We start from the raw sequence: 115,985 nt of genomic DNA, 5'->3' as shown, positions 1-115,985 counted from the left end.
CTTAAAGATTCACTCCTTTATTTAAGACTTTCATTCATTCATTCATTCTGCACTTACTCAGAGGATATAAGCATTCATTCATCCAACACAGTAACTAACGGAGGGCCCATTCTGTGCTAGGCTCCACGCTGGGTGCTGGAATATGTGTTGAGACATGGCCTTTCTTCCTGAGAACGTCTTCTTCCAGTGGGGGAGATATAAATATAAACAACTAAGTGATAACTGTAAGGAAGTAGGTACACTAAGAGCCTTGTACAAAGAAACGGCAGCCCAGAGGTGAGCTCTACTCTCTGCCTGGGGCAGGGGCAGCTGGGGAGGCTTCATGGAGGAAGTGAGGCTGGAAGTGGATGGGGAACGGAGGGGCAGGGAAGGGAAGTCAGGGCACAGGGAACCTCCCTCAAAGTACACGCAGGACCATGGGCAGCTCTCAGTGGGATCCCAGGTGGCTGATTGGCTGGCTAGAGACATTGTTCCTCCCAGTTCTCAGATGCCCCTCCCCAACTCCAGCAGAACCCCTGATGATGAGGGCTGGCACTGTCCTCAGGAGTCACACCTTCCCCTGAGGCTGATGCCGGCCTTACTGCAGAGCAAATTAGACCACTGCTTTACTGTGCACATGGGTCCCCAGAGGATCTAGTTAAAATGTAGATTCTGCCTGTCTCACAAGCTACCAGGTGATACCCATGATGCAGGTCCCCGGACCACATTCTGAGAAGCAGGGATCTACTGTAGCACGTTCTCCCTTGGTTCTACCTGGGAATTGTTACCCAGACTTGAATTTGAGCCATGACCCCTGCCTCTAGATCATGATTCACACCTGTACCCCCTTCAGTCTTTAACAGCAACTCTGAAAGGAGACAGATATGGGGCTTGCCCCCTGGGCTGAATGATGTTGGGAAAGCCTTCAACCTCTCTGAGCCTCCATTTCCTTATCTGTAAAATGGGGAGAGTCACTCTCGCAGGGTGTGTATGAAGGCTGCATGAGCGATGACGGGCTTAGCAAAGCGCCTGGCACACGATAAGCTTCCGATGCATGTTAGCTCTTGTTCCTAGAGGTCTTTTTGTTACCAAACCACTTCCAGTTACAGTGATAGTTGTTCCATTTGGAGCCCCAGTGGACTTGAGTTGATGTCCCAGCTCAACCACCAAGCAGCTGCGTGACTTTGGACAAGCCACATAACCGCACTGAGTTGTAGCTGCCCGCTCTGTAGAATGGAGCTGGGAAACTGCCACTCTCTAGCTCCCGGGTTGTGGGGAGGACCCAGTGGGGAACAGTGCCCCGTAAACAGCATTCTGGTACCATATCTGAAAGTTCTCTCCCTGGGTAGAGTCATCAGGAGCCCAGCTCTCTCCATTTACTCACACATCCCTGCTCGTCCAACACTGAACACCAGCACTGTGCCAGGTCCTGGCTAGGTACGGAGAGTTAGGGGTAAGGGAGATGCAGCTCTAGCTTCACATCTCCCCTTCCACAGTGCTGGAGAGCAGCTGGAGACCCAGGGCTGGGCTTCCTGGCAGCTTGCAGCCAGGTCGAGTGAGCAAGATTTTGTACTGCAGGGCACGGAAACAGTGCAGCATCTTCTGAAGACACCCAGTAAGAGAAACATGCTGGTGCCAGGTGGGCTCGGGTTTGAAGATGTTGAGATGCTCCCATGGACTGGCCAGCACTTACAGCCTCGAGCACAAGCCTCGAAGTAACCCAGCTGTTCCCGGGTGGAGAGCAGGGCTGGGCAGGGCATGACGCCCCAGGGTGTGGGGCTGGGAGTGAAGGCAGGAATGCCTAGCACCTTTGCAGCTGGGGCCATGGCAGGGAAGCCTCTTCCAGGTGTTTTCCGTTATCCCTGTCTGGCCAGCTTCCTTACCTCAACTCAGATTGGGACACACCACATTTTAAGGCAAGAGACCAGTGGGACCCATTCAGAAAGCAGAGCCACAATCAAGAAACCAGAGTTGCCAAACTGGAGAAAAGACAATGTGCAGGGGCCAAGGACCCTGTCTTCAGAGACTTGAAGACAATTCTGTGGGTGAAGGACTTGACAATTAGCTTTGTTCTTGGAGACGTCAAAGGTTAGGATCAATGAGATGCCATGAAGAGTTGCTTTCCAATTTTGTTTTCCAATTTTTTAATAGCTTTTCCCCCTCCTCTGGTTATAAAAGTTAACCATGCTTATTGCACAAACTTTGGAAAATATATATAAATATAAAGAAGAAAATTAAAAATTAGAATCCTACAATCCATGGCTCACTACTGTTAACGCAGAACAGAGTTCTTTACCCCTTTTCTACATCTCAGCATTCTTCAGGAACACAATTCATGCCCAGCAGGTGGATCAGCTCCACACACGATGGTGATTCTTGGGTTGGAGAGACTATGGAATCTGCAGAAATGCGTGGGTGTATCTGACAGCTATTGCTGTAATACTGCATAACAAACAACCTCCAACTTCACTGATTTACAATTATAAGCATTTATTGTGCACTCAGGGGTCTGTGGGTTGGCTGAGGATTGAATGATGTTGGTGGATCCAAGCTGCAGGTAAGGTCTGTGTCTGCTCCAAGTGGCTCTCATCCCCCTGCAACCAAGGGACTCCCAGGGGCACATAAATCCCACTGCACAATAAATTGTAAGCCTTTGCTTGTGTCATAATCCACTAACATCCCATTGGCCAAAGCAAGTCACATAGCCAACCCAAAGTTAAGAGGTGGAGATGAATACTTTGCCCACCAGGAGCCCCTGGCAAGAGCTTGAACTTCTATAGATGCCACCACAAGCGGGTGGAGACTTGGGACCACAAATTCAATCTGCCGCCCTGATCCCAGGGTCAGCGTCCTCCCACTTTAGAAGCACTGCTTTGGTCCCTTACATATATTCCCTTTTTTTTACATATATAATTTTTACTAAATTGGATTTACATTCAACTTTTTAAAAAAAATCCTTGCTTTTTCCACTTAACTTTATACCCTATAGACAGTTTTCCTTACGTCAAATATTTTTGAAAACGTAATTTAATAGCTGCAGAATCATAAAATCATGAAGTTTTGCATCATTTATTGAACTCCTCATCTGAGATACTGAGGTTGTTTACAACTGGGTAACTGTAAGTGACAATTGGTGGGCATCTTTGTACAGACACATTTTCTGCATTGTAATGGGCGTTTCTGGCCCATGCTTGCCCAGTGCCAGGTCCCACCTCCCTGTGATGACAGTAGCCTGATTTCCCTTTGGGGGAACCACCTGTCTCCTTCTTTCAATTCATGTGGTTGGTCTCTAGCCATGGAAGACATCTCACTAAAACTCTAAACTAAAATTTGACCCAAGCCTGGGAATCAGAGTAGGGAATCTCCCACGGTTGCAGAGATTTGTTCAGGAAGATCAGGGAGCTTAGGCCTGGCCAATCAGGAATTTGTTTAGAGAGAGGCACCTGACCCAAGGTGATCCAATCAGAGTAAACTCTGGGACTTGCCAGGGTTTACTGGGAAGAGACATTCTCCCTTTTCCTCTAACCTCCACTTTAAAGGATGCAGGACTGTGCTTGTAGGCAGCCATCCTATTTACACTGAAGCCAAGATGTAGGAGCACAGAAAAACACCCACACATTTCTGGATTCTGTTGACATTGAACTCGGGATCAAGCTGTTCCTGAAGCTCTGGAATCCCTGGTCTTTCTGTTTTATATGCTAATTCATTCTTTTGGACTTAAGCCAAGTTGAGTTTAAGCCAAGTTGGGCTTTCTGTCATTTTGAACCAAATAGCTCTGGTTTTATTAACATAAATTTCTTGATCTAAGAATCACTGAGCCAAAAGACATAAAAAAATTTGAGCCTCTTGAGACCTCCTTCTTATCAAATTGCTTTCCAGAGAGTTTATGCAAACGTTTCAGTGTTGAAGGGCCTGTCTTACACGCATTAGTGTCTTTGCTAAAAATTTTCTGATGGGCAGAAATTACATGATGTAAATTTTTAGTGAGGCAAAATAGTTTTCATGTTTATAGGCCATTTTTATTTTGTGATTTGCTGAAATGAACAATTGATATCAATTTTTTTTACTTCATAAGAGTTTTTCGAATATCAAAAACATTGACTCGTTTTCAAATTTCTCATCATTTCTCTCCATTTATTGTCTGTAGATATTTTGCTGTGCTCTGAGGTAGAGGCACTATTGCGTCCATGCTTCTAAAGTTCTTCCTGATTCAAGACCAAGTAAATGTGGAGCAGGTTTTCTTCTCTTTGACACTGGGAAACCCAGTGTTTCACATGCTGCAATCAGAGACTAAGCTGCATCGGAGCCATCTGGAATGCTTGTTAAAAATCCAGACTGGGGTTGGGGGGCTCATGCCAGAATCAGAATTTTTGAGAATAAGCCCTGTTTAGCAAGTGTCACAGGCGATTTTAATAAACATTGAAGTTGGGAAACCACCACTCAAAGGAATTGGAATATACCACAGAATACGGTGTGGGAAAAGGACATAATTTGATCTTCCTGCCAGATAGGCAATTTTCTCAGCACCAGCCATTAGCTAATAACCCAGCTCTTCCCAAATGGTGTGTAGGAAGGCTTTTCTCACACTTGAAGAAAATTAAAGCTGGAATTAGATGTCAGGTAATGAGCTCTCAGTCTCAGAAAGTGTCCAAGCCCTAGGCCTCCTGGTGTCTTGGGGTCTCAGGGTCTGGATGAGCAGTCAGATGAAATGGTATTTCCAGCTTTTCCCCTCCGCATACACTCAAAGGCCTTTCTCCAGCTCATATGGAACCCAGGATGGGAGTGCTTTAAAGGCGCAGGGGCAGGGCTGAGAGAGCTGTGTGACAAAAAAGCCCAGCAAGGATGACCCCCAGTGTTCAGCACATGCCAGCGGCTGGAGAGGGCGGCGCCCCTGAGCGCAGTGCCCATTTGCCAATTTTATGACCCAAGCCCCACCCAAGGGAGACTGGGAGCTCCTAAAAGACTAGGAAGCTCACTGCAAACTTAGATTAATGGCCAGGTCACTGCCACACCAGGCATCTGTTCTGATATTCCTCCTCCCCAAGGAGGGGGATCAAACATCTGAACTAGACCTACAAATGCACAACAGGCAGATGGCAGGGGACAGAATGACAACAGCTCTTCACAGACCCCTAGTGGGCAAAGCCACAAAGCCAGAGAACGGTGCTCTGGGCCCCTAAGGAGGTGTTATGTCCAGCACCTTCAGCAGGTCAGATGGGGTGCAGGCAGCCCTCCCAGAATGTCAGGTGCCCACAGTGCTGATGGGGGCCTGGAGTCCAGGCAGGGGGAGTCGGTGCTCCAGGTGGAACAGAGCCCAGCTCAGGCATTAGGGAATTTGCCATGACTCCAAAGCAGCAGTTCTCAAAGTGGGGCCGTGGGACTAGAAGCATCAGCATCACCTGGGAACTTGTTGGAAATGCAGATTCTAAAGCCTGGCCCCCTGAGGGCCGCTGGATCAGATAAGGGTGGGCCCTCACTCTGTTGTAACAAGCTTTCCGAGGAATGTTCAGATCTAAGAATCCTTGGCCTAACGTGTGCCCCCACACTCCAAGAGATTAATGAGATACTTCAGATCTCTTTGTAAAACGGATATTGTGGGGAGAGAATGCAAATAAAGAATGACTGTGGTCTGAACTGAATGTTCTGTCCCCCCCAGATTCACATGTTGAAATCCTAACCCGCAGTGTGACGCTGTTAAGAGGTGGGGGAGCCTCTTAGAGGTGATTAGGTCATGAGGGCAGAGCCCTCACGAATGGGATTAGCGTCCCTATAAAAGAGACCCTAGAGGGCTTCCTCAGCCCTTCCACCGTGTGAGCCAGGAGGCGGGCTCTCACCAGACACCTGCTGGTGCCTTGGTCTTGGACTTCAGCCTCCAGAACGATGAGAAATAAAGAGCTGTTGCTAAGCCACCCGGTGTATGGTATTTTGTTACAGCAGCCAGAATGGACTAAGCCTCCCCTGTGTGTGGCCCCTAGACCAAAGTCCAAACTTCCGAGCCTGGCCTTGGGGACCCCCGATGGCTCCCCAGCACACCTTCTCAGACTTGCCCATCAGGTTCTTTGTGCTCCAGCCAAGCTGGAAGCCCTCCCCGGTGTTTCCCTCACTTTCTCTAGCCCTCCCCCAACCTCTCCTTTCTGAAATGCGACTCAAGCCCTACCCGGGTTCCAAAGCACCCTCTTTGCTCCAAAGACCTTAGAAATTGGAAACTAGAAATGATGCTTCTCAGATCCCACTTTCTTTAAACTGCTGTTAAGACCTGACCCCATCTAACCTTCTTTAACATATTTGGCTTCCCTTATGAAGTCAGTGGCCAAGTGCTATTCAATCCCCCACCCTCCTTCCCTCCGAACCTCCTATCCCCTCTCCCAGCGGCACCTGGAATACGGCAGACCTTCAGTGTCCGTTGAAGGAACAGCAGCATCCTTTCTGAAACTTCTCTTTGAAAGTTCATTTGCTGACTTGCCACTAGTCGCCACAAACCAGTTGCCCTGAAAGCCAGCTGCTCTGAACTTTCAACTTGTCCCTGAATCAGTTAACGTCAGCAGACTCCCAGAGGTGAATCCTTCTGAGCCTGCGGGGGTTGCTGGGATGATTCTTACCCCAGTGTCTCAGTAACACCAGGCCAGTGCCGTCCGTCCACGCAGACATTTCCAGTGTCAGACTGGACAGGGGACTCCCTCATACATCCTTGCACCCAAGTTCACAGGTGGGAAAACCAGCCCAGAGAGGGGCTTTGCCTTACCCGACTCCCCCTGACAGTAGCCCTCACTCCAGACAGCTCTGGGACCCTCAGGTGGGCAGAAGGCGCTGACTGGTATTCAGCTTCTGGGAGCCAGTGGTGAGATGCCCCTCTACAAACTGAGCGCCCCCGTCTAGTGTGGGCAAGGCCAGCTCCATGCCTCCCATGGCTCCAGGTGGCTCTTTGTGAGAGTTCCTGTGACTCGGGCATTCCCAATAGACGGGCATTTATCCAAAGCTCCTTGGTCTCAGACAAACCCACTGGGGACAGTGAGAATTGCAGCCCCGGCTTCTGGGTGCAGGTCTTCCCCCTTGGACTTCCCACCCGGCTGCTGTCTCAGGAACCTCCCTCTCTCTTTCCCCTACAGTCCCAGACAGACCTCACCTTGACCCCTGCCAATCCCCCAACGCGGGAAACAGCATCCCCTCAATCCCAGCTGGCCCCAGGATCCTGGCCGCCCTCTCTCTGCCCACAGGCTGGCTCCTACCCACTTCGGAGCGCTGGCGGTGAATAAAGGGGGCCACGCAGGTAAGGAGATGGTCGTGATGCTGGCAGGGTTGTGTGGCCGCGGGCTGTGTCAGTACAGGCCGGAGCGTTCTGAAATCTGGGTTCTGGGAAAGGGGGTTTTGGGGATCGAATCTGGACTCTTTGAATATTTCCTGAAGGGTCTGGGGTAACTTCTGAGGCCCTGGTCCTTGGGATTGTCCCCTGACCAGCACACTCTGGGTCCCTTGAGCAGTGAGATAAACTTCACAGTCTCCATTTTGTCCAACATAAATTCCTGGGAGGAAAAAGAAATCTCTCTCACCTGCCTGTGCTCTGGCCCCTGAACGCCACTTCCTAGGGACCAGAGCACCATCAAAAGTTGGCCTGCATCTCCTTTAGCTTTCACAAGGGCCCTGTGAAGAATGTTGTATCAATGCCAAATGGCAAATGAGCAAACAGGCTCAGAGAGGTTAGGTGACTTGCCTGAAGCAACACAGCCCAGCAGTGGCAGAGCTGGAAGATTCAGAGTCCAGTCCTTGTGTGGCTTTCTGAATGTGGTTGCCTGCCTCTTCTCACTGCTTCTTCCAAGAAGCCCACCCTGTCTGCCCCAGGCTCCCTCTCTGAGGGGCATTCATTTCTTATGGGCCAGGTGACCTTTACCTGCCCCCACCTCCAACTCTTTCCCCGGCACAACGCTGAGCCGTGAGGGCGACTCCAAGTCTTGACGGAGTGATTGTTGAGGGAGATCTTTGGGACCCCCTGACATCACTGGGTAATTTCTTTCTTTTTCTTGGGAAGAAGATGAAATGAATGCACTATTTAGACAAATAAGCTCAAACTCATACGTTCATCACTCGTATCACAACATGAAGGAGTTATGCCCCAGGGGATGCCGACTACACAGCGCTCAGTGTGAATGGGGCCCCCGGAGCCGAGCCCTGGAGGAGGGTGCCCCTGACACTGCCTGTGAGATTCTCGTGAGAAGTTCTTCTCGGATAAGATGCAGCCTTGCTCATGGCTGACGGTCTCTGCTGGACAACACTGGACTGGGGACTTGCCCCGCGGTGTCCCAGAGGCGCTAAGAATCTTGAGTTTGAACAACTCCACTGAACCTGCCTCCAATGAGGAAGCAAGTTATAATTTAGGATGGAGCCAACGCTGAAGACGGCAGACAGGAGCGGGTAGAAATGATGGGTCCTCGTGGTGCTACTGAGCCTTGGGTCATGCCGGGCCTGAAAGCCACCCGGGCACTGAACTTCCACTCACGATGCCAGACATGCTGTTACAACAGTCAAACAACCTCAGAAAGGAAGACCAAGGCTGGGAGACTCACTTTCCAATGACAGAACTTACTACAAACCTGCAATAATCAAGATAGTGCGGTATTGCGAGTCCAGAAATAAACCTTCATATATACAGTCAGTTGATTTTTGACAATGATGAGGAGATAATTCAATGAGGAAAGAGTAGTTTTTTCAGCAAATGGTACCAGGACAACTGAGTATCTTCATGCAAAAATGAATTTGGACCCCCTGTATTATACCATATACATAAACTAAAATGGATTATAAAATGAAATACTGGAACAAAAACTATAGACTTCCTAAGAAGACTTAGGTGTAAATCTTCATGATCCTGGATTAAGCAATAATTTCTTGGATATGATGTCTAAAGCTCAAGTAACCAAAATAAAAATTTATAAATTAGGTTTCATCAAAATTGAAATCTTTGTGTTTTAAAAAGACACCATCAAAGTGAAAAAACAACCTACAGAGTGAGAGAAAATATTTTCAAATCACTTATTTGATAAGAAACTTGTATCCAGAATATATAAAGGATATTTAGAACTTTACAATAAAGAGACAAACAATCCAATTAAAAATTGGGCAAAGGGTCTGAATAGACATATCTCCAATGAAGATACACAAATGGCCAATAAATACAAGAAAGGATCACCAGGGAAATGCAAATCACAATGAGAGACCACTTCACACCCACTAGGATGACTAGATTACAAATGACAGACAATACCAAGTGTTGACAAGGATGTGGAGAAATTGGAACCCTCATACTTTGACCATAGGATTGTAAAATTACGCAGCCACTTTGGAAAACAGTTTGGCAGTTCCTCAAAATGTTAAACATAGAGTTATCGCATGAGTCAGAAATGCCACTCTGAAGTATGTACCCAGGATAACTGAAAAGATATGTTCACACAAAGACATGGGCACAACTGTTCATAGTGGCATTATTCAGCTAGCCTCAAAAGGAAAACAACCCAAATGTCCATCAGTTGATGAATGGATAAACAAAATGTGGTCCATCCATACAATGGAATATTATTCAGTCATAAGAAGGAAGGACGTATGAGTCATGCTACCATGTGAGTGAAACTGGAAGACATTATGCAAAGTGAAAGAGGCCAGATATAGAATGTATTCTGGGGAGGTGATGAAAAGATTCAGGGGTTAGTCACTAATGATGGTTGTGCAATTCTGACTGTACCGAAAACGCTGAAGTGTGCACTTTAAAAGGGTACGTGTTAGGGTATGTGAATTTTGTCTCAGTAAAGCGAATATTACAGATAAACCAGAGATGCTGTCGGTGGAAGCTGATCTGATCCCATGTCTTGCATTCCTGCAGCACCAGAATTATGACTGCTAGGGGTTTGGTCCTGGTGGGGACCTCCCCAGTGAGAAGGGGAAGCTCAGTGGACTTGATGAGAGTCTGAAGTTAAAAATGAGGACCCCGCATAGAGGCTCCCTCAGTTCCTGAAATGCCCCTTCTGGTGTAAACGTGGAAACACATCTGTGTGCATCTTGGTGTGTTTGCAGGTGTGTCAGTGTATGTTTCACGTAGGGTATGCAGAGAGCCCACATGAGTGTACACCCCGTGTGTGTGTGTGTGTGTGTGTGTGTGTGTGTGAATGTGTATGTGTGATGTGCCGGGATGGGGCTACACATTAAGACCAGGCAGGGCAGGAGTGAGTTTCTTTACAGCCCTCTGACCCTGCACCCAATTGATGCTCATTACAAGTTTGTCCAGAAGCTAAAAGAGACCCTGACACCCAACTGCACCCACGCAGGGCCAGGCAGCTGCGGAGGGAGGGGCTGACAGGACAGCTAAGCAGGACAGGTTCAGGCGGGAGGTCAGCCTGGGGCAGCGGAAGCCCTCACCTGGATCAGGTCGAGCTGGGAGAAGAGGCCCATGCTCTTGGGCACGCCGCGGGCAGGGGAGCAGCACTGCTGGGCCATGTGGTTGATGGCCACTTGCATGTGGTTGAGCAGCTGGTTCTGCAGGAGGAGAAGGCTCAGGCCCTCTCCCAGAATCCCCCACCCCCTGTCCCCAGCTCCCTCAGGCCAGAGCAGCCTCCTGGAGCCAGGATCCCCCTTCTCATCCTGGTCTGTGCTCCACACCCAAAGGGGCTTGGATGAGTCCCCACCCTCCTCGGGGCCAGAGCATCCTTCCCTGCAAAGGAGGACACTGGACCGACTAACTTTCCAGAGGGTCCTCCCGGCTGCGGACATCTGTGGTCTACACCCAGGGAAGGGGCCAGAAGAGGGCGTGGAGGAGGGCCGGCTCGACTGCAGGCCCTCAGGGCTGTGATCAGCTGCAGCAGCCTTGCTTTCCACCTTAAAGAGAAAGACCAAGAAAGGGCTCTATAAACTGTGGCCAATCCAGCTCCCTCCCTCAACCTTCAGCAGCCCACAGACCCCAACCCTCATGACTTTCAAACTAGGAGCCCACGGAGCCTGAGAAGGTCCCACATTCGCTGACTGCACCCTGCCCATGTGAAAGGCGCAGCCTTGTGTGCCAGGCCTCGCTCCCCCGTGTCCTCCCAGCAGCCCCTGGGGCCGAAGGAGCCCAGGCTGTGGTATGGGAAGGACCCGGGGGTCTGAAGAGTAACTGGTCCACAATCCTAAGGCCAGTAAGAAGCAGCTCAATGGATTAAGCCCAGCAATCCTGGCCCCTGACTTCAGCCCTGACTTGTTCCTTCTAAGCATCACTCTTCTCATCTGTGAAATAGGTATGAATAAGAATCAACCAGTATTTACAAGTGCACGTGCTAGGCCCTGGGACTGGACTGGGGATCCCAGCTGGTTCTTGGTAGAGCTCAGTCCTTAACTATCAGTGGCCTCAGTTCTCCCACCTGTGAAGTAACAGCATCTGCCTCATTTGAGAGAAGCCCTTTGAACGCTAGCAGCCAGCAGGGAGGGGTAAGTGGGGTGTGTGTGTGTGTGTGTGTTTGTCGGGGGCCGATGATCATTGAGGAGATGGCAGCCCCCAGCCCCCGCCCCAGCCAGCAGACTGGACTCACATTACAGCTGCCTGTGTCCTTCTGGTAGGTGACACCACGTTCCAGCAGCTGCCACTGCTCCTGTTTGCGATGACACCTCCTCTGCAGCTGGCACAGCCGGATCTTGAGGCTCTGTGGCAAGAGGGGTTGGGTCACCTCGGTGCAGCCAATCCTCCCGCTCCGTCTGCCCTGGGACTGGTCCCGGTCCCAACGAGCTCACCGCTCAGGGCGGTCTGAGCAATGATGCAGGTGGAGGAGGGGAAAGTTCCAGGTGGTCAGGGGCATCCAAAGCACCAGGGATGCAGGAAAGGGCATGTCCAAGCCGACTGGGTTTGAATCCCAGCTCAGCCCCAGAGCCCCATTTTCCTCACCATAACCAGAGCCACCAGTCTGGACCCTTTCAGCCACAGGGTCTGTTGGGAGGACCTGGGGGGAGCAAGGCTGTGAAGAGCTGTGGCCCAGGCCTGAGGGGCTCACTCCCCGCCAGGCCCCATGGGCTGTGTTTGGAGGACACAGGATACGCACATGCCCTCCCGTCTCTAAGCCCTAGTTCCCTTACTTAGAAAATGAGAGGAGTAGCATGTCTGGGACTAACGTTTAACTCAGAATTAATAGAAATAATATTTTAATGCAATGTTTAAAAAAATCAACGTTAAGGCAAAAAAAATCCATGATGAACAAAATATAAAAAATTCAAACGCAGTTGGGATCCAACCTTGCACTTTGCACGCTCACCTCACTCACCTCCTCTAGTCTCAGCCCTAGGAATAGAAGCACCTGCCTCCAGGTGCTGGGGTGAGATTTAAATGAGATCAAGCTTATTAAGTGCTTCTCACCGGCCCTCGGTCCATGAAGGAAAAAAGGCACAAAATGGTGTAGAATTTCAGTGGTGCCACTAGGGGGCAGAGACTCGCTGCAAACACCATGCCATGGTCCTTTGCAAGAACAAACGCACCTGTCAGCCTTCCTCTCCAAGTCCCCTTCCTCTTATGTCCCCGTCCCCTCCGTGTCCCCAGGTCTCAGCTGCAGCACAAAAACTCATCCTGCCATGACTTTGCCAAGGCAGTTTCTTCTGCATAGAATGCCCATCCCTCCTGGCGAATATTCAGCTTATTACAGGATGAACCAAATAGGGTAACTTCTTGGGGCACTTAGTCACAACCACCTACTAGCTAGGCTGCGTTGCCCTCGCTTGACAGAGGAAGAAACAGAGGCTCAGAAAAGGTACAGACTTGCCCAGGGTCAGTCAGCTAGTCAGAAGCTGAGCCGGAATTTGAACCCCGGTCTGTCCGAATCCAGATCTCCTGGCTTTTCTGCCAGGAACACCTCTTAAGCATAAGTTGAGCCTCCCTCAGGAGAAACCCCGAGTCAGCCAGCAGAAGGGGAGGGAAAGGGGTACACAACAAGGATCTGGAGTGACAGCTCCTCCCCCCGCAGCCCACCCCTGCTTCCCCTCCCCCCCTCCCCCGGGGTGCAGAGGAAGGGATTCCCTGGGTCCAGGGGAAGGGGCCAGGTTTCAGGCAGCTGTTACCGGGATAAGAGCCCTGTGGCCCTCCTCTAGAGACGCCAGGCTCTGGTGGACTGCCTGGCTCATCCTGGAGAAGGCCTCCACATGCTTCTGGATGTCCTGGCTGACTGTGAAGAGCCTCCCGTAGTGCTCCACCATGGCCTCCACCAGGGCCTCCTCTGGCTCCTCCCCTTGGTTGTGGCCTATGGGGACAGCACCGAGGCAGGATTGGCGGGCACAGGATGCCCCGCCCTCACCTGCCCCTTGCGGTGATGCTAATAAGGCGGGTGGGGCTTCTGCTGTTGCTCCAGGACCCTGAAGTTGAGAGGTGCAGGTAATCCATACAAGGCTCACTCCAAGACAGCAGAACTGATCCAGCAGATGCCTGGCCCCATCGCCCAACACCCATCTCTTCAAAAGAAGCATCAACATTTGAAAGGCCACCTCAGGGCTGAGAAGGGGGATTCTGGATCTAGGCTGCCCAGTGAGGCAGGAGACTGCCGCCCAAGAGAAACTGCTGTTAGGGGGAGCCTGCAGGAAGAGGACAGGGGTCACTGCTGAACTGAGTGAGGAGGTCCCCAGTTTGGGTGGGTATTCATTTTGGATGGGTTGAACAGGGTGGAATCGCTGGACTAGGAAGGCCCCAAACTAGGAGGCTGCTAGAAGCAGCCTTGGGTGCTGGGTCTGTTTCAAGCCCTGTGTGTGACCCGGAGCCCTACCCCCTTCCTTGGCTTGGTGATCAAGGCTCTTTGGTGCTACTCAACCTTCCAATCTCACCTCCCAGCATCCTCTGCCGGATTCTGTCGCCCCAGCACGCTGGAACTCACCATTCCCAAACCCACCACGCAGGGCCATGGCTCCAGCCTACATTTGTGCTTTTCTCTCTGTCTGCAATGCTGTTCCCTTTTGCTGAACTCATTTGGGCCACCTGAGAGGCCACCTCCTCCATGAAGTCTTCCCTGATCTCCAGGGCAAAGTCACTGGGGCTCCTGCAGCTCCAGAGCACTTAGCACCGTGGCTATGAAATCAGATAGACCAGAGTCTGAGACCCAGCCCCACCACTTCCCGGCGGGGCAACCTTGGGCAAGTCCCTTAATGTCTCTGAGCCTGGATAACACACTTGTCAGAAGCTCATAAGGAGAGGTAAGAAAGATTTACTAAAGAGCCTAGCACAGAGTAAATATTTCATCAACAGCAATAGTTATTTTTATTATTGATGATGCTGAGATAATAATAATGATAACAAAAATAAAAACACATGTTTGTTTCCCCTTCCCTTTCCTCTCAAGTTTTCAGCACTGATAACAATGGATTCTGGTACCAGTTATGATAAAACACAAAAACCCATTTCAGATGTCTGTGTAATTTTAGTTCCTAACAGCAAAACTGAAGACACACGAGGAATCAGTAACAGCCGGCATTTACTGGGAGCCAGTCGGCGCCGAGCTGCTTGCTCACGAGCTGAGTTCATCCTGTCCCCAGGACTGTTGCTGTTCCCACTGTGCAGAGAAGGAAACCGAGGTGCTGAGAACTTGCCGCAGGCCTGGCCACTGGTGCAAGGCCGGCTCCGCCACCCACCCTGCAGGCGAGCTCCAGGCTCAGTAAGGTCACACGTGCCCCTGGGCCGAGGCTGGGAGGACAGACCTTCTGAGGAAGCTACATACGTACCCTTGGGGATTTTCTCAAGGACCTTGATCAGATAATCTTCAAAACGCTTGTGCTTCTCCACCTCCCTCTTCAGCCTCCTTTGCCTGTAGAGACATTTCGGTGCCGGCGAAAGCCAGGCATGAGAACGTGGTTTGGAGGCTCCCGGGTCGTGACCCCTTGTGGGGACCACCCTCTGTGAATCTGCACAGACTGGACCCATCAGTGGGCCACTGACTTGAGTCTCCACCCCATTCTACAGCTGAGTAAACTGAGCCACAGACAGGTCAGACTGATGCCTGTAGTCAGGCCACGAGGAAGGGGCCCCTGGGAGGGCAAGGCCAGGTTTTTCTAGTGTGGGGTCTACAGAGCTTCTCCTGGAGGCTGAGCAGGTGGTAGAAGGCCTAAGCTCCCAGCAGCTGGTGACCCGGCCAGGCGCTTCACCTCTCTGTGCCTGGGTGGCCCATCTGTGACGGGGGTAACCAGCCCCTTCTTCAAGGCTGGCAGGGACTGGGCCTGGGGCGCCCTGTACATCATGAGCACTCAGTCTGAGGTGGGGGCCGCAGCAGCTCCCAGAGGGGGACGGCCACGCGCTGCAGCCCAGCCATGCTTGACTGTCAAGTGGCATCACTAAGCAAGATGAGTCTCTAATAGGCTGCCCGCCCTGGGCCCATTCAAGGTCAACAGTCAAGGGCAAAGGGCAGAGTGGGATAGGGCTGTGGTGGGTATCTGAGTGACTGCTGAGTGTCCCAGGGCAAGACACTCTGCATCTCAGGCCCCATTTCCCCATCCATGCAGTCCTGAAAAAGCAGGGGGAAATGTCTTCCCGGCAAACACCACAGTGCTAAACCTTACTGGGATTGGGGAGCCCTGTGTGAATCTGATGGAAGGGTTGGAAGTTTTCTCCATAAAATTGCTCACAGGCACATCTTTTTGCATCTAATTCAGGCTTTTGCGGGCAGCCTGAAATTGAAGGCCTTCCCGGAGGACAAGGACCCAGAGTTTCCACTCGGAACCAGGGTGGCAACCCTGCAGGTTAATTTTGGAGAGGCTGAGCTGACAGGTGCAGGGAGGGCCACCCACAGCCCTGCCTTCGTGATAGGAGACTAAGCTTGTGCAGGGCCTGAGACTGGCCCGAGGTCTGAGGTCAAAGGGTGGGAGCTAAGGCCCCGTCCTCCTCACCACTCGCAGATCAGCTGCCCCTCCTGATTTACCCCCAGGCATCACTCCCCTCCATGTCTATTTCCTGGCCCAGTCTCTTCAGGCAGTTTTGCTCAGTCCCAGCCACTTAGCCCACCGCAGTGGCACTGGGGCTGAGGCAGAAGGCACAGTGGGGCCCAGGACAACTCATACTTTGCCTGGAGCTGGCAGAGTTCCTGGAGCAGCACCTGCAGGTCCCTGTCCTTGTCACTGGTATTGCTTGGGCCAGCCCTCTGGCCACTGTCCACAGCCGCCGGCATTGCCCCTCACTACCTTAGGCTGCACTGGACGATGAGGGCCACATGGGCCAGGCAGGAAGAGGACAAGTGGCCGCAGCAACAGTCAAGGCCACAACTTTCTCTTCTGAGCCTCCTGACCGTCCTCAGAAGTCAGGTTACATTCCAACTTCATAGAAAAGGAAACAGAGGTTCAGAGGGGGCCCCTGTGACCAGCTCAAGGACATACAGTGGGACTGGATTTGGACTTGGGTTTCATTAAATCCAAAATCTGGGACCTCTGAGCTGTGCCCCCAGCTCTGCAGGGATCAAATGTGCCATTCTGCAGTGGCATCAAGTCTCAAGGACGCCAAGATGCCTGGGACTTCTATGCTGGCTTCCAGGAGCATTCAGGAAAGAGTCCTAAGGTCAGAGCTGGGGCTGGTTCAGAGAGTGGCCCTCACAGGGAGAAGGCACTTAGCAATCTGCCTCTACCTACCCACCCCTCCACTCTGTTACGCATTTAACTGACACCATATACTCTGAGCTTCTACAGAGCTTATCCGGCCAGAGTGGGAGCCAAGACAGACACTTTGAATAAGCTTATGGTCAGGCTGGGAAGGTGGCCTAGTTAACAGGTAGTTTCAACACAGCCTGGCAAAGAGTTCCCGGGTCACTCGCCGAAGCCTGGTTGCTCATTGTGGCCAAAAGAAGAAAGTCTCCCTAAGCGCTGTTCATTGGCCATCCGCTGGGCCAGCCCCAGCACATGAGAGGAGCAGGGAGAGAAAGTGAGGGCTGCACGGTCAGCCCTTCCAGCTCTGAGCATCCAGCATGGGGATTTGAGCACGGGGAGGAGCAAGGGGACCATTGACTCACCCGACAGCTCCAGGAGCACAAAGTCACAGCCAGCCTGTGACATCACAATGCTGGCTCCTATCTTCACAGCATGTCCATTGCAGGATCCACTTGGGGGTGCAGGGCTCGATTCCCCACAGTCCCGTGGCCCTCCACACCCTGCCCCCTGGTTCAGTTCCCAAGGAGAAGGGGTGGAGAAGCACTGGTGACCCCAGGGAAGACGTGGGCTACTTTTGCCTTTCTTTCTAGGCTGGTCATCTTGGTCAAAGATCAAGGTGGGGGTGTTTCTTGATGTTCCCATTTTGTGAGTTTCCCAAATCCCACTGGCTTGTCCTGGGAGTCCCCCTCTTACCTCCTTTTATCTGATTTTGGGTAGCTATAGCTCGGGCACTTCCCCAGCTAGGACACTCAGCCACCATGGAGGGCTCAGCCCTGCCCGTGGCTCAGGACAAAGCCTGGCCCAGGGCAGGGGAGGGGGAAACTGAAGGAGCCTTTGGGACCTAACCCTGGGCCCTGCCCCTGCTCCTGCCTGTGGCTCGGCCCTGTTACCTGGTGTTGGAGCTGCTGGGCCTGTGCCACTGGGGGAAGCTGGGCCTGGTGCCCACCCCAATATCCCCGCTCCATTCACTGTCCAACCAGCTGACCAGGCCTTTCTCAGGGCCTCTGCAGAGGGCAGCCTGGGAAGTCACAGCCTCAGGGGGGTTGGGGAAGGATGCTGCGTGGGGAGGACCTGCAGTGAGGGCAGAGGTGGCGGCAGGTGCTGGGGCAGGGGCAGGGGCAGGGATTGGGGCCTATGCAGGGATGGAAACAGGGTTGAGGCTGATGGTGGGGTGTGAGGTCAGGTCTGTGGCTGGAGCTGGGGCAGGGGCTGGGGCTCTGACTAAGGCTGGGACAATGGCTAATCCAGAGGAACTGGGCTCACTGTTATTCTTGGACAATTCCCCCATCTCTCACTTAGCAGTTTCCCTCCTGACGCCATCAGTGGGCAATGGATTTGATCCTACTTGGCCGGGGAGTCCCTGAGAAGGTCTGTCTGCCCCTCTATGCTCCTGGAGCCCATCAAACATTTGTTGAGACCAACCAAGAAATGAAGGTGGGCAGGTTCTGGCTTTGGGTTCAGACAAGAGAAAGCTGGCACAGAGGGAGAGAAGCCCAGGGTGTAGGTCTGCCCAGAGGGTCAGAGCCTGGGGGTGGAATGGGGTGGGGAGGAGGGTGGGAGGAAGTCCCTACAGAGTGACAATGTCTGAGGTGGTTCTTGAGGACAAGAATGAGCAAGAAGAAGTAAGGTGGGAAGGGCATTCCTGGCAGAAGGAACGGCAGGGATGAAGGTTCAGAGGCACAAAGTAGCAGGCATGGACTGGGAGAACTGTAGGCAGATCCTTAAAAGCAGAAGGTGAAGGTCAGAGTGGGAATGGTTTGGGATGTGTCTGGAGAAACTGCCAACAGGGACCAGGGTATATCAGCCAGGATCTCTGGTTGCCTGCAACAGAAACCGACAGGGCTACCCTGGGCAGAGGACATCAGTGGAAAGCCATGAGGGATAAGGTAGAATCAGAGGAAAGGCTGGTGGGGAGGGCATAGCTCAGTGGTAGAGTACATGCTTAGCATGTGTGAGGTCCCAGGTTTGATCTCATTCCATTAAAATAATTAAATAAACCTAAATAACACCACCCACCAGAAAAAAAAGAAGAAGAACCCAGGCTCAGATAGGACAGGGGCTCAGGGCAGCCCTGGAGATCCAGGCAGCAGGAACTCAGGGGGATAACCCCCAAGACAAACCCTTCCAACCCCTTTCCATCATCCTCTCCATCCTCAAGAATCAAGGTCCTTGGAGAACATGCCCAATTGGCTGAGCCTGGGTCACGTGCCTGCCCCTTGGCTTGACTGACAGTCACATCATAGGATCTGCACTGAGGGCTGGAGGTTTCCCAGAGGGAATCCTGGGGCTTTTGACTCCAGAAGGGGAAATGGACACTGAGCAGGTGCTCACCGCCTGGAGGCTCGGAGAAGCCAGGCCAAGTAGTCTGGGCTTTATCCTGAAGGCACCGGACAGCTGAAGGAGTAACATGATCAGACTGGCATTTTGGAGCACGCTGTCCCCTGTCAGGTTCAGAGTGGAGGGGAGGCAGGGAGGCCAGCTGCCGCAGGGGCTCACGTTCATCAGCACACTTGTCAGCATTTTCCACGTGGGGTTTAATTTAACATGACACGTCCACAGTATCACACAGATGGAGAAACTGAGGACCAGAGAGGTTAAGTAACTTGCCCGAGGTCTCACAGCTGGGAAACTATTGAGCTGAGATATTAATTCAGGAATCAGGATTCCAGAAACTCTGGGAAGTTGAGTTGCTGGGATACGGGGGTCCTACAAGCCAAGACATAGGGTGAGGGAGGCTGCTCATGGGGAGCTTCTGTTAGTGCTCTGGGCGTCAGGCCTTCATTCACGAAAGGCGCATGACTGACCCTCCCCAGGTAAAAGCAGATGGTGGAGCAGCCGAGCAGACCCTCATGTCTTCCCAGGCTCAAATCCCCCGGTACCTCATCTCCCGCCAGCTTAGAGCCCTAAACTCCTTGACCTGGTACAGCAGGGGTGCGGGTGGCGGTTGTGGGGATGGTGGAATGGTCCGCTTCCCAGTGACAATTTTATTTTTGGCCAGAAATATCTTGCACATGGACAAGGCTGGGGGACAGACAGGTTCTGGAGATCCTTGTCCCCATCAGGCCCTAAAGAGCCCTACAGAAAGACCACCATTATTACCAGAGACTGGCACCCATGTGGGATTACTGCTGCCTGGCTCTTTGCCTGGAGTCTCTCAAAGAATTCTTAAAACAGTCTTCCAAGGGGGTGAGAGCCTTGATCCATTCTGCAGATGAGAACACTGAGGATCGATGAGGCAAAGTAACCTGTCAAATGCACACAGCTAATAGCTGTTCACAGGGCTGGCTGTGTCATTTGTGAGACCCAGTGCCAAGTGAAAATTCTGGGCACCCTGCTCAGAAAATTCGGAATTCTAAGACTGAGATGGCAGAATATAAAACCCAATAGGGAATCTCTTGAGCATGAGCCCTGCCCAGCTGTGTAGGTCCTGTACTGCTGGGATCTGAACCCAGGTCTAGGGATTCCAGAACCTGTTGTGAAACTCCACCCACTGCCTTCCAAACCCTGCCCCAGAGCCCTCCTCACTGCCCTGGTTCAACCTTTTCCTCCTCTCCCCTCTCCAGCAAGCTGCAGTGATTCAGGGAGGAGTTGTGGGCGTACCTTGAGGCTGAAATAAACTTTAGACGAGAGAAGGCTAAGGCGAGAGACGCAGGACCAGCTGGTAGGGGCCAAGGTCTCGGACCTCCCAGTGCAGCCTCTATCCCCTGGGCTTTGGGAGAGAGAAAGCCAAGGCCAAGCTCTCTGATACAGACAGCTGGGGGCCTGCTTCAAGGGCAGAGCCACAATTAAGTGGCAATAGAACCCCCTTTTAAAAAACCTTAGCAAGGACTCTTGGGGCTAGAATTTGACCCCAGGGCTTGAGTTTCACAGCACAGCAGAAGGGAAGGCCAGATCAGGCCTCCGCCCAGAATTCCAGCTCCGCCTGCTCTGCATCCCCAAATGCTCCCCAACAGGGACAAGGCCGGCCTTCTGTACCCACAGGTGATGCCCAGGATGCAGAGAGTGAGGCTCTGGAGCCAGGTAGGCCTACCAGCTGTGTGACCTTAGGACAAGTACATAACCTCTCTGAGCCTCTGTTTCCTGAAACACAAACTGGAGCTAATACAACCTGGGATTAAATGAAATAATCACATAGAGCACATAACATCATCTCACTTTTGTGAAAATAGCGTGTGCGTGTGTGTACAAAGAGGAAGGTCAAGAGGGATAGGAATAAACTTTTAGGATCTTATTTTAGGGGAATGTGAAGCCTGTTGGGGGTGAGGGGCGTGGAGCAGGGACAAGGAAGACCAGCAGGGCCTTAGTGATTCTGCTGGAATTTTGCTAAGACCTGGCACTGCTTAGATTCCCCCACCCCCACTGAGATGGCTCTCAGGTCTGTCCCTACCCTCTCCCTCCCACTCCAGCAAAAACCAGAGCAGCCCAGGGCCCAAGATGCTGGGCAGTGGCCCCTCCTCCTCTGAGGCCCCCAGCCTGGCTCCAACCCATGTCCTTGCCCTGTGTCAAGGACAGTCCCAGATCGCAGAGCTAGGACTCAACCAAGCAGGGCCTGGGACCCTCCACGGCCATCTCTGAGGCAGTTCTCCGGAGTCTGGGCCCTCCTGGGAGGGAGGACAGAGGCACTGGCCAAGGCCCCACGGTCTGCCAGTGGGGGCGGGGCCTTCCAATATCTATGAGCGTGACATCTTGGCTCCCTGCCCCAAACATGCTGGTGACGACAGGCTTTAAGGAATGTCACCGCAATGCAGGAACTGGGGTCGCTGACTGAGCAGCAGAGCTACCTGCCCACCTTGGATGCTGATCTTGCACTGATAGGTGAGAGGATAAAGGTCTGTCTCTGGTAGGCCCCAAGCCACCTCTGCAAGGTCTCCCCTACACAGTCCATGCCCTCAGCCTGGCCTGCCGACTCCTCCAGCACCACACTTGCCCTTCCCCTCCCCTGCACTCTGGCCATGCCCACCCCCCACAGGCTTCAAGACTGCAGGCCTGGGCTCCCACTGTGCTCTCTGCCTGGGATGCCCTGCGCCCACGGGTGCACCTAGACAACCTCCATCTGCTGGGACTCAGGGCAGCCTGCTCCTTTGTTGGAAGGCCTTCCCCACCCCACTCACCGCCCCCCCCCGTCCCCCACCACTCTTCCTCCCTCACTCCCACCCCTCCTCCCTCTCCTCCTTCCCCCTCCCCTCCCCCACCTCTAGGCCTGGCTCCCACAGGTAGGGGCGCACATCCAGCGGCTGATGCCACTTCTGGCTCTTAGGAGGGTTCGTGGCACTGAGTTACTGAGCACTTGCCTCCAGTACCCACTGCCCTGGACTTTCTCATTAAGCCTCACACCAGCCTGGTGAGGAAAGGGCTAGTCATGGCTCTCGACTTACAGGTGAGAACTTGGGACCAAGAGAAGGGCTGAGTCAACACCCAGCAGCTGCCAGGAGGGGAGACAAGACCGCAGCGGCCACCCGTGCGGTGCCTATGCTAACCCCACCTGGCCGCCCCGCAGAACCTGCCCGGAGGGCGGGGGCAGAGGCAGCCCAGGTCCAAGAGCGGCCAAGGCAGCGGCGTGCAGGCAGGTGCAGCAAGGCCGGGGGCCCGGAGAGCACGGGGGCTGCAGAAGGCCTGGGGCCTGAGCGCGGAGGCCTTGGAGGTCCTGCCGAGATGCCCGGGCAGCAGGCGTCAGAGACAGCCCGTTTTCATCCTCCTGGGATCCACATCCCCCAGGGGACGCAGCAGCCGTCAACACGACAGGCCCCAGACTACCTGGGTCAGAAACCAGGCCACTGGGCACCGCAGCCCGGAGATTATCTTCAGGCCCCCACCGTCCCTCTCCCGGGACGTGTGGCACAACAGAACCTGATCCCGCTGGGCCCGGCGTTGCGGCTAAATATAGGCCCAGAGGCCCTGAGAGAAGGGCGAGCCTGAGGGGCCAGCTGGCCAGCCAGGAGGGGCCACCCACAGGCCTGCATCAACAAGAAGAGTCCGCCCTCATCCCAGGAGCCCAGGGGCTGGCAGGCCGCCCCCGAGAGCGTGGCCCTGGCCGTGGGCAGATGCCGGTGTGCACCAGGTCACACGCTCTTGGGGACCAGGCCAGAAACGATGACAGTGCAGTTTGGAAGGGAAAGAACAAAGAGAGAGAGAGAGAGAGAGGAAGAAATTTCAAAAATCTTAACACATACATGGAGACAGAGACAGAAACGGAGAGAGACAGAAAATTTTTAATCTGGACCTTGTAGTAACTGAGTGAACTTGCAAATAGATCTTAAAGCCTCCATCTCCTTATGTGTGAAATGGAGGTGGCCTCATATGCCCCCCAGCATGGCGTGAGACCGCAAGGCCCACGCCTCCTGAGCCCTCACCCACCTCACTGCGTGTCCGCTCACCCCAAGGGTCCCCCAGGGCCTCCTGGAGGGTCTACCTCACGGGGGCGCATACAAGACCGTGTGTGCACAGGTGTGGGCGTGTCCTGTGCAGACAATACACACGCACTGATTTCTGCCCAACGGCTTGTTATATTGAAATTATGTGTCATGGGGGATTGAATCCCGGATTCAGAGACTCATCCAAGATCATTGTTGTCCCATTTTTAAATTTCTGGTTTTAAAAATATTGGTTTGAATCCCAGCTGACTTACAATTAGGCTTTTTATTCTCCTGGAGCAGAGATATGTTGCTGAGCAATTTATAGCCACTCATTCTGGAGTCTGGAGGGCCCTCTATTCTTAACAGCTCAGAGGGTGGCCCCCTCCTTCTTTTCTCAGGGCTCCAGGGAGGGGAAAGAGTTGCAGAGGGTCACACAGATCTTTCCAGAAGGATTTTCCAGGACCAGCGCCCTGGTGGTCAGGCCTGAGCTCCTTCCAAGATGCCAGGTGCTCCTCACCCCACGCACAAGCATGCATGAGTGTGCACGCACACACACAGGTGCACCAAGGAAGAAAGGGAAAAGAGAATTTGACGGTTAATTTGTTTTTGAGTAAAGATAGATTTATTTAGAGAGATACATTTTATAAGACTAGTTCTTTGGCCAACTATCCTGCCAGCTGGTGGATTAAATTCACCTCTTTCCTTCATTTAAAGAATTTAAGCTTATGTGTTTATGGTGTGCATATGATCTAAGCATCACGTGTGTGCATGTGTCTGTCTGAATGTGCAAATGCACCAGCCACCAGCAGGGGGCCTGGCCCTAGCAGGGCAGAGCCCCTCTTTCCTGCTGGAGAACCCAAGTTTCATGGTGATCACTGAGGCTGTTGCTTTTGCCTTGCTTGAACCACGGTTTATGAACCTCGTTCAAAACGAACCATCCTTATAATACAAGGTATTTGAAATCCAAACACCTGACCCTCTTGATGGCAGGTTTTCCTGAAATCCTCAGGAAGTGAAGGAGAGCCCCCCTCCCCCTGTCGCTCAGAGCAGGCGTTATTCTACCCGAAACCCCTGTTCAAACTGCACGGTGCCCCTCCTGCCAGACGTTCTCCACCATGGCACCAAGGACGTTTGGCCTGTTAATTCTTTGTTGGGGAAGCTGTCCTGTGCATCGTAGGATGTTTAGAAGCATCCCTGGCCTCTACTCACTAGTTGCCAGTAGCACCGCCCACCTCCCTCAGTTGTGGCTACTAAAAATGTCTCCAGGAATTGTCAAATGTCCCCTGAGGGATATTGTCCCCAGTTAAGAACCACTGTTTACAAGCAGCCACTGTCCACTCTGTCTCTATCAGGAAGTTTAAGCTAATGACAACATCTAACATTAATAAGTCTTTATTCTAAGGGTGATATGTATATATAATAGTTCTCCCTTATCCACGGAGGGTGCATTGCAAGGCCCTCAGTGGATGCCTGCAACCGTGGATAGCACCAAACCCTATATATGCTGTTTTTCCTTCTACATGCATAGCCTGTGATGAAGTTTAACTTGTAAATTAGGAACAGTAAGGGATTAACAGCCATAACCGTGATAAAACAGAACAATTATAGCCATATATTGCAATAAAAGTTGCGTGAGTGTGGTCTGTCTCCCTCTCTGTCTCTCAAAATGTCTATAGTACAAATTTAATGCCTTTTCCATCCTAACTAAGCACTCATCGCACACTGTGGTTGCAACTTCTGCAGTTTGAAGTTTGACAGCAAAACTAGCACAGGGAATTTCACAGATAGAAGATTCATTCTTACAACTTTGCAAGATTGCATGATCTTAGCAACCTCAGCATACTTTTTTTTCTTTCCTTATTAATTTGTGAACTTTCACCTTTTCACTTAAAAGAAGCACATTACGGTTTCTCCTTGACAGATCCAAATTGCCAGCATCAATGCTCTTGCACTTTGGGGCCATTATTAAGTAAAACGATTGCTTGGGCACAAGCCCTGTGATACCACGACAGTTGATCGGATAACCAAGACGGCCACTAGGTGACCACTGGCCGGGATGTGCTGGACAAAGGGATGATTCATGTCCCAGGCAGGACGGAGCAGGACAGCATGAGATTTCATCATGCTACTCAGAACAGCTTGCGACTTAAAATTTATAGATTGTTTATTTCTGGAATTTTCCATTTAATGTTTTCAGACTGCAGTTGACTGGGGGTAAATGAAACCACGGAAAGCAGAACCACAGATAAGGGGGGGACTACTGTGAATAAAATTTAATCCTTCAGCTTCTTATGAGGCAGAGGTTCTATCCTTTCCCCCCTTTTATGCATCAGGAAACCAAGGCTCAGAGAGGTTAAGTGAGTTGTCCAAGGTCACACAACTGGCAAGCAGTGGAGCTGGTGGATAGCTCCAGAGTCTTAGTTCTTAGCCACTGGGATCTGCAAGGGGGATCTGGGGCAGTTACCTTACAAGTGATTCTGTGCTGGGTGTGGTCCCCACCTGATGTCCTAGAGAGGGAACAGGAAAGCATGACGTTGACACCCAAATTGCCTGTGTTGAAGCCCCAGCTGGGCACTGAGGTGTGTAGCCCATTGCAAACCACAACTTCCCCATCTGAAGCATTCCTGGGAGTCTCCAGGGGGTAGCAGGCATTGTAAATGTGCCCCTGAGGAGGTCTGCCCCCTCTTATGTGGTGGGGTTCCTGCCAATTTGCCAATCAACATGGGTTTTTAGGGCTTTTTAAGGATAAGTTCGATGTGGTTATCAACCACTCTAGTCACACCGTAAGCTGGGGAGGGAGCTGCGGAAAAGCAGAATGAATTTCTGGAAGCTGTGGCTTCTGCAAAGCCTTGGCGAGCCCCTCTCACTCGCCAGGCTCAGTTTCCCTTTTCTCAGAAAAAGGACCCTGGAGCAGATGCACCCCAGGGACCCTCTGGTTCTGACATTTCTACTCTTCTGATCTTTCAGTTCTCTGTGGGATAGAGGCTGTGTGGGCGGAGGTGGCACCATCACTGAGTGCGGGCAAGCCCCCGGTGGGCCTCGGTGCCTCTGGCAGGATGATAATGCCTCCCTCCAGGGGTGGCTGTGTAAATGCCCCGACCCTTGGAGGGGCTGTTAAACAGGGGCATCTGCATCCCTTCCCACCCCCAGAATGTCGTGACAACAGATTCACCGCCTGCCTCCTCCTCAGCCCCACCTCCCACCAAGAACCCAGACCCCCCTCATCACAGCAAGCCCAGGGCTTTCCTCGGAGTGCCAGGTCTGGCTGACACCTCTGCAGGGTCGTGTCCCTGGCCACTTCGGACTCCCAAACGCGCAAGGCCGAGGTGAGGGCAGTCAGCCGCCCTTCAGCTGTCTGCCCTGCAAAGATGCCAAACAAGTGACAGCTGCATTTCTGGAGAGGCCACTTTGCTCCCTGTGAGCTCTGTCTCCGGAGTGGCCACCAGGGACTGCACTGGAGAGGCATCAGCCCTCCCCACTCCACTGCACTTATAGAGGGAACGGCCCCACGGCCTGGCCTCAGCTCTGTCCCCATCGCGATAGGTGGGCCAGGAGCTGCAGCATCCAGCAGGAAATGCAGCCTCTGACACAGCCTGGCCCATCCCGGGGCAGGAGGGCAGGCCTGCCGCGTGGTGGGAGATGCCTTTCCCTCTTGCCAAAGGGCAACAGAGAGCCCCCAGTCCTGCTCTGATCATGTTTATGCTCATGGAAAACCTGTTCTCAGCAGCTAACACAGCTAACTTGCGTTGCCCAGGGGGCCTGGTCAGCCGGAAGGGGCCAGCAGCCTCCAGGATGGATCAGGCCCACTGGTCACCTGAGCCCGCCTGACCCATGGGAGGTGCTCTCCCCTCTTATACCTTACCTCCTCCCACCGACGTGGCAGGTGGGGAGGAAGCCCCATGGATGAGCATCTCCTGAATGCTGGACCCTGGGTGGGCTGTGTGAGCCCTACGATCTCATTTAATCCCCTAACAGTCATGGGAGAGAAGAGTCATCACTCTTCTGCTCTCAGAAGATGAAAAAGAGTCAGAGAAGCGCGGGGCTGTGTAGCCAGGTCCCACAGCAAGCAAGGAGTGGGCTGGATCAGCCAGCACCAGTGCCCATGCTGGAAATAGGGCAGGGTGGCGCTAACTGGATTTGCACCTGGGTGGCATCTCCGTAAGGAAGATACTGGCTGCACAAGACTGACAAAGTATGTCCCGGCCACTCTTGTCTCGTGGACAGCCGTGGCTTAGGAAGGCCCTAGCCGCCTGCAAAGAGCCCAGTGTCCCACGTTGGCGTTTGTGCCTCACATCTGTTAATTGTGATGGAAACAATTATAAGACCCCATTGCTGCTCCCTTTACGTACATGTGGGCTGTTGGAGGGAGCAGGGCCAGGATCAGGTAGCCCTTCGCCCGTCCCCAGGGCCCCTGCTGGATGGTGACGTCTCATCCTAGTGGGTGTCACCTCCACATCTAGGGTGCCGGTAGGGTGTGAGGCTGACCTGCCCCTCTCTCCCATCATTGGGTGAGGGTTATGCCCGTACTCTGCTCTCTATTAATTGGAAGACTGTCTCATCTCCTCGGAGTTGGCCTTGGCCTCCTGAGCTGGGAGGTTGAGGGGGTCCGGACTGCTCCAGAGGAAAGGCACTGTTGGTTGGCCACACCCCAGAGGGCACAGTGATCGTTGTACAGAAAGGAAGAGAGGTGGGGGCCTGTCTCTGCCTTCTCCTTGCCCCCTCCTTCCTTTCTACCGATGTATCGCCTCTCCTAGGACTTGGGGCCTTTGTCTGCCCTCCCCGCCCCGTCTGCCCTCTGTCCTCCCCACCCTAGAGCTCTGCCCGGGGTGAGGATCCAACTCTTGTCTGTTCCTCTTTATCTCTTGAAACCAAAATAAACCGATACAAGAGGCAGCCAGGGCTGGGGGCCGGGATGCCAAGGCCGCAGGGGTGCTTATTTTAGCAAATGATGTTCCATGGCTGGGTCAGAGCCGTCCCAGGGCTGGCACTGACCCACATCCCAGCTCCCAACCCCCTCTCCCCTTCCTCTGGCTCTTCCTCTCCGCTCCCTCTCTTTCTCTCCTTCCTGGAAGATGTATCCTTATCATATGGAAAAGGTGCTTGTATTGGCTCCCTCCCTGGGCCCCACTAGGAATGGGGCTCTATGCACTGCCTCCCTCCCCTCAACTTTATTCATCAAATTCAGGTTAAAATAAATATGGAGGGAAGCCTGGAAGGGACAGGTCTGGTGTGTGTGTGTGTATGTGTGTGGCTGAGGGCCAGGATGAGGCTGGCAGACGTGCCACAGCCCTCCCCAGTTTAGACCCAGGAACCAGGGGGCTTGACCATGAGCACATAAAGCAACAGCCATTTAATGGGCACCTACTATGTGCCTGGCCTTGTTGTAGGCACTGACACACAGCAGTGAACAGAGAGACTCTTCCAGATGAGACAGATAGAAATAAATATATGATAAATAACTACATAATAAGTAAGGGGGATGTAAGTGTTATGGACAAAAGTGAAGCAGGGTATAAGGAGCTCGAGAGTGAGGGAGGGGAGCTTCTATGTGGGACTGGGTGAGTAGAGCCCTCCTGGGGCCAAGTGCGAGCCCCAAGGGCTTCCTCTTTGTGGTCACAGCCTTCTTCCTGCTCCCCTGCATGCTGACCTGTTGTTTGGCTTCTGTCTGTATCTGCCTCCCATTTACCCCCTTGTATCCCCATGAAAACCCTCCCTGGAGGACTGTTCCACAGGACCACCTCTGGGGCTGTGTACAAAGGCTCCAGAGGTTACTGGGGCCAGGGCTTCTCAGATGCTTGTATAATTTGTAATTGGGAACAGGAACACATGAATTACAGCTGCAATGAGATGCCACATTGTCCATCAGAACACAAAACATGAAAAAAGATGGAAATTGCCAAGTGTTGGTGAGGATATGGAGCAACTGAAACTCTTACAGCCGACGGGAATGTAAGCTGGTACAGCGGCTTCGGAAAACTGGCCATGTTCCTAAAGCTGAACCTATGCCTGTTCTCTGAGCCGGAGATTCCTGTCTTAGGTGTCTACCCAACAGAAATGGGTATGGGCAGTCACCAAAAGACATGTTCTAGAATGTTCACAGCTACACTATTCATAATAGCCAAAAATTAGGTACTACCCAAAGGCCCATCCACAGAAGAGTGGATCAGCTGTGATCTATTCAGAGCGTGGGAAACTACACAGCAAGGGAACTACATGAAACGATGTGGACAGACCTCCCACTACACCGCTCAGTGGACGTAGACACAGGTAAGACTCCACTCACATGAAGTTCAAAACCACCTGAGCTGCTAGCCGTCAGGAGAGTGGCAGGAGGTGGGGGGTGGTACTGAGATGGGTGTGGGGGTGGGAAAGGGGGCTTCTGGGGTGCCGGTAATATTGCTCTGTGATGTAGATGCTTGGTGTGTCTGCTTGTGAAAGTTGATTAAGCTGTACACTTATGATACATGCACTTTTCTATGGGTATATTACACTTTAATGAAAAGTTTGTAAAAATCAGTGCTGTTCAGGCTTTGTCTTGGATGAATTAAATCAGAATCTTTGGGGTAGAAGCAGGCAAGGCTTAGTTTAATAGGATTCTGATGTGCAGCTAAGGTTGGGAACCACTGACTTAGCGCAACCTGTTCATTTTGGAGTTGACTGACCTGTGATGTCAACAGACAGTCCAATCTGTCTTTATCTCGGGCTCTCTGGACCTTTATCCACAGCATCAAGTCTCCCAGGTGGGATGAGTTAAGGACCAGGGGAACAGCAAATAGTCACCAATTTCTATTCATAGCCTCATGGGTCTCCTTGTTCTGCCCCAACATTCGGAGTCCCCATGTAATGGGGAGAGAGCTGTGTCTAAAAGCATTGGCTGTTGCATTGGGCAGATCTAGCTTCAGATCACTAAACCATCACTTATAAGTTGTGGGATTAGGGACAAACTTTCCAGCCTCTCTGAGCCTCAGCTTTCTCATCTGTGAAATGGGTGTAATGCTAGCACTTGCTGGAAAGGTGTGAGGGCAGCAAGGAGATGTCCCGTATTAGTCAAAGTGTGCCTGGCCAGCCCCCTCCTCCTGCTGTCCATCCACAGTGCCCTTCCGGTTCCCTGTGATGCTTCACCCACAATTTGGGCTCTTAATTTTCAAAAGCTGAGTGCAGGCACAGGCAACAGGATTCGGAGAGTGAGTTTCTCCAGCTTTCTCGACTATGAGAGGTTTGTCTAGACTGGGAGGGAGAGGCAAGGCAGGGGGCCAGCTGAGAAGGGGCCCTGTACCTGTCTGTGACCTGCCCATCCCAAGGTACCCTACTCCATCTAGGGTCTGTGACACACAGAGAGCAGAGGAATCTGTGCCCCACGTCTGGCAGGGACCCCAAGGAAGCAGCAAGACCCTGTGGATGCCCTTCATGGAGTCTGCTGGAACTTCTTCCTACTTCCAAGCAATAAAGAGCCCAGACAGCAGACCCCACCTGCTCCAGGACCCCTTCCTCTGCACCCCCATCACGGCACATGGTCTGGGAGGGGCTGAGCGTGAGCGGACCTTGCAGGGTCACTAGCCACAGTGTCCTGGGTGGGAGTGTCTGAGCGGGGGTGATGCAGGTACCTGGGAGGCAGCCTAGGACTATCATTTTCTCCCGTCCTCAGCCCTGGTCAGACCTCCAGAACCCTGACCCGACCACAGCACACCCAGAGCTCACTGAGATTTATTTCCAGATGGAATATGCAAAGTGAGCCTGAAGGTATCCTGAGGTTCTCCTGAGTTTGAGCTGATAAGAAATCATGCTATCGGGTCATAAATCCAATATCATGCATGGGAATGAGCCTTTGAAATTGAAATTGTTTTCCCTTTTGAGGAGTAGACCAAATGACACTGCCAGCCCCAGACTCTGTAGCCTGAGATCTGAACGCAGATGTGGGCATGGAGGTGCCTGGCATCCTGCATGCTCAGAGCGTGTGGCTGTACGTGTGTTGTCTTTGCCACCTGACACTGACATTTCGTGCCACTCCATCCATTCCAGACACAGGAGTCTTCTTCCCTGGCCCTGGAGGAAGGGCTCCCTTCTGCTGTGTGCCTTGCCCACATGCTTATGTGTGTGTTTGTTTGTTCCCCTGCCCTTTGTAGCTCCAGCCCTACCCCCACAGCATCCAGCAGCTGGATCGTGGTACCTCCAAATACCAGGCTCTGCCACCTGCTACATGATCAGCAGTTTCTACAAAGGCCCCTACACCTAACCCTTTCATCCTCACTCCCCTCTCATTCAGCCCATCTCCCTCCCTGCCCTCCTGCCTGCTCTCAGTCTCCCTCCTTCCTCCCCTTATTCACAGCCTCCCAGCCTCCCGGTCTCCCCTCCTTCCTCTTCCCCTCCCTTCAGCCTCTCTTCCCACTCTTCCTCTTTTCTCTCCGTTCTTTTCCCATCTCTCCCACACTTTCTTTCTTCCTTGCTCTTGTGTCTTTCCCAGCTGCGTGTCTCTCCATTCTCTTCCCCTGTCTCTCTGTCTCTTACCCTCTGCATCCCTCTCCTCTCTCACTCCCTCCTAGGGAGTTCCAGAAACATACCCATATATGGCCTCCATGTCAAGGATCACAAACGATGACGTCAGGTCAGGGCCAAAGCTCCGAGATGCTCTCCGAAGTGAAGTCTGTAATTGACGCGCCCTGCAGGGACCGAAGGCAGGATGGCGGCTTCCTCAGTGCAATCTTTAAACAGGAAATCTGAGATTCATAACATCTTATAGTTTGGCTTGCCATCACTGGTCATGCGGTGGGCCCGAAATAAACTCCCTGCTTCAAAGGAGAGCGTTTCAGAACTGCCTGGCAGAGCAGCCAGAAGCCCAGGGCCAGGGCAGAAGGAAATTTCAGGAAGCATGTTCTGAATTAAGACACTCCCAAGAAAATCCTTTTATTACCCCTGAATTGTACTTGTTTCAGAGCCTAACAGGTAATGCATGCTTCTGACTTTCTTACAGGGAAAGATGGCTTGGCTGGCTGGGACTAATCACTGCGGTGCCTGTTCGTAACCTCTTAGAATCAAACTACATTCTTGCATCTTCCTCTCTCTCCTACGCTCCTGAGTTATAAAACGTGCTGGTGACTTTCATTTTGGATTTGGGGGACATAGAATCAGCCGGCTGCACGTACTTATCCTCTCTTCTGGAGGCTTCTTGCTCAGAATATCACTCGGCTGTGCACTTCTAAAAATGGAAATGTAAGAGGAGTTATCAATGATACTGTTGTTGGTTCCGCAGGCCTCGGGCAATGTCTGTGTCAGACAGACGACTTTCAGAAATGCTTCTAGGTTGAGTGAATAGATTCATATGCGTGGGTGGCATCAGTTTCACGTGCCATTTATGGAGTGTCTCTGTGTGTGTATAATACTGTGGGGGGAGCAGCAAACTTGGAGGCCATGGGCTGCACCTGCAATGGCTTGGGGTTTAGGAGAGGAATAGAGTCTGCAAACAAAAACTGCAATACCACGGAAAGAACGAGAACTGTCATGTGGCAATGCAGAGGTGCAAGGATACCTCGTCTGTGTATGTGTGTGTGTGTGTATGTGTGTGTGTATAAGCATCAGAACAAATTCAAGGAGGTGATAGCTTTTGAAAGGATGGATGGATGTCATCAGGTGCGCAGGGGGATGGAGGAGAGGGACCTCTAGATGCAGGGGCAGCTCCGGCAAAGTCAGAAAAGCCAGGGCGGGTCTAGGGTGATGGTGGGAAATGCAGTGTGGTTACAGCAAAGGGTCATGAGGCGAGGGGTGCGGGGAAGGTGGGGCGGGGAGAGGTGCAGCCCCCACCAGGACAGGCAAGAAGATAGACTATTTTCTGATTGCTTTTGAGCAGAGGAAGGGGGCCAGAATCTGACTTCAGGCAGCTCCTCAGGAAGCTGGGGGAATGGGCTGAAATGAGGAGGCAGGGAGGCAGCCACCCTTAGAGAGGACAGGTAAGTGAGTCGGGGCAGAGGCTAAGTCTGCCCAGGATAGAAGAGCTTGCCTCCCTGAGGGGAAAGCTTGTGCGTGAGGCAGGGAGTTCACAGGGGCCTGGGCAGAGCCGGCGGGGTCAGCACACCAGCCACAGCCCCTGACCTCTGCCGTCGGAGGCCCAGGGCAGAGCATAGCGAGGCAGCCAGGGGCAGATACTTCAGTCACTTCCAGAACAGTCAGGTCCTGACAGCTGGTGGTAAGATTGTTTACAGCATAGCCTCCCCCAGGAGCTGGCGGCCACCTCCACCTGGCACCCTTCTGGTGTGCATCATCCATTCTTGCACAAACAGGCCAGGCTGTGAGTGCCTCATGGGCAGAGCAGGGGGTGCCCTCCTCCTCCTTAGGGTGGGGACCCTGTGTGATCAACCCCTGGTGACCTTACAATGAATAATAACAAAATCAGCATCTGGGAGTGTTTACTGAGCATTTCCTATGAGCCAGGTGCTGGCCCAGTGCTGGTGGTGATTCCTCTCACTGACGCCTCATGGGCATCGTAAGTTAGAGGTGATCGTTACTCCCATTTCCCAGATGTGGAAACTGAGGGCCCGAGAGGTTAAGGGTATTGCCTAAAGCCAGACAGCTCGGAGGCGTTGGAGTTGGGAATCAAATCCTGGCCACTTGGCTTATTGGCCTCCAGGGACCACAATCTAAGCCGAGGTCTCCGTGGCCTCCTAGGGGACTGGCCCTGCAGTAAACAGACCCGTCCTGGCATCACTGAGGCATCATAAGGTGCTGTATATTGTGGACAAGCTAGATCCAAGAGAGTCTTCCCAAAGGAGGCACAAAAATATCTCTGGGCCCGCCCAACGTCCTTCCATTTCTGAGCTCTAGAGGGTCAGGCTGCCCGGAGGAGGCGGCTGTCACAGGACTTGTTTTTATCTTGACTTTCCATCCTCGGCACCTGCTTCTGGACTAGCTCACGCCTGTGAATATGAATGAAATCGTTAAGAGCTTTGTGGTTGAGGGAAACATCTTGGGGAGGTGGTGATGACATGAGTCAGGTGATTTCTAATCTGCCGGAATTTTTTTATAGAAAAGGACACAAAAGAGGGGAATGGAAAAAGAGAGGAAAATAGAGAGAGGAGAAGAAAAAGATTTAAATAAAGGCAGGAGAGCCAACACAAAGAAACAAAAACAGAACAGGGAAAGTTCCTAGATGATTTTGGTGTGATCTCGGTTGTAAGATTTCCAGCAGCCCTGAGTGTGGTTAGGCTGGCTGAGGAGGGGGCTCTGGGAGGGCACCCCTGCCCTGCCTGAGACTACCTACTCTGAAGCCTGGAGCTAGAGCTTCCAGAACCTTCTGCCACCTGGGGCTAAGAGGAGGGAGGGTTCATGTCCTCCAGGTGACCAGAACAGGGCTGCCGAGGGGCAGGGCAGCAGCTGTCAGGGGCTCCAACCTGGACCAGCAAGCCCCGCCCCTCCTTAGCCCCAGCCCAGGCTGCTGAGCCCTGGGCAGAAACGGGGGCCTGGGTCCTGGGTCCAGACCTGTATGTGCAGGGCCCTGCTGATGGGCTGGCAGCAGAGGGAGAAGGCAGGGCTATGGGAGGGACCAGCCCCCTGCAGGGCCAGGAGGTGAGAGATGAGCCCTCCGCTTGGGAGGCTGAGGTGAAGGTGACCCACGAACCTGGAGGCCCAATAGTGTGGGGCCCAAAGAGGTAAAATGGAAACTTGGCATTCACAGTTGCTTTCCTTAGCTGGTGCTCACGGCACTGCCTCTGACTGTGGGCCTTTGGGCCTGGGAGGAATTTATGCTTCTCCTTGAAAGATGGAATATTTTCCACCAAAAAACAGGAAAGAGATTTTTTTCCTCTTGTTCCTTCTTCTTCTCTCTCCCCCTCTCAGCCTCTATCTTTCCTCCTGTTTTGGGGTAGCTTCCTCAGTGTTTCCCAATAAATAAATAATCTCCCAAGACTTGTCATCAGGGTCCCAGCCCACTTACAAGAGAGTCAGGTTAGCAAGGGCGCTCACCTGACTTTGGGTGGAGACTTGGTCTCCCGCACATACACTGGCCACAGAGGGTCGGCGGGCATGCTGGCGTGGGAGCAGAACCAGCTTCAGACAGGCTCAGATCCCTGGGTGTCACCTCCTACCCAGGTGACCTTGGGCCCATCTCGCCCCATCTCTGGGCCTCAGCTTCCCCTCCTGGGCTGTGGGGTCAGCGGTGGTCAGATCCCCTTGGTAACCTCCAGCAACTCTGGCCCAACCACGGAAACTTAAAAGTCCTAGCTCCCGCGGGAAGCCAGGACCATGTAACCAGCATCAAAGCTTCTGGGATTAGCAGAGCTGGGAGGGGCTTTTTAGCTTTAGAGTCCAGACAAAAGGCTCAAACCCCAGCAGCTGTGAGGCCCTGGACACCAGCAGCCAGAGGCTAGTCAGCACTGCCTGTTGCAAAGGCCCGCCCTGGGGCTTTGACCTGGGCCCCTCTGGGGGCCAAGCAAGGTGGCCTGGATTCCACTCTCCCTCCTCCCAAGGCCAGTGCAGAGACTTCCAGAGTAACTAACCCCTGGTCACTGCCCTAAATGTTCAGTGTCAGAGGGTCTGATGAAAAGAGAGGCAGGCAGTCCTGGTCCCAAGCCCCTCTGCCGCTTACAATCTGGGCCTCAGTCTCCCCATCTGGGCATTGGGAAGAATCTTCCTCCCCTTGGATATTGAGAAGGTCAGACCATGCAGTGCATGAACATGACCAGGAAACAGTACAGGAACACACAGCACCAGCCATCTTTACGGTTTTGGTTTTAAAGCCCTAGTACCCAGGAAGAGGAGAGAACAGGCTAATGTTTTACAGTCAGGAGCCTTCCAGCTGGAAGTGTTCCCTCAGATTTCCTAGGACGTCTCTGGATCTGGGGGAATATATATGTAGCCTTCAGTTTAACTTGGGCCTTTACTCAAAACAACTGGAGGCTATTGGTTATGTGGGAGGAAGATTAAATGCGAAGTCAGAAGACGTAGCCTCTAACCTCTCCCTTCTCAGTTTCTCCCTGGTGTGCCTCAGTTTCCACATCTGCAGATCCCATCACAGATCTACCACGTGGCCCAAACTAACAATGTAGGTGAGAGCAGAAATTAACCGCAAGGGGAGGCATCATGGTTGTGGTTCTCCCGGTACTCGGTGCAGTTCTGAACCATAGTGCTTTGCGTAAGGGCTAAATGAACAGTCCACACTCGTACCTGAAACATCCAAGTGGTCCCTACCGGAAACACTCCTACAGCACTCACTACGTGCCGGCTCGGTAACGAACAGACATCCACTATTGTCATCTGTAGGCGATCACCTCGTGCAGGAATTCAGCCCAGGATTAGGAGTGGAGTGGGTCCTTCCACAGTTCCTAGGGCAGGAGGTCATGTCAGCAGGAAGGGAGGAGGTGACAGGAGGGGCCCTGGGGAGCAGGGGATTTGGAAGCGGTGGGCAGAATCCATCCTGCACCCAGGCTGGGTTCGGGGAAGGCGTGGAGATCTCCCTCCTTCCCAGACTCTGACCTCGTTGCTGATCCCTGGGCCGGCCCAGCGGGGCACTACGGGGTCTGTGGGGCGGCCAGGACAGCCTGCGGGCTGACAGCCGTAGCTTGGCCGCCTGACCACAGCTGTCAGGGGAAAGTGGCTCCCTGTGGCTCTCACTCTCGCTCTTTTTAAATAGAGGAGGGTGTGGAGGAATCCAGGTCCCTCAGGCTGAGCCTCCTTGGAAATTGCCAACTGGGAACGGCTTTGGGTGTCAACATCCCAGCAGCAACGTGTCGGAGCAGAGAATCACAGGGTCTTGGGAGCCGTGGACTAGCATTAGCAGATTCCCCCTGGTCTCTGGCAGTGTGCTGAGTGCCCTTCGCCACATTTACATTTGTTACCTTGTTTCGTCTGACGGCACTTCTGTTGGCCAGATGTTATCATGATCTCCACTTCACAGAGGGGCAAAGGGAGGCACCGGGGTGGGAGTAACCTGCTCCTCATCACACCGCCAGCCAGTGGCAGAGCTGGGTTTGAGCCCGGGCAGTCAGACACCTGCGGTCACGCCATCTACCACGCACAGTATCCTCTCATAATAGCTGTGCTTCTAAGGTTTGACCCACTCATTCATCAACTGCCCATCCAACACTTGTTAACCACCTACTGTGTACCAGGCCTTGGGTTAGGTCCTAGGGTAATAGCACAAATGTGGCACAGTCCTGCTCTGTGGAAGTTTCTAGACTCTCTAGGGAGACAGGCCACAGCAGGCAGTCAAAGCATTAGAATGTGAGGGCTGCCCTTGGAGGCAACTCAGGAGACCTCAGCCGTCAGATCAGGGAGGCTTCCTGGTGGAGGAGCTGCATGAACTGCATCTGGAAGGATGGCTAGCCAGGTGACAGGCCAGGTAGGGAAGGGATGGCGGATGAGTGGAGGACAGGAAGCGGCTTGTCTGGGTGCTCACTCCTGACTCAAGTCCCCTGCTGAGGGGGAGCTTGGTGCGCTGGAGGATGACGGCTAGTCCCCTTCTCGCCTTGACCCTCCCCACCATGCCCCCCCTGACCCCTAGTTTCTGATTAGACATCCTGGAATCCTCTCTTCCTGCTGCAGCCCCTCAATCAGCGACAGAGACTTCACCCCGTCCATAGGAGCCCGGCCCCACTGCCAGCTCCCAGGCAGACCCTGGCGGTTGGAGAGCCTGGATTTGTGGGGTGGGGAAGGAACCTGGGGGGAAGAAGGACCACTTTCCATATGCTATTATTTAATCCCCACCACAGCCCTGCAAGGGCCCATGTTTCTACGCCCATTTCCCAGGTGTAGAAACTGAGGCCCAGCTTAGAAGCACCAGCTGTGGATGGACCAGGCTCTGTTCTGAGTGTTTTATTGTGTTAACTCAAGGAACCCTATCACAGCCACGGTTATCCCCAACTTACAAATGCCACCTGGTGAGGTGGGGGCTCCCCTGGAACCAGTGTTTGGGGAGATGCAAAGGAGGCAACAGAGGAGCCCCTGGAAGCCTCAGGGGCAGCCCCGGTCTCCCCTGTTCCAAGCTGGCCTTGGACTGGACACCCTTGAACACTGCTTCCTCCGCAGGCCCCTGATTGGCAAGGCTCACTGCACTCCACTTGCCCTGGGAAAGGGCTATTTTTTTTATCACAATCATCTCTGGGGACCGCTGGCCTCTTTCCAGGACTCAAGCCCAGAAGGTAGCCCAGCCCCCAGGCAAAGGCCTCCGAAATCAAGCTGGCGGCAGGAAGATGAGGACAAACTGAGGACAAAAGAGGGGTGGGCATCACCCAGGAACTCCACCCCTTAGCCCTACCCTCACCCTGCCTTGAAATAGGTACTCTTTGTACATCCATTATAAAGGTGGAGAAACTGAGATTCTAAGAGGTCATACAGCTAATAACCAGCAAAGCTGTGATTTGAACTCGGCCAAGCTGACCCCACAGGCTGCTTCCTAACTGTCCCCTGATGTTAAGGCTGAGCAGCCCCCACTCTGGGGAGACACCCCCAGTGTCCCTGGCAGCACCCCCAGTCTGCAAGTGCACAGGCCCAAAGACGGAGAAGCAGCCTAGCGTCACGCACACTGACTCACCAGCGGCCAGGCCCGGTGCTACGCCCCATCGTGCCAGGTCCCTCCTGAGTCCCACTCCACCTCCTTAATAACAGTACTTACCAGCGTCTCCGTTTTCTACGTGAGGATTCTAAAAATGGGGAACTTCCTCAAAGTCCCTCAGAAGCTGAGGATCTCAGTGGGAAAAGCAAGAGATGTCTGGCCCCACAGTGGGGTGGGGGCATTCGCCCTCTCAAAGGCCGAGATCCTCTCTCTCAAGGCCCCTTCAAGGTCAGCCCACATCTGTGGGTTCCTTCCCCTGAGTAGGCCAAGAGTCTGACGTGGTGCCCACTGCACAGGGGCTGGGCTGGATGAGGATGCTATATAACCCCTGCCTGCTCAGAACCCTCGGGTGTGCTGGGTCCTTGGACCAGTGTTCCTGGAATTCCTAGATGGAGCACTGGATGGGAGGTAGGAAGCCTGGACTCCAAATCCCTCTTTCCAGCTGCCTGTCCTCATGCAAACCTTTCCCTCCTCCTTTCTGAACCTTAATTGCCTTGTCTGTCAAACGGGCTCCATCACATAGGGGCATCGAGTCCTTTTGGAAAGAGCGAGGATGTAGAATTAATGAGTTGATTTGACAACAAAACGTTCTTACCTTCTGAGGCTGTTATAGAGGCAATGCCATGAGATAAGTGACAAATGGAAAAGTCTCTGGATGCTGTCTGACCCATGGGGGAGGGCCTGAGGAGTCTGGAATTAGCTGCAGGAGATGTGCGGTTGCCTGGCTGCCCTCGCCTCCCTAGGAATCCGATCAGGGAAGGGGTGCTCACTGGAGCCGGGGCTGTGCCTGTACCTCTGTGCAGCCTCTGTGAGGCTGCAGGGCCAACGGCTGCCTCGGGGTGAGGGGCTGGAGGGGTCCCCATCACACGCTTGCTCTGCCCCTCCCAAGCTGCCCACTCTGCCCACCGCATGTATGGCTCCTACAGCGTGGCGAAGTGGGCTGTCTTCTTCCCATTTTTACTGGTAAAGGAACTGAGGTCCAGGAAGAAGAAGTGACTTGACCAAGGTCATATAGCTAGTAAGTTGCAGAATTGAAAATAGACCTATTGTTCCTGAAACTCACCTCTGAGCTTCTTCCACTCCCCCTTGGTTCTCTATCCCCTGTGACCAACACTAAGCTCTAGACACATGGTGGACCTGTTGAAGAGCCATTAGTGACCCTCAGGGACAGAGGATCTTAGGTTCTCTAGCACAGAGCTAAACCACACATTTTGACACTCCTGCCAAGAGTGGTGAGCATTCCAGTTGCTCCACATCCTCTCCAACACTTGCCATTTACCATCTTTTTCACTTGAGCCATTCTAGTGGGTGTAGAGTGATATTGCATTGGGGTCTTTTTTTTAAAAATATTTTTGTATATTTTTTTAAATTGAAGTATAGTCAGTTTACAATGTGTCAGCTTCTGGTATACAGCATAATGCTTCAGTAATACATGAAAATACCTATACTCATTTTTATATTCTTTTTCACCATGTTACTATAAGATATTGAATATAGTTCCCTGTGCTATACAGTATGAACTTGTTTACCTATTTTATATATATTAGTTAGTATCTGCAAATCTCTACTCCCGATTTATCCCTTCCCACCCCCTTGTATTGGGATCTTAATTTGAATTCTCCCCAGACACTTAGGAAGTGAAGCACTCTTACATTTGGATGTCCTCTCTGAGAAGTGCATGGCCTAGTCTTTTGGGAATCAGCTAGCCAGAACCACAAGAATGCTGCGTAACCAAGCACGCCCAGTGAGCATTTTTCTCATGCTCTGGGTCCACAGGCCCACTGGACAGAGCTCCTCTGTGCAGGCTGGGCTAAGGCTGCCCCAGGTGGGCTCACTCTGGGGCCCAGCTAAAGGGCAGTGGCTTCAGGGGGGAGTCCTGGCGATGGCAGCGGAGGAAGCACCCCTGCACAAGTGCGTGCCAAGTGGTTGCTTTACCATGTCCACCAACATTCATTGGCCAGAGCAAGCTATGTGGCCAAGTCCAATCTCAATGGGGGAAGGGAGGGGGGCACTGCCTCCTGGGGGAAGGGGAGGGTGAATATTTGCTGAGCAAACCAAATTATAGCACACGGTGTTCCATGGTGCTCCAGGTATACTGGATAATTTTTTAAAGGCTTCATGATCCTCATCTTCAATCAGGGCTAAGAACCACTGAGCTAGTCACACTGCATGTCAGCCAGTCAAAATGAAAATCAGGCTTAGCTGATTTTACTTCATTTCCTAAAAGCAGTTGACTCAACCAAAGTCCATTTCTCCTTAAGGTGATTTTTTTTTTAAGAAGACAGTCCCTGGAATTAACATGGCAAGTAATTTTAACAGCTGGTTTTAACTAGATCGTGTGATTTTAAGTAGTGGGTTATGTCTGACTCATGTCTAGTAGTCTCAGCTCTAGCACAGTGCAGAGAAACAGATGTGGCGGGATAGGGTGCTGCTGGGTAACTGGAAGGAAGGAGTGTAAGCGTGGTGTGTAAGCTCCCCAAGGGCAGGGATCTTGTCTGCAGGGATTGCTGTCGTGCTCAGAAGAGTACTTGACGTAGAAGAGGTGCTCAGTAAATAATCTCTCCGTTAATGATGTATGCATACGTGTATAGGTAGGCTGTCTGGAATGGAGAAATAAATGGTGGCCGGTTGGTTGAATATATAGATGTATATAGGAGGATGGATGGATAAATGGATGTGGTAGACAGACAGACACATAAGACGATGAATAATGGAGAGATAAGTGGATGGATGGATGATTGGATAGACAGATGAGTGGACGGATAGGACCATAGACAGTTGGATGGAAGGATGGATGGATTATTAGATAGTTGGACAAATGAGTGGATAAGTGAACAAATGGGAGGGTGAATGGATAAATGAATGGCTAGGTGGACAGCTGGATGCATGGGAAAATGAACAACTGGACAGATGAGTGGATGGGTGGATGGGTAGTTAGACAGGCTGGTGGACTGATGAACAGATGAGTAGATGGATAGATGTGTAGATGAATGGGTGGTTGGGTGGATCAAAATGAATGGATGAGAAATGACTGTGTGATTGCCAGAAGAAAGCACAGCCTTCCCTATGCATAAACATAGCTACCTTGCAAAACTCTTAATGATCAGGATGGTTTTGATCTCTTCACAGAGTTTTCTGAGTTGATGCTTGCTTCTCCCTACTGAGTGTCTTCTGGAGGTCGAGGTGAGAGGTGGAAGAGGATGGCCACAAAGATCAGTGCGCAGGGCAGACAGAGTGCCATTGGGCAAGAGGAGTACAACCTGTACAGCAGCCTCAGCGAGGATGAGCTGGTCCAGATGGCCATCGAGCAGAGCCTGGCTGACAAGACTCGGAGCCCAACCGCCACCGAGGCTGCTGCGTCCACCCGGGCCAACCGCGAACCTGCCCATTTCTACCCATGGACCAGGTGAGTGAGGACAGGCCAACTGGGGCATCCATAAGGTGCAGACCCCAAACACTGTTCATCCAAGACCAAATTATCCTGGTCTTTAAAATGCATTTTAACACCATAATGACTTACATTTGTTCTCTAGACTTAACTGAGCTCTGAAAGTGCCAAGTACTGCCTTGGGTGCTGGGCACACTTTGCCTCATTTAATCCTCTTAAGGCTTTTCCTGGAGGCAGTATGCTATATGCCCATTTTACAGATGAGGAAACTGAAGCTCAGAGCTGAGTAACTAGTCCAAGGTCACACAGCTAGTGGAAGGTGTTGCAGAGGTTGGATCTATCTGATTTCAGAGCCCACGGCTTAGCCTTATACCACTGGCTTTATGTTTGGATGCAGCGGAACTGACATTCTGAATCTGGCCAGGGTTTCCAACCCGATCTATACAGTCTCCCTGGCAAAACATGTCTGAGAAGCAAATGACATCTGCTCGGCAAAGCTATCCTTCCTCCTGGTCCGTCTCCCCTGTCTCAGCATGGCCTTACCGTCCCATTAGCAGGACCGTATAGAACACCACCATGTCGTCCCCGTAGAAAGAGGACACGGCCTCAACTGCAACTCCGCAGATGAGTTTTGAATATCCTAAGAGCTACATTAAAAAATAAAGAGAAACAAGTAAAATTAACTCATGTCTAAAATATCATCCTTTTCACATGTCATGCATATGGAACTTACTGTTGAGATGTTTACATTGTTTTTTTCATATCAAGTCTCTAGAATCCAGTGTGTATTTTGCACTCACAGCACATCTGAATTCAGACTAGCCACAGCTCAAGGGCTCACTGTCCCTACGTGGCCAGTGGCTACCATGCTGACCCAAGTACGGCCCTAGAGGATGCCTCTTTCGTAGGAGATGGAGACCCAGAGAGGTAATTAGGCATTGGATCTTAAAAGGCTTTTATGAAAGAAATACAGAAATTTAAGAAATGCTTTTGCTCACCACTGAGTCCAAGTCAAGTCTGTATTTGGGGTTGGGCGGCGGGGGTTAGAACTGACATTAACAACTGTAGGGGTGCTACCTTGGGGCATGGGCCTCAAATCTCATTGTTTCCACAGCCAGCTGACTCCCTGTGTGACCTTGGGCAAGTCACTTAACATCTCTGAACCTCAAACAATAATAGTTATAATAGCAGCAACAATACGCAGACTGTTTCTGATGTCCAGAGCCAGGTGACAGGGATGAAGGTGGGTGACGGTGCGTCTAGACCCTGTTCCCTGATGAAATCTACAAGAGTGTTCCCCAGGTGACTTTGGACCCTTCCGAGGCTGGACCACTTCTGCCAGGCAGGCTGGGTGAAGGCCTGAGATGCCAGTCACTCGGAAGCCCTTTCTAAAGGGGAAGGCAGGCGGCCTCCTGGGGCAGCTGGAAGGAGTGTGAAAAGGACTCATGGTGGCCAGTGCTCTAGAGGCCCTGGTTCCTGTTCCGGACAGTTGGGCCTAAATCAGACCACAGGTTCCTCTTTCCAGGGATCAGATAGAGAGACGGGTGTCCTCCCTCCAACCGGGCCTGCAGCACAAGCCACATGTCCCAGGGCCTCTCCTCTCAGCCTTCTCCCCAGCGTGGGAGCTCCACCCAGGAGGGCTGACGCTTGAAGACTTAGAACTGGGCCTGACCTCCTGCTTCCTCTAGCGGTAAGAAGTGCAGGCCCACCGCAGGTGTAAACCCTGAACTAGCCTCCTGGATCAAAGAGCTCTCACACAGCAGTGAAATGGCTTCTCCAAGGCCACGTGGCCCTCATCTAAGATCCAGGCACAGTCATGCAGGGGAAGAGGAGTCAACCTGTGTCTTTTCACTCTCAACGTGACCTGAAGGGAGGCTGGGTTGGGCCCTGCTGGGGAAGCCAGTCCCTTTAATGTGATTTTTAATGTGACTCTCCTCCCTTTGCCCCATGTGCCTGGCCCACAGCTGTTCACTTGATCCTGACAGAAGCCATGCCAGGTGGATGTTTCTCTGCCCATCTTATACACGGCAAAACCTGCGCACAGCAGGACCGGAAACTGAACCGAGTCTGTCCCACCTTGAAGTTCAGGCGCTTACCCAGCTCTGCTGATTCTGCAGAGGACCCTTTCTGTTTCCTGTCCCTCCTCCACCATGGAGCGGGCTTTGGTTCTCATTTCCTCTGCCTCCGACCCACAGAGACGCAGGGTCGCCGAAGGCAGGGACAGTCTCGTGCTCACACTCAGACACGACATTAGTGAGTACGAGGTTTGTTAGTGTCCTTGTCCACTTTTATCCCCGAATGTCACACTGGCCATCCACACAGACCCAGAGCCTGTTTAGAAAGGGTCCCTCACATGTGTCCTCAGAGGCCCCCCGTGGCTGGCTCCCCGTCATCCTTGCCTGCCCTCCCAGGTCAAGCAGGTCACCCTCTCACTCTCTTTTCTGCCTGTTTCCTTCACTGCCCTGACTATGACTTACTGTTTCTATGTATTTATTTCTGCCATTAACCTGTGAACCCCTTGAAGGCAGGGGACTCACCCATCTTCCTCCCTATGAATCTCCGTGTCTAGCAGATGGGGTCGGACCCCTCACAACACCGAATGGCTCTCAGTGAGCGAGTGAGTGGGTGGATAAGGGAATGGATGAGAAGGCAGCAGACTAGAGTGGAAAGAGAAGTGGGTTTGGAGGTTTGATTCTTTCCTCTGTCATCTACTGGCTGTGTGACCTTAGGCAAGTTGCTTGACTTTTCTGAGCCCTAGCAGCCATATACCTAAAATGGTGATAAACAAAAACTTGCCTAGCCCACCTGGCAGTATTCTTACCATAAGCAAACAAGATGAGGTTGGAGTTTGTTAGAACCTCTCCCACATCCTGCAGCCTGCGCTTCCTCCCTGGGTACCCCGAGTGCCCACCTCGTGACTGCCTCTGTTTCCTGCACAAGCTTTTGTATCACCCTAGGAAGGCACTACCTGGCCTCCTGAGAGTGTCCCCAACTACACTGTGTGACCTCCTAGGAGACAGGGAACAGCTACTGCTCACTTTTGTATCCTCAGTACCTGGCAAAGAGCCTTAATCATTGTAGATGCCCAAGGAATGTTTTTAGGCAAATAAGTGCACTTTGAATCCAATAAAATTCTCTAGGAATATAATTTATTGTTATCATCTTTGATCAAAATGGCAACTGTGAACATGAAGGCCAACTGGGTCTTTGGGATCCTAGCAATGAAAGTCAGATCAGCATCCCAGACAAAGTATAATGTTCCCTTCTGAAGCCATTTTCCAATTTGCTTTTTTCCCACCACAATGTAAGGGACGAAGTTTGAAGTAGGCCTGAGGATCGTTGGCCACGCTTTGGCCCCCAGAGGGCTCCCTGAAAGGCAAACGAACTTCTCGTCCCATGGAGAAGTAGGGTTCAAGCACTCATGAAACAGAGAGCCCAAGGTTACCGTGATGGACCAGCGAGAGTGGATTTAGGAAGCTGGGCCTTCCAGTCTTTAAACTTCCCCATTTTATTTAAAGTTACATTTCTAAGAAGACAAAGGATGAAAGCATGAAGCCGGAACTTGCTTGGGCTGATATGTGCATTGCTGCAAACAATTCAAGTAAGCCTCCTGCACTTACTGTGCACTTACGATGTGCCGGGTGCCTTCCCTGTTCAGGCCTGGTCCCTGTTCTCCCTAAGGTCACACTGTAATGAGGGCAAAGGCCCAGAGCTACATAATGACCCAACAGGATGGACGCAGCAAAGAGGCTTGCTTCAGTGTTAGAGGGACACAGAAAGGGTTGGTTTACTTAATCAAGAAGGTGGGCTTTGTAGGATGAATAGGAGTTTGCCAAACAGGCTAAAGGAAGCAAACTTCTTTGAGCCCCAGTTTCCTCATCTGCAAAAGGGAGCCAATTGCATCTCCTTCACAAAGTGGACTAGAAGATGAAATGAGATGCTTTGTGCCACGTGTCTATCACAAGGCTTGGTAACTAGCAAGCTCTCAGAGAACCTCAGCCATGGATGGGAAGACAGAAGTTGCTGCAGCGTGGAATTCATGTTCTCTTCTACATGTGAGTCCTCTCTGGCCAGCCCAGAAAGGATGGATTGGCCGGTCGGTGAGGAGGAAACAGCTCTCATGGGTGGGAGGCTGATTCCAGCAACTTGCGGGAATGGGCATGATGGGGAGATGGCTATCGGTGTGAGGGCTTCCTGTCTCCAGCCAAGAGGGCGGGGTGGGGCAGGGGAGGGGGAAGTAGTTCTCTAGGAATTTGAGGTCTTGGCATGCAACCACACAACACCAAGGTTACCATGTGGGACACTACTCCACCAAAGGCTTTTGTTTGTTTTGTTTCATTCTTTTAAATTTATCAAGAGCTTACTGTGTGCCAGGCACTGTGCTCATGACACCTGCGCCTGACATAGGGTTAGTGTGAGGACCAGAGGAGAGAACAGGGCAGGGGTGCTGCCTCGGTGGCGGGCATGGGGAAGACTTGTACTTGTTAGCTCCTTCCCCTCTTAAGACTCCTGCTTGCCACCTGCGTCCAGCCAGGTCCAGGCCAACTTTACACCCTTCCTGGGGCTGGCCTGGGCTTCTTGTTGACTCAGGGCTGACTGAGAAGTTAAGGGGCATTGTTATCACAGCCCTGCTCCCCACTCTCACCCACCCTGCCTGAAGCCGGCACCAGCTGGACTCCAGGACAGGGCAGTTGGGAGCTGGGTGATGGGGACCCATGCCTGACCCCCAACCTGCCCGGCCACACAAAGGACGGGGGCCCTAAGGGGGCCCTTTCCAGAGCATGACCTGCGCCCACATCCTGCCAGGTTCCTTTCACCTCTAATGACTCATCCCTGGTGACTCAGAGGGGAAGTGGGGCCTGCAGCCTTGATCAGAAACAGTACAGAACCCAGTCTGGGGCCTGGCCCCCGCTCCAGCTCTAAGCACTCACGCCGCCTGTCCCTAAAGCCCAGTTAACACACCCGATTTCAGGGCGCCTGGAGTGAGTCCTTCTGCCCCTCCCCTGCGGCTCCATCGTGGCGTGTGTCCTTGTCCCCCCACCCCTCTGAACATCGTGAGGATCAGCAAAAAGAGGCATCCCATTGACCCGCAACCCCAGGCCGTCATGCAGGGCATGGGGCCAGCAGGAGCTGGGAAATTCTTGTCAAACAGAACCCTGTCTGTCTGTTTCCTCCTTTGCACGTGGGAGCAATACCCCCTCGACCTCCATCCTGGTGGCGGGGAGGATGACAAGGAGGCGATACCCTGCACCATCATGAGGGGTTGTCATCGTTGCATGTTGCTGCCACCCCCACCAACCTCACTGTCCCTTTGTTGCTGTTTCTTATGCCATCAGAGATAGGTCCTAGTTTAAGGGTGGTGGGTGGGTTTTAATCAATGCTTATTACCTGGCTAGGAGTAGTCTAACAACAGAATGTGATGGGAGGCCATACACAGACCAATGATGAGAGTGGCCGGAACCCCAGGACCATGTAGAGACAGAAGCCCAGGGCTTTGCCACAACCAAGGTCTAGGGACCCCCCGAGGAAGGCCTGGCCTCAGGTGCCTTCCACCCTGCCCAGCACACTCCCCTTTTGAGGACCAGGAGCAAGTGCAGATAATGACCCAGAACCAGGGCTCTCAGGGCTGTGGGAGAGGGGTCCTGGCAGGGGCCCCAGGGATGGGGTCTTAGATCTATACGACATCCTAAGTGTCCATGTGAGTTCATCCCAGTGAAGGTTGCACAGCCACTGCCACCCCGAGGAACCCCCACCGTCCGGTTCTGCCTCCTCACTTTGCAAAGGAGGAAACTAAGGCACCAAGAGGGGCAGGGGCTTGTTCCCAGCTGCAGGGCCTGTCTGTGTGGCGGCCTTAGAGCCGGAGAGGGGACCAAGCCTCTGGAGGAGAGAGGCATGTCGGAGCCTCGTAGACAGACGGAAGCCTGACTCTGCAGCTGCACGTGACCCTGGGGCAGTTTCCTGCCTCTTAGGGGCTCAGTCCCTCGTCTAGAAAAGGCAGTGGCACCGGCACCCACCCTAGCGCTCATGAGCGGGGACTAATGAGGACACACGAGGGCTCATCGTGACGTTGTGCTAGGCCTAGTGGGCGCTCAGGAGCAGGCGGGGGCGAAGGAAGGTAGAAGGGGACGACACCCATCAAGCAAAGCTGACGGAGGGGGCTGGCGTTCTCCCCATGCCTCTCTGCCCGCTCTCCCTTGCCCCTTTTCCCGGACTTGCTTAGGGTGTCCACAGAACCTGTAGGTCCTCAAGGTCACAGTGCCTGCACCTCCATGGCCCACAGGGTGCTGGTCACCTGCAGCATCGTCCTCCCCAATCCCGCAGGGCACCCCCACACCCCAGAGGGGCAAAGGAGATCAGGCTGGGCCAGTTGGGGTGTCACCGTGCCAGGCACCCCAGGGCGGGAAGTGGGGCCAACATAGGCCATATGTTCCGTTCCCACACCAACCCCCACCTATCCAGATCGGCGCAGTGGCCACCATACATCCTTTCACCCCTCCTGTCCTCACATCAGCCCAATGGGATGGGAAAACTGAAGATCAGTGAGACAAAATAATGAACAAATTAATGGTGGACACATGTGCCTGGCCCTCTGCTAAGCACTTTACACCATTCATGCCCTCCCCAGTCCAAGTCCCAGAGGAGTTGCACCTGTTCATGGTCACACCGGCAGAAAGAGCCAGATCCTGGATTTGAACCCCTGTAGGTCTGACTCCGTGCCCTGGCCCGGATGACCTTTCTGGTGCATCCTTTTGCTGTAACATTTGTACCGTCTGTTCCCGACCCTGGGATGGCAGGACCCTCTAATGAGGAGCCAGTGAGGTGGGGGTGGGGGCACAGACCTGGCTTGTCTCTCCAGACTTACTCCCCTGGAACCCCAGCCCCGTGAATCTCTTACCCACCCTGTTGGGACCCTGCCTGGCCCGCCCTGAGACTGAACCCCTTTCATCCTGGGACCTGCTGCTGACCACTTCTCACTGGGTGAAGAATGTCACCTTCCTTCATATCTGCCTCCTGCGTGGTTGGCTGGGGAGGGGGGCGGTGGGGGTGGGGGTGAGGTTAACCTCATTGTTGTCTTATATGGTCATTTAAATCTCCCAGGGCTTCCTCCAAGGGCCAAAAATAATCTGGAGACACAGCAGCTGTGTCCAACACACAGGGAGGACCCGGCCATCTGCTTTGGTTCAGAGCCCTGTGTCTGTCTGTCAGTCTCTCCCCCTCGCTCTCCCTCCATCCTTGTTCCTGCCTCCGGCCATGACCCGCTTCTCCTATGCAGAGTATTTTTCCCTCTTTCACTCCTGCCCTGCACCCTCCAGGTCCACGGTGCCTCCTGAGAGCCATCCGACCTCAGCCCCCAAGGGCCTGTTCCAGGAGGTTATGCAGAAATACAACCGCAGCAAGAACTCACAGCTGGCGTAAGTGACCCCCGGCACGGCCCCCAGACCGTCCAAGCTCACTCTCCTCCCACCTGGGGATGGGGGTGGGAAACAGGCCCACAGCCCCCAGGAAGGGGGTCACTCTAGAGGGACCCCCCCAGGTACACCCCTCCCAGGTGTGTCCCCCTGAGACCCAGCTGCTCCTGCCGAGCTTGGTGACACAGACTCCATCCCCAAGGAACTGCCAGCCAGGCTGTGCTTGTGATGAATTCCTCAGTGTCCCCAGAATGGGCTCTGTGTGCTGAGGAGCCCCCTGGGGCTCTGAATCTACGGACCCAGCAAGAGGGAGATGGGGGAGATGGCCCTAGAACCCCAGAGGCTCCGAGCCGAAGCTCATGAGTCAGGCGCACGGTCTGTCCCACTTTCCCCCTCACCGTCCCTGTGGGTCCATCCGAGCACATTCGCAATGCCCACACCCACAGGTTTTGTTCTGCTTTGTTGCCTTTACTTATTAAGTGCCAGGTGCTAAACCTCAGAAATAATCCGAGCTGCAGGAGGGGTTCTGTTTGCCTGGGATCAGGGTGCTGGGCTAAGCGTTTCCTTGGAAAACAGCTCTGTGCTCTTTCCTCCTTTGCTCCCCTATATCAACCCGAGAAGCAGCTAAAAGCAAAAGAGGGGGCCCCTGGGCTGAAGCCCCTATTTCCTTGATCAGATACGTTGCAGAGAGAGGAGGAGGAGGCTATTGGCCAATGTTTTGTTTCTCCTTCCCAGCCTTTTTCAAACCCTGCCAGCTACCTCTTTCTTGGTGCGGCAGGTGGATTTTGAGTCTGGAAAGGGGAGACCCAGGTTCTGGTCTAGGTGCTGCTGCCACTTCCTGTGCGACTGACTGCCTGTGAGTCTCTGTTCCTCTCTGAGTTTCCTTCCTCTGAGAGAGAAGATTCGAGAGGACAGAGTGGCCTCCAGGGTCCTGTCCAGCTCCTCAGTCTCTGATGGCCTGACAGCCCCAGCAGCTCTCCCCTCCCTCGGGGCGGGCACCTTTGCTGAGCTCATAGAGAGGCCGGCAGCGTGTGTGCCTGAGCGCTCCAGGGTCCTTGCACCACAGCTGGACGAGACCCAAGCTGGGAGGCGGGTCCTGAGAATGTTCTCAGGACACCGCACACCCGCCAAGGCCACAAGAACAGCCAGCCCTCCTCCCTTCCACTTCAGCTGGGTCCTGCATGAGACTTTCCAGGGGAGACGGGACACCTACCCCACTGGGGCTTTTCCTGACACCAACAGGGGCTGCTCCTGTCGCTCGTAAGAGGAACTCATCAAGGTGGCAGTGATGGCGTTGATGGGGACTTCAGGGCTTCTCTGGTCAGTTACCCATCGTCCTTTCTGGGTCTGTAACTTAACCGGCATCTGTGCTCTGAAGCTATTAATAACCAGAGAGTCTGAGAGTCAGGAGGAAGTGCCGCTCGCGCTGGAGGAAGCAGCTGGGAGCGTAAAGGGGCCGGCCCTCTAGACCTTCAGGGCCTATCCTGGCCCCTGACATGCGTGAGGGCCCTGTGAACACTCTGGTCTCACCTTCACCATCTGGGAAATGGGACCATGTATGCAGAATGTTCCCCAGGAGTGGACCTGCAGTCGCAGCAGTCATGATTTTCACTGATCCTCCAAGGAAGGGGGAAGGCAGCTCAGTGAATGAATGAATGAACAAATGAATGAACAAAGGGGCTCTGAGGAACCAAGCTAAGAAGTTATCATTCACATTAGCTCTGAAATCTTTTTAAACATTCAGAAGTTTTAAATTATGAGGGCTCCAAATTCATTAATCCTTCAAGTGTTTAAGACTTTCAGTATCTAAAAGTTCTGGGGGTGAGAAGGGTCAGGAGCAACAAGGAGGGAGTTGGGAAGACCCCAAAGAGATGCTCACAGTAAAGAGTCCCCCTGTGAGGGGTCTGTGCCTTCATCCCAGAGCTGCTCGAAGCACAAACAGGCTGTGAAGGTGGAGGTGCTTGGTACGCTCTGGAGCACTGTGCTGAAGGAAGGAGTTTAATCATCACTAAAACCTCCCATGGGGTTAGTTATCGGCCCCTTTGGAGGCTGGTACTGTAAGCCCAAATCCTCTTGGTAGAAATGGTCTTGGTATAACAGACGCAGCCACTGAAAGCTACAGGGACAGAGGGGTCCCCTAATGCTCTTTGGACACCAAGAAGCCCTGCTCAAAAGGACCTTTGGTTTCCATCTGTGGAAGCGAATGAGCTTGCCTTGTTTCTAGCAAAGTTTCCCTACATGGCGCCCAACTTGGAGGTAAAGATGTGGAAACACCCCAGGTCCTGGGATGCTCATGGGGGATGGAACATGGACAAGGCCTAATCCACAGCCTCCACATGTATCTCCATAGGTCCGTATGTCCTCCAAATGCTCAAAGGCGGCTATTGGAAAAATTGTTTTGAATGAGATATAAGTAAAATTCCCAAAGAAACAAGCAAAACTCTAACAGGGAAGAAGCTATCTTTTTGGAAATAGGAGGGATGAGGAAGTGAAATAATTTAGGGGGGTTCCTAGATTCTGAATTCTTCCTCCCTCCCCTCCTTCCTTCCATATTCTCTCTCTCTTTCTCTTTCATGCTGCAAATATCTGTGGAACACCTATCATGGACCAGCCACTGAGCTGGGCTCTGGGAATCAAATCACAAGGGATAAAAGAAAGACACGAGCCCTGTCTTCTCGGAGCTCACAGTCCAGTGGGAGAGACAGTGAGCAAATGATCATTCAAAGGCACGGAAAGGCCAGTGGTTAGATGAGGGCTTATGACCAGAGGCAGGGCGGGGCTGAGCCAGACAGGCAAGCTGAGGAAGCCGTGATGGGGCTGAGAGCGGGAGAAGCCAAGGTCAGGGCTGAGGTCGGGGCGGGGTTCCCAGGGCACGCCCATGTGGGTTGGGAAGGACTGTTCTCTTCATGAGAGGACACGTCTGCAGGGGCTGAGCACCTGTCCCAGAGCAGTGGGGAGAAGCAGGACTGGGTGTTCCCACTGCCATCCTTGCTTTCCCTCTGGGCGAGAGGCCGCCTGGCCCTGCCTGGCCCCCTCCCCTCACCCCCTCCCCAGTCCTGAGGAATGACCCGCTCCTTGCTCTCATAGGCCCGTGGACCCCGTGCTAAAGGCCATCAAGGAAGGCGATGAAGAGGCCTTGAGGGCTATGATCAAGGCGGGGAGGAACCTCGCAGAGCCCAACAACGACGGCTGGCTGCCACTGCACGAGGCAGCCTACTACGGCCAGCTGGGCTGCCTGAAGGCCCTGCATCGAGGTGAGGCGGCGGGCTCTGGGTGCAGCCAGAGGTGGCAACTGGACTCAAGAGCAGGGCCGCCATCTTTCTGGAGCTTTGCCCCCTACAACCATGGAGGGGTGGGGCAGGGCAAAGTTTCACCCCCTTGCAGAGTTAGTCTCTGAGTTGGGAGCAGGGAAGTGACTTGTCCCCATCCCACCCCTCCTGCCACCTCTACAGGCTTCCCAGGACAGGAGAGCCTAATTCCTAGAAAAGGAATGAGGGAGAGCTGACTTTGGGGACAGCCACTGCCAGCTTGTTCCAGAATGTTCCAGGGGCTGATTTGGTATGGAAAATACCGCAGCTGTGCCTGTGCCCCGCCTAGGCTGTCTCAAACAGCTGTGAGACCCTGGGCAAATCATGTCTCCACTCTGAGCCTTGGCTTCCCCCAGGCCAGATGTGGGTGGGTAACACCTGCAGGCAGGAGCTACCTCTGCCCTCAAGCAGCAGGGACCCCAGGCTGCCTATCACACTCCAGGGCAGAAACAGCAGCATGAGTTCCAGCGGCAGCTGCTGGCAGTGTAAGGGAAAGACAGGGTCATGTAGAGAAGGAAGGGGGTCAACCAGGGAAGGCTTCCCAGAGGAAGTGGCATCTGAGCTGGATTAATATGACTGGGAAGCTGAAACAGCCCTGTGAAAGTGACTGAGCACAGGTCCAAGAGGATGAAGGCCGTCTAGCTGGTAAATTCAGGTGAATGCCACACATGTCTGTCACTGGAAATGGGAGGAAATCAGGACCACTTCTGTGCTGGAGTGGAGGTGGCTATCTTCCTGTTCATGAATTTCCTGGTCTGTCCTCCTCAGCATACCCGGCAGTCATCGACCAGCGCACCCTGCAGGAGGAAACGGCCCTTTACCTGGCGACGTGCAGGGGACACCTAGACTGCCTCCAGTCCCTGCTCCAGGCCGGGGCGGAGCCTGACATCTCCAACAAGTCCCGAGAGACACCACTCTACAAAGGTGAGCCCACCGGGGTGAGCTTCCTCGAGGAAGAGTCCAGAAACGAAGTGGGCAATTGGGAGGACTGATTGCAAAGTGTAGGGGGTCTACTTTAAGGAGCAACTGTATGACTTCAGATGTATAACTTACATAATTGAATGTATTCTTGCATGTGTTCAGTCAGCATTTCCCAAGTCCTCCCATGAACCAGGCACGCTGAGGAGCACTGAACGCTCAGAGATGAAAAGATGGTAGGCATTGACTCACAGACACCCTAACACCACAGTCAGCTACTGACGTTGAAGGGCTTTGCATGAGGTGCCTGGGAGCATAGAAGAAGGGCCCTGATGTTGGGGAGGGCTCCCACCAGAGGGAATGCCAGAGCTGAACCTGAACAGGAGGGATTTTCCAGCTGGACAAGAAGAGGGAACAGCATAAGCAAAGGCAAAAAGGCATAAGAGAGAATTTGTACCTTCAGGATGATTGAGAAAACGAAAAACTCCTGGCTTACTCTATACATCATCCAAGGACACTCATTGGCTGCCCTAGTAGTGACTAGAGACAAAATCTGAATAATCATAACAGTTATGAGTGGTTACTATGTGCCAGGCTCTGTTCTTGTTATTAACCCTCGTACCATCCACATATGAGGTAGGCGCAGCTAGTCTCCCCATTTTACAGATGAGGTCCGAAGGCACAGAGTGCTAAAATGAGGCCCCAGGATCACACAGCCAGCAAGGGGCAGACCTGGGATCTGAACTCAAGGAGCTGGGTGCCAGCACCACACTCAGTGACTACATGATCAAGTGGCTGGTTCACACCTCCACACTTGAGCAAACAGCCTGGGTCTTATAAAAATGATAGGGCCTTTACACTTGGAAAAACTATAGAAATCCCCAGTTTCCCAAGTGTCTGGCATCCAGCACCTCCAACATTTCATAGGCAGCAGGAACCTGGTCCACTGCAGTCCCACAGTGGAAGTGTCTTCCCCAGAACTCAGGTCCACTGGGCACCAGAGCCAAAACCTGAAGACTCAGCTGTCCCAGAGGGAGCTCCCAGGATGCTGGGTGACTCCCAGCTGAAGCCTGGGCCTTGGTTCTACCTGAGCTCCTCTGTGTGCCCAGCACCACACTAGAACCTTCCACTCACTAGCCTCCCACAACATCCTCTCAGGCAGTTTTTGTTATCTCTGCTTCACAGGTAAGGAAGCCAAGGTTTAGAGATGTGGGGAGCTTCACCTGGGGTCCTGTTTGAGCCACTACACAGGCAGCACCCCCTTCCTTCTCACCACACTTGACTGACTTGGAGAAGCTTCCAGGGATGGCTAATTTGGACAAACGCCCAGCCTTTCTTGTGATAGCCCCACCAGAGCCAAGGCTGCATTTAGGGGTCAAGAGAGTGATGAGGCTTAAAAAAAAACAGTGGTTTGAGCAGGTTGAGAATGACTTGACGAGCTGTACTCAGAAGATAAATTTTATTTTATTTTATTTTATTATTTATTTATAAGATAAATTTTAGCCCAAACTAAGTGAGTAACCTTTGAGGAAGTGTTTTGAGCAGGAACGTGACCCTGTTCACCTCCTTTTCTGGCCTCAGCAACGTGGAGGACTGAAGCAGGTAACACTGGAAAGGGAGATGAATTAGGGGCATTCTGGAATCTTCCAGGGAACAGAGACTCCAGACCTAAGTACCTGGATTTGAATCAGTTCTGCTACTTATTATCTGTGTGACCTTGGGCAAGTCACTTAACTTGTCTGTACCTCACCTTCCTCATCTGTGAAATGGGATAACATGACATCCATTAAGGGTAGTGGGAAGAACTAAATCAGTTAAATCAGTTCATCATGTAAAGTGCTCAGAACAGAGTGCCTGGCACATAACCGCAAATATTATGCCTGATTAGTATCACTGTGACCCTTAGTTGTGTGTCCCAGGGTTAATGCAGGGACTGGGACTTGGCCATTTGTTGAGTGAGTGGCTGGTGAGTGAATGGGTGAATGGACGGACACATAAATGAAGTCTTGGCTGGCCAGGTCCTGCCAGGGGCCCCAGTGACCATCTCGCCTCTCTCTGGGCACAGCCTGTGAGCGCAAGAATGCGGAGGCAGTGAGGCTTCTGGTGCAGTACAACGCGGACACCAACCATCGCTGCAACCGAGGCTGGACAGCTCTGCACGAGTCTGTTTCTCGCAATGACCTGGAGGTCATGGAGATCCTGGTGAGCGGAGGTGCCAAGGTGGAATCCAAGAATGCCTACGGCATAACCCCTTTGTTCGTGGCTGCCCAGAGTGGGCAGATGGAGGCACTGAGGTTCCTGGCCAAACACGGTGAGTGCTAAGGGTCCCTAGGTCATGGAGTTCCCAAGGGGCACAGGTGGGAAGGACCCAGAGATGAACTCTAAGGGAAGACAAGTTTAGGTATCATCTTATGGACATACTCTGATTGAGTGATGGTGTCCTCAGAGCGCTGTGTTGAGAAGGATTCCGAGGCTGTGTCTAGGCACAGCCAGAAACATTTTGAGATCCACCAGTGATGCCTGCAGTTAGGCATAAACTTCGAGGGCAGTGGAACACATGCCACATATCTGTAACCTAGCCCAATGTCCCCATTTTACAAATGAGGAAACTAAGGCCCAGAAAAGGGAAGCAACTTGCCCATCTATAGTCACATAGCAAATTAGCAGTAGAACTAGCCAGACTCTTGGCCTCCTGACAACCTAATCACTTCTCTTTCCACCGTGTCACACTTTAGGGCCAGAAGGAACCTCAGACAACATTTAGGTCACCTTACCATTTTATAGGCAATGAAACCAAGGACCAGAATAGGAAAGTGATTTGGCCAAGGTTACACAGCAAATTCGTGGCAGAGCTGGGATGTGAATGCTGGTCTTTGCACTCTTTGCCTCTGAAAAAAATCTCTGTCCACTTAACGGGACAAAATAAAATAATATTGCCTGCATTATGATGTCCCAGTAACAGAAGACACCAAGACAATGGCAGGTGCTCTTTTGGTTAAAAAGCATTATATTCTGAGCTCCCCCAAGAACACTTTTGGTTTCTTTTCTCCCTCTGTGGGATATGACTCTTCCACTCAAGCAACAGAGAAACCAGAGGTAAGCCAGACCTTGGTGGAGAGTTGGAATAATTCGTTGAGGACCTGTGCTGTGCCAAACCCTGCACTAAGCAGGAACATAGAATAGGCCAATGGGGTCTTCTCCCTAGCCTGAAGAGGTAGGTAGTGTCCTCGTGCCTTTCTGTAGATGAGGAGACTGAGGTTCAGAGAGTTTACATGATTGGTCACAGTCAGAGCCTGGATTCCAACCGCGTCCATCTGACTCCAAACTGCATGCTCCTTGCACTTCACCACGTGGCCCCAGACCTTGAGAATTTCCATCGTGGGACTTGGCCCGGAGAACCATCCACTTACTCAGCACGTGCCTGAGCCCTGGGGAAAACAGACCCAAGGCAGTTCCTTGCTGCCGGGGACAAACCTGCACTGATTAGTCTGAGAACAAAGGGGCACAGGCAGGGTCCTGGGAGCCAGGCGAGGAGGCTGGGCAAAGGGCAGGGTGCTCAGCGGGCGAGGGGAACCGGCGAGCCCTGTACATCTGCCCAGCTCTCCTGCTGATGCTCTGAGTCAGGGTCTGTTCCCATTGTGGGCTGAGTCCATTTTGAAATCCAAATATTTTTCTTGTGTGAGCAGGCGGCTTTGCTGGCGGGGTCCAGGCTTCCAGGGAGCCTGACTTTGGAGCTCGGCAGTGTCAGAGCCACTCGCCAACTCTCCCTCCAGAGGGGAGGCAGAACCAGCCCGTGCGCCTTGGCCCCTCCATCCTGGAGAACTGATGTGTGCCCCAGCACCCTCCCTGCGCCAGGCACTGGGCGAGGAGATTGTCTTAGTCCATTTGGGCTGCTATCACAGAATATCACAGACTGGGTGAATTATAGACAACAGAGTTTAATTCTCACAGTTCCAGAGGCCGGGAAGTCCAAGATCAAGGAGCCAGCAGGTTCGGCGTCGCACAGGAGCCTGTTCTTACTTCCTGGACAGCCACCTTCTCCCTGTGTCCTCACACACGGTGGAAGGGGTGAGGGGGCACTCTTACTGGGGCACTAATCCCATTCATGAGGGCTCCACCCCCATGACCTAATCACCTCCCAAAGGCCCCACCTCCTAACACCATCAAACCGGGCATTAGGTTCCATGTGAATGTTCAGAGGACCCAAACATTCACTCTAGCAGATACTTACTTACATTATCTTATTTACGCCTCACAGTCACCCTGGTTGGTAGGTACTATTATTCCTGGTCAATAGATGAGAAAACTGAAGTTCTTCAAGGCTGCCTGAGGCCACTGAGCTTGTAAAACATGAAACAGAAACTTCAACTTGTTCTTGTCTATCACGAAAGCCTGTGCTCTTTCCGCTAGACCAGAAATCAGTCATCAGATATTCAAAATTACCAGAAAGCCTGTGGCAAGCAAGATGCCCAGAGAGAGGGGAACTGTGGTTAACAGATGGTCTTGATTTCAGCCCTCGCTGACACCTCACTACTGTGTCAGTTCTATTTCCTTCCAGAACAGAAAGGGACTGCGAACAGGCTGCATCTCTCTGTGCAGAGAAACCCATGTGTCCTCTCCATCACCTGGAGTCAGAGAAGGTGCAGAATTCAGGGCTGAAGCGAGACTGTCACCAGGCTTGATTCCTCCTCCTGTCAGCACAGAGCAGTGTTTGCTTCAGAGGAGACAGGAAGTAACTCCTCTCTCATTCCTTGAAATGGAAGAGGGAAAAGAGCAAATCCCAATTCATGAAAAATTAGCGTGACTGGGGGTTTTCTTTCTGAGGAGGCACTGTGCCCTCCTGGAGTTGGGAAGGCCCTCCTCCGGGCAGGATCCGAATCGTTTTAGGTGGAATGAGTGTTGAGAGCATGGTCTCTGCCATCAGACCATCTGCTGGGGCTTCTGCCGTCAGACCATCTGGGTGCAAGTTTTGGCTCTTCCCTTGTGAGCTGGGGGCACTGGGGCAAGTTGCAGAGGTCCCCTGTGCGTCAGTGTCCTTGTCTGCGACATGGAGATTAAAGTAGTTATTGACTGCATGAGCTTACGATACGTTGTGGATTCAAAGAGAGAGCGCACGCAGAGCCCGGTGCCCCGGCCACAGTAAGTGTTCAGTAAATCTCGGCATCATCACCGCGGCTCTTAGGTTCTGAGAGGCCTCTGCTCAGGCTGGCGGGCCCCGGGGGCTGGATGTGGCAGGAAGGATCCGGGGGTCCTCTAGGTGGTCCAGCGTGTCTCAGCGCTTAGCCCAGCGGTGCCCAGCCTGAGGCGGGCGTTACCTCTAGGGCAGTGCCCGGCGGATCACTCACTGATCTGCCTCCCCTCCGCCAGGCGCTGACATCAACACACAGGCCAGCGACAGCGCGTCCGCCCTCTACGAGGCCTGCAAGAACGAACACGAGGAGGTGGTGGAGTTCCTGCTGTCGCAGGGCGCCGACGCCAACAAGACCAACAAGGACGGCTTGCTGCCGCTGCACATCGCCTCCAAGAAGGGCAACTACAGGTCAGCGCGGGCCCCGCCCCCGCGGCCCGCGGCTCCGCCCCGCCCCGCCCATTCCTCCGAATGCCCCGCCCACAGGGTTAGGAAGGCGCGAGAGAGGGTCAGAGTGGAGGGCACATTTTAGGTGGAGAAGTGGAAAACCACTCAGCAGTTAGCAAACTAGAGTGAACGCTTACAACAGCAGCAGCAACAATAATAATAGCAAACATCTTTGTGGTGCTTACCAGCACTTTACATTATAAACGTGTTTAATCCTTTTAACAACTCTAGTTTTCATAATTCTTTTAACAGATAGACTGAGGCAACTAGTATTATCTTCATTTTTTTTTTCAAATGAGGAAGCTAAGACACAGAGAGGTTGACTGACTTACCCAAGGTCACTCAGCTTGTAAATGACAGGAACTCACTTGTTCCAAGCGTCACATCTGGTGGATTCCATGCAGGATGTCAACTATCAGTCTGCACTAGTGATATTTCTGTTGAAGATGCAACGATAACCTCTCAGGCAGTTAGCAAGTATGCAGGGGATACCTACAATAATACAAACACAGTATCAATGATAATAGTTTTTATTGAGCACTTACTATGTGCTGGGTTCTTTGAACAAGATGAGAGAAGCTTAAGTTCTCAGGGAGCAATCTGGTGGGAGGCAAGATGCCCCCCCCACACACACACACATACACACGAATTCATGACAAATGAAAGAGCATGAAGAGCTAAGCTCCATGATGGTCCTAGAGGGGAGAGACCAGCGTGGGCTGGAGCAGGGGTGTCTGGAGCTGGCTTATACAGCTCACGTGAGCTGACTGATCCACTGGTGGTCTGAAATTGTCCATGCGGAGAGTATTTACACCATGGGCATTGGTGGCTGTTAGAAATCAGAGCCACCTTCCCCCCAGAGAGCCAGTTATTAAACCTCCACCAGCACCACCACCAGCTGGAGGGTCAGGGAAGACCTGGCCAGCAGGCGGAACTCCAGCTGCCCCTGATGGATGCACAGGCCCAGTAATTTCCACTTGACCAGTGTTCCCCAAACTTTGAGCTTTCCCAGACTTTCTTCCTGATTTCAGATCTCTATAGCCTCATTTCTTAGTATTTACCTTTAAAGATATTTTTAATTTAAAGTGAGTATATTTTCAAAAGGAAGTGTTTATTACACAATTAAATCGTTAAATGCACCAATTTACAACTAATAAAAAAAAAAACTTCTCACCTAAAATCCCATCTTGAGTACCCCAGTACACTTTGGGAAAGGCAGCCCTGTCCTCAGCAGGGAGAAGGCTGTGCAGGCTGGGCGGAGGGAGTTGTCTCCGCTAAGGCAGAGGAAAATGGGGTGGGAGTGACGTCCCAGAGAATGGACACACGAGGAGACAGAGCTGGCCTTCAGAGCCCCAGGCCCTGCTTGGCAGGCTGCCCCACAAATGACCAACCAAGGATGCCCCCCTGCCACATGCATGCACAGAGACCCCGCCTCCTCTGGACCTCTCTGTGAGGCAGACAGATGTGGGTCTGAATTCTTGCTAAGTCCTTGGGGAAGTTGCTTGACCTTTCTGAGCCTCAGTTACTTCTATAAAATGTGACGTAGTTGTACCTGCCTTGGTGGCTGTTGTATGGACTGGTGAAATGGATACATGTGGCTTTAGAATGGAAATAAAGCCCCCCGCAGAGCACCTGGCACACAGTAGGTGCTCACTGAGTCTGTGTTCTCTTACATAGGGAGCATCCATTCTATCATCTTTCAGTTAAGCCAGTGGAGGGACAAAGGCAGCTCAGGTCAGGCAGAGGCGATGGGCAAAATGGCATCCTTCTCTTCAGCTCCAGAAAGATTCAGCGTCAGTCAACAAACATGGGTTACCTTAGCCTGACTCCAGAGACCTCCAGAGGGAAAGAGAGGGAAGGGTTGGTCCTTCGAAATCTCCTGGCCCACCGGCTCCCCACACTTGTCTGGACCACACAGTAACTTTGGGCTATTTTTTAAATGACGCATCCCAGACACATGGAACCAGAATCTCCAGGAGAGGGGAGTCCAGTCTTCTATCTTTGAAAAGCTCTGAGCCAACAGATACAGCCCAGCCAAATCTTTAGGGGAACCACTGATTTAGTCCAAGCCTGATTTTGCAGAGGAGGGACCTGAGGCCAGAGATGGGAAGTGGCTTGCCAGAGAGTGGCTGAGCTGAGATTATCAGCTGGCATCCTTCAATCACACCCGGATGCCTTCAGGTGGACTCAGATGTTGACAGTCTGGCTCCAGCTGGTGGGGAGTTTGAAGGAGCACTGGGTGTGCCTAAGGACAGCCAGGGAGCAAGGCTGGTTCTCTCTGGAACCACCTATGTGTATGGTTTATGTTCCCCTAAAGTCTTCTCCTTTGGACCTGTGCAGACTCCCAAAGCTATTTCCCCAGTTATTCACTCCATTTCTAGACCCCATTTCCCCCTGCGCCCCAAGACAGAGGGCCCAGGCCACCTTTGAGGGCTGCCTTACAGAGGGTTAAAGCCAGGTTCCCAGCAGTTTGTGCCACCTGGTGGAGCTGTGGCCAGGCAAGCCCCCAGAGCTGCACTCATTCCCTGGGCATAAGGCATGTGCCATCATGTGGCCCTCTCCACACTGTCCTCCTTTCGCTGCTTGGGGATTTGCTGTGACATTCTCTAGGCCTTTCACACTCAGCCACCTGCCAGAACACCCTGCCCATCCGCAGCATGGAAAGTGGCTCCAGCAGCTGGTCTCGGTGTTCGCCAGATGGTACCTTCTCTTTGCACATTTAACTGGAGGGCGTGACATTTGGGCGTGGCTGAGAATGGAGCCCCCAAGATCCCAAAGTCTTAGGCACCTCCAAGGCACACTTTTTCTTATTTTTCATTTCCAATTTAGCAAAGACACCTTCTGAGATTAAAACTCAACACCAAAGTTAGATTTATTAAGAAACAGTTTGTAATAACAAGAGCAGTTACCCCAAGTTTCCTTTAAACTGAATTCCTAATAGCACTGAAACCAGTGGTCCTCAACCTTGGCCACACACGGGAACCCCCGGGGAGCTCAAAACCCTGAGGCTTGGGCCTCGCCCTCAGAGATTTCACTGTAAGCAGACTGGGTTGAGGTTGGGGCTGCAGGATTTCTAAAAGCAGCCCAGATGGTTTAACCATGCATTCCAATAGAGACCCAGTATCTTAGAGTCGATTTTGTGGCTGACTTTGTGATACAGACTTGCATTTTAAGCCTTACTTCTGACCCCTTTGTTTTTAAATATTCTTCCTCTTTTACTTCTAATTTATATTACCTTTGCAAGCTACTTAAAACCCTTTCCAGGAAAAGGCAAAATAGAAAGCATTGAATGCATTAAATTAGAATGCAGTTTATGCAGCATATTCACGAGCAAGTTAGCATCCCTGTTAATTGAAAGGGAAACTGAGGCTCAGAGCTCAAGGCCTCCCAGAAAATAAGAGGACAGGCGCCTTGACCCAACCTCATCCCCTCCAGGAAACTGACTATTGCTTGTATCTTGTGGAGGAAAATGATGAAGGTTTGCGTCAAAGTTTCTCAAGACAAGATGCATGGATCACCTGCCGCAGACTCCTGGGCCTCTCCCCGAATCTGCTGAATCAGCCCTGGGTGGCAGAGCCCAGGAACCTGCATTTCTAGGATTCTCTCAGGGATTCTGAGTTGCACAGGGATTTCGAGCCAGCAGTTTGCATCCTCAGCAAGCTCCACTCTCTCTCTCTGGGGAGAGGGAGCCCTAGAGAGCCCTAGAGACACTCGGCGCAGCAAGTGGTGCGGAACTGCCGTGGCCGAGCTCTTCTTCCTCCTTCATGGAGGAACTGCTCCCCTGCTCCAGCTCCCGGGGAAAAGCGACAGACTTTACTCATGGGCAGGAGTCTCACTGTGCCCTTCGGAAGATCCTCAGGCAGATTCTCCACTGGTGGAGACTTTTCTCGCTCCACCTGGGCCCAGAGAAGAGGTAATCCCCGCAACACACACACACACACACACACCCGCCCCAGGGTGACACAGTGCGGCCCAGTGGTATTGGGAACCGAGCCATTTGTGGGCGGCTAGTTCCCTTGTGAAAGTCAAGTCCACAGTCAAATCTACACTGAACGCTGGCAAAGGTCACACCACCGTGACCCGGTGACCCAGAAGGCCTCCGTGTTTGGTGCAGCAGGGGCAGTGCAATGCAGTCACCGAGGCACTCAAGATACCAATAGCATCTCGTATTAAGGGCCTACTATGTGCCGAGCAGCTTAATGTGTAAGACCTCATATTATCCTCAGAAGCAGCTTCGGTGAAAGATAGTGTTAAATTGTGTTTTGTAACCTGGGCATAGCAATCCCATTTTGCTGCGTTATCATGGAGAGTAAATGAGATAAAGTGCTTGCTCATAGGATCATTTCCAGGATTAAATGAAGTAAACACGCAAAGCACTTTGAACAATTCCTGGCACATAGCAAGCGCTCAGAGATGTTATGGTAATGATTATCCAGGAGGGTGAAGTGCTCACAGTGATGCACAGGGACTCAGTAAAGTGTAGGTAGCTGTCAGTAGCAGCAGCGACACTCTTGTTATGAGTCATTGCCCCTCTGTTGTAGATGTGGTTCAGCAAGGTTCAGTGACTTGCCTGAGATGGCCCAGCACTGACAGGCAGGGCTGGTAGTGTAACTCAGGTCCGCTGCCCATGTGGGACCCCGCACTGCTAAGGATAGCCTCCTTTGGCTCAAAGCTCTCTTCCCTAGTCCCTGCCGCTGGGCTGGGGTTCAGGCAGGGTACCCAAGCCAGGGACAGGCAGCGTGGTAGGGTGGCAGCCTTTGAGAAACTCGAATCCTGGGCAGGGACAGGGAGGGTGGGATTCAGTTCTGGTGGGTCCCAGGAACAAGGCAACGGTTCAGTCATTGGGACTGACTTCTAAGGTCACCTGCTGAGCTGCTGTCCTGGGCTTTCTTGGAATAGCTCTGAGCTGGACCTGCTCTGGTCCCAGAGCCTGAACTGGTGGGTGCAACCCCTGTGCCAGGAAAAGGAGAAGAGAGGGACAGGGCGCTGGGCCTCCCAGACACCAAATGTTCTACCAGGCAATGGGCACCTTTGTTCTCTTCTTAAGGTGCACTTTAAGCACCTGTGGTTCCAGGACCTGCCTGTGGGAGAAGTGGGAAGGTCCCAACCTGTCTTGTGGGGTCTTCCCCTCATCCTCCCTCCTTCCATCCCACAAAATGGGCCGGGGGAGAAAAGTGACAATATGCAGTGGGGCCACCAACACTCCCCAGGGCTGGGGGGCTGGGGGAGCACAGAAAGCCCTGGCTCCGGGTGGTCTGGACCCTTGCATTCTGCCCTGGTTTTGCCATCCACCTCCAGTCCAACCTCACTGTCTCTCCCACCCCACATCTGGGTCTCAGTTTCACCCTCTGTAAAATGGGAGGCTGGACACACTGATCTCCGGACCCTGTCCGGCATTACACATTTACTTTCAGATTGGCAAAGCCCTACAGAAGCGGACAACAGTTAGATGATTTCACTGTGTCATGAAGACAAGGCTTTTGGGACTCCAGGCAGCGTCCAGTCATGTTCCCACATTCCTGCCACTTTCCCTTGGTTCGGCGGGGGACTGCTGGAGACCAGCTGTGACCTGCCAGAGATACCAGCCCATCTGGCCAGCGGCCCCGGGCAGTCTCTCTTGCTGTTTTTCTCGTGCTTGGGCATGTTACGGCTGTTAGGGAGCATTTGTTGGCGATGGCTACGGTCCAGGGGGAGGCCTCCACCCTGCCTTTGTCCAGCACCTCTACAGAGCAAGGTCAGGCCCCCTGGGGCTGCACAAATAGAAATTAGGAGGCAATTAGCCCCCCTGGGTGTGTGAATTTCCTTTTGAGGTTTTAAAGGCAGATTTTAGGCAAACACAGCGTCACTAACAATAATAATACTTTCCACTGAGGTCCTAATGGGAGGTCCCTGGCATCAGATTTCCAGGAAGCCCGAGTGCCAGGAGGCAGAGAGTCGTGGGAACGGGCCTGGTGGCACCTGCTTGCCCTGCCACGGCCACCTCCTTGGAGCCCACATGGGGCCTTGAGGTCAGCAGAACTTGGGTGGATTCGTCACTGGAATCATGTCAGTGGCCAGAGCCTGGCAGGTGGCAGGGGTCTAGAGGAAGAGAGCAAACACAAGGGGTCAAGCCCCAGAACAGCTTTATGACCTTTAATTAGTCATTTCATCTCTCTGAGGCCCCTCCGTTAAAAAGAAGGCTACAGACCCACTTTGGTTACCCCACAGGGCTACAGTGAAAGTAAAATGGGGCAGGCAAGTTAACACTTTGTGAAGAATGCAAAACCCTGCAACATACCAGCTATAACCTAATTGCTACATAAGAAGTTAGGGGAGTGGTTAAGAGTGTGGCCCTCTCTCTAGGGGGAAATCAGACTACCCGGGTTCAAATCCTGGCTCTATCACCTACTGGCTGTGTGTCCTTGGGCAAGTCACATACCCTCTCTGGGCTTCTGTTTCCTCATATGTAAATGAAGATTATATGAGTACCGACCTTATAGGGCTACTGGGAGGATATAATAGATTAATGTAGGTTAAGTGCTGAGAACGGTGCTTGATTTGGAGAGAGCAGAGTCAGGGCAGGCAAGAATCTCCAGCTTCAGCCCCAGCTGATCGACCCTCTCCAGGCCATGGGCAGGGCAGAAAGCCTGGGAGAGGCTAAAGTCAGCCTTCAGGAGAAGAGGTATTGAGACTCACAGGACAGTGATGAGGTCACTGAAGGCTGAGTGGGGCCTCAGGCAGGAGTGGTTGGGGCCAGACACTTTTGTCCCATCCTGTCCCAGGACCTGATAGCTCTACCAGGGGGCCCTGGGTGGCAAGACAGAGGTGCAGGACAGCTCAGCCCTGGAGTCAGAGGAAGGTGCAATTCCTGGTTTGTGTCTCCCGATGTATGGCCTGGGCAAGTCCCTTAACCTCTCTGAGCATTGATTTTTCTCATCTGAAAAAGTGGGAAGGATGAGATTTACTTCGTGGGTTGTTGTAAAGATTAAACCAAATAGTGTTTGCAAAATCTTCAGATGTCTCTTGGCATATAGCAAGCCCTTGGATATGGCTGTCCCTGCCCCCTCAAACTCCACCCGACCTAGGCAGGGTAGGATCTAGCTCCAAACTTCACCGTGTGGCTCCACTGCAGGTTTGGGGGTCTTCCAGTCAATCCCTCCAGAGAACTGAGCTGGGGATGTCTTGGTCTGAAATAAATCAGCAAGACATTCATGAAACTGCAGTCCAGTCTGGCTAAGGTTTTTAAGGACTTAGTCTTTGGAGGCTAAGGATTATGGGTTTGAAGCGTAGCTCCATCCATTACTGACTATGTTATTTAGGGAAGGTGGTTGAAACTCTCTGAGCCTCAGTTTCCTCTTGTGTGAAACGCACCCACTTGCTCCCCAAGTGGTAATTTTGAGAAGGGCTGTCTCCGCCGCGCCCCCTGCTGGTGGGCCCGCGCCTTTCCACACAGTAGTTGAGAGTGGTGGCCGAGCCGGGCCCCTCTGCGCCCCCTGCTGGCCGGTCGGGCCTCGACGTGCGGACCGCCCCGTGACCCGCGCGTGCCCGCCCCGCCCGCAGGATCGTCCAGATGCTGCTGCCGGTGACCAGCCGCACGCGCGTGCGCCGTAGCGGCATCAGCCCGCTGCACCTGGCGGCCGAGCGCAACAACGACGAGGTGCTGGAGGCTCTGCTGGGCGCGCGCTTCGACGTGAACGCGCCGCTGGCACCCGAGCGCGCGCGCCTCTACGAGGACCGGCGCAGCTCCGCGCTCTACTTCGCCGTGATCAACAACAACGTGTACGCCACCGAGCTGCTGCTGCTCGCCGGCGCCGACCCCAACCGCGACGTCATCAACCCTCTGCTAGTGGCCATCCGCCACGGCTGCCTGCGCACCATGCAGCTGCTGCTGGACCACGGCGCCAACATCGACGCCTACATCGCCACGCACCCCACCGCCTTCCCCGCCACCATCATGTTCGCCATGAAGTACCTGTCCCTGCTCAAGTTCCTCATGGACCTCGGCTGCAACGGCGAGCCCTGCTTCTCCTGCCTGTACGGCAACGGCCCGCACCCGCCCCCTCCGCCGCCCTCCAACAGGTTCAACGACGTGCCCGCCTCTGACAAGGCGCCCGGCGTGGTCCAGGTAGGAGGACACGCCCGGGGGAGTGCGCTCCGGAGGCTGGGGGGACTGGTGGTTCACTCGCTCCGGGGCAGCGTGGATTACGTTTCGGAGGTAGCAGAAGATGACAGCAGGATTCGGAGGCGATGTGAACCAGTGGTTAATACGCTTTGGAGGGAGTGTGAACTGATGCTTAGTCAGCGGATCCCAGTGGTGAGCGCGCTTTAGAAGCAGGAGAACTTAGTGTTCACACGAACCGTTAAATCCTTTTTTGGGTCCGCTGTTTTGAGGAATTCAAGAAAGGAACAGTGGAGCAGGAGATTGGTGGGGAACTGCAAAACTGAGGGTTCATCACCCCCAGCAAACCTACACCTGATATATGATGTTGATTTACCAGAACCGGGGTGGAAGTGAGAGCAGGCTGGTGTAAGGTCAGGTGAGGTGCAGAAAGTCGGTGTCGCAGAGGCAGAGCCTGTCCATGGTGATGACAAAGAGTCTGAACTTAAAATGAAAAGAAAGTCAGAAACACCCTTCTTATGGAGATACTTATAATGGCTAATGGCCATCATTTATGGGCCATCTACAGTGTGCAAAGAAGTTGATATTATTACCTTACTTTTCACAAAAAAACCTTTAAAGTTGGTGTCATATACCCATTTTCTAGACAAGGAAGTCTAGGCTTAGGGAGGTGATGCAGTTTGCAAGTTGCCCGCCTCCCACTTTTGGCAGCAGAGGCCTATGTTGATGAGAGAGGGATGTGAATCTGGAGAACTGGATTTTACCCTGGGCATGCCCAACAGCTGTCCTCAGACCTGTCCCTTACCCTCACCTGCCTCTGGTTCCCACCTGTAGGATGGGCTTGCTGAGGTGGTGCCTTGGGTCCTGGGCGTCCCGGCACTGGTGTGTGTTCTCTTTCAGTTCTGCGAGATCCTGTCCACCCCGGAGGTGAGCCGCTGGGCAGGGCCCATCATCGACGTCCTCCTGGACTATGTGGGCAACGTGCAGCTCTGCTCACGGCTGAAGGAGCACATTGACAGCTTCGAGGACTGGGCCGTCATCAAGGAGAAGGCAGGTAGGGGCTGTCACTGCTGCCGCTGCTGGCAGGTCACCCTCCCTGACTCAGGCCCAGAACTCGGGGCATGTGACTGTTACTAACATTGATGAGTAGGTACACATGCCCGGTTCTGTGCCGTGTGTCACATACAGTGTCTCTGTGACTCCTGGTTTTGTAAATGAGGAGACTCACCCTCAGAGAGACTGTCAACTGGGCACACGTCTCACCACTAGTTAGTGGCAGAGCTGTGATTCAAACCCAGATTTGATCAACCTCAGCATCCCTCCATTAAATCTTTCCAGGAGGTTTCAAGCAGTTCCGGCTCCCTGAGGGGTATCAGGACCTTTAGAGTAAGTTGCCCATGTCTGTGGGTCGCGGAGAAGCAGCATGGCGCGTAGAGGAGGAAATGCTGGTCTCACACTGTAAAGTGCGTACCTGAGCATTTTGTTTAAAATGCGAGTCTAATTCAGCAGGCCTGGAGCAGGGCCTGAGAGTCTGCATTTCAGCACGCTCCCAGGTGGCACCAGTACTGCCAGTTCACAGGCCACACTTGGAGCCCGTGCCCTGACTCTGACTCTCCATGTCCCTCCTTGTTCCCTGTTCTCCTTTGAACCCAAGCCTGCTGCAGGATTTTTCATTTGCACAAATGCCTAGGAGCACTTGAATTGAGGCCTCTGATAAAGTGACTGGGCCAGGGACAGGGGGAGGGTGGCACTGACTTGCCCACTCACAGAGGGCAAATGCTCAATCAACGTTCATTGAATTAATGGATTAATTGTTGCTGTCACCGTGATCTTCGGCCACTAGAGGGTGGAGCTGTCCCGGCTTAGATGTCAGCCCCACCTTTCACTGTCCCCTCCTCCCACCCTCCCTGGGAGGGGTAATTTCTTACAACTAAACTGGGTCCCAAGGGGAAAAAATGCAGAACTCATTAGTGTGCTCCGAACATTTATTAACAGGAAGAACAAATAGTTCTTAACTAATACCGGTTTCTTTAAGCCCACCCTCCATCTGCAGAACATACTCCCACATACTCTTTCATTTAATGCTGTGATGTTGACATCATTGTCCCAGAGACTCCGAAGCCAGCCACGACGCCAGCCAGCACCAGCCCAGGTGTCCTCTGCCCACCTTTTGCCTTTCCCTCCACAAGCTCAGTCTTCACTCAGTTGAGAAAGGGGCTGAGCTTCCCAGAGGGCAGGCTCTGTCCTAAGTGAGATCAAGGCCATTGGAAATGTCAGAAATGCAGTGACGGGGCCCCTAGTGAGGCAGCCTGCAGCCGCCTGGCCTCTCTGCCCTCCCCGCACGTTTCCTCTGCCTCCTGATCTTCCCTGGGCAGCGGTGGCCCCCTAGGTTTGACACCGCCACTTCTCCTGCCTCCCTTCCTCACCTGGAAAATTCCTACCCACCCATCCTGCTCAGATGCGCCATTTGGTGTGGAAGCCTTTCTCGAAAGCCCCTGAGTGGGCCCCCCTGCGTCTCTGGCCCGAGCACAGGGCCAGGCACAGCAAAGGGGTCAGCATGTGTTTGTTGAATGAATGGACAGCATTCTTTGATTCAACAACCATCTACCCCATTCCCAGGGCTAAAATAAATTACCCCATTACTAGATGCATTAGGCCCTGTTCTTATCTCTCCTGGCCCCTCCTTTCCCCGACCCGAGAAACCACTGTATGGGGTATCCCAGGGGGCCTCCTGTAGGAGGCTGTCCAGTGGGATTCTGGGACCTGCTGGGAGCTGCCCAGTCCCTACGCCTTGACCCTGACATCTCTGCACCACCCAGAGCTGAATTCCATGCATGGGGGCACTTAAGAGGTCACACCCTCTGACCCCCTTGCTGAGGCTGTTGGGGGGGGGGGTGGTCCAGGCTGAGCGTAAAGGAAAGAGCACAAGATGAGGGCGATGCCAGCTCTAGGCAAGCTTATCCTCACTAAGTCCTCACCTGTGAAATGGGTTTGGTACCTGCCCTACCTACTTCCTGGGGCTGCACAGACCAATGAGGGGTGACACATTTTCAGTTGGCAGGGACCGGTGTCACCAGGCATGGGGAGAGTCCAGGCACCCCCTCTCAGCCAGCCACATGGGTTGGGTGCTTCCCACAAGCCAGGGGTCACAGATGCAAACCTTCTGCCAGTTGCAAATGACAGATCCACATCTCTTTTTCTCTCCTTTTATTAGAACCTCCAAGACCTCTGGCTCACCTTTGCCGGCTGCGAGTTCGAAAGGCCATTGGGAAATACCGCATCAAACTCCTGGACACGTTGCCCCTCCCCGGCAGGCTGATTAGGTACCTGAAATATGAGAACACCCAGTAACTGGGGCCTGTGGAGAAGGAGCGGCTCCTCAGACTGGTTCACTCAATCTCAGGACAGCGGTGTCCCCAAATCCAAGGGGACCGGGTGACAGATGAGGCTGTGGGCTGTCTCCCTCTCAGCTGGGGCAGCTGCCATGATCTCACAGTTCTCTGGGCCAGAGCTTTGCCCAGAGCAGAGGACAGACATGTCAAGTGGGAGAAAAACCCTATTTGTGTTCGAACTAATGAGGAGGTCCCAGACCTCCTTGCCATCGGGAATGGCAGAAAGCTCCATTCCTGGGGCCCGGAGATGGGGACAGGGCAGAACTTGGGGTGCTATGGGGAAAACAGGGGCCAGCAGGGAAGCCTGGCCCCAACCCTGGGCTGTGGCTGGAGAGCTTTCCGGGTGAGTCTGTCCTTCCCAGACAGCCTGGATGCAGCTGTCCCCGTGCCCCTCCCCCTTTGCTCTGTGGCACTCTCCACTTGATTCTGAGCTTTCTCCCCAAAGGTGTGGTGCAGGGGTGGGGTGGGGAGTCCTCAGTCCCAGAGGGCTTCCTTAGGTACAATAAATGTCACAGATGATGCCCTGCCCAGTGAAGTCCCTTTCACCAGACCCCTGCAGGCCCTGAGGTCCTCAGCCCTGCTCCTGGAGGGCGTGGGGGTGGGACAGGGGCTTGGACAAGGGCACACAAACCCTTGATTCTGTCACTTTGGTTTGGGCTGCTGAAAGGCCCAAGAGAGTGTGTCCTTCATTCACCAGAAGAAACCCAACAGCCCAAGGAGAGGGGGCAGCTTTCTGCCGTGCGGATGGAGCAGCCAAGGTTGGTTTTCCTCTCCTGTCACCATGGAAACAGGTGCTTCTTCACAAACAGGGTCTCGGAGCCTACAAGTCTCCTGACACCTGGGTTTGTGTTACACACGTGTTCCCTGGCACTGTCTTCACGTCCTACTCACCTGTTTTGCTACAAAAGCTGAGATACTAGGGGAAAAACATCTCAATATTGGCTACTGTGAGTAAATGCTGGGGGGATGGTTTGTGCACCAAACTTAAGAGGCAGGAGGCCCTATGCCCGCCTTTCTGTCCTTCTGGCTTCACATGGCTCTGGAGGGAGGCAGGGGCTCCCAGCCCACTTTGGGAGGTGCGGGCGCAAAGCTGAGGTTAGGCACCATTGGAGCACTTTCTCATGGTCCGAGTCCTGTCTGCTAAGACTGCTCTGTTTCTAGGAAGCGTGATTAAAGCCACTGGAGCCCCAGGCTCACTCAGGTGACACCAGAGCAGGTAACTTTGCAGAAAGCCTGTTCCAGCCCCACCCTAGGATCTGGTAGTGGCTTAAGCAGGGTCAGATGTAGCTTCTGGCCTTGGGAAGTGAGCAGATGGGTGGGTTGGGGGAGCACTGGTTCTGGGGCCTGGCTCTGCCTTGGCTTTGGGGCCTTGGGTTCCCATCATTGTGGCTCCTGGTGGCCTTGCTGGCTCTGACACACTGGCTTTCCATGGAACCAGTGAGTCCCAGTGTCTTCCTGCAGAGGATGAGTCCGCCAAGCAGAGCTTCCAGCTGAGGGTCAGGAGACCCAGCTGTGTCTTGCCCACTCCCTCCTGGTACAGGGAGAACCAGCCCCAGAGAGGGGCTTGGTCCCATGCTGTCTTGCTGCAGAGATCCTGAAGAAATCTGCAAGGAATCCTGCATCCTCCCAGCCTGGGGATGTTCAGGCCCAGGGCCCAGGGGAAGTGGCCAAGGAGGGCTCAGCACAGTCAGGGGAAAACCCTGGGACCCAGGAGCCAGACTGGGTGGCAGTCAATGGTAGGACAGAGCAGAAAGATGTTTCAGGTGGGGCAGAGTATCAGGCAAACTCTTAAAACTACAGCAGTTTTCAGGTCACTTAATGTCCTAGAGAGTCTTAACGGGCAGTGGCCACACACACTGGGTAGTAGGGGGACACTGGTTTGAGGGAGGGCTCCCTGGAGGAGGTGAGGCTTGAGGTGGGAGGGGTGGGGAAGGAGGTCTCAGACACTGCATTCAGCATGGGCTCCATTTATTTGTAGGACGTGGGGCCCCGGGCCTGGGAGGCATGGGTGCCACCTTGGGTTCTTAGATTACTGATGTACCTCCATACCAGTTGGTCACAGCCACTGGTCAGGGCCCCTCCCCTCTAGTGCCTTGCCCAGTCTTGGCCTCCTCAGGTCCCCGCCCGCACCTCCACATAACCCAGCAGCTAAAGGGTTAACGCCCCGCTTCTCCTGGGGGTAGGTTCTGATTGGTCAGAGATCGGGCTGTGCCAGTTGCTACATCTTTTGACCAACTCTGCCCTTGAGAGGATTTCACAGCCATCACCCTTTGCAGAAACCCTTTCCCCCACACCTACCCAGCCCCCGGGGGGATGTCAGCCTCAGAGAAGTCTAGACAGCACCCTCAAACACTAGAAGTCCTGAAAGTGGTTCCATTCCGTGAGCAGGAGCACGTTTGACCCAGTGCTTGGGGATCCATGGTTCGGAGGTGAGTTCCTGAATTTCTCTCTGAACCAACACAGTTCACCTTCTGGTTGGGAGCGCCTGCTGCACCTGCTAGTGTGGCTGCTGTTTGTTTTTTGTTTTTTGTTTTTTGTTTTGTTTTAAATACTGAAGTTTTCCTGGATGTATTTTTCCCCAACGTGCTTCCATGTGGGGAATCACGGTGCCCGGTGTTCCTCAGTAAAGGTTTCTGCTTCTGGACGAGCCCTCCAGAGTTTGGATTAAGGCACCACCAGGTATCCCCTGGTAAAGCTTGAACCACAGAGGAGCTGTGGGGGCCCGGCACGAGGCCCTTGGGCAGCACTCCGAGAAAACATGCCTTCCAGAGCTGGGCTCCTTCTCTAGGGAGTGCGGGTGGTTAGATGGCCCTGGGCCCCCGTCCCTGTGGACTGCCCAGCCTGTAAACACCATTGAAATGTCGGTGCAGAAGGACCTACAGACGGGCCCAGCTAGCTAGGAGAGGTGACTTTAGGTTGGTGTCGTACTGGAGAGCCAGGTGCTCACATCATCCCCACAGCTACCCACACAGCAGATCTCCTTTCAATCACATTTTTCAGATGAGAACATTCTGGCATGGAGAGGTTAAGTAATTTGCCCAAGGTCACACAGCTGATAGGTGGCTGGGCCTGGGTTAGAGCTTTTACCACCCTGCTGTACAGGAGGGGCTGAGCCTCATCAGAATGGATCCAGAAGGGTCTTTGTAATGATGTGCAGGTGGGGAGAGAAGAGTCCATACCTCTTCCAGGCCTCTTCTCTGTTCTGTAAGACCAGAGCAGCCAGAGGCAATGGTGAGGGTCCTGGCTGAGAACTCCCTACTCATGCACCAGATAATCACTCAGAACGACCCTGCCTGAGTCATGTGGCCTCTATGGTCCTCTGAGACCATCAGATAAAAGCCACCGGAAACCTACCCACTTCCCAGTGACGAAGCTGACCCTCCATGCAGATGCCCCAGTCCAGGGGAATCCTGGAGTCAAAACAGGCAGGGGCAGAAGGGCCCTTAGCCATCCACAATTTTGGGGCCTTGTGTTAGGAAGGATTCCGGGCACCAAAGGAGAGAGTCTGTGATCAGCTGATGATTCTTGCCTTCGATTCAGAAGCGGTAGGTCCATCTGATCGTTACCCTTGAGCTAGTTCCCTGCTTTACGGCGGGGGAGGCTGAGGCACAGAGAGGGGGATTAACTTGTTCAACATCCTGCTACTGACTTGGGTGCAGCAGTTCCCAACGTGGCTGGCCCCGGCACCCGTCCCAGTCGTGAGGACTGTGCTTTGGTGACATGAGCCGCTCAGCACCTGTGGCAGCCCCCCTACCATGCTCTCAGCCACGCGGACACTCCACACAGCAGCGCAGATCCTGTGCAGCCAGTGTGCAGTGCAGGTGGAGGCCCCTCCAGTAGTTCTGCCAGTTTGGGCACTTTTGGGGCAAAACCGAGGCCACTCCCTGCCACCAGTGCCCCCTCTGGGCATTGTCACAGCAGAGGCTCTCACTGTTCCATTGGTTCCATCGACAGGGCGCCTAATATGTGCCAGGTGCTGCATCAGGCCCTGGAAGAGAGCCATCAGCAGGTAACCTAGGAAACTGAATTAGCTCGAGATGATGATGATGATGACTTTGCCCAAAGACATAGAACCAAAGCCTATGTTTAAAAAAGGAACAATTTGGTCAAACAGTTATTTTGCCCACAAGGGGCCCAGCTCTTGTTTGGCTTGACTTTTCCCCCTGACCAGGGTCGGCACAACTGCCTCGGCACAGCCTCTCCTCTGAGGCTCTGATTGGAGTGGAAGGTACCGCAGAGCGGACCATTCTCATCCCACCCCTCATTCTGCAGGTGGGGCAAACTGGCCCTGAGAGGAAGGGTCTAGCCCCACATCCCACAGCAGAGCCAGGATGACAGGTGCCAGTTCTCCAGAGCAGTTTGGACCCTCTGGGGACCCAGCCCCCACCCCCAGCCTCTGTCCTCTGACACAAATCTGACACGGGGAATCAGACCATCCTTCCCCATGACTCCTCCTCACCCTCCTCCCTTTGGATTGAGCTGTCGGCCCTCAGGACCCTTTCCCAGACATCATAGAGCTCTTTGGGCCACTCCTGGCCTCCCCCACAGCCAGTCACCTCTGTAAGCCGCCCTCCACCTGGGCACAGCCAGCATTTCCTAGGCCTGAGGACCATTCAACTTCATGAACCCAAGATGTGGAAACTGCAAAAGAAACATCTTTATTCCTTTAACTTTCTTAATATTTACAAAGAACAAGAAGAACAGAACTGAGATTGGCTTACACAGTGGATGGCAGATGAACAGACCTGTAACTCTGGCTTCTGGAGTGGCTGGCGGGCCAGGGCACTGCCCCACCGCCTGAGGTCTGCACAAGGATACAGATGAGCTGTTGGGCTCTGGCCTGGTTGGGGAGGGGCCGGCCGAGCCCAGCCCCACAGCTCCCAAGGCTGCAAGGGCAGGCTCAGGGACTGCCTGAGAAGCCCCTGCCCTGATCCTGCCCTCCCCTCCCACACACACACAAAAGGAGGGTTCTCAAGAGGCCACACCACTGTCCAGCCCACTCTTAACCAGAAGAGCTCCTGGGGTCCCCAACACCCCCACAGGCCAGAGGTGGGAGCCAAGGCCCTTCCAGCCTGGCTAGAGGTAGCCGAAGACGTTGAAGATAGGTGGGGGCACAGCTGGCTTGGTGGGGATAGGCTTCAGAACCACGGGTCTGTACACTTTCTGCCCCGGGCCCTCCACATCCTTGCAGAAGTGGACCAGCTCCCCAGGGGAAGCTGAGCTCTTCCGCCAGAGGCCCAGTCCAGAGACCGGGCTCTGAGGCAAGGCTCCAGGAGGGCCCGGATAAATGGGCTGTCCATGGTACTGGAAGGGGCAGCAGCTCCAGGCATTGACACGGCCCACCAGAGAGACCCCAGGCATCTTGAGTGGCTCCTTTTCAGTGGGCAACGGGGCTGTCTCAGGCCCCAGGGGCTCCAAACCCTTGCAATGTTTCTTACCCTCATAGGGCAGACCCTCCCTGGGGCCCAGTCCCCCCTCCAGCCCCATGGGGTAGCTGTGGGTGGGCCGTGGCTCTTCCCAGAAGGAAGCGGGCAGCTGTCTTTTCCTCATGGGCACCTGGCCAGGTCTGGCAGCTTCTGGATCCTGCCCCTGTAGGGTCTGCTCCTTAGGGAGACATTCCTCCCTGTAAGGGTTCCCCAAGGCCTTCTCCTTGTAGCCCCCACCCCCACTGGGGCTGGAATTGTGGCCAGAATCACGGGGCAGCCTCCCAGGCCGGTCCTCAGGCACCCTTTTCAAGTGAGGCTCGGCCCCTCTGCTGGGGAGTCCCCGCGGAAGCCGGGAATACTTCTGGGAGAAGCGTTTGAGCTGCTTCTGCAGGTACTTGCGGTGGTCCACCGAGCGGCGGCAGGGCGCAGACTTGTCCAGGGCCGCCTTAATGTCGCTAGATGCTAGGTTCACAAAGTTCAGCAGCATCTTCACGTCACTGTCAGATGCCATCACCAGGGGGACACTGCACAGAGATTTCCATGAAGAGAGAGGGTTCTGCAGGTGGTTGGCAGCTCCGGGGAAAGGCACAGAGCTGACCTGGAGGGATACACCAGCCGTTGGAGTCTCTTCGAGCAACCACACTCAGCCCCTGACAAAGGCCACATGGCTGCAGACTGTGGCTCCCATCCCAGCACCCCTGCACCCTAGAACAGAGCTATGGGTTGTGGGATACCCGTTCAAACCCCTAAGCATTCCCAGAGCATCTGTGATGGAACAGGTGCAAACGCATTCTGTCTTCCTGGGACTGTTGCCCTTTGCTTGAAGCTGAGGCTCAGAGAGGTCAGGCAACTTGCCCAAGGCAACCCAGCCACAAGTCGCATTGCTGCGGCTGGAGGCCAGGTCTCCGTGCTCCCAGACCACTGGGTCTTCCACACACCACACTGTCGGCGTGCACAACTTGCCAGCAAGGTTTTTATTTTCTGAACCGAGGCGACTGCTTCACTTTAAGGCAAGGCCAAGCCCCCTCTCTCCCTGGAGGTGCCCTCCTCCTCCCACCCCCGCCCCCAGCCCTGCTAGCATCAACCCCCCTCTTTAGTCCCCACGCTCCACCCACAGCTCTCACGCAGGACAGGCAGGACCCCTGTCTGGCACTCAAGCCGAGGCCTGCCTGGCGGGCTGATCTCAGGCTGTGGGCAGCAGGGACTCCCCCGTAGAAGCATCTGCAGCAATTTCATGCCTCCTCAGCCACCACCCGCGGCACCTCGCCCCTCCCCCAGGCCGCAGCCTGCCCCACGCCCCTACCCAGTCGGGCCTGAGCCGCCTGGGCCTCCACACTGACCGAGGGTGCGGGGCCCCGGGCCCCGCCAAGGTGGCCCCGCAGGTTCCCCGCCGCAGACCTGGGCCAGGCCCCGCGCGGCCAGCGAGCTCCGTGGTCCGGCTGCAGGCAGTTGTGCAGCCCTCGAGTGGGCTGAATGGAGGACGAGTCCCCGGAGCTGGGGGGCCCCTCAGGCCAATCAGGAGCGCCTCTCCAGATACAAAGCATCCCAATCAGGCGGCAGCGCCCCGTTCCCACATTCTTTGCCGTCACAAATTGTCACCATGGGGACCATCACAAAAAAGACAGCTCCCAAATGCAATCATTTCCCGGTAAATTTCTACCCTCAGCCCACTCTCCCCCTCGGTGTCCACGCCCCTCCTCCCCTTGACCTCGGTTCCCTGGTTTCTCGAGGGGGCGGGGTGTGTGCATGTGTGTGCATGTGTGCGCGCGCGTGCGAGCGTGTGTGTGTGTGTGTGTGTGTGTGTGTGTGTGTGTTTGTGTGTGTTTAAAAAGTCCAGGACTGAAGAGGGGCTGGGCCCAGAAGAGATGGGCTTGCAAACCTCCCCCAAAGACTCCAGGCCTACAGCTGCCATGCTCCAGTGCAGACAGACAATCAGACGGGGTAAGCCAGGGCGGGCTGCCTTCCCCGCTGTCCTTGAGTGTTGAGTGGCTCTCTCTCTGTCTCTCTGTCTCTCTCCCTCTCTCTCTTTCTCTCTTCTCTCTCCCACCCCCTTCCCAAGGCATCAGGCACTGGCAGGCCTGTGAGGGCGGGCGGCACACTGACGTTGGAAAGGTAGCCGGGGACGGACTCTCTAACGAGGTGCTGGGATATCCATGGGAAGGGAGCCGGAGCGCTCAGGAATCTTGTCTTTATGTTTGCTTCCTCAATTGAGCTGCACAAAGCCTGAATTGCCCATTCAGTGCGGCCGGACAAAAGGTTGGCGTTGCACGGTCCCCTAGCATTTGTAGTCAAACAGTTAGGGACTTAAATCGAGTCGTCATGATGGAGAAAGAGGTGGACAAAGCCCATAGAATTGCCATCAGCAAACATTTTCCTGTGTCATATTAGCCAGTCTCCATGGCTCCCCCTGGCCTGGGGACAATGGCACAAGTTTGCACACTTGGCTACTGTCACCGTGCCAACGCCGGCGGGGCTGCAAGCAGGGCTGCTCTGAACGAGCAAGGGAGCCCAGGGCCGGCCGCTGGCCCTGCCCACCGACTGGCCAGGGGGAAGGTGAGGCCGCAGGCAGAGGGAAGCTGCCTGGGAAATGCTGATGGGCGAGGCCTCCGTGCCAGCCAGCCGGGTGGGCCCCCGGCCTCCTGCCCTCAGCCTCACGCTCTGCCTCTTCTTTCCCTTCCTCCTCTCCTTCTTCTTCCTTTCTTTTTCCCCTTTCCTCAGTGGCCTTCTCCTCCCGTCTCCTAGCCAGCCAACACCAACCCACACCTTTGCAGCACAACTTAAACACCATGGACTCCTGTCTGAAGTGTCCCCGCCGCCCAGATGGGAGCTCTGGCAGGGCAGGAGGACACCAGGGAGTGATGGTCCCACCCCCTCCTGCTGGCCAATAGGCAGCTGCTGCCAGCATCAGGCGCCTGCCCACAGTGCCGGGCTCCAAGCCACCTCCCCTCTGGCCTGAGTGTCCCTACAGGCTGAGTGAAGGGTTTGGAGGAGATGACCTGGCGCAGACAAGCAAGAATTCAGTTTAGGCATTTAGGAGCAGGTGCAGTGTTCTCCATGCCACCTTCCTCTGCTGCTGAGATGATGGTGACCTTGGACTAGAGCATCCTGGACTATTGACCCCTATCTGCAGCAGCCTCTGCCTGGCTGAGGGCTAAACCACTGTCATTTTATGCCCCTGAGATTCAGGGGTTATTTGTTTCTGCAGCATAACCCAGCCCACTCTGACTGATACAAGCAGGAAACATCCTTTCTGCTCCTGACTGCCCTGCACACATGCCTGGGGTCACCAGGACAGGCTCCCAAACAGCTCTCATCACACGGCATCCTGTTGCCTACTGCCTAGGGGCAGGGGTCCCCAGCCTGGCATGCGTTCCTGGTGCCAGCCCACAAACCACCTTCTCCATTATTCTCTGATGGGAGACTGGCCTCAAGGCACCCAGCCCCATCCCCACCTGGCCTCCTGCCCGCTCTGTGTCTGCTCCTGCTGGACCCTCTCTTTGGACCGCCTTTTCCCTTCAAAGAGCATCAAGACACTCTCGGACTACTCTGCTCCAATCTCAGCTCCCTCTGAGACTCCAGGGCACTGCAGTCATTCCAGCCCACCATGCTGCCTGCCTATGACATCATCCCTCTCTTCTCAGCCAGCAATGGACCCTCACCCCCAACACATCTCTGAGCTTCTGCATCTTATAAAATCTCCATAGCTCTTAACACAGGCTGTTCTTCTACCAAACACTTTTTGAGGAAAGAGGGAAAGAAGAAAAGAAGAAGAGAGGAAGTAGGGAGAGAAAAATGGAGTGAAAGCAACTGATGCTTGCTCGGCACCTGGTCCCGCTGAAGATCGCACGTGGACGATTTCACGTGGATGATCTCACGTGGCCCTGAGGCTGCTCAGAGGGAGTGGTCATCACAAATGAGGAGCAAGAGGCGCATCTACTTTCCCAAGGCCTCACAGCCACTCACTGGCAGAACTTGAACTTGGAGTGAGGACTGTCTGCATACAAAACCCATTGTTGGTCCCACTAGGCCACACTGCTTCCCTGAGCTGCCAGGTTTGAAGACCTCGCAGACCAGATTTTCTGCGTAAAGTCCTGGGTTTAGCTCTTCTATAATAGCATCAGAACATGACTCTCAACTTCTGACTCAGCAACGTGGGAGCTGCAGCTAGAGGTGCAGGCAAGGGAAGAGGAGGTCGCTGTGGCTTGAAAAACTGTCACCCGAGAACCCCACCCACAGCCATGCACTGACCCGGCCACACCCCAGGCCTTAGGCCAGGCCTCTGGGGCTGTCTGTGACCCTTGCTGGGGAAAGTTTTTCCACGTTTTTCTGGCGGGGCCATAGAGATAGATGGAAAAACATCGCTCACAATAGTCACTCTTCACTCTAGAGAGCCCTTCCACCATCATTCTGTCATTACGGTCCTGGGTCTGGGCAGGGAGGGAATTGTTCTCTTTATAATTGGTGACACATCCAAAGACAAGACCCAAACTTCTGCTTTTTGGCCCAACTCAGGCAACTCTGTCCTCTCAGTATTCTTCAAGGCCCAACTCAAACATCCAGGAAGACCTCCACTAACTGCCAGCGTTATATATGACACTGTCTCCCATCCGTATGTTTACAGATTCAAAGATGAAGTCTAACCTCCTTGGCTTAACACAGAAGGCCCTTTGTAATCTGACCCCTACTGGGGCCTGGCACAGAGTAGCTTCTCACTAATGTTTCATGAATTAAATACTTTGGCCATTCCATTGCATAGAATTAGTCCTGTGGACTAGAAACAACTGCTTCCTGTCTAGTTTTTTTTGCTTATTGCTTGCCCTGCCCACCCAGCCTCACCTGGTTGAGGTCTGCGAGAGCAGGGAGCTTTTCTGCTGGTTCATCTCTGTATCTCCAGTGCCTAGAAAATGGCCTTGGCACAGAGCGGGCCTTCAAGAAGCACCTCTTGCGGCTGCCGTGGTGGTTACATGATGAGGAACTGCCTGTGCTTCTGCGGGACCCCGTGCGCCTCGCAAGCAGGAAGCACTATTTCGCAGTGACTCTAGAAAGCTCTGTTGAAGGCAAGTGAGCTGTGCTGCCCTGAACATGAGGGTCCCTTCCCAATCATCGGCTCTCACTGCTGTGGATCTTTGACATTCCAGCTGTGCTCACTCCACCTCAAGTTTATCTGCCAACATTCATCATCAGGGACCCCATTCAGCACCTACTGTATGCCAGGGACCAGAGGTGCAGGGTGGGCTCGCTTGGCATTCTCCTCTGTTCTGGAGGCAACTTACTGGAGGGGAGACCACCTCTGTCTTGATGACGAAGCACCCATTTTCTGCCCACTCACCAGTGAGACAAACAACACCCTAAGGTTCCTTCATTTCCCAAGCTACTAGGAGCCACCCATCCAGAATCTCTATATCTCATATGACATAGCCCCCTTCTAGAATTTAGCTGACACAGGTATAGCCTAAAACTGAAAACTAAAGGAGGCAGTTGGCCATGTCTTGTGCCAGCCAAGCCAGACAGGTTCTGGGGGGGGGGGTGATCTGGGCAGTAGGCTTTTTCAAACTGCTTTTATGCAGAAGAGCCCATTAAAAAATATGATGTGGGAGTTCAATATGGAACACAGTGACAGCAGGCTGCCATGAGCACAGATTTCTTCTGCACACACAAATGCTTGCTTACTACTTATTTTGCAAACAGTGGATTAGAACAAAGAGGCTGTTTTGATGACAGGGAATGTTGAAATAAAGGCTTATAGACTTATAGTCTGATATCAACCAGACTTTGTTTTGGTTGCAGAATATTTAGAAAATCCTGATTTAGAGAGATCAACCACTGAAATGGTATTTTTTTCAAAGCCTATCTTGCAATCTAGGATAGTCATCAAAAGAATCTCTGGAGCTTTATTATCTGTTCCCTGGAGGAGTTAACCAGTCGGCAGCCTAGTGTGTCAACTTGGGAGTTAAAAAGTATTCAAGTGTGTTCTTGTTTGTTGCTATGATTTTGAAGGGGTTGTAATTAGGTTTGTTTGTTTGTTTATTTTTAACAGGAGTACTGGGGATTGAACCCAGGACCTCATGCATGCTAAGCACGCACTCTACCACTGAGCTTTACCCCCCGCCTTGTTACTATGATTTTTAGAACCCAAAATGCCAAAAGTAAAATTTAAAGGAAAATTTTATATTTCTGCATCTCTTTAGAAAATTCAGTTCCAAAAAATAGGCTACCTTCTCATTTTAGAGATGAAGCAAATGAGGCCCAGACAGGGATGTGGTTCACCCGAGGGGGCAGAACCAGGTAGAGGGCAGCTTCTTGGGACCAAGATGGCAGCTCCATGCTGTGGGCCACCCTGTGTTCATGCTACACCTGCTCACGGTGATGGACAGTTCTGAGCTCAGCTCTACCCAGCACACACCACTTGGTCGAAGTACGTAGCGTGTATTAAACCACTTGCTTTTCCCAGGTGCCATGATTACTGTCTTTAACGGCTTAGCAAACTGAGGCCCACATCAGCTAGGAAACTGCCCGAGGTCCCCTGGTCCGTAGATGGCAGAGCAGGGATTAGGGTGCCGGCAGGCAGATCCAGACCCATGGGCTTGACCATCATAGGCCCTAACGCCTTCCCAGGGGCTTTGCTAGTTCAGTGCCACTGATATGCCCCAGCCCTCCCCGCTCTGGAGAGTTAGACTCAACCACTCCAACTCAGGAAACACACATAGGCTACACGGGGGCAGGGTGATGGGGGGACAGCGGCCCAACCAGTGCCTCCGTGGATGCATGACGCAGACATCACAAGATGATTTATGTAACCCCTTACGTAATGGAAGTATTTCTATCAGAGACTAGCCCGGGGTTTGCTGTCAACTGTAATCAGAGCAGACAGGCTGCCTGCTTCCTCGTAATGGGAGATGTCGGGTTGAAATTTGGCTGCCGGGCCGAGGGCTTCCTGCTTTGGTGACCTTGCCTCACAACTGAGGCTGAACACCAGTGTGGCTGTGCCCTCAGAGCAGCTAGAGACCTCATGATGACCTGGAGAAGCCACAGCCCAGCTCAGACAGTCCCTGTGCTCCTGGCCACAGCCTGGCTACAGTGACAGAGACAAATGCCAGTGTGATCAAGTCCCATACTGGAAGTGATTTCACCACATCATTGTATCACAGAATGGAGACTGTCTTTGGAGATAAGATCTCTGAACTCTGTCCACACCCGGCTATGTGACCTTGGACCAGTCACTCACCCTCTCTGGGCCTCAGTTTTCTGGTTGGAGTACATCAGCAGTTCTCAGTCTCCATGTTGCACACATGGACTTTGGTGTGGGGCTGGTGTGTCACAAGTCAGTGTCACTTACAAAGGTTTCAAACTTAGCAAATGTGCTTTTCCCTAACACAAAGTAGAACAGATTCAACATAAAGTTAGATGAACTCCCTTGTATTTCTTGAAAGTGCTTTCTTGAAAGTGATATAAGTAAGCTGGTGAGTCTGAGGATGTAACTCTCCAGGAAGAGAGGATAGAGCATTGGGTTTTCATTCATTATATGGGGTCTCAGGAGGGGCAGGTTTCAGCCAAAATATTTCAAGTTGAATGAGGTGAGAGCAGATATCTGGGCCTTGTTCTTGGTCTTAGGAGGAAAGCATTCAGCCTTTCACCATTAAGTATGATGTTGGCTGTAGGATTTTTGCAGAGGCCCTTTATCAAGTTGAGGAAGTTCTCCTTTATTCCTAATTTGCTGAGAGTTTTTTTAAAAATAGTTTTTAACATGAATGAGTGTTGAATTCTGTCAAATGGTTTTTTTCATCAATTTATATGATCATGTGGTTTTCCTTGTTTAGTCTATTGATATGGTGGATTACATTGATTGATTTTCAAATATCAAACCAGCCTTGCATTCCTGGGAAAAACACCCCACTCTAGTTAGTGTATAATTCTTTTTATATGTCGCTGGATTTAACTTGCTAATATTTTGTTGAGGAATTTTTTTGCTGTTCTCTATGTTCATCAGGTATATTAGTCTATAGTTTTGTTTTCTGTACTGTTTTTGTCTGATTTTGTCTTCATGGCAATAGTGGCCTCATAAAATGAATTAGGAAGTGTTTCCTCTGCTTTTTTTTTTTTTCCTGGAAGAGTGTAAAGTTGATGCTAATTCTTTAAGTGTTTGGTAGGATTCTCCCATGAAAACATCTGCACCTGGGGTTTTCTTTTGGGGGAGGTTTTTAAGCTATAAACTAGAGTTCTTTAATAGTTATAGAATTACTCCAATTATCTACTTCATATTGAATTAGCTTTGGTAGTTTGTAATCTGAGAGGGATTGATCCATTTCATCTAAGTTATTGAATTTATGTGCATAGAGGTTTTTTTTAAAATGATATTCTCTTATTATCATTTTGATATCTGTTGAATCTGTACTGCTGTCCCATTTCTTCCCTGATACTGGTGATTTGTATCTACTTTTTTTTGTCACCTTTACTACATATTTATCAATTTTATTGATCTTTTCAAAGAATAAGCAATTAATTTATTTTCTCTGTTGTTTTTCTGTTTTCAATTTCATTAATTTCTACTCTTTATTATTTCCTTTCTTCTTCCTTCTTTAGGTTTGTTTTACTTCTCTTTTTCTAGTTCCTTGAGCTTAGATTATTGGGATTTCCTTTTCTAATGTAAGAAGTTAGTGCTATAAAATTTCCTCTCATTGCTGCTTTAGCTGTACTTCACAAATTTTTGACATGTATTTTCATTTTCAGTCAATTCAGTGTGTTTTTGGTATTTCTCCTGAGACATCCTCTTTGGCCTTGTGATGGTTAATTTTATGTGTCAACTTGACTGGATCATGGGATGCCCAGAAGTCTAGTTAGTCATTAAGTCTAGTTAGTTCTGGATGTGTCTGTGAGGGTGTTTCTGAAAGAGATGAGCATTTGAATCAGTGGGCTGAGAAGAAGGTATTGCCCTTCCCTGTGCATGTGGGCACCATCCAATTTGTTGAGGGCCTGAATAAAACAAACAAACAAACAAACAAACAAACAAACAAAGAGAGGATTTATTGTCTTTCTGCCTCCCTGCTTGAGCTGGGACTTCGTTTTTCTCCTGCCCTTGGATGGAACTGGGATTTACATATTTAGCTCACTTGGTCCTCAGACCTTTGGATTCAGATTGGGAGTACACCACGAGCTTTCCAAGGTCCCTAGCTTGCATACAGCAGATTGTAGGGCTTTATAGCCCCATAGTCACATGAGCCCATTCTTCATAATAAATCTCATATGTATATATATATATATATATATATATGAGAAAGTTCTCTGGGGAACTCTAATTACAGATAATTACAGACATACTGGTTATTTAGAAGCATAGAAGTAGGTGGTACAATTTCCAGTGCCTAGAGAATTGGGGGAGTAACCTTTCTGCTATTGATTTCTAGTTTGATTTCATTATGGTCAGAGAACTTACCCAGTATACTTTAAATTCTTTTAAATTTGTTGACATTTATTTAATACCCAGGATACTGTCTTGGCAAATGTTCCAGAAGCACTTGAAAAGAATCTATATTCTGCTGCTGCTTTTGGCTTGAGTGTTCTATAGATGTCAATTAGATCCTGCTGGCTGATGGTGGTGTTCAGTTCTCTATCTTTGTTGATTTTCTGTCTTGTAGTTCTATCAGTTGCTGAGAGAGGGGTATTTAAGTATTCAGCTATAATTGTGGATTTGTCTACTTCTTTCATTTTTATCAAGTTTTGCTTCATATATTTGCAGCTCTATTGTTTGATGCACAAGCATTTAGGATTGCTATATTTTCTTGGTTGATTGGCACTTTTAGCATTATGTAATGCTTCTTGAAACCCTGGCAATTTTCTTTGCTCTAACTTGTACTTTACCTAATAATATGGCCACTTCTGCTTTTTAAAAATTAATATTTGTATGATATATCTTTATTTATCTTTTGACCTTCAGCCTGCCTATATAGTTATATTTGAAGTGAGTATCTTGCAGACATTATGTGGTTGGGTCATTTTTTTAATCCACTCTGCCAGTCTCTTTTAATTTTTATATCATTTACATTGGACTAACTGTTGATAAGTTAGGGCTGAAGTCTGCCATTTGATCATCTGTCTTCCATTTCTTTGAGCATATCTCTTTGTATAGTTTTTTGTAAGTGGCTGTTCTACTTATTTCAGTAAACATACATAACTTGTCACAGTATATTAGTTTCAACATGTTGCCATCATTTACTCTTGTCCTAGACCAGTGCTTCCCTACATGATGCCAGGCCCCTCCCCAGACTAACAAACTCAGAATCTTTTTTTTTTTTTTGGTTTGGGGGGAGGTGAGTCAGGCCTGATATTATTAAAAGCCCCCAAGATGATTCTAATGTACAGCCAGGATGGAAGTCCACTGCCTGGATGATCTGAGACTCTTCCTAGCAGAGATAAACTGGGCAGGTGTGGATTTCCAGAACCTTGAAACATGTCCAGGTCTGAAACCTCACTGTAATTTCAAAACTAGAAGCCACTTTAGTGCAGTAAAGCAAGCCTGCCAATGAAGCTAGGTGGAATGAGACAGAAGTGACCGTCTCACAGGAGGGCTCTGCTTTTGGCCGGTTTCTTTCAAAGACAATGCTCCTGATTGTTCTGGAAGCTAGCCATTCACGAAACACCTGCTGAGACCTAAGTCACTGAGTGAGCATCAGGAGACTGGGGAAAGGTTCAGGATCCTTTTGCCACCATGCCTAGGGCAGTTCCCACCCAAAGAACCAGCCTTTTATCATTTTATTGGTTAGTTAATCCCTTCTGGTCAAAATCACTGTCTCCTCTTGCATTCTCCCATGTCACGTGATTGCATACCCTCTATTCCGTGGCTGAGCAGCAGGTGAGACCTTGGGACAGTTTAAGGAAAATGTAAAGGATGAAGCAGCTGAGGGAGGCACTCTGGGCTCAGACACACCTGGGGTGGAAGCTGGTTCCATCGCTTCCTAGCTTTGGAACTTTGGGCAGGTCACCTAATCACACTGAGCTTCAGTTTTTCTCTCTGTGAAATGGGGGCAAAGAGAGCTATGCAGGACTCTTCTAAGGACAGTCAGAGCTCAATGGTTTGGTTCCAAACCATTTAATGAGCACCTACTATGTGCAAGACATTCTATGAGGTGCTGGAGATATCTAAATGAATAAGACACCTATGCAAACAGCTTAGCAGATAGCTTATCAACCTCTTACCCTGTGCTAGATAATGTTCCGAAAACATCATCTGTATTAACTCCATAATGAGCTGGCTGTTGCTATCATCCCCACTCTACAGTTGAGGAGACTGAGGCATAGGCTGACTAGGCAACTTGTCCCTGACCCCACAGCCAGAAGGGTCCAACTCCAGCAGATTGTTATGATTTTATGATTAATCATCATGCTCAATAAGCTCTGAGCCTCAGGTTCCTCAGGAGCTAATAGTAGTTCCCTGGCAGGGTGGATAAAGAGAATTAAGAAAGATCATCTTTGAAAAAGACTAACACAGTGCCTGGCTTATAGTCGATGCCCTTCCCTCACCTTTTCTTCTCCTTTGTGCTGGGTCCAGAAGTTGCCCAGGTGAAGCCCACCTTGGATGCATCTCACCCATAAAGAGGAGATGCTGCAATAGGAATGACACAGAAGTAGTGCCTTTGTGCCTTTGTTGGGGGTCCCCAGTGGATCACTGCCCCACCTTCTCGCCACTGCCCTATACTGATCCCTGCCGCCCACCACATGCCCGTCACCTTGACTGTATCCTCTGGTGCCTTTCTGATGTGTCTCTTCACCTCACCCAGGGTACCGGTCAGAAATGAAAAGTCCGTTTAATCTCAACTGACAACTCGGATTTGATTGGTGATGGCTGGCAGGAGCCACCTGGAAAGATTCCGAGGACCCCTCAGGGCTCAGCAATGAGAATGCCCTGATCAACTAGTGATGTCTTTCCATAGGTGTGGATGGAGACAGGCTAGGTATCCCTGAATCCAGTTCAATATCACCGAGTGCAAAGCTAGGGGTTCAAAGCTTGGCATTCTGGTAACTCAACCTCTGGGGTTTTAATCAAGGGGCAGGACCCCAGAGAAGGGAAGTGACTCCTTAAGACTCAGGTGCTCCCACTTCTCCAGCCAGAGTCATGGATTCAGTTCAACAAACGGAGACCAGGGTGTTATGCATGTTGGAGGATGGAGACACTGAGAAGTTGAGCGTGATGGAGAAGAGAGCTGGCCACGTGGAGTGGGAAAGGAGAAGGCTAGAAAGGAAGGTTGAACTCCGTGTATATTTGCATGCAGTAGTCACATACTAAAGGCTGTGGAATGAATGATTGAATGAACAAACTTGAACATGAAGCAAAATGATTTGTTGGCTTTTGAGCCATCTTGAGAACTCCAACATACAGTCACATAACAACCTGTGAACAGCAGGTGCCTCCTCAGTGTAAACAGCTCTTCCTCTTGGCTGCTCGCATGAACAGCACACTCTCATCATTAGAGAGGAGCCCCTGCCCCCCAGTAACAGGACCTCCCAGAGAAAGATGCTGGGGCAGGGGTCTGACTCCCCTTGAACACCACGGTGTGCCAAGAGTTCTATACCCGCCATCTTGTTTCAGCCTCCATGAATGAATGAATGAATGAATGAACGAAGCTTTCCGAGGTGGGCATTGTCCTTTCCATCCGACAGGGTAGGGAACTGAGGCTTGAAGAGGTAGAGGAACTCTCCCCTGCTTGGCCTTGGTCTGCATCTACACCACAGGACCCCCTCAGAGAAGGTGGGGGGGCACTGTCCCCTCTTGTCTGTCTCCGGCTTTGTGGATTCCCAGCCCTCTGCCTCTTACCTAGAGTGTCTGTCCCCCTTTGTCATACACAGGGGGCTCATTTCTGTCATCCAACTTTCATTTCCTGATCTCTGATTACAACTCTGTCTATAGCCCAAATCCAACCCAAAATACACCTTTAAAAAATTCTCTGAACTGTCTTGCCACAGGAGAGGAATATTTACAGAACCAGCAAGTGGTCATTTGAGCCTGCCTTGCACACACCCTTCCCGGGGTTCCTGGCAGGCCCTCAACAAGTAGAAGGGGAGGGAAAAGGGTTACCTTGGTGAATTCAGTAGCCCCTCACCTCCATCCCAGCGCTGAGCCTGTGCTTTCCGGGCCAACATCGCCCCCTTGCATTGTGTACTGTGTTCCCATGCTTGGTACGTGGTAGTCTCCCCTCAGAGCATGCTGGCCACCTAGAGGTAGACGCAATGCACATTCTGCTAATCTGGGCAGGTGATTTCATCTCTCTGGGCCTTGCTTTTCTCATCTGTAAGATGGGAGTGATTCCATTCGCTCTGCTGTCTTGCTGGGACCGTAGAGAAAGATGGATCCCAAGAATGGTTTGGGTCTGCCCAGGTTTTAAGACCAACCAAGCAACTCGGTATCCACCCTGGACCAGTCTCCCGCAGTCTCTCACCCCACCTGGGTTGTTTCACTGTCCTAATTGGGCCCTTGGGTCTGCCTGACCCCCTCCACACAGAAGCCTCTGCTCCTTTTAGAAAGATAATCCAGTTCAGAGGGATCCTCTGCTCTCCCTTCCCATCGGCTCCCATCTTACTCAGAGCAGAAGCCCCCCAGTGACCACAAGATCCCAGGAGGTCTGCACCCCTCCCAGGTACTTCTCCCACCCTGTCTCCTCAATCACCTGCTCCAGGCCCACCGTTCTCCTTGCTGTTCCTCAAATACCAGGCTCTCGGCCTTTGCACTTGCTGTTCCCTCTTCCTGGAGCTTTCTTTCCCTAGATCAGTGGTTGGTAAGCCACGGCCCGCCACCTGTTCGTGTAAATAAAGTTTTACTGGGACACATCCATGCACATCCATTGACGTGTTATCCATGCTGCTTTTGTGCTACAGTGACAGGATGGAAGGGCTGCAACAGACAGCAGAGGGCGTGCAAAGCCTGAAGTATTTACTCTCTGGTCTTTTACAGAAAAGTTTACCAACCCTGCGCTTGATCTTCGCAGGGCTCACGCCTTCACCTCCTTATGTTTTTACCCCACTACCCTCCTGGTGTGTCCTCCTCACCCTCCATCTTATCCTCCTCCTCTGCTTTAACCTTCTCCATCACACTCACCACCAGGAAGCGCTCCAGCTATTTTCTCACTTACCTGCTTCATTGTCTCTCTGCTGCCCCTAGATGTCCACTGCATGGAAGGCAGGAACTTGGATACTTGGATTCTTTTTTTTTTTTTAATTATCTCCATTTAATTTTTTAAAAACAACTTTATGTGGTACAGTTTCTGTACAGTGAACTACACATTTTCAGACATACAATTTGATGAATTTTGATAGATGTATACACCTATGAATCCACTACCACAATCAAGATGGAGATTGTCATTCTAAATGAAGTAAACAGAAAGACAAAGAAAAATATCATACAGTATCACTTATATGTGGAATCCGAAAAAAAAAGACACAAATGAACTTATTTACAAAATAGAAACAGATTCATAGACATACAGAACAAACTTACAGTTATCGGGGGGAAAGAGGGTGGGAAGGGAAAAATTGGGAGTTCGAAATTTGTACCTCTTGAGAAGCAATGGAGTTGTTAGGAACTTGGATTCTAGCCCACAGCTGTGTCCCAGTGCCTAGAACAGCATCTCACATATACTGGGTGCTCGAAAAATAAGTTCTCCATGATTGAATGTTTCCCCCACTCATGGGCGTTGATCTGGTCCCCAGCGCTGGGTCTCTGCCTCAGTTTCTCTTACCAGGTCTTTCCTCAGGGAGGCTGGAGTCCCATCGTGAATGGACACGGTCCCCAGGAACACCCAGACTGGGTTCAGGAAAGTCCTGCGCAACTTTCATTGCATGAAGTTCTCATCATATTAAAAAAAAATTTAAAGATACTCTACAGCAAGAGGTGATGGTACAGAAATGATGGTCTTTTAAATGTTGACATGTGTCAGAATAACGTTCCTAACACATAGAAGCCATGCGATATAATGGCGTGATTCACAAGGTAGTTACAGGGGTTAGTTTCGATTTTAATTAATTAAATTCAGTTAAAACATTAATTGCTAATTAAAATAAACTAAAGTAGTTAATTTTGAAAAAAGTAAAATAAATGTTAACTTAAATATTAATTAGCAGTGCCCACGAGGCCACAGGTGAATGCTAGAGAGTCACGCAATTTTTTCTCCAGTTCTGCCAAATTAGAGGAAATGTCCAAAGTATGGACAAAAAAAAAGTCAAAAACCTCAATGCCAGGGAGCTTTTAACTCCCACTGAGAGCACCTGGAACAGAGCAGGAGAACCTCTGCCCCTGTATCGGTTTCACCTCCACTCCCCACCCCCTCACCCCCGCCTGCCCCTGGGTACCTGTGAGCGGCCATCAAACTTCCCCTGTCGGGAGCTGATGTTCTCTGAGACCAGTAAGCACTGGCCAGAGCTTTACATCCACTGTAAGGAGACACACAGGAGCTCAAGTTCACTCACCAAATCCTCCAGCTGCGCTACAGTATTCCCCAGAGTAAGCCCGTTTCACAGAGGAGGGAACTGAGGCACAGAGTGATCTGCCCAGGTTCATGCAGCTAGGCACTGGCAGACCTGAGATCTGAACCGGGGCCATCTAACCCTAACATGTGTGAGACAGTGTGGTTTATGAACTTCTCAGGTGCGCCCAAACCACCCAGCAAGGGTCCTACCCAGCCCATTTGAAACGTAGGTGTCTCAGGTAAGCAGAGGCAGCACGAACGATAAGAGCTGAGCTCTGGGGACAGCCAGCTCTGTTCCTGGGTAAGCAGTTAGCCCCAAGAACATAGATTTGATGCCTAGTTGAGTGGTGGCCATAATTTCTTCTGCACAGACCATGTATTTTGCATATGAGGTTACTCTCCGCCTGAAAGCGCAGTCGACTGGCCCTTTGTCTCCTGTCTTGGCTGCCTGCTGGGACCCTGAGGGCTCCTGTGAATCTTCTTCTCCCCAACAGACAGCATGAACCACAGCAGAGATGGCAAGCACCTTGGAGACCACGAGAAACCCCATGGAGGCAGAGAAAGGGGGATTTGGAGTCACAGCCCCATTCCTGCAACTTGCCAGCTGTCGGAGCCAGCCGACAATCGATCAGGTCCAGAAACCTGTGCTGCAGGACTGAGAAAAGAAAGACAAGACTAAAAGATGGGGTTGAGAGGGTCTCACTCTAAGCCCGCAAGACGCTAAGCCAAGAATGGACATTGAGTTTATTTTCAGCAGTTAATTTATACAATTTCAACTAGCTATCTTGTGCATTCCTGCACGTAGGCATAGGTATTGTTTTAGGGCTCATTATCTCCTATATTGTTCTATAGATTAACATTGTTTATAGTACTCATACACTAAAGTCAATGTTCCCGCATATCAAGATCACTAACTAAGATAATTATTCAAGTAAACTGAGATCACTTAACTTGTATGCTGATTGTATCTCTCTGTTCTAAGGTCATCAGTGACTTAATAGCTCTGGATGTTCCTAGAGCTTTAGAACACCTGGTGCATTCTTCTTCAAAGGGGTGGCAGGACAGAGATTGTCTTTGCTAGATCAATCTCAGAGCCTGACGCCAGCACTTTGGGATTTTCCGTCCCGTCCTGTGCTCGGCAGTCCTCAGGTCATGAGTGGCTCCCCGCAGCCAGCTGGGTGACCAAAGGAAAGCCACTCACCCAATCTGAGCCTCAGTTTCCTCCTCTGTCACCTACCTGCCTTGCCCTTGACGGAGGTCCTGGTAACAGAGGTGCGTGCTTAGCCCAGGGCTGGCCGACGGTCAGCATTTCCCTTGGTGAGGGCTGTCCATTTAACCCAACCCCCTTATGAGTCAGATGAGGAAACTGAAGCTAAGTGGCAAAATGGCTTGCCCAAAGCACCCTGGTGAGTTAGTGACATGGTCAGGACTAGCATCCTGACCCCAAGACCAGTGTCCACTTCCTCTTTGCAGCCCCTTTTCTGCAAAGGTAGGATTCTCCTCCAGGCGCTCGGCCTTGGCCTCAAATGGCCACGAGAGGGTGCCCTTGGAATTGCTCCGGGTCTCCTGAGTTCGGGGTGTGGGAGCCTTGCCGTCTGCCCGAGGGTTCAAGGCCTCCCAGCCCGCAGCCCACGCTCCTGCCCCGTCAGGATTCTGCTGGGGCCCTCCACTTCCCACCCCACCCTGGCACCGTGAAGGTATTCCAGAGCCCCTGCTCTTTCTCCTCCCCCGCCTCCACCCAACACCCCTCGTCCCATGGTGATCTATTCATCTCCTGTGTAGGCGTGGGTCCTCAGAAGCCGCGTGCTGTTTTTGTCGAGCAGGGGGTTCAGGATCACAGTGATGTTGTTTGGTCGTTGTTTACACCCACGCTCCCATCCCTCTGCTCATCCACATCTGCTCAGCACCTGGGAGATGGAGGAGGGCTGAGGGGAGTCAGTCCATGGGACATGGGGCCCCTGCCTCACGGAGGGAGCATTCCAGGAGGGGAGGCAGACTCAGCTACAACACTAATCACAGGATGCCCTGCAGGATGTTACTGGGAAGCAAGCAGAGGGGCTGAGGGTGGGAGCCCTGGAGTGGGCTTCTGGAGGCCGTTGCCTATTTGAGTCCTAAAGGAAGCAAAGGAATTGGCCAAGTAAAGAAGGCCTACAGTTCCAAAGAAGCCATGAGGGGAGACCCATGCCTCTGAGTGAGGACCCGCTTTGGACACATCTCCCCATTTGTAAATGGGAATAATAACTAATTCCAGTTCTGCCTCCTTGTAGGATGAAAGAACATACAGTGACTAAAAATGGAAGCGGGTTGGAAACTCTAAAAACCCACCCCAGCATGGGGGATGTATATTTCAGCACCAGAACGTCCATCTTTCCCAGGACTCTGTCCCGTCAGCCTCCAGCTCACAGTCTGCAGCACACACTCTCCCTCCCCTGACCTGCTTGTGGATGTATTTCCTGGGATACTGATGACCGTTCCCGGGGCTCCTGCTGCTGACCCCTCCAAGGCCACCCTTCCCTTTCCCTACCTTGTCTTTCCCCTGAGTCATTTTAAAGTCCTTGTATCAGGTCTATTAGAATAAAAGCTGGACGGAAGTCACGCCAGGCTACCCTGGAGGCCATCCTGGAGCTCTTAGAAGATTAAAGTCTGTGGAAAGGAGCCCAGGTGGCTCTGGGCACCCTGCCCCCTGCACTCTGAGGGTGCTGGCCAGGGACATCCCAGCCTGGGGTGAAGAGCACTTTCTGAATTTTGGCATTGCCTCCTCGCCCCTTTCCATCTTTTTAGACAGCACAAATGACAGGCTAGTTCCAAGTTTCATTCTCTAAACAGAGTCCTCTGGGTCTGGCGTAGGGGTGGAATCAGAGGTGAGCCCCCAGATGCTGCAGCCGCCTCGGCCACGGGCCCAGTGGACCGCTTTAAGCATCACAGAAAGCATGTTTACGTTCTGAAGCCTGTAGTTCTTCCGGATTCTCTCCTGCCTAGCTGTGCACAACCAAGTCTATTACACTCCACTTGCTACAAATGCATTCTCCATCCCAGAGAGTAGAATGGAGCCCTGTTCTTAAAAATCGCCTGGGCTCCCACCCAGGGTAGGGGAGCACTGCCAGAATCCACGTCGCCTCTCTGGGGGCTCTGGTTGGCCTGGGAACACCCCTGCCCCTGGGTGGGGAGCCTGCTGAGGGTCCTGGGCTCTGGGTCCAGGATAGAGGGCTCAGCAGGGTATGGGGATGGCTTTCTCTCTCTGGCCAAGGAGGAGGGGGGCTGCCAGCCACTGCTGTGGGAGGCTAGAGACTCATACACCTACTATGCACCTTTTCAAACCTCTTTCTGTGGAAGTCACCCTAAATAACCATTTTAACCAGACTTCAGCTGGATTTGAAGATTGAGATGATCGGGTAGGTCAGAACTTTTAAAAAGTCTAATAACACCCAGTGCTGTCAAGGATGCGAAGAAAAGAGATACACTCATGCATCGTTGTTGTGAGTAGAACTTGGTATCCTCTCTTTGGAAGGTCCTTTGGCAGTGTCTATTAAAACGTGAAGCGACTTTGCCCCTGGACTCAGCAATCCCACTTCCAACAGTCAGCTCTACAGAAATACATGCACATGGTCACAAAGAGTTGTGCAGGAGAATGTTTTTGGAAATGTTTGCAACTGAACAAACCAACGAAAACAAAGACAGATAACCCAAACCCTTGGAACTTACACAATGCAGTCGCGGGGGAGCAGGGACTGTTCAGTGGCCACTGAAAAGAATGGCAGAAACATACAGGTGCTGACTGAGAAGAATCTCAATGTGGATCATTTCATGAAAAAAAAAGAGAGAGAGGACAGAATTATGTGCATGACCCCATTAGTGTCAAAAAAATAAAAAGAAAAAGAAAGAAAAAGTAAACTGAAGTAAAAGTGAATGCTAGGGAGATGTCTGGGAAGAGCGTACCCCAAACTAGCATAACAGTGCTGATCATGCAGGATGAGAGATGGAAGAGGCTTGAAGTGGATTTCAGTCTTCAGTGCATAAACATTTATATCGTTTGAATTTTTTCTCACTGAGCATGTATTTATAGATAATGTTTTGTCCCATATCTAATACATTTGGTTTTGCTCCAAGACATCCACCCCAGAGCAGCCCTGCTCAGAACCTCTGAAGTAGATTGGTACTGACATCATTCGTTCAACAAATATTTCCTGCAGGATCCCCTGCCCATGTGAGCTCTGGGCTGGGTGCTGAGGACACGAGGGACAAGATCCCTGCAGGGAAAGTTGTGTGAACAGACAAGGACCTTACAGCATGACAGAAACGGTCACAGATGTTTTCTCAGAGAGAGCGGGGGCAGCAAGTACATGAGGTCAGTTCCCCTGGGTGAAATCAAGGGAGGCTTCCTGGAAGAAGTGAGTAGAGTCTTAGAGGTGACTGGACGAGTATCAGATGGACCAGTGGGAGTGGAAGAGTCTTGTGGGAGACGCGTTCCAAGAAGGGAGATATGAGTGTCTTGCACGTTTGAGGGACTGCAGCGGGTAGTTTTGGGCGGTGGGGCAGGAGACAGGGCAGGGACCAGGGCAGAGGCAGAGCGCTTCTTTCAACTCCTAGTTGTCGCTCTGACCAGCAGGGACTCAGCCAGCGGCCAGCAGAGGGCGCTTGAACCTCCCCTAACTCCCGCTGGAGGAGTTGGTCAGATGGCCCGTGTTGGCCTGGGGTCACAGAAGCTGGGCTCTCAGGGCCTGCGCTGGGTGCTGAAGGCTGGTGGGAGGACATGGGTCATGGGGCGAGTTGGACCCCGACACAGATGATGAAGGAGCAGCCTGTAGGGGAGAGGTGCCAGAGGGGCCACCAGGCCACAAGCCAGACAGTACAGGGGCATCTCCAGCCCTGACTCCCTCAGCACAGGACAGCCCAGCCCACAGTGATGTCACGGATGCTGGTTGCTTTTCTTTCCAAATGTGGGGGTCTGATCTTAAAAGGAGAGTGGACTTGGAAGCCTGCAAGCCGATGGTGCAGACGGGGTGCTCCAAGGGCTGGGCCAGCGTCAGCCCGGATGTCAGCTGCCTCTCTCGCCTGCTCTGCTGCCACCTTGGCCACCACTCCTTCCCCATTCTCTCAAAGCTTCTTTTCAGCTCTTCCCAAGTACACGCTCCAGGGGCCTGAGCTCCCGGTCCTGAGCGCTGCCTGGTCATTCCGCCTGACACCCAGCAGATCAACCTGCAGTGCCACTCTGTGCCCAGGCTCCCCCAGAACACTGGGACATAGCAGGAACCAGGAGGGCCCCAGCCCGTTCCAGCGTGTGGGAGAGGCAGACCCTGAGCACACCAGAGCTTCAGTCAGTGATGGGTTCCACACAAGGAGTTAAACAGGGCCACAAGACCTTGGGAAAGGCCTTTCCAGGGAGGGGACATCTAAGCTGGGACTTGAATGTGTCAAAGTGAGAGTAGGAGTCTCCCAGAGGGAACCCCTGAGGCGGGAATGCGTGTGGGGCTTTCAGGAGAAAGGGAGAGGGACCCCTAGGCCTTCGACCTGAGCAACTAGGTGAACGAGGTGGGAAGGCTCTTTTCTGAAAAAAAGAGAGGCAGGGGGAGGAGTGAGTTCGTGGGAGGAAGTCAAGAGTTCAGGTTCGGCCGCAGGAAATCTGAATGCCAATCAGACATGGATTTGGAATGTCATATGGGAAGTTACAAAAATGAGTTTAGATCCTTGGGGAGAGCTCAAATGTGGGAGCCCATGGTAGACCGGTGTCTAAGCCTTGGGGATGGTGTGAGATTGTTGAGTTGTGCCCAGATCTTATAAATTACAGTATTTATAAAAGTGACTGAGTGACACCACAGTGGTCAATGCCATTGAAAGAAAGTTTAACATATTCACAGCTCCCCTAGAAGTGGGAGGCACAGGAGGGCCACAGGGGAAGCACCAGGGCTGGTCGATCAGAGGCAGAAGTAAGCATAGGGCACAGCTTTTATTGGTGTTTCTGTAGAAAAGTCAAGGCCGAGCGTCGGAAGCAGTTTAGGACTAAACAGCTTGAGTAATTCGGGCTGGGGGGTGGGGGGCTTGGGGCCCAGGGGAGGCCTCTGATTGCCGGGTGGTGTAGTGGGATGGAGTGTACCGGTGTGGTGGGGGGGGTAGATACGGAGGGAGTTGGAGGTGTGGACCCAGGAGGCTTTGCAGTAGGGTTCTCATACACCCTTGAAAGCTGAGTGGCAGGGAAGACGTGAACAGCTTTGGCGTGCAGACACCTGTTCTACAGCAGCTTCAGAGCAGGGTATGCCACCAGAGACAGAGCAGGAGGCGAAAGCCGAGGACGGCCTGGCCTGCCTGCCTCCTCCTGGTTCTCCTCAGTCTTCCGAGCAGGGGTCACTAGTAAGCTGGGGACACATCGCAGAGACCCCGCTGGGGCTGCAGGGCACATCCATCAGGTTAGGAGTCACAGCAGTGATTTTCAGCTTCTTCATCAAAGACCTTGTTCTTCTTGGGTTGTCTCTAATTTGGTGAGAAGCCTAACCCAGCAGGGAGGATGTCACCGCGAGCAAAGATGCAAGAGAAAGGAAGGCAGCTCAGGTCCACTTCTGGGTGGATCATTCATGGTGCACGGTGGTCCAAAGGCTGAGCCTCAGATCCCAGACCTAAGCCTGGCCTGCCTCAGGAGCCCCCATCAGCACCCATGGCCAAGGAGAGTGAAACACGCATCCTCCCCCAAGATGCAGAAGGACAGAGAGTCAAAAGTGACTTTCACTCCCTTCCCTGGCCCAGCCACACAGGGTCCCTCCCTGGAGGCAGCCGCCATTTCCAGTTCCTGGAGTAGCTTTCCAGAGATGGTCTAGGCAGCCCAAAGCAGCCAGTACAGACACGCATGCTCTGCGATTCCTTCCATCTCTGTGCGTTTATACACAAGCGGCAGCATGCTCCGGGCGACCACGGGTCTGTGCTAACTTTTTCTATGTTAGTGATCAGTCCACAGCAGTATGTAAATGAGTTCATTCTTTTTAACAGCTGCCTAATGACAGGCTCTTTACTGGTGTGAGTCTGGTCTTCCCTTCCTGAAGCCAGAATTATGTTTCCAAAGCAGCTGCTCCAAGCCGCGGTCTTTAAACACCTCCGTGAAATTCTATTTATTGGGAGGTGTGTTGCCAATTAATTATAACTACTAGTATGTAAAGCACTGGATGTTTTGTGAATGATTTAATTCTTTTTCTGAATGAATGACAGCAGGTTTCAAGTTATTGCTCTAATATTACCAAAATAGTTTTGAAATCTTTTGGTTGCATATAATAGAAACAATCCCAAGCTATCTTAAATAAGAGGGAAGATCTATTTACTCTCATTAAGCTCAGAAGTTCAAAGGAGTGTCAGCTGCAGGTATGGCTGGATCCAGGATTCAGGCAATGTATGTCATTAGGACCAGGTTGTTCTCTAACTCTTCCACAGCCTCCCCTCTGTAGGCTTAAGCCCCAGGATTCACTGTTAGCAGGATGGCCACAAGTGCTGTCCCTCGTCTCAGTTTCTAGGTCTAGGAGATAAGAATAAAAATCCCTTTCCCAGAAGTCTAAGGGAGGCTCTTACTGTGTCTCTGTATTGGTTAGACAAAGCTGAATTTGACAAGTAGACCCCAGAATTGTGTGACAAAAGCTCAAACTATTAAATTGTATCTCGCTCGGGTGTAATATTCGTGATGGATATTCCTGGTCTTTGTTCCATGCGGTTGTTCAAGAATCCTGACTCTTTGTACCTTGTGGTTCCACCGTCATTCAGGGCAAGAATCTACAAACATTTTCTGTAAAGAGCCAGATGGTAAATATTTTAGGCTTTGTAGTTCTCCATCACGTCTTCTTTTTGTACAGCATGATATAAAGAAAACACAAAATGATCCATGCTTTTTCTCTTAATTCATAATTGCATGGAAAGGCATTTTAAATGGGCTCTAATGATACACCACAAACTGACCACCGTGGTTTCATGGAGGGATTGTCGCCAGAGGACAAGGGGGATTCTAACTATGTCTGTAATGTTTTGACTTTTAAAAGATGATATATTTGTATGCTGCTTTCTTTCACTTCTTTAATACACAGAGGAGACTGAGAGCAAATATGCCAAAATATTAGCAATGGCCGATTCTGGGCGGTGGGAGTAGGGGTGGTGGTTGCTTAAACGTTACTCTTAAACGAGCATGTATCATGTGTAATAAAAAAGAAGAGTGATTTTTCTTTAAAAAAAAAAATCTAAAGGTAAAAATGCCAGACTGTCACATACTAACAATGGTTGATTCAGACAAGGGTGGGGCATGTGATGTCATTTTCCTATGAGGGCTTTTCTCTGCTTGTCAAATTTCCCCAAATTAAAATGAGGCCCAGGGCCCAGGGCTCAGCCCAGAGGACCTCAGCATTTGAGACATGGCAGAGCCCAGAGCAGCCGCCAGCCTTCGTTTGTCTGGGTCCTGATGGGGCCACTGCTGTGCATGTTGGCAAAGGGGAGGGGACAGAGAGGGGGCGGTGTCAAGGATAAGGAAAGGTGGACAGAGAGTATATGAGAGAGTCAGAGAGTGGGAGAGGGGAGGGAGCACGGGAGCGGCCCCTTCTCCAGGACTGGGGCCGGAAGGGCTGGGCTTGGGCCCCCTGAGAAGAGTCTCCTTAAGAACAAAGCATCCTGTCCTCCCCAGTTACAGACTGTGCGGCTTTCCTGCTAAAGCTTTTAGAGTGACGTAGAAGTCCATCTACGCCCATCTGTTCATCCCACTCCAGGGAATTCTCTGGGATGAAGGAAGGGCCCAGGTGGCATTTGTTTGCAGGGAAAAGCAACAGAAGAGAAGCCCTGTCAGCGGAGAAGTGTCCCAGCCCCGGTGAGCTCTGTTATTAATACAGCTCTAATGCCATTAGGCCGCTTGATTAAGTCAGCAGCCCTGGGCCCGGCCACCCTTATCCTGGAGTTACAGCCTCATTTTTCCATTATGCTTTAATTTGAACATCTTTGGAAAAACGCCTGGTGAACACAGGAGCCCAGAAGGAGAGCTGGACGCAATTCAGCCTGTCTTTCCCCTCCCCGTGAAGCAGGCCAGCACCGTTGCCAGCATGGGAGTCTCGGACCTCTCCCCAAATCCTGAACCTCAGACTTGAAAAGAATTATTTCAGTCCTATCAAAGTGCCATTGGCTGTCCTTCTGTCCTTAGTCACGACATAGAAAAGTTTTAGACCCGTGAGGATTCCCCAGGGATCCAATCCAGCCTTTTCACAAGCGGGGAAACTGAGACCCCAAGTAGCTCTGACTTGCTTGCCAGACTTAACTCAAAGACGAGATTCCTAAACCAGAATCTAAAGGAGCAAACACCTCGAATGGATGTTGGTGCCTCTGTGGAGCCATCCTGTCACCATCATAAATGGAGGGGCTTTTGCCACCCAGTAGTGCACAGATTGTGGGGGTCCAGGGGCTGGTGCCCCAACTTCTGTCCTGAGTACCTGCTTGCAGTTCCCAGAGTTGCCACCAGGTGGCCCCAGGCATTGCCAACCATCGCTTCAGGGTCCAGACAGTTTCCACCCCTCTGGGACTGTAAGAGAGGGCAGAGTGCTCCGTGTTGGTCCCCCACCCTCTACCCTTATTGTAAATTCAATCAGCTGAGCACTGAAAGTTCAGATCTTAAATTGTCAGATGATCCAGAATCACAGGGCCTGGAAGGGCATGTATCCTGAGCATATTGCCTCCTATCTCTGAGTCTCCCTTATGCACCTGGAAACAGATGTGCTAATCACCTGCCTCACAGGACTATTATGGCAATAATGGATGTGAAGCTGTGTGGGGATGGCAGCCCAGAAGTTCCCAAATGCCAGACCAGAGTCAGATGCCCTGGGAGCTTGTTAGTAAGCAAAGCCCAGGACCGACTCCTCGAGTCAGATGCACAAGGTCTGGAGCAGGCAAACCCTCAGTGAGGCGCCTCCCTCCTCGCAGGCAAGCAGGCAGAGGTGAGTGTATCTCAACACAGAAAACATGCGCCTGAGGGTGGTGTCCTAACCAGAGCTCTCTCTGCGGCATCAGACCTGTCTTCCTCCAAGGGCAGAAGAAAAATCACCGTGATACTTGCTGGGGTGCTGTGCGCCACTGGGAGGTGCTGGGCAAGGCAGCTGTTACCAACTGCTGTCAAAAGCCTATGGCTTCTCCGGGACCGACTTAACCAATGAAAGCAGATTTCAAACATCAACTTTTTTGCACATGACAGGCTTTCCAGAATGTTCTGGGGTAGATTTAGCACAACCCTTCAGAGAACTGGGTCCACCCCATGGGCATGTGTCCTGCTGGGACTGCCTCCAGGCAGTGGAAAAGATTAAGAGTGTTTATGCTTTGGGCATTAAAATCACACAGAAGAGGGTTAAGGAATGACTCTTGGAGGAGGGGGCACTTGAGCTGGGTCTTCAACGAGGTGAGAGGATGCTCCAGGAAGTGAAAGCATATGTGAAAAGGGACAGAGACCTGCAAAAGCCTGCTGAAAACCACCAAGATTTGGAGAAGGCTGGAGAGAAGGCAGCAGAGAATGGGTGATGGGGTGGGAGAGTTCCACAGAGGGTGGACCCGAAAGGGCTCCTAAGCCATACTGGGCTGTTCAGATTTTACACAGAAACCCACAAGGACCTCTGAAGGCTTTTCACCTCCCTGAGGACAGGAACTGGGGGGCAAGGAGGCCAGATAGTGGGAGCAGCTGGGGGCCAGAGCAGAAGTGACAGCAGACATGGGAGGCAATGCCAGATACCTGAGATATTTAGGTTATTGGTCTACAGGACACGAGTTCACAGCAGGAACAGATGGGCCAAAGACCAGAGGGCAACGAGATTGGCCAGAGGGGAGGAGGAGGAGGCAGACGGCAGGGTGTCTGACAGCTGATGGCCTCCGGGTGTGAGAGGTCCTGAGGGCTTGTGCCTTGGTGAGCCCAGCTCCATGACCACCCCTTAGGAAGATGAACCTGGAGCAGCAGAGAGGAGGCAGGATTGGCGAGAGGAGCAGGAGAAATGATAGGATGTCAGCATTCAGGGAAGAGTCCCCCCACTTGGGTGCACAGAGCAGGTGGAAGAGGAGAGGATGTGGAGATGGGCACACGGCCAGGATGCAGGGCACACAGGTGGACTCCAAGGGAGTGAAAGCAAGGACAGGTTCACGGGGACTTCCGGGGCCACGAGGGGTCTGCAGAGCAGTCACTGAAGAGTAACTAGGACCAACTCAGTCTGTGATTGTGGACAAAAGTCCCTTCTCTCCTCTCAGCCTTCGTTTCCTTATTTATGTAGTGAAAAAGTGGGTGGATGAGGTGGCCTTTAAAGGCCCTTACGGTGTGGACCTTCCAGAGTTGTCTAACTAGGGTATATCCCTATTCTGTATGGAAAACACGAGCTGGCATGCATAATGGGGACATCTACATTGTTATGGGCCACTTGTGGACACACCCTCGACATTGTCAGGAAGTCAGTTTCATGTGAGTCCATCCAGGGCTGCTTTGTACAGTTGCACAGGCTATGCGCTACACAACTCCAGGCACCGCCATCTCTTTAGACTAGAGTATGATGGAGACATGCAATACAGCTGCCCTGCTGAGAGCATCCTGGCTGTCCCAAGGACATGCCCCATGCAGAGCCCCTGGAGTGCCTCCTCTGGGTGTCTGGAAACTTCCCTAATGTGATTGGAGAAAACAGGAAAAGCTCTGAATCAGGGAACTGAGGACCTGAGTTGAGGCTGCTGGGTTACATGGCAAGACCTCCCCCTTTCTGGGTCTCTGTCCTTTTCTCCATAAAGTTACAGGGACAAGCTGGTTTCTGAGGCCTTGTCCAGCTTCTGTGTTCTCATTGCCAGAATTCACTTTTCTCCGTGGAACTTGCATCAGCCCCGACATGGCTGATACAGAGGTCATGACCACTGCCAGGGTCCTTGACAGACTCCAGTATTGAGAGGCCTCTCCTGGCCCCTCCCTGCCAGTCCTGGGAGCTGACACTTTTTCATGGGTCTACATGTTGCAGAGCAGACCCTCTGCTGGCCTTAGTCCAACCTCCGTGCTCTCAGGAGCTCCCAGGGAATCAGTCCCTGCATCAGCCGCACCTTCCTGGCTGTGGCCGTGACCCAGAACTTCACAATTGCCTCGGATGCCAGGCCAGCATTAAATTTCCAGGCTAAGCAATCTCGCACTGGAGCACCTGACAGCTGGATGGTTATTGTTCAAACCATCACTATCTCCTTTAAATCCCATGAGCAAAGCATCTGTATTCGCTGCTAAGGATAGCAAACAGGACATTCCTCTTGGGGACCCTCCAGCCCACAGAAGGGGTTGGTGAGATTCACCACATAGTGGAAACTTGGCCCCATTACAGAGAAATAACTAACATACCAAGTAGCATGTCCTCCACACTTCACAGTCTATGAAGCCCTTTCTACACTCGATAAGTCATTTGACAAACACTGAGGGCCTATTCTGGGCTAGTTCATGCATGGACATGAACTAGCTCCAGATATTGTTCAAAACTGCTCACAGCTCACCGGGCTCAGAGCTCATTTGAGTCTCACACCAATGAGACAGGTGTTACTCTCACCCCATTTTGCAGAGTAAGAAACTGAGGACAGGAAGATTAGGTGACTTATCTAAGCTCGCATAGCTAAAAGCCAAGCTAAGACTTGAATGCAGGCAGCAGACTCCAACCCCTTGGTTCTCTGTTCCACCCAAGGTGCTGTGGCCTGGGGCCAGCACCTTCCTTTTGGGGCTTCAGTTTCCTCATCTGTACAGTGACAGGGAGCCCTGGAGTGATGACACAGCTCTGACGCACACAGATCCTTTGATCCCATATCTGCAGCAGATCTGGCAAGTGAAAAAGTTAGCTTCAAAGACCAAGTTGGCAGATCCAGAGCTCTAAATCAGAACAGGCTCTGCCTGACAAGCCAATCCAGCAAGCAGGTGTTCCGGCCAAGACTGAAATATGCACAACTCACCTTATAAACTATAAACATCCCACAATCTGCGTTCCAGCTGTCCATCACCGGCCCTGTGAGCTGACGTCCGCCGGTCCTGAGCCAAGTTCCAGCCCCGAAACAGATGTTTGATTTCTCCCCACAGAGTCCCACACTGTAAATCAGGTTCTGGGCTGGGAGAGGGGAGAGGAGGCTGCCGATGGCCAGAGCTGGCCACACTGGGCACAGGGTGGGGCGGTGCAGCCACGGAGGGTGGAGGAGAACTAGTGGGCTTCCTCAACAGCAGTGGAGCTCAAGGCTCCTGTGCACCTGGTCAACCGTCTGCCCATGGGGCCTCAGCACAGGGCGCCGAGGTGGGAGCCGAGTGGTGGAGTCAGAAGCAGCCCACGGGACGCTGGCCCACGCTCAGCAGGCTGGTTCCCTCGGCGCCTCTAGAGCCACACGCACTCTCCACGCTGTTCTGTGTCCAGCAGGGGGATCGCTGGGTGCACTTCAATGACTCTTTTGCTTCAGCTTCTCAGTGGGGCCCCACAATGGTTGGCACAGGATCGGGGGTACCAGAGAGTGTGGTAGGGGTGTTTATTCCCCTAGTTCTTTCTCCCAAAGACCCCCAAAGGTCAGGCCGTCTTTTCCTACAGCTTCTCCCCGGGTTTTGATGACGGCTCCCTCCCTTTGCCCCGCAGGCTCCCAGGTGTGGGCAGCCCTGGAACGCGGCACCACCCCTGCCCACGGGGGCCCATATCCCCTCCGTGAAACCTGCCTCCGCTTTTACTTACGCCGCAGGTTTCTCCCGGGATGCTGACAGGTAAGACAGTTTACTGTATGTCATAGAAACCAGGGACAGCAACGTTAAGCTGCACCATACGACATCATTTATATGAGGAATGTAAAAAATACTAAAAATAATAATAAGGGCACAAATGAACTAATTATTATTTTGAGTTCTTGAATATGTGTGAGCACATTTGACTGTTCTTTATGATTGGATTACGGCATTCTGTTGATCCCTATTTTGTAGTTGGCTTTATTCCTTCGATAACTATGTCAGTTTAAAAAGCTAAAGATCTAATCTATTCTTAGAAACAATAATTAGTACATATACGTAAACTAAAAAAATGTGCTGTATACTGTGTATATATATTTACATGCAATATAATGTGTATGTACAGTCGAACTGCAGTAATTCTCCCTAATAAAACTGAAAAAAGAGGAAAATAAAGATGCACTGTTATTTCTATGTCCACTAAGAAAGAATAAACCTTTATCATAACAATGTACTAAGGAGATCCGTAAATGATGACATTTACTGTCACTTAAAAATTTTTTATTTCATATTTATTGAAATAACTGCTTTAGACTTGTTTCAACCTAGAGTTTTTTTTTTAAATCATGTATCATCCTTGCGCACACATTAAAAGGAAAATATAGGCAAAATAAGCCAATTAAAGTATTCCCAAAATTTCTCCACCCTCAGAGCCTACCTCTGTCTCGGAGTCATCATGTCCATGTATGTCCATATGGAATCAGCTCTGGGCCATTATGGGCACTGAGGCAGCATTTCTTAAAGGAGTCCTCCAATGTTGTCCCTAGGATTTTTGTCCAAGCCAGTGCCCACATTCTGCAAATTTTCGTGGGCAATGGTATCTGTATTCTGACGGTCACCCATCAGTATCAAGTATAAGATGCCCCTTTCAGAGATGGTAAAATGTGTGTGTCAGAATCAATGAAATGTGAGTTTTAATTATGTTGACTCTGGGCAAGACAATTTGCCTCTCTGGGTCTTCATGGTTTCATTTGTAAGAAGGTATATTTAGCCAGCTTGATCTATAGATTCAATGCAACCTCAGTCAAAATCCCAGCAAGTTATTTTGTGGATATCAGCAAACTAATCCTAACATTTATTTGCAAAGATAAAAGATCCAGAACAGCCAAAACAACACTGAAGAAGAGGGACAAAGTCAGAGGACTGACACTGCCCAACTTCCAGACTTCCTATAAACCTACAGCAGTCAAGACAGTGTCGTATTGATGAAAAAATAGGCGAGTAGATCAAAGGAACAAAATAAAGAGCCCAGGAATAGACCCATACCTGTATAGTCAGCTGATCTTGGACCAAGAAGCAAAGGTGATACAATGGAGAAAACATCGTCTCTTTAACAGATGGTGCTGGGACAACTGCACATCCAAATACAAAATATAAACAAACAAAAAAAAAGGATCTAGATATGGATCTTATGCTTTTCATAAAAATGAACTCAAAGGGAATCACAGGCTTAATATAAAGCACAAAGCTATAAAACTTCTAGAAAGTAACGTAGGTGATCTTGGGTTTGGAGATGAGGTAATCCAAGAAAGAAAAAATTGGTAAGTTGGACTTCATTTAAAACTTTTCACTTTGTGAAAAAACACTGTCAAGAGAGTGAAAAGACAAACTATAGACTAGGAGAAAATATTTGAAAAACAAGTATCTGATAACGGGCTTATGTATACAATACACAAAGAACCCTTAGAACTTAACAATAAGAAAACAAAACAACCCAATTTAAAAATGGGCAAAATGCAGGGAGGGTATGGCTCAAGGATAGAGTGCATACTTAGCATGCAGGAGATCCTGGGTTCAATCCCCAGCACCTTGATTAAAAACAACCAACCAAACAACCAAACAAATGAATGAATGAATAAATAAACAAACCTAATTACCCCCTCAAATTTAAAAAAACAAAACAGAAATTTTAAAATGGGCAAAGGATCTGAACAGACATCTCTCCAAAGTAGATAAACAAATAACAAATAGACACATGATAAGATGTTCAACATCATATGTCATTAGGGAAATGCAAATTGAAACAGCAATGAGATACTGCTACACACCTATTAGAATGATCAGAATCCAGACCACTGACATCAAATGCTGATGAGGACGTGGAGCAACAGGAACTCTCTCGTTCATTGCTGGTGGGAATGCAAAATGGTACAGCCACTTTCGAAGACAGTTTGGAGGTTTCTTACAAAACTAAAAGTATTCTTGCCATACGATTCAGCTTTCACACTCCTTGTTATTTATCCAAAAGAGTTGAAAACGTATGTTCACACAAAAACCCACACACAGGTGTTTATAGTAACTTCATTCCTAATTCATCAAAACTGGAACCAACCAAGATGTCTTTCAAAAGGTGAATGAATAGACAAAACTGTAATACATCCCAAAAATGACATATTATTCAATAATAAAAAGCAATGAGCTATAAGCCTTGGGTGCTTCTGCTCTCTGACCACTGCCAGCACCCCCAGGTGAGAGCACTTGGGCTGGCCTGATGGAGGACAGGTGACCACATGCAGCAGAGATGAGCCACCCTGCTGAGGCCAGTTCAGACCAGCCAGTCCCAGCCAGTTCTCCAGAAAGTAGCTAACAAAACAGCCCAGCCAATCCAGAGACTTGGGAGAAATAATAATGGTTGTTTTAAGCTCCTAAAATTTGGGGTTTTATGTAGCCACAGCTAACTAATTCAGGTATATTTGCTTCCTCTCAGATTTGTCTTTGGGTTTTCTTTGCATGGTTATGATTATATACGACTGGATAGCCTGCTATTTCTACTGAACTTTATATCCTAAGTATGTTTCTATGTAAGTACGTGTTTTTTATAATCATCATTTTAATAACAATTCAGTAATAAATGTTTAAAACTAGGGGTTGGCAGACCATGGCCCAGGACAAATCCAGTCCATCACCTATTTTTATAAATAAAGTTTTATTGGAACACAGCATTGCCCAAGTCTATGACTGCTTTTGCACTACAGTGGCAGATTGAGTAGTTGCAACAGACATCATATGGTCCAATAGCTGAAGATATTTACTGTCTGGCCTTTTTCAGAAAAAAAGTACCAATCCCTGTTTTAAACATGCTTTGTCAAATTCTTTTCAAGAAGACTGTCATAGAAGAACATCGATCTTTCGCCATCCAGGACAGCATACAGTGTTTTTTGTTAGTTTTAATCTTTGCATACTTTAAAAATGAGAAACATAGTATCTTTTGTTTCCATTTGAATTTCTTATTTACTAGTGAGCCTGAATATTTTTTTCATTTTTTAAATTTATTTCCTGAATCACTTCTTTAGTGAATTCTCTATTGCTCATTTATCTCCTGAGGATTGCTTTCTTTAAATTTGTTTGGTTTGCCAACTTATGTAAGCTCTTAATGTAATTAAAATATTCATCTGTTTCTGTCTCGTCATAAATCCTGAAAAATCATTTGTCATTTACTTGTCAAGTGACTGTGCAATTCCCTCAACCTCACTGAGCTTCAGTTTCCTCATCTACTGGCAGAAATTATTTTTCACGTGGTTTTCCTTTGAAACCTTGATGAAAGCTGAAAACTACTAAAGGAATGAGTTATTATAGGTGTTATTATTATTTGTGAAAACAAGCTAGCAGATATTAAAGCATCCAATGCATTCTGCCAGATTTGAAGTATAAGATAGAACAGTGGTTTTTAAACTGTGTTCCATGAACCCCAGTGTAGTCAGGATTCTTTCAGTTATAAGTGAAAGTCCAGTTCAAACAGGCTTAAGCAAAGTAGGAAATCTACAGGCTTTGGTAACTGTAAAATACAGGGTTGCAGGTACAGCCAGATCCAGGAGTCCAAACACTGTCACTAGCACTTGCTTACTTTCTCTCCATCTCTTGAGTCTGCTGTCCTCTGACATGGCTTTGTTATTGGGAAAGCGCTCTCCTGTGGATGCCCGCAGATCCTGGCTTCCACTCAACCAGCCCAGCAACCCCAGCACGAAAAGGAGACTTCTTATTCAGTCCTTCTAGGAAAAGTTCCAGCGCTGGAGTCAGGACCAACCCAGGTCACGTGTCTTTCCCGAGCCAATCACTGCAGCCAGTGTGTGGCACTGGCTGATTGGCCAGGTCTGGTGCGTGGAATTCTTTCCTGAGAATGAGTGAGGGTGGGTCCTCAGAGGAAAATCAGGTGCTGTTACCAAAGACTATGGGAAGGCAGAAACTGGGCATCTCTGCAGCTGCCAGGGGCAATACTGGGAGCTGGGGGGCCAAGGGGTATGGAAACCCTACTTTCCTCCCCCACATCAGCCAGCTTACCTTCCTGTTTTTCCCTTTCACATGGTGAGCCCCTTTAAGATTTGATTTGGGAAATAGCTGCTGCTGCTAAGTGAGTTTGGACATTCGCGATGTGGTCAAAGGGAAGCATGTCCAGAGAGGGGTTTGTGGACATGAGGGCCCTGAACCCACTTTTTGCAAGTGGCCATTGAGGAACTGGTGCCAAGGAAACTCTGAGGACATGAGCACCACACTCCTAGACCAAGCGTTTACTGGGCATCTGTTGTGTGCCAGACCTGGGATTACAGCAGGAGCAAGATAAAGGCCCATCCCTGGGCGCTCACATTCTAATTAGGCAGACAGCAACACATGACCTAGTAATGATGCTACTTGCTCTGAAGGAAATGATATAGGATAAGGTGATAAAGAGGGACGGGGCTAGGGGACACTTTACCTAGGATGGCCAGGGAGGGCCTGAGGAGATGACATTTGAGCTGGGATCCTTGAGAAGGAAACCTGCAAAGAGTATCCAGGCAGAGGGAAGAGCATGTGCGAAAGCCCGAGGTGGGTGCTTTGTGTACTTGGGGGACCAATGGCCAAAGGCTCTGGATCACAGTAAGTGAGGAGGGGAGCAGGCGAGGGTGAGGAAGGGGCCAGGGCCAGGTGATGGAGGATGGTACAGGCCTTGGAAGGAGGTCAGAGCCCTGGGGGCCAGGGAGGTAGGCTGGTTCTGAGAGGCCGGAGCAAGGCGTGGCTCAGGGTGCTGAAATGACAGTGAGAGAAAGGGCATTTCCATTCCAGCTCACTTTTCCATCAGTCAAGGGTATCCTACTACGGAGTGGATGGTCTGGAGATGAGCTCCCCATCCCCAGAGGTGTACACTAGGCTCCAAAGACAGAACAGGTCAGAGCCTCTGGAGTGGGCGATTTCTGTGAAATCAGCAGAGGAAAACAACTGAACTTGATAATAACGCTTAACAAAGTTTACAGTGGCAAAGACCCACTTAAAACATTTTAGCAGCAGCCTGCTGCGATCAGAGCAATCTCTGGAAGTGATTTATTTACATATAAAAATGAGACATTTCCCAACAGCCTCGCAACAGCCCCTAGGGTGAGGCTCTCATTGGACAGCACCTCCCTCCCAGGTCCAGAGGCTCAGCCCCTTGTCGGCTCCAGCCTCAGCGGGGTGCTGATTGCCTCTCCCAGGGGAGGCGGTGGCGCCAGCCCTGCCAGCCGGCTGAGAGTTACTTCTCCAAAATAAACCTCGAATAAGCATTTAAATGTGCGGCTGAGCATGAAGTAGAGTCAACATTTTTATTCTAAGAATGCAAATGAATCCCTGAGGGGCCTGGAAGAGGCAAAAATGCCCTGACCCAGAAGGATTTTCTGGTTTTTGAATTCTTTTGTTATTGAAGTATAGTCAGTTTACAATGTTGTGTCAATTTCTGGTGGACAGCGTGATGTTTCAGGCCTACATATACATACAAATATTTGTTTTCATACCCTTTTTCATTATAGGTGACTACAAGGTATTGAACATTAGTTCCCTGAGCTATATAGTAGGACCTTGTTCCTTACCTATTTTATACATAGTAGTCAGTATCTGCAAATCATGAACGCCCAATTTATCCTTTCCCACCCTTCCCCTCTGGTAGCCATAAATTTGTTTTCTATGTCTGTGAGTCTGTTTTGTAAATAAGCTTATTTGTGTCTCTTTTTAAATTCCACATATAAGCAATATTATATGGTATTTTTCTTTCTCTTTCTGGCTTACTTTACTTAGAGTGACTATCTCCAGGTCCATCCATTTTGCTGCAAATGGCATTATTTTATTCTTTTTACAGCTGAGTAGTATTCCATTGTATAAATTGTGAACGAAAATACTGCAATGTGAGTGAAAATACTGCATACATATCAGTAAACAAAGAATGCTGAAATCAAGTCATCAGCGGCTGTCGCCACCCCCCATTGGGGACAGGCCTGCAGCCCAGCCTCTGCAGCCACTCACAATGATGCCCTCTGAGCAGACTCAGAATAAGAAAGGACAGGACACTGGCCCTAGATAGCTAGGTGCTTGTCAAAGGAATGAATTCAGTGAGTCCAAATGTTTGCTTCCTCCCATACACAGAAAAGCACTGAATTCTTTAACTTGAGATGCCTGGTTTTCTTTAGATAACAAGCAATCTTTTATTGTTCCAACTACCTGGTCTTTGTTGTAAAGCTCCTATATATCCTAGCTCCTCCCCTACCTCTTCGGAGCAGTCCCTCAGAGCCATCTGAGAGGCTGTCATCCCGGCTCGAGCCCTCCCGCCAAATAAAACATAGCTTTTAACTTTTAGGCTGCGCGTTTATTTCAGTTGACAAAATAAAATACAGCTTCTTTATCCAGTCATCTGTCGATGGACGTTTAGGTTATTTCCATGTCTTGGCTATTGTAGAGACGCCCTTTCTTTTTTATTTTAAAGGCTTGAGTTGGGCACATCTAATTCCACTATTTAAGGCCAGACTTCGGGAAACTCCATTAAGACTCTGTCCTGTTATTCTGAGGCTGCTGCCCGATTCCAACAAGTCGCCCTGAAAGCACAGACAGCACAGCTCCTTCTACAGAAGGGACTCGCGCAGCAAACGTCCGCTGAATCTGGGCTGGGGACCGGTGACCCAGCGGAAGGGGGCCAGCGTTCTCAGCTGCCCTGGCAACAGCATCTGCTGGGGCCTGGCTGGATTGGGTCCCTCCTGCGGCTCAGGTCCCGCCTCCATCCTGACTCTCCTCCCCGCAATATTCCCCCGACCCATCACCCCACATTAGGGTCCCCTCTGAGTTCCAATCACAGCATAGTCTTGTCCTCTCCCAGGGTCTGGCACACAGGAGGTGCTCGAAACATGCTGCTGTGACCTGAACCTAGTCACCAGCCCACAGAGGCCCCTTCTCCACTGCCCTGTGGGCATCACCTTCTCAGAGGCTCCTGAAGAAAAGAGGAGAAGGAATTAGACAGGTGTGTCCTGGGCAGGGGCCTCAGAAGCCCTGGGAGCTCTCCTGGGTCCCCTGCAACTCTGGCGGGCGGGTCTGGACCAGACACTGGGAACGGAGGTTTCTCACAGTCTCCCAGTTTGGGGGGGCCATCACAGATGCCCCGTCCCTCACTGACTCCCAGTGATTTGTCCTGGCCTGGTGGGCCTGCTCACAGGAATTTCACAGCTAGGCACCCCCTGGCTTCCTCTCCCAGTGGGCAATTTCTGCTGACCCACAATATGTGGTATTGACAACCCCGGGGACAGTCAGGGCACAAGAGGTTGGTGTGCTCTGCTGGCCCTGCTTGGCCAACCCGTTTCATTTTCTTTGCTGGAGAGAAGTGCCCTGTCCCCTGTTCCCTGGAGAATTATAACTCACTTTCAAATGAGAAGGAGGATGAGTTCACAGCCACCTCCCCGCAGTTTAGCAGTTTAGCACCATCTGAATTCCAATTTGCATCATCAAGTTTCCCCTGACACCCGCCTCCTTCCAGTTGCGAAAACTTTGCTCAAGGCCAAGGCACAGTTGCACGCTCCTAAGTCCACTCATTCAACACACATTTATTACCACCTCCTCTGAGCCCAGTTCCTGTAACAATAATAGTTACCACGAGGGTCAGGCGTGACGTCCCGGCCGCAGCTGAGGAGACCCATGCTCCAAGGGGCTCAAGGACCAGCCCGAGGCCATGTGCCCTAGGAGCCCCAGACCTGAGGTTTAACCCAAGGCTAATTTCAAAGCCGGGGCTATGAAGGGTGACAACATCAGCACAGCCGCTAAAGGGGCATTGCTCTGGGGATTAAACGAGATGATCTATGAAGAGCAGCTGGTCAAGTGTCATGAACTCAACAAATGTTGGCTGCCCCAAGGTGCAGGTGAAGAGAAGCTGTGACACAGGTGATTTCCCTCCAGAGCTGGCTTAGGGACTGACAGGGAGGCGATGCCATGGCCCAGTGGAATTCCAAGGAATTAGAGGACAGATGGGTCCTGCCAGCAGAGGGAATCCAGAAAAGCTGCATGGAGAAGGGGGCGTTGGCTGGCCTTGAGGGATGGGGAGGACTTTAGGGGGAAAAGATCCTGCCTAACCTAATGTGAAGAGAAGGAATTCTGGGCCATCAATCTTCCTTTCCAGCCCCTGCTCTTTCAGTAGGATCAGCAGACGTCGCTGTTCTTTCCCCAGGCAGTACCAGCGCCCTCCAGAGTCCGAGCCTGGCTTTGCAGGCCTGAGGACACCAGGCCAGAGTCGCTGGTCACTGCTCTTCCCTTGGGTGCCTCTTGGTTACTCCTGTCTTCTCTGTCTCTCTGCCTTTGACTGTGAGCCTCTTGAGGGCAAGAATAGGTCTTGTCCAGCAGCATGGTGGGGGCCTGGCCCTAGTCTCAGCACTGAGAAAGCGCCCAGTAGGCGTCTGCACCAGCTCTCTTCCTCCTTCCTGCCATCTCTACCCGCCAAGCGACCCCAGATCCAAGCCAATGAGTTCCATAGCTGGAGCAGGCCACCCAGCAGCTCTGAGCCTCACTTTCCTCATCTGTAAAACAGGGATAAACCATCCGTGTTCCACCTGCCCTCCAGAGCTCTTGTAGCTGCTAGAGGAGATTACTCAGGTGGGAGGCCTTTTGAAAAGTAAGCAACCCTCTCAACCTCTCTCTCTCTCTCTCTATGCACACCCAGGGAAGGTTTTCAAAAATGAATTTTAAAATATTAGAATCTTTGCTTGCTTTTTGCCCATTGAATATTTTGTTTTGCCAAACCCTTTACAGCGTGAACTCCTGAATTAACTTTAGAATTTTTACAAATCTTTGTACATTATCAAGTGTCTTTATGTTATTATCTCCACTGATCCTCCCTACAGGGCAATGGTTAACATTGTCCTGATATTACAGATGAGAAAACAGAGGATCAGAGAGGTTAAGTGACCTACCCAAGGTCACACAGCAGAAAGAAGGCTTGAACCCAGGTCTTCCTATTTCTATTGTTGGGTGAACTTCCTTGCATCCTGCTGAGCTCTGAACAGAGTCCCAGCTGGTCCCTCAGATCAGTAAATGCTCCCTCTGCACCCCTATCACAACAATTCTGATTTTGCCAGGTCTCAAACCTAGGCTAACCTAACCTAGGCTAAGAGGGTCTCCGCAGCCAGCCTGTGGGCGGGGGCTCTCCCAGGCCCAGGCTGACCTCCGGGAGGAAGGCTCAGTGGGACCTCACTCATGTTGGGGAGAAGTGACATCTGTCCCACCCAGCTGGAGTCGCTGAGGCTCAGCCTGGCCCAGGCCCTGCACCCCAAGGACTAATGAAGGACTCACTGCCAGCTGCTGCAGACTCCTTGAGAGGGAGGGCAGGAGTGGCTCACTTACTCAGTCAGCTGACCTGGATTAAGCACCATCTCCTTGTGCTCTGGCCACTGGGCCTGGGGCGCTGCTTCAGCGCAGCCCTATTCCCATGGAGGAGCTCAGTCTCAAGGGGAGGGGCAGCTGGCCGTGGGGGTCAGAGAGGAGGTTCCCATGCGTCCTGGGAGCGAGGATGTCCAGTCTGAGTCTTCAAGGATGAGTTGGAGATATCCAGTGAAGAAGAGAAGGGAGTGGGCAGGAGGGGCCGGCAGGAGCCTCAGCCTCAGCTCCTGCCCTGCACGGAGCCCCTTCCCTTTCTGATATTTGTCAGCCAAATAAAGATGTACAATCATGCTGCATTTTTTAGTCATAATTTGGTTTCTTTCCTTGAAGGAACTCCCCGAGTTAAATAAGTTTCTGACCCCCAGCTCTCCTAGGAGCAGACATGGACTTGCCCTGTGTGGAATCTCATGTCACATCAGGAACCTGGACTTGGGTGAAGATGGTGGGATGTGGTAGTGAACAGATTTAAGGAGAGACGCCCAGAAGTGCCAGACGTCTCAAATTTGGCATGCCCAGAATTAAACCCTCCTTCCCGCTCCAGACTCTCAACTAGCAGCCCAGCCCTGAGCCCCCCATGCTGTAAATGGGACTTCCACGCTCCCAGGTGCTCAGGCCAGACCTGAGGGGTCATCCCTGCTGCCTCCCTCTTCCTCGCCCTCCCCAGAGGCAAACCACCAGAAAGTCTTTTCCGCTCTGAGCACCAGTACCTCCCCGTCCATCCACCCCTGTGCATCCCCACTGCTCTCACCCCCCATTTCCCCTCCTGCCCTGACTGAGATTCTGCTATGAATAGACCATTCATTGAAGCCCAGTGCACCCCCCATCCAGCCACCAAGCGTCTTCCTCACCCTCACCTCCCTGCCCCCTAGGACTGACCCCTGCCTTCAAGGCACTGCACTCTCGGCTTCCTCCCCCAGAGTCCTTCCACCTGTCCTCCCACGAGGGACTCTCCCCTACCACCCTCACCTGCAGCAGAGAGAGAACCACTGCCTTCCTGCCCTGCCTGTTGTCCAGACCTGAGATAAGATGATGGTTATAAACTTGTGTGTTCATGCTGTACAGATACAAGGCTATTGGACCCAAAACCTTCATGGACACCCTCTGACTGACAGCAGCAGGGTGAGTGGCCGTCCATGGTCCACCAACCTGCTTTGTTGTTGTTTTTGACATTTCTGAGCCCACAATTTGCCAGGC

The 115,985-nt window shown here is 51.8% G+C and overlaps 3 protein-coding genes and 1 long non-coding RNA gene across 14 annotated transcripts; 2 read left to right on the top strand and 2 right to left on the bottom strand.

Annotated features, from left to right (window-relative positions):
• Positions 1 to 2,741: 2,741 nt before the first annotated feature.
• On the top strand, positions 2,742 to 4,415 carry LOC140697182 (uncharacterized). 2 transcript variants are annotated; one of them, XR_012074030.1, is made up of 2 exons: positions 2,742 to 2,821; positions 4,127 to 4,415. It is a non-coding gene; the product is annotated as an uncharacterized lncRNA (long non-coding RNA). The 2 variants fall into 2 exon arrangements; XR_012074031.1 differs by lacking the exon at positions 2,742 to 2,821 and adding an exon at positions 2,989 to 3,098.
• Positions 4,416 to 7,247: 2,832 nt separating this feature from the next.
• On the bottom strand, positions 7,248 to 16,971 carry CCDC197 (coiled-coil domain containing 197). Of its 2 annotated transcripts, XM_072963639.1 has the most exons (8): positions 16,944 to 16,971; positions 16,006 to 16,257; positions 14,677 to 14,759; positions 13,033 to 13,211; positions 11,523 to 11,633; positions 10,702 to 10,836; positions 10,381 to 10,497; positions 7,248 to 7,499 (listed from the first exon to the last, which is right to left on the bottom strand). In XM_072963639.1, exons 2-8 carry the CDS (start codon positions 16,110 to 16,112, stop codon positions 7,296 to 7,298), a joined length of 936 nt encoding a protein of 311 aa, XP_072819740.1. In that variant the 5' UTR covers positions 16,113 to 16,257; positions 16,944 to 16,971; the 3' UTR covers positions 7,248 to 7,295. The 2 variants fall into 2 exon arrangements, with proteins under 2 accessions (XP_072819740.1, XP_072819741.1); XM_072963640.1 differs by lacking the exon at positions 10,381 to 10,497.
• A 57-nt stretch (positions 16,972 to 17,028) lies between these two features.
• On the top strand, positions 17,029 to 71,076 carry ASB2 (ankyrin repeat and SOCS box containing 2). Of its 5 annotated transcripts, none has more exons than XM_072963633.1 (12): positions 17,029 to 17,197; positions 17,884 to 18,015; positions 31,903 to 32,141; positions 41,599 to 41,875; positions 49,171 to 49,269; positions 52,354 to 52,520; positions 53,343 to 53,498; positions 55,558 to 55,803; positions 58,860 to 59,031; positions 66,607 to 67,171; positions 68,066 to 68,219; positions 70,380 to 71,076. In XM_072963633.1, the coding sequence occupies exons 4-12, from the start codon at positions 41,670 to 41,672 to the stop codon at positions 70,514 to 70,516; spliced, it is 1,902 nt and encodes a 633-aa protein (XP_072819734.1). In that variant the 5' UTR covers positions 17,029 to 17,197; positions 17,884 to 18,015; positions 31,903 to 32,141; positions 41,599 to 41,669; the 3' UTR covers positions 70,517 to 71,076. The 5 variants fall into 5 exon arrangements, with proteins under 5 accessions (XP_072819734.1, XP_072819735.1, XP_072819738.1 ...); XM_072963634.1 differs by having other exon boundaries at positions 17,881 to 18,015; XM_072963637.1 differs by lacking the exons at positions 17,029 to 17,197; positions 17,884 to 18,015 and adding an exon at positions 29,051 to 29,201.
• A 4,116-nt stretch (positions 71,077 to 75,192) lies between these two features.
• On the bottom strand, positions 75,193 to 87,793 carry FAM181A (family with sequence similarity 181 member A). Of its 5 annotated transcripts, none has more exons than XM_072963629.1 (2): positions 87,697 to 87,793; positions 75,193 to 76,581 (listed from the first exon to the last, which is right to left on the bottom strand). In XM_072963629.1, the coding sequence occupies exon 2, from the start codon at positions 76,492 to 76,494 to the stop codon at positions 75,634 to 75,636; it is 861 nt and encodes a 286-aa protein (XP_072819730.1). In that variant the 5' UTR covers positions 76,495 to 76,581; positions 87,697 to 87,793; the 3' UTR covers positions 75,193 to 75,633. The 5 variants fall into 5 exon arrangements, 4 of the variants coding, with proteins under 4 accessions (XP_072819730.1, XP_072819731.1, XP_072819732.1 ...); XM_072963630.1 differs by having other exon boundaries at positions 87,704 to 87,770; XM_072963631.1 differs by lacking the exon at positions 87,697 to 87,793 and adding an exon at positions 86,905 to 86,945.
• Between the last annotated feature and the right edge of the window lie 28,192 nt (positions 87,794 to 115,985).

Source organism: Vicugna pacos, chromosome 6 (assembly GCF_048564905.1).
Source record: "Vicugna pacos chromosome 6, VicPac4, whole genome shotgun sequence".
Classification (NCBI taxonomy): Eukaryota; Metazoa; Chordata; class Mammalia; order Artiodactyla; family Camelidae; genus Vicugna; species Vicugna pacos.
Note: the sequence above shows the minus strand (reverse complement) of the source record. Positions and strands in the feature narration are given on the sequence as shown.

Coding starts and splice junctions, on each gene's coding strand:
- ASB2 (XM_072963633.1), top strand. CDS start 41,670: ATGGCCACAAAGATCAGTGCGCAGGGCAGACAGAGTGCCATTGGGCAA. Junction 41,876..49,170: donor CATTTCTACCCATGGACCAG/GTGAGTGAGGAC, acceptor TGCACCCTCCAG/GTCCACGGTGCCTCCTGAGA. Junction 67,172..68,065: donor AGGCGCCCGGCGTGGTCCAG/GTAGGAGGACAC, acceptor GTTCTCTTTCAG/TTCTGCGAGATCCTGTCCAC.
- CCDC197 (XM_072963639.1), bottom strand. CDS start 16,112: ATGCCGGCGGCTGTGGACAGTGGCCAGAGGGCTGGCCCAAGCAATACC. Junction 13,212..14,676: donor CCTTGAGAAAATCCCCAAGG/GTACGTATGTAG, acceptor CTGTCCCCATAG/GCCACAACCAAGGGGAGGAG. Junction 11,634..13,032: donor GCCACAGGGCTCTTATCCCG/GTAACAGCTGCC, acceptor CTCTTGCCACAG/AGCCTCAAGATCCGGCTGTG.
- FAM181A (XM_072963629.1), bottom strand. CDS start 76,494: ATGGCATCTGACAGTGACGTGAAGATGCTGCTGAACTTTGTGAACCTA.